Genomic DNA, 123,883 nt, shown 5'->3' on the forward strand with positions numbered 1-123,883 from the left:
CAAAATTTAATCATTTCTTCCTTATCTCATTTCCAACAAACCCTGAAAATTTCATCCAAATCTGTCCATAACTTTTTGAGTTATGTTGCACAGTAACGATCAGTGCCCCCCCCCCGTGGGCCCCCCCACCCCAATCACCACCAAAATTTAATCATTTCTTCCGTATCCCATTTCCAACAAACCCTGAAAATTTCATCCAAATCTGTCCATAACTTTTTGAGTTATGTTGCACACTAACAGACAAACAAACAGACAAACAAACAAACCCTGGCAAAAACATAACCTCCTTGGCGGAGGTAAATACTTACTTATGTAAACTATCCAAACAAAAAAGATATGAATAACCTGAAAAAAATTACATTTCTTAAGAAATATCAGTGCAATTTTGACAATATTCTGCCTCCACTTCTCATTTGTCCATGTGCATTCTGGCTCAGATCTACAAAGACACTAAACACTGAGGAACAGGCAGAAAAGAGTTCAAATTGTGATGGATTTTCTTTTGAAATTTCAGGTTGTTCATATTTGTTCAGGTTATTCACATTTTATTGTTACAGGATAGTTTGGAAATGTAAATATTTTCATAATTTAATGTTATTTTTTGTACTAAAACAAAGACAAAAATTTGAAGTAGTAATTATTTACAGACATAGTGGAATATTTTTTTCACATCAAAACTAAAAGAAAATATGGAGTCATTATTTTTTGTAGGTTATTTTACTTGAGATCATATTGGTCTGTATGTGGAACCTGAACTAAAATGCATCTGTGGAATTTTTGCACTTTGCCAATTCATCCCAAGGGCCAGACTGGACCCTTCAGTGGGCCGCATTTGGCCCCCGGGCCGCATGTTTGACTCCTGTGGCCTATATAAAGGCCCAAAAAAGGCCAGTATTGTTAGTTCAGTGAACGCATCATGCCACGTCTATCACCTGAACAACGTCTCCGGGTTGGCACTGGGTATGATGGAGGCTGCTTTGAGCTCCAGTCATATAGCCAGGCCTATGTATGGGCTGTTCCCAACACACAATCACAAACCTGGGTGAACGCCACAACACCACAGGCTCTGTTGACCAGAGACCTCATAGTCCAGGGAGAGAGAGAGTGACAACTGCAGACCAGGACCGCTACTGTTGGGACTTTGTTTGGCAGGTGACATTTTCTTTTGTTTTTTGTTTTGAAATTATTCTTGAAACTTTAGATTTTTGTTTCTGTATGCCAATATCCTAAACAAATGATTCATATGAAAAAATTCCAGTTTAGGGATTCAAAATAAAAATTATGTCGCAAAATATGATTTCAAAGTTTTCATTGACTGTGATTGTATTTTCATAATTAAATTGGGGTGTTTTTGCACTAAAACAAAGACAAAAATTTGGAGTTGACATTATTTATATATTATTATGTTATTATTTTACTGGTTCGGCCCACTGCAGATCAGAGTTAGCTGAATGTGGCCCTATAACTGAAATGAGTTTGACAGCCCTGTTTTAGACTGAAGGGGGACCAATGAGCAAAGCCTCAAAATGTCACAATGGATGTGACAGTTAAGAGTCTAGGACAGATAATATCTCCTTTGTCACATTCTGACTTTTCCACATCACCTGTTTTTTTACTTTTTAATGTGAAAACATAAGCCACTGAGGTCAAAGGTTAACTTAAGAGTTGGCGGTATCAGTATAAACACAACTACAGTCTACTCTCGTTAAACCGCCCGCCGTTATACCGCCATTTTCCCTCACCGCCGACCAAAACCTTTGCACAAAAATCCCCAATGCATTATTCCATTAGCTACCGCCATTTCCGCCTATCGCCATCCGCCAGCCCAGTTCCATGCACAAACAACACTTATACCATTGATTTCCCGACCATTATACCGCCAGCGTGATTGCCATCGAGTACACATAAATTTTAACAATGCACTGAAACAAACGCGCCAGACGCTGATCGCGACAAGCTACGAGTAGGTCTACGGAACAGCGACCGTTCATTTATCGCAGAACACTCAGTAGGTCAGGATGTCGGGAAGAGGACGTGGGATTAAGCCAAAGCCTCAAGATGATGGGGTGTCATTTCCCGACACGGTATAATAATGCTTAAAATGTTTCCCTACTTTAAATGATCCCTTACAACATAACAGAATCAAAATTTATTTAGAAACGCAATTAGAACGGGTTAACGGAGGCAGCATAGACATCATATAGTAAAGACATGCATATTATGGACGCAACCCATTGTAACGCCATTTTCGCTATACCGCCAATTTGGCTGTGAACGGAAGTTGGCGATATAACGAGAGTAGACTGTATCACCGTGCTTTTACAGATTCAATCAGCATCTTTGAGGGAACGTGATGCCTATAATGTTTCAAAGGCACGGGAAATAATATTACTTATGTCTGGAGCTGCATGTGAGCTATGAAAATTAATGGAAGGCTTGTGTGTGCAGCTCCAGGCTCAGTAATTGGGTTTGTTAGAAGGTCAGCTTTGTATGCGTCTGCTCAGACAAACACAGGCTTTGTGTGTTTATTGACCTAAGAAGAGCGACAAAAGATGTCATATCCATCTGCTCAGGCTCGGTGACATCAACACAACACCTGGTACCCATTCAACAACGCATCAGAATATGCAAAAGAAATTAAAGTGGTTTTAGCAAGTAGAGCAGGAGAAAAATGCACTTTTGAAGAGTTTTCTGGTGTCTGTACTTCACTTTTCTGTCAACTTTCATTTTTTACTCAACACATATATGTAGTTTCTACCAAGGTTATAATCGTTAACGAAAATGAATGAAATGATGAAAACTGAAATTGAAAAAACATTTTCGTTAACTGAAATAAATAAAAACTCTAATTAAAAGAAAAAAATGATAACTAACTGAAACTGCATTGTGAGCTTACAAAACTAACTAAAACGTGTAAAAATTATGGATAAAATTCCCTTCGTTTTCGTCTTTGTCAATGTCGGATTGATATGAAATTAAGCAGTTTGAGCTAGCAGCACCATACACACTTCACAGTCTGTCATGTCTGGTCACTGTGGTTTCCAGTCGTCTTCTGGTCCCCACTTTACCTGGAACATACAGACTAAAGCTGGGACAAAACAGCACAGTCCTGTCTGGGATTTACTTTAGTGATACATGGGGTGTTTTTTTTTTTTTTTTTTTTTTTTTTTTTTTTTTGCGCACCGTGTGTGCCTGAGTGACAGAGTGGAGCTAAATTACAGTCAGACAAGACTAGCATTCAGGTAAAAACTGGAGAGTGGAGAGTTTATCACCATGAAAAGGCCTTCCAAGGCCTTAACTGCACAGTTTAGAAGAGGAGAAAAGAGGAGGATGAAAACTAATCCAATTACAGAGGTATGAAACCTGTTAGAATGTTAAAAAACATTTGATGTTACTAGCTACAGCTAGCTGAACTGAACTGAAGCAAAGTTGGCTAATAATGGAACTGGAGATGATTAAGATATGAGATATATGCTAAGGTGTGGTTTACTGATGATGAACTGGGTTATATATGTTCATAAGTGGTTTATATATGTTACTATCTGGTTTAACTGCTGGTTAGCCTGTTTATATATGTTTCTATGTGGTGTAACTGCTGGTTAGCTGGTTTATATATGTTTCTATCTGCTTTAACTGCTGGTTAGCTGGTTTTTATATGTTCCTATCTGGTTACCTCCGCCAAGGAGGTTATGTTTTTGCCAGGGTTTGTTTGTTTGTTTGTTTGTTTGTTTGTCTGTTTGTCTGTCCGTTAGTGTGCAACATAACTCAAAAAGTTATGGACAGATTTTGATGAAATTTTCTGGTCTGTGCCCCCCCCCCGTGGGCCCCCCCACCCCCGATCACCACCAAAATTTAATCATTTCTTCCTTATCCCATTTCCAACAAACCCTGAAAATTTCATCAAAACCTGTCCATAACTTTTTGAGTTATGTTGCACACTAACGGACAGACAAACAAACAAACAGACAGACAGACAGACAAACAAACCCTGGCAAAAACATAACCTCCTTGGCGGAGGTAATTAGAGAAAAAAAAAGTCAAAACTAATTAAAACTAAACTATAATTAAAAATCCAAAACTATTATAACCTTGGTTTCTACTCCCCACGTGCACTTTCCAAATACTGAGACTGATTTTAATGTAACCCATAAAGACCCAAACATCCACCAGCAACCAAAACCATCAACATATGTAAAATGTTTAATACCTTGTAATCCATTAATTCATTTCATTTCATTCATTTATTTGTTTTGAGCAGAAGAAAAAATAAAAAAATATTTTGTGTACAAGGAACAAATATCCGAGTAAATACATTAATAAACAAAGATGATCAAGATAAAACAGCAATTGCCATGTACACCAGTAATAACAAAATTCAATATGTGCTGCTCAAAAAGGAGTGGGAAGAAGAACACTTATTAAATCCCACCCCCATCTCACATTTATACAACACCACACATTACTTTTGCGTTCTTAATGATACTGTAACATCTGTTAAGAGTTCTAATAATGTAAATAACTGATAGATTTGGAAAAAAACAAGATTTTGGTCCAACTATTTTTTTTGCTTATAAACACTTATAAATAATCCCAAAGGCATCAATTAGTCACATGTGAGGTATTTCACACTGTTTGAAACCATTTTTGAAGGGGGCCATTTTCGACCACCTCTACAGTAAAACATGGGGGGGGTGTATGTGGTTTGGGAAAAAAAAAAACAACTAGATTTTGGTCCAACTTTTTTTTTTCTTAAAAACACTTCTAAATAATCCCAAAGGCATCATTTGTTATTATTATTTATACATACTGTGTATGTTATATTTTCTGTGTAGAGATGGAAATATAAAAGACAATTAATGCAAACACACCCATTTGTACTCTTTTATTCCCTCACCCAATGAGAATCAATAAGGGAATCGATAAGGAATTGGATCGATAAGCAAAATCAATAATGGAATTGGAATCGTTAAATTCTTATTGATTCCCATCCCTACCAGTGACACTACAAGACTGTCATTAATGAGGAAGGAGGCAGAACTTTGCCAGTTTTGAAAAGGAATTACCAATTTGTTAGACATGTTTGTGTTATATTTATTATATTATTATTATTTATTTATTATATTTGTTTGTTTGTGATTTGAAACTCATACATGTAAATTGATATTTGAAAAATTCTTTTAGTTGTTCAGAAGGACCAAAAAAGAGCTGGAATTTTCTGTGAATGATTTAATGTTTCAGGCTTTACAGAGTTGATCATGCAATGGACAGTTTTAACCCAATTAAAGTAGTTTCATCATCCTCTTGACTCTTTTCTTTGCTTGATACAGGCCAATAACTTGACCCTGAATGGAGATATGTCTTTTCTATAACTGCAGCACATGTCTTCTGACATGGTTGTTAAATAAATGAGAAGCTGCTCTCTGTATCGGTTAGGGTTAAAGAATTTGTTGCGGCTGAAATCGTTAGCCAAAGACATGCACTGATAGGTTAATCGGTTAATCTAAATTGTGAATAGGTGTGAATGTGAGAGTGATTGTTTGTGTATACATGTCAGACCTGCGATGAACTGGTGACATGTGCAGGGTGAACCCCGCCTTCACCAGTAGAGGATAGGCTCCAGCGACCCCCATGACCCTAGTGAGGATAAAGCAGGTTCAGAAAATGAATGAAACTGTTATCCTCAAAGCCCTATTGCTTAAGGAATATTTTTGGCCAAATTGCAATATCTGCAAAACTTTATTTTCCTGACAGTGCTGATTTGTTTTTCGTCAGTGGCTATGACCTGAAAAAAATATGACTTAGGCAATTATGCTCTGAGACTAACAGTAAGAGTCACCGCAGTAATTATCCAATGGATCGATCTGAACTGTTTGCTTTGTTAAATCCAAGCAGGATTTTTCTTCTTCCTTTTTTTTTTTTTTTTTACCTGGGCAATGTGTCAACTTAACATAAGGCTCAGTACATTTTACACACAGAGTTGGTGGGTTGGTTTGAAGTGCCCTTCAAAAGCCTATTTTCTGTTTTCACTTTACTGCAGTAGAAAAGTTAATCAAATGCTTCTTCTTTCACAGAAGAATTGAGTAAAGACAGTGTGCACTTTTCACACCTCTGGATAAGATAACTTTATCGTCCATTAAATTTACATAAAATGCTAATGTGTTTTCAGCAATGCAGTAAAAACAAAAACATAAAATACATTAAAATGCAGTAAAATCCATTCTGAGCTGCAGCAGAAGCAGCAGTTCTTGTGGGTTATGGGGGATATTTTGTTACATTCCTGTTATAAACGATAGCAGTAGACGCTTCAAATTATTTTTTGTTTTTGTCTGAAGTAGAGCGAGACTTGGGGGTGGTGTCATTGCAGTCCTGGGTGGCTCTGGCCCTCTTCGTTCTGGACTCATTGTACAGGTCCTGGAGTTGCACTTGTTTTTCTCCAGTGATCTTGCTGGCCTGGTTGACTGGGTCAGCTTGTTTCTGTGCTTAACTGTGCAGTTCTCATACCACAATATGATGTTGAGGGTGAGGAGACTCTCAATGACCTGCAGACCAGGTCAGGTACATGACGAACACTGCTTTTACTTTTTCATAAATGTAGCCTGCATTGGCCTGAATGGTGAGTTTACTGATTGAGAAGTAGGCGGTATGAAACACACCCTGAATGCACTGACTTTCAGATTTTATATCTACACAGCTCTGTATTCACAAGCTACTGGAGCCTCATTTACATTCACACCAAAACACCCCGACTGATTTATTTAATGCTATAATGTGACAATGAGACTTCTGACGCACATTCAGCCCCCTATTCATCTGGAAATAAAACACAACATGAGAGCCGTGACCCTTGTCTTTATTGGTAGAGTGTCACTGATAAAAACCCATAAACTGTGGAAACGTGACAACTGTGTCACCAGTCGTGGTGCCAGCTTGAAAGGGTGTCACGTGACATAGAGTCATGCAGGCTACACGAACCAGATGCATGAACTGGGTTAAAACGAGTCCATCTACTTTTCTCACTGTGTCTTACAGTGTTTCTGTTCTGAAGTGTGACACATGTATCTGAAGGGGGGGGGGGGGGGGGGGGGGGGGGGGCATTGTAGGGGTCTCTCTGTGAACACTTTAGAGCAGTGGTGTCAAACTCATTTTAGTTCAGGGGCCACATACAGCCTAATATGATCTAAAGTGGGCCGGACCACTAAAATAAAATAAATAACAGGATAAAAACTTATAAATAATGTAAACTCCAAAGAATTCTCTGTTTTTGAGTAAAAAAAAAAAAAGTCAAATTCCGTAATGAAAATGTTTACATCTACGAACTATACTCGAACATAACATGAACAAGTATGAACAACCTGAAAATTGTCAAGAAAAATAAGTGCAATTTTAACAATATTCTGCCTCACTTTATCATTTCCACATGTACATTATAACTTACAGATCACAGTGGATCTACAAATGCACCAAACATTTAATAACAGGTAGAATATTATTAAAATTCCACATACTTCTCTTAAGACATTTCAGGTTGTTCATATTTGTTCTGGTTATTCACATTTTTTGTAAAAGGGGTAGTCTAAATGGAAACATTTGTGTGTATTTGACTTTTTTTTTTTTTTTTACACTAAAATAAAGAGGAAATTTTGTGTTTTTTCATTATTTATAGGTTATTATGATAGTATTTTACTGGTCTGACCCACTTTAGGTTGAATTGACCTAAAATGATTTTTACATCCTTGATTGTTAATATCTTCAGTATAATTTTTGCATTTCACACATTCATCCCACGGGCCAGATTGGACCCTTCAGCGGCCCAGTTTTGGCCCCCGGGCTGCATGTTTGACACCTGTGCTATAGTGTTCTGTTCCTTTGGACATTATGAGTCATATGCTTTTACAAAGGCAACTTTACACAGCTTTGTGGAAAACAAGCTACATGTTGAAAAAAGAAAAGGAAAAGAAGGACATGGAGAGGAAAAAGGAACTCTCACAATTTATAGTGGAAGGTCAATACTGTGTGCAGTCCACATACAACCAGTAAAATATAGAGTTCTGTTGCCATCTGCTGGAGAGACTGTATGAGTGAGGAAAACAGTAAAGCAGTAGTGGCCAACCCTGGTCCTGCATGTTTTAGATGTATCCCTCTTCCAACACATCTGACGGTCGTTATCAGTCTTCTGCAGGGCTTGATGATAGGCTTATCATTTGAATCAGGTGTGTTGGAAGAGGGATACACCTAAAACACGCAGGATAGCGGCTCTCCAGAACCAGGGTAGGTGACCCTTATGGTAAAGGGTCATTAGGTAAAATCATGGTAATCTGTAAACATGGTAAAACCTTTAACTCAGGGCTGTCAAACTCATTTTAGTTCAGTTCCATATTTAGCCCAATTTGATCTGCAGTGGGCCGGACCAGTAAAATAATGACTTAATAGCCTATAAATAATGACAAATCCAAGTTTTTCTTTTTGTTTCAGTACAAAAAACCCCCAATTAAATTATGAAAATATTTACATTTTACAAAAAAGATGTGAATAACCTGAAAAAACAGACATTTCATTTGAAAAATTAGTGGAATTTTAACAATATTATGCCTCGACTTATTGTTTATACATGTGCATTTACACACAGTGCTCCATAAACATTTGGTAACAGAGAGAATATTGTTAAAATTCTGGTGTTTGGAACTAAAATTTGAACAATTTCTCCAATATTCCATCTCTTATTATTATGAACACAACTCCAGATCACAGTGGATTCATAAATGCACTAAACATTTAGGAACAGGCAGAATATTGTTCAAATTGTACATTTCAGGCTGTTCGTCTTTGTTTTTATTTATGTATTTATTTGCATTTTATTGTGAAAGAATAGTTTTGTAAATGTTAATATTTTCACAGTGTAATGTTTTGGGTTTTTTTCACTTAAATTTTTTCCATATAATTTTTCACAAAGAAAATTTGTGGTTGTAATTATTTATGGGTTAATGTGTTGTTATTTTTTCTGTAGATCACATTGGTCTGTATGTGGAACCTGAACCAAAAGGATTTGGACAACCTGGACTGTTCAGGTTCATTTTTGCACTTTCATCATTCTTTTGGATTGTTCAGCGGGGGGGCCAGATTTGGCCCCCGGGCCGCATGTTTGACACCTGTGCTTGAACTCTTTAAAACCTAACTCACCCTGTGTACAGATATGTGCAGTTTGGACGGTTGTAACTCTTTCACTGTTTCTGTAATTGGAAAAATTCATTCAATTTATATTGTCTGTTAAAGGCAAAAATGTGCTGGAAGTTTTACCTGCAGTCTGTTCCAGTAGTTCTGGTAAATCCACACTGGGTTCAAAGCTTGTCTGTACTGCCCCCTAGAGGTTCAAACTGCATTATTGAATTCAAATCTGCAGGGCAAGCTTAAATTTTAATATCTGCTTCTGAAATATTAGTGAGCAGGTTAAAGTAAAGCATAGGCAGGGGTTAAAATTCACCTAATTCAGCAAGTTTTCATGAATTTCCAAAACAACCCCAGGCCTATTTTCATCTTTTTTCCCTCCCAGAATAATTGAATCCACTATTAGAATTATTATAATTCTTGATTATTACAATGAAGGCACAAGGAAGGTTCACAAAACTTAGGTTGAACTTACAGACTTCAGGTATGTTTATGTAAATGTATAAATCTGCTGCACAAAGCTGTTTAGTTCTTGGTTATCTTAAGAAGGACTCATTTACCTTGAATTATGAGTAAATTAAGCTTAAAAGATGTCTTCAAACCTCTGAGCTTCACTTTAGTAGAAAAATATACTTTCAGGAAGATGTTTGATATATGTTTTAATAAAATAAAATAAAATGAAATAAAATAAAATGAAATGAAATGAAATGAAATGACATGAAAAGAAAAGAAAAGAAAAGAAAAGAAAAGAAAAGAAAAGAAAAAAACAAAAGAAAACAAAAGAAACAGGAAAAATGCATATACAGAAATCAGAAGGACGTATCTACTATATGGTCAACAATGTAAAAATATTAAAATAATACACATTACTTTTCAGACAAAATGCTTTTTTTTCTTTCTTATTTTATTTTCTTTTTCTGTGTTCACGTGGTTCTGTAGCTTTTCTTGTGTTTTCTGTAAAGGTTTTCATTTGTAAGGTACCACATATTGGTGTATTTCTAGAACACTTTAATTTTTTTTGTTTTCTTTTTAAAGTGACGGGAGCCATTAAAATCAATTTCATGAAGTTTTAGAGACCTTTACCTTTGACTGAGAAAGTGACTTCATATCACTGCACTTTCTAAAACTGTTTTCTCATTTCTTATTCTTTCAAATTATTAAACCCCAGACTAATTGCAGATCATTAGCAGTATTTTCTTCCTTGTTGTCAGTTGGAGGTTAGTTTTTTCTTTGTACTTTAAATAACTAATTAGTCTGTGGCTCTCCAGTGATAAAGAAAGTGAAGAAAAACTTGCTTTATTTTTCCTTTCTAATAGATCTGCTCCATATTTGACTATGTGTTTTACAGTAAAAACAAACCAAACTTTATTTTTATGAAACATTAAAACTTGCATCAAACTAAGAGTGGAATGGTTTAACACTTTTAACCAGATTAAAATACCTTCATAAAACCAGACCCATACCTGTAACTAAAAAAGTGACGTTGCTTCATCACTTTTAATCTGTAGCAGGTTTAAACACATTCTGTTCTCATTTTTCACCCCATGATGTGATAAAACTGCAATCTAATCACAAACTATGACCTATTTTTCCTTCTTTTTGTCCATTAGTGCTGCTGGTTAGTTTAACTCTTATAGACCTACATGTACATCTAACCTTTTCAAAGTGAATAATCATTATTTATCATTTTAAATCAGGTATTTTTTCCTATATTTAATTTACTGATCAAGTAGATGTTCTTAAAAGCTCAGAGTAAATTCAAAGATTATCATATAAAAACAGAGGAAACTGACACAAAATGTATCATTAATTGAACATTAAACAAGAATCAACAACCACTGTCATTTATCAAACTACATGCGTTTTACTAGTGAATCAGTGTTCAATCACATTCACTACAGAGCCTCTGGATGTCCAAATGGGTCAAATCTGATGCACCTGAAAAGCAGAGAAACTGCATTTAACCCTTTCATGCATGACTTATGAGAACCTTAGGCAAGATTTTTTTCTAGAGTGTTTTTATTCCCCCTTAGGCATGAAAAAAAACAATGTGATTGATTTTTTTTTTAAGGAGTTACAAAAATGTCCATGCATTTAATTTCTGAAGTAAAGACACATATGTTTAAAACCCAATGTCAGAAAGTATGGAAGAGAATTAGGGCCACTGGAAAAAAATACAATAAACTAAGGTCCGATAGGTATTTCTTCTTCTTCTTCTTCTTCTTCTTCTTCTTCTTCTTCTTCTTCTTCTTCTTCTTCTTCTTCTTATCATTATTATGATTATTATTATTATTATGAGAAAAAAAAAGTCAGAATTCGGAGAAAAAAGTCAGAATTCGGAGAAAGAAGTTAGAATTATGAGATTAACATCAGAATTCTGAAAATAAAATAAAACAGAATTCTGAGTTTTAAGTCAGAATTCGGAGAAAAAAAAGTAAGAATTCTGAGATTAAAGTCAGAATTCTGAAAAAAAAACAAAAAACAAAACAGAATTCTGAGTTTTAAGTCAGAATTCTGGGGAAAAAAAAAAAAAAAGTCCGAATTTGGAGTTTAAACTCAGAATTCTGACTTTTTTTCTCAGAATAATAATATAAAAAATATATATTACACCTTTTTTATTTTCCAGTGGCCCTAATCCTCTTCCGTAAGAAAGTGATATGAAAGCAATGAAATAATTTCTAATGCTGCAAATCTGATGTTTTCTTGCATTTTAACATATTCTAATGCTAGTTATTACTCACTTCATGGAGATAACATACAAAAAAACCTTTGTGTCTAACAAATAACAGTTGGTTTATACTCAAACATGTTACTGCAGATCAAGTTTATCAAGAGCAGCAAAGTTACAGTAATTGTATGAATGTCAGTGTATTATGGGATGATGCATAAACGTCCACTGTGTTGGCTGATATGGAACTAAAACAACAAAATCCATGAATATACAGAGAACAGCTGGAGAAGAACTGTCCACTGGAGTGACCAGTATGCATGAAAGGGTTAAATAAATAATCGATTAGTGGAATCAAACATAGTATGCATATACACTGTTGCCCATGAACTTGGAATAATTTTTTTTATGTCTTCGCATTAAATGTTTGTGACAATGTGATTTATTCTTGACAGATAAAGTGTAACAGGGACTCAGTGTGTAATCATTGCACCAGGTCAAAGGTCATTACTGATGTGTAGAAATACTAATAAAAAAAGAGGAATGTGTCTGAAATCATAATTATTCCAACTTCATGGGCAACAGTGTATATTGGCCACCAATGCAATCATTCTTTCACACACACAGCAGGCAAATTAGACTGAAAATGTTATTTTTTATATATATATTTTAAAAGCCTCCTTTGGATAAATAAAGTTGATGAACCTGCTATGAGGCAAGTCAGTGCTTTCAATAGTTACTTTTCGTTTTCTAATAAGGTTCAGTGCTCTCGATAATTAATTAGAACTATTCTGTAAAGGTCTTATTCATTAAAAAGAAAGAAAAAAGTATGAACTCCAAACCCGGTCACCCTTGGAGCCCAGTGGTCTGTAACAGTAACTCAGAACAGATAATTTAGAGAGTTTTACAAAACTAAAGTCCATCTTAAGTCTAAAAGTTAGCTACGGCAGTCAACTGATTTATTTACATCTATAGATAGGATTAGTTGTTGAAAGGTTATGAAGTATTTAGATCAGTCGATGTTGAGGTCTTTGAGGGTTAACTGACTGCCATAGCTAACTTTTAGACTTAAGACGAACTTTAGTTTTGTAAAAGTCTCTAAATTATCTGTTCTGAATTACTGTTAGAGACCACAGGGCTCCAAGGGTGACCGGGTTTGGAGTTCATACTTTTTTCTTTCTTTTTAATGAATAAGACCTTTACAGAATAGTTCTAATTAATTATGGAAAGCACGGAACCTTATTAGAAAACGAAAAGTAACTATTGAAAGCATTGACCTGCCTCATAGCAGGTTCATCAACTTTATTTATCTGAAGGGGGCTTTAAAAAAAAAAAAAAGTGTATGTGTATGTATATATATATATATATATATATATATATATATATATATTTTTTTTTTTTTTTTTTTTTTTTTTTTTTTTTTCAGTCTAATTTGCCTGCTATGTGTGTGGAAAAAATGATTGCATTGGTGGCCAAAATACACTGTTGCCCATGAAGTTGGAATAATTGAGTTTTCAGACACATTCCTCTCTCTATTCCTATTTATACACATCAGTAATGACCTTTGACCTGGTGCAATGATTACACAGTGAGTCCCTGTTAGACTTTATCTGTCAAGAATGCTTTTCTTGGCCAGGTCACTCTTGAAAAAGAGATTTGCAATCTCAATGAGGCTTTTTTTTGCCTGGTTAAATAAAGGATATATATAACATTAATTTTGTGCAACCCCAACAAAGGAACTAACATCTGCCTCTCAGACAGTAAAAAGTACTTTTAGGATGATTCAAATAACCATTATTTAATGAAACAGTGTTAAATAATAATAAAGATGTAAACAATAAAGAAAACCAAAAAACAAAAATGAACCTCCACCTTATTTGAATTTGAATAAACACCTAAAAATATCGATACAGTACTTTTTAATATCGATACAGTATTGTGAAATTAAATATTGCGATATATTGCAGAACCGATATTTTCTAACACCCCTATATGTAACCAAACATAAAGGTTGAAACCCTCACTTTTTCAACAACACGACCTGTTTTAGAAAGCGCCTTTAGCTTTTATTTACTGGCCTTCATGAACTGACCATGGTGTTTTTGTTGGGTTTCTTCTTTCTATGACATTTTTTGGTATAAATTTGAGAAAACTGAAGAAAAACTGACTTTTTAAGCAAAATATGTGATTAACTGAACACAAAAACACATGTCTACAGCCATTACAAGGGTTTTACTAGTGAATCAGTGTTATAGTGTTCTCTGTGGAGCCTCTGAACGTCCAAATGGGTCAAGTCTGAGGATGATGAGAAGCTGAGCAGCTGCATTTAACCTGAATTATTTACATGTATCGATAGAATTAGTTGTATGACATCTGTGGTCTGACAGTCCAATTAGGTTCATACTGTCTACTAGAGCTTATACAGATTTCCTTTTCTTTTTTTGTCAGAGGGATGGAAGAAGACATTAATTAAACATCTATCTGACAAAAAAAAGAGGAAATCTGTATCTCTGGTCTGACTTTGTGAAATGCCTGGAGATCATCATGTACTGTGACTGACTCTATATCAGTAGTTTCCAACTTTTTTTGGCTCGTGACCCCATTTTAACATCACAAATTTCTGGCAACCGCAGACTTTTTTTTTTTTTTTTTTTTTTGCTAAAATTTATTTGTTTTTGATTATGTAATAGTTTGCTATACTATGTTGCAAATACATGTTAATTTTAGATGACATTTAGTTTATATAATGATTATTATTTTGGACAGAGGCAGTAAATCCAGGTGTAGATTACTGCACAAAGGGAGAATTTGATTTTCCTTGGTCAGGATATGTACAGTCAGTCCAGCTGTGATTTACAAGGAGGACAATTAATACTGAACAAACAAGAACTGAAACTATGAATAATGAAAGAACTGCAGCACCTGAAACTGACCACAATGAACATTTGACAGAAACAGAACCACAGTGCTGCAGTTTCACACTCACAGTTTATCATGTCTGTTATGGATTGGGATTGTCTCTGTCAACTCACCATATATTTTTTATTATTAAGTGTTTTGTTTTTTGTTTTTTTCATCAATTACTAGAAATTTCAGGCAAACCCATTTGAATTCCAGGCGACCTATCGTGGGGTCCCGACCCCAAAGTTGAAAAATACTGCTCTATCTCCCCCTAAGACCCAGAAAAGTACAAGTTTTGGCTTTTTTTTTTTACATTAAATAATTGCCTGTACTGGAAACAGCACGATGCAACAAACTTTTTCCAGATGCATTTATCATCATCATCATCATCATCATCATCATCATCATCATCATCATCATCATCATCATCATTATTATTATTATTATTATTATTATTATTATTATTATTATTATTAATAATAATAATAATAATAATAATAATAATAATAATAATAATAAATTAATTAACATTTTTAATGTTTTCATCTGGGTTTGTCGGTCTGTCTTTTAGCAAGATAACTCAAGAAGTTCTAGACGGATTTTGATGATATTTTCAGGAAATGTTGATACTGGCACAAGGACGAAATGATTACATTTTGGTGGTGACCGGGGGGGTGCTTGTCTGCCCTGGTGGAGGTCTGTGCTCTTCTAGTTATGGCACAGGTGTCAAACATGCGGCCCGGGGGCCAAAACCAGCCCACCAAAGGGTCCAGTCCAGCTCCTGGGATGAATTTGTGAAATATAAAAATGACACTGAAGATATTAACAATCAAGGATGTTCAATCTAAAGTGGGTCAGACCCGTAAAATACTAGCATAATAACCTATAAATAATGAAACAAGCTATTTTGTTTTCTTTTTGTTTTAGTGTCAAAAAAGTAAAATTACACAAAAATGTTCACATTTACAGACTGGCTTTTCACAAAAAATATTAACAACCTGAAATGTCTTAAGAGAAGTATATAGTATTTAACCCTTTCATGCATGAATTATGAGAACCTTAATCAAGATTTTTTTTTCCTGAGTGTTTTTATTTCTCTTTAGGCATTTTTTTATGAAGCTATTTTCCATAGAGTTGCAAAAACGTCCTCTAAACTGGACACCAAAGAAAGCAAAGAAAACAAGTATTTACTGATATACTGTGTGAAAACTATGAAATAAGAACATTTTATTGCTGTTAATCTGATGTTTTCTCACATTTTAACAAACTCTAATACAAGTCATTACTCACTTCATGGAGATACTATGCAAAAAAAAAAAAATCTTTCTGTTGGTAATTACAGTCTAATAACGGTAAAAAGCGATTGATTTACACTTAAACATGTTAGATCAAGTTTATCAAGAACAGCAGAGTTCCAGTAATGTTATCAGTTGTAGTGTATGGGATGATGCATGTGTTGGCAGATATGAAACTAAAACAAAATCCATGAATATACAAGAGATCAGCTGTAGAATAATTGTCCACTGTAGTGACCACTATGCATGAAAGGGTTAAACAATATTCTGCCTGTTATCAAATGTTTTGTGTATCTGTAGATCCACTGTGATCTGTAAGTTGTGATGCACATGCATAAATGATAAACTGAGCTGTAATATTGTTAAAACTGCACTTATTTTTCTTAAGAATTTTCAGGTTGTTCATATTTGTTCATGTTACATCGAAGTACGGTTCATAGATGTAAAGGTTTTTAGTGATGTGACGTTCACGAAGGAATCGAATCTTTTGAACGGCTCTTTGAAATGAACGATGGGAACGGAGTCTATGTAAAGAGCTGTTCCTTTTTTTTTTTTTTTTAGGAGGGAGTGTCTGATTGCCTGTCACTTTAGCATCACTGGGGAGGCACTGGCTTTATATACAGAGTAGAAGTGAGAGAACTCCTGTTGTGGTATCATTTTGATATTTACATTAGAGATATCAGGTATTTTGCAATGTTACTTGAAGTATTTTATTTGCACTACAGTTTTTTAGGTATTTAAGTACTGGAATTGCAGTGATTAATCACTGCTGTGTTTTGTTCAATTTTTTTTCCATTTGGTTACTCACATTTATTGTTCTTGTTCTGAGAATTGCACTACAGTTCAGGTATTTAAGTAACTGCAGGGATTAATCACTGTTGTGTTTTGTGCAATTTTTTCCATATGTTTACACACATTTATTGTTCTTGTTTTGAGAAGAATAAAATGTTATTTCATAGGAAAATGTTTTATTTTCTTCTTCATTTTTATTCTACAGACTAGTCCACATAATGTACCGTGATGTTTTTGGTCCAGTTCCATCATTTGTGTAATGTCACCTCTCATGTCATGGATTTAACCCACACATTTGAACTAACTATTCTTTTTGACGGTAAGATAATATTTACTGCCATGCCAATTAAACACCTTTAAAATGTAATGTCAATCATCACATGTAGCTTAATTAGTCATTAAAACATTGGTGTTTCAAAAGAATGCAAGAAACATGAAAGAGCCAGTCTGTTGAACGGCTCTTCTCAGTGAACGACTCCTGATTGAACGACTCCCTTCAAAGAGACAAAAGTCCCAGCACTAACCATTTTAATAACAGAATTTTACTTTTTTTCACTCAAAAACATAGAGATAACGTTGGAGGTGATATTATTTCTAAGTTTTTATCTTATTATTTATATTATTTGACTGGTCTGGCCCACTTTATTTCATATTACACTGTAAGCCCGGATAAGTAGAGTTTACTCAAAAAATTTGAGGCAAGTGATTGCACTTAAATGATTTGAGTAAGGATCGACTAATCAGTTGGTTTAAGTAGGTTCAACTTTAATGCTAAAAGTATTGAATTTAAACTATTAGGTAGAAAACACTAAAAGACAAGTTATTTGAACTTTAAATCTATTGTAAAATCAACCCCACTATCCAACCATTTCACTCAACATTTCAGGTTACACTGACTAATTTTCTCATTTACAGCCAGATAAATTTTTCGTTAATGAAGCAACTTTTTTTAAGTTAATCAAACTCAAAGTCCTATTCCTGATCAGTATAGTTATAAAGTTATTCAACTTATTATAATGCAGCATAAATGAAAGTTCGCTTGATGCCAATTGATTGCACAGGATGTACTGTTAACTTCACACAATATGGAAATGTCATTGCACTTCAACAGTTTTAGATGAAAAGGAAAGTCATTGTTCTTCCTCTGGCTCTGACTCATGGTGCAGCTCTGCAAAAATACAAAAACTAGAAGCACTCGGAGAGCGCAGACCTCCGCCAAGGCTGATCAGTGCCCCCCCCCATGGGCCCCCCCACCCCCGATCACCACCAAAATTTAATCATTTCTTCCTTATCCCATTTCCAACAAACCCTGAAAATTTAATCAAAATCTGTCCATAACTTTTTGAGTAATGTTGCACACTAACGGACAGACAAACAGACAAACAAACCATGGCAAAAACATAACCTCCTTGGCGGAGGTAACAAACACAAAAAGGCCAACAAACACTGACATACACACATTAAATCCAAATGAACACTAACACCACAACCCCGCTGAACCCCTGCACAGAAAAAGAACACATTTTCAACAACATGCCCAATACCCACAATGCAATGCGAAGATAAAAAGGTGTGGTCATGACTAAAACTTAGTGATTTAATTCCATTCAACTTTTTTGTACTTTCAGCTATGTCTATCTACAAATTAGTAGAATATACTGAACAATTTTATAGTAACATCATAAAACTTAAATCATTTAAGTGCATTGTAATTAAAGCATTTTAGTAAATACAAATTCTGGGCTTGTAGGCTGTATGTGACTCCTGAACTAAAATGAGTTTGACACCCCTGAGTTGTCCTTTGCAGTGGACAGCATTTTTTTTTTTTTTCTCAATAAAGCTGTGAACCCCCCCCCCCTGCAGAGGACAAAAATGCATTGCTGGGGTCTCAGGAGGATATAAATAAAAGTGAACTGAAAGCAGCCTCAGAGGATTCCCAGAGTCCCCTGGGGGTCCTGAAACCCACTGACAGACAGGGGTTTGGGGTTTTGTGTGTTCCTCCTGAGGCCACTAGATGTCCCACCAGCAGAAGTCCACCTGCGGCAGAGCGCGTCCTGTGTTCCAGCTCAGATCCACTCCTGGGTCTAAGCAGACGCCCACTGCTCCTCTGTATCGATCCTCTACAAACCTGCCTTCCTGCTGAAGCCACGGTACTTCGAAGAACAACCCGGTCATGCGTTGAGATCCGTGCGTCATCAGAGCGGCGGCGGCGGCGACGCGCGGCAGAGACGCGGCAGCTGCGGTTGTGTTTGTGTTTTCCGCCTCTCTATCGCGACTCAAACCGAAGTGAGGGGAGGGGTGTCAGAGGAAACACCGATCAGACATCAACTGAATCCATCAACCAATCAATCCGTCGCGACCAGACTCACCCGGATGACCTCCGGAGTGACGCGTCTGTGCGATGTGAGCGAAGCGGGAGCGGCGGCGGAGGAGATGCGCAAAGCTGCGGGTCTCTAGCGCTGTCGTAAAACAAGCGTCGGGAGCAAAGACAGCGATCATTTAAGAGATGCCAGGGGTAACCAAGTATAATTTAGTGGATGACGCGCACGATTTGAGGATCCCCATGCACAACGAGGAGGTGTTCAAGCATGGGGTCTGCTTCGAGGCAAAGGTAGGGACCCCCTGCAACAGATAGCGCACTTTAAGGCTGGGAGTGGGTTTAGACTTTTATACAAACACTCAAATCTAGGCTGTTTCATTCTCTGCATGCATTCTCATGGTGTTTCCTCTCCTAAAAGTCCACATTAATATACTTTAAATCACTTTGGCATTTTTCCTCATGTGTGCATCTCCTGTTTTCTTGGTTGTAGAAGTGATGCTTTCGTGGAAAACTGGTAAATACTAAATACTCCTGCTGTGTATTTTTGGAGAATACAGAAATGTTACAGCATCTGAGAGCAATGTCGGTGAAAGTTTTATTCTTTGCGGTTTGGCAGCTCATCAAAGTGCAGCCAGGGAGATTGGATTCACATGTATACGCACTATAAACTGAATTTACATTTATTAAACACAAAAGGCGCACATAGGAAATGAAAAAGAGGCATTCTAGAAGTCAAACTTGTTATATGTGCTTACATGCAGTAGGTTTTGTATGATGTCTGTGATTATTAACACATTTCATCATACATCCAGACTCTAGGTTTGTAATATTAATATATTCACCTTATGACACACATAACATAAGACTGTTTATAATGTAACATATTACAGCAAATAATATAGGATTAATAATAGGCTAGATTTCCTCAAAAACGATGCCATTTTAGAAATCAAACTTGTTATTTGTTGCTTAATCATAGTATATTTTGTATGTTGGCCACATTTCTTCATACATCCAGACTCTTTTTGTTTGCACTATTAATAATATATGTAATATGTTAGTAATATGTAATAGGTGAATGTAATATTAATGTATTCACCTTATGTTATATATATGTATATATGGTTTATAATATAGGATTAATAATAGGCTAGATTTCCTCAAAAACGATGCCATTTTAGAAATCAAACTTGTTATTTGTTGCTTAATCACAGTATATTTTGTATGTTGGCCACATTTCTTCATGCATCCACACTCGTTTGTAATATTAATGTATTCACCTCATAACACACAAAACATAAGACTGTATATAATATAGGATTAATAATAGGCTAGATTTCCTCAAAAACGAGCCATTTTACAAAATCAAACTTGTTATTTATTGCTTAATCACAGTATATTTTGTGTGATGTCCACATTTCTTCATGCACCCAGGCTCTTTTTGTTTGTAATATTAATATATTCACCTTATGACACACATATATATATATAAGGCTGTATATAATATAAGATTAATAATAGGCTAGATTTCCTCAAAAACGATGCCATTTTAGAAATCACACTTGTTATTTGTTGCTTAATCACAGTATATTTTGGATGTTGGCCACATTTCTTCATACATCCAGATTCTTCACGTTTGTAATGTTAATATATTCACCTTATGACACACAAAACATAAGACTGTATGTAATATAGGATTAATAATAGGCTAGATTTCCTCAAAAACGAGCCATTTTACAAAATCAAACTTGTTATTTATTGCTTAATCACAGTATAATTTGTGTGATGTCCACATTTCTTCATGCATCCAGACTCTTTCTGTTTGTAATATTAATATATTCACCTTATGACACACATATATATATATAAGGCTGTATATAATATAAGATTAATAATAGGCTAGATTTCCTCAAAAACGATGCCATTTTAGAAATCACACTTGTTATTTGTTGCTTAATCACAGTATATTTTGGATGTTGGCCACATTTCTTCATACATCCAGATTCTTCACGTTTGTAATGTTAATATATTCACCTTATGACACACAAAACATAAGACTGTATGTAATATAGGATTAATAATAGGCTAGATTTCCTCAAAAACGAGCCATTTTACAAAATCAAACTTGTTATTTATTGCTTAATCACAGTATAATTTGTGTGATGTCCACATTTCTTCATGCATCCAGGCTCTTTCTGTTTGTAATATTAATATATTCACCTTATGACACACATATATATATATAAGGCTGTATATAATATAAGATTAATAATAGGCTAGATTTCCTCAAAAACGATGCCATTTTAGAAATCACACTAGTTTTTTGTTGCTTAATCACAGTATATTATATATGATGTCCACTTTTCTTCATACATCCAGACTCTTTAGGTGTGTAATATTAATGTATTCACCTCATGACACACATAATATAATGCTGTATATAATATAGGATTAATAATAGGCTAGATTTCCTCAAAAAAAAACCCAAAAGAATAAAAAAGCAGAACTGGTGCAAAAACTCTGCTACACCCTGGTGTCATTATGTAATCAGGGACATTTATTGTAAAGCTGCAGTAATCGTTGCTTTCATCGGAGTTTTATCTTTCCATTAATGGATTAGTTCTAAAAAAAAAAATTTAAAAATGGTGTAACATGTCATTGTCAGATGTGTTTTTCAATACTCAGCTGTCATATTTTATTGCTATTAATTAATCAGCAATTACTTTGATAATCGCTAATCAGTTTTAGCCATTTTTAGGAGGAAAAAAAGGTGAAATTCAGGGTTATTTTCTTGTCTGTGTCAGAAAACTGAATATTTTTGCGTTGAGGACCAAACAAGATGTTTGTGGTTGTCATCTTGGGTTTTTTGGGGGGAAACACATTTTCAGGATTTATAGTTTATAGACCAAATAATCAATCAAGAAAACAATCAACCAAAAATAATTGTAAGTTGCAGACAATTTTTTTTTTTTTTTTTTAATTTCCAGCAATGACCTGGCCAAGAGGCAGCAGCATGAGGCAAATTATACATTAAAAAAAAGAATGATGGTCAGAACAAAACCACTCATAAAACAATAAAAACACAAACAATATATACATTATATACAAAGAACCCAGTACACTGATTAGAAACTGTAATTTTTAATGATTTATACTTTCAAGAACTGTTTGGCTCACAATGTTAAGTGATTGTTTTTAGGGATTTTTTGTCTTCTTTTCTTTTTGTTTGTTGGTTTTTTTGAGTTTTTTTAATATACTGTTGTATGATCCACTGAAACTGCTGGAGACTGTTAACAGAATTGCCCACTGTGGGATAAATCTATCTATCTATCTATCTATCTATCTATCTATCTATCTATCTATCTATCTATCTATCTATCTATCTATCTATCTATCTATCTATCTATCTATCTATCTATCTATCTATCTATCTATCTATCTAATCTGTTTGTCTTTGTTTTTTTCCATTTTCTTGCCTATTTTGTTCATTTTTTAATTAATTTGGTCTCATTTTGTTAATGTTTGTTCACTAATTTTGCTGCTTATTTATTGTCTTTACTCATTGTGATGGTTATTGTTTGTCAATTTTGGTCTTTTTTTCTTATTTTGTTAACTTTTATGAATTAATCTAGCATTTTTCCTCCCATTATCTAAATGTATAGCAACAAAATGTTAATATTATCAATTTGTTCATTTTGCTACTTACTTGTGTTCATTTTTCTCCATTTTCTTGCCTATTTTCTTCAGTTTTTGTCTTATTTTGTTCATTTTTCACTAACTTTGCTGCTTATTTTTTATCTTTACTCATTTTGATGCTTACGCTTGTCCATTTTTGGCAACTTTATTCTTTATTTTATTAAGTTTTTTTAATCAATCAGACATTTTTTTCCATCTATCTATCTATCTATCTATCTATCTATCTATCTATCTATCTATCTATCTATCTATCTGTTTCTTTGTTTTTTTCCATTTTCTTGCCTATTTTGTTCATTTTTTAATTAATTTGGTCCATTTTTGGCAACTTTATTCTTTATTTTATTAAGTTTTTTTAATCAGTCAGACATTTTTTTCCATCTATCTATCTATCTATCTATCTATCTATCTATCTATCTATCTATCTATCTATCTATCTATCTATCTATCTATCTATCTATCTATCTATCTATCTATCTATCTATCTATCTGTTTGTCTTTGTTTTTTTCCATTTTATTGCCTATTTTGTTCATTTTTTAATTAATTTGGTCCATTTTTGGCAACTTTATTCTTTATTTTATTAAGTCTTTTTAATCAGTCAGACATTTTTTTCTATCTATCTATCTATCTATCTATCTATCTATCTATCTATCTATCTATCTATCTATCTATCTATCTATCTATCTATCTATCTATCTATCTATCTATCTATCTATCTATCTATCATAATGAACCAAAAATGTAAGAAAATGCAGAGAATTTTGACTTTTTTTCACAGTGATTATTAAAACAGTTGGTGTTTGATTTGATAGTTGATCAGTTGCTCTAAGTCCTTCTGTTTTTAACATTTCTTCTTTCATTTTCCAGTACATTGGCAGTTTGGAGGTGGGGCGACCCGGCAGCCGAATGGAGATAGTGGCTGCAATGAGGAGAATCAGAGTAAGACCTTAACACATGTGACATCCCTGAACCTGCACCTGAACCTGAACCAGGCGACCCAGCTCGACCTCTGTGACAGTCGTAGTCCAGACACGTTAACGCCGACACAGCGGTGGCTGGCACTCATGCACCTTTAATCCCTTTTCTCCTTTGTTTTTACGCCTCACCTTGTGCACTGTGCTCAGAGGCTCCTCACTTCCAAATCACCGGTGTGTGTAAAACTACACACCGGGCAGATTCAGTGAGCTGTCAAGAGCGCTTTAAATCACAACGGGATTCATAAGACAGCTCTGATTTTATGGCTGAGCAGAGATGGCGCAGGTTTTATATTTGATACAATCAGAAAAACCAACATCTCTGGAGCCAAGGCCACTGAAAACACTGGCGTGCTGTTGTCGTAACATATCACTGCAGTGTCGCAGAAGCGTGGGGAGGAGAGGATTTAGCCGCATGGTCAGCTGTTAGATCTAATCTAACAACCAAGTTATTGTGTCACTAAGAGGTCAGCCACATCCCCAGTGACACCCAGGACGGGCTTAATCCTGATCTCTCCTCTGCCATGCCGTATAATGACCCTTTGCTTGTTGCCAAGATTTAGCGACAGTATTTGTTTGAATTTACTCATTTTTACAATCCATCTTTGCCTTTAGAAGTACCCGCCTGCAGGGCACAGATGAACATTTTTTCCTTCAGAGCACTTTGAAAAAACACACACTGCTTCTAATCCACAGAGAAAGTGCATTGTGAATTACTGTTTGTCCATCGACAAGGAAACCAATTAAATATCTTTGTTTTGCTTCTCTTATCTGAGAGCAGATTTTGCCAAATACTTCTTTTTGAGGCTTCAAAGTAAAAGTAATGAATTGGTAAGGAAACATAAGGGAAAGAAAAGCACTAAGAGGCCAGAGTGAATGAAAATCAGCAATGCGAACATGGCTGAGATTAAATTGATAACATAAAAGCACGTCTGTAAGAGTCGGGCTGTTAGCCAGCTCTGTAATGAACAGGCTCTGCTTAGTATTCGGGCGCAAATGTGGCCCTAAATAACCTGCAGTACTCAGAGAGGCTTAAAGCTAAGACTAAAGTTGAGTACCTGCACAGCTCTAGTTTACTCCAGGGTAGAGGTAGCATGTGATGTGCATGAGAAAGTGGCACAGAGTCTTCCTGTGATCCACTTTGTCGCCCTCTGACAGCAGCGTGTGCGGAGATGGATGGCCCTCTTGTCCCATTTTACGTGAAGCTGTATTTAGAGGAGACACAGTTTGTGGGAGTTCTGTCCTTCTCCAAAGCTTCAAAGGAGGACTGGGCGGTTTATCAGCTGTTGAAGGTACACAATAATATGAACACAATACAGAGCTGGCAGCTGCGTTTTGACAAATTGTGCCGTTACATTCGATTCTGCAAAGAAAGATCGCAACCCATATCAAGATAAAGTGAAACTTTATTAATCCCACAACAGAGAAATTCACTGGTTAACCCTTAAAGACCCAGTGCTACTTTTGTTGCAGTTGCCAAATGAGTTTTTCTCTATATTTAACCATTTTTAAGTGGTTTATCATCATTTATGGTAATATTATTCTCAGTATTTTGCATTTTTTCAATGTAAATCATGTATTTTCCTATATTTAATTCAAGGGGCACCACAACCAATTGTGGGCCCCATGAAAGGTAAACGTTGTGGACCCCTTCATAAAATTCAGTATCTTGTCAATCTGTTGGAGCACTAGCATGAAAACGAAACTGAAACTTATTTTACTTTCAACGTTCTGTGTCTCTTATACCGCGGATCTCATACCAAATTTTTACAACTTCTAGCCTGTATAGGGATGGGAATCAATAAGAATTTAACGATTCCGATTCCATTATCGATTTTGCTTATCGATCCGATTCCTTATCGATTCTCTTATTAATTCTCATTGGGTGAGACTAAAAAAGTACTAACAGGTGTGTTTGCATTAACGGTCTTTTATATTGTCCATCTCTGCACAGAAAATATAACATGTACAGTATGTACAAATAATAATAACAGATGACACCGGGCCAAGTTTGGGGGGGGGGGGGGGCGGGCAGAGTGAAACTAAAGACTCTTTACTAATTCCTCTATTGCCGCTTTTCCACTACGAGGAACCGGTTCGACTCGGCTCGTCTCCCGTTGTTGTGCACCTCATTTCCTTTCCCCTACCTTCGGAAACTTGTATTTGAGGGGATACGACGTTTGTTTCCCACACCAGAACCAGAATTGAGCCCGGATGACGGCCTGGTGTTCACTCAGCCGCTAGGTTCACAAGCACTGCTAAGTAGAGAATCAAATGAATCACATGTTGTGGACAACTGTTTGAGCAGATTGGAGGGATTCCACCCTTTTGAAGAAATGGAAGCTTTGACAGTGTTCCACTGGACCTGGTGAGGTCTGTTTGGACCGTTTCTGCCTCAACACCATGTTGGCTACGTTCTGACCAAAACAATGCAGCGTACACTCATGCACAACGAAGGCAGAATCGATAAGCAGAATCGTTAAGCAGGCAGGCAAACAATTCCAAGGAATCGAGGTACTGGGATCCGGTTCTCAAAAAGAACTGGTTCTCGATTCCCATCCCTAAGCCTGTATCCACTGGACCCCCTCCTCTGTTCTATGGGCCCCCCCACAAATGCTGGGCCCCATGAATTTATCATGTTTACCCCCCCTTATCAGCGCCCCAGTTTCATTCACTGATCATGTAGATGTTCATGAAAACTTAGAGTAAATTCAGGGGTTATTATATCAAAAACAGAGAAAACTGAAGAAAAAGTGAGTTTTTCAGCAAAAATTTCAGTAACTGAATTTAGAAACAAGCGTCTCCATTCACTGTCATTGATCCAACTCCATGGGTTTTACTGGTGAATCAATGTTGTAGAAGATGACAGTGTTTCCATGGTAACTACGGAGCCTCTGAACATCCTAATGGGTCATATCTGATGACCATGAAAAGATGACAAACTGTATTTTACACCAATTATTTACATGTATTGATAGGATTAGTGGATCAGCAGGTATTAAACAGTTTAGATCAGTAGATGGTTTGTGTTGCCGGTGACTGTTTGGGTTTTTATGGGCTAAAGCAGCAACAGGATAAATGTGCATGCATAAAGATAGTGAGGAAAACAAACAAGCAATTCAAGAAATAATAATAGTACAATACAACTCTATAGGCAATATACATATTTACATAAGAAGTAGAATTGCATCATGGATCAAGATTGTGATATGGGGTTTTTTTTGCAGGTTTTCTAGATGTAGTTTGATGTTGCATTAGATAAATGAGCGTCTCTGCTCATTGCTGTCGTCACATTTTCATGACGACTAAAAATATTTCTACACTTGTCATATGGTGAAGCATCTGTGTAAAACAGGGATTATCATCTGACATCTGCAGTCACCAGCAGCTCAGTTACTGTAGCGACGCATCTGAACTCCTTTAGCATCAAACTTCATTCACTTCATTTCATCTGATGCAGAAAAAAATCAACTCCAGCCGGTTAAATCTGACTAAAGCAACACTTTAACTGCTGACAGGGAAGAAAAATAACACTATAAATAGATGTTATTAATGTAAAAACACTAAAGTAGAACAAGTGTTGTGTAGCTCCCATGCAAAGATTTAGTCCAGCTGTAACATTCTGAGTAAACCTATACAGAGAAGTCATCTTAAATACCCAGAATTCCTTGGTGTTACTTCATGTGATCAATCATCTTATCAAAATAGACATAATATACAAAGAAAGTCGTTTTAGAAAAAAAAAAGATGTTTGGAGAAAACAATGTTCTTGTGTCCAGTCCACGCAGAAATAGATATAAACTAAGAAATAATATAAAAAATTAAGAATTTATGGATTTTAATGGAAAATCAGGTTGCATAGCTGTCGATAATACTGAAAACTTCCCATGATGCAATGCTCTTTTAAATACAGTGATTACACATGTTCTCATCCAGATGAAAATAAATATTACAGTAGTAGGAAACTTTTATATGAAGCAGTTTTTAATGATTCCTCTAAAGAGCAGATAATGTGGAAATTTAACACCATCCGCCACCAGTATGGGCTGATTTTTATTTTAGTATCAAAAGTTTCTTTTTTTTAATTTTTATTTTACATGTCTTACAGCTGTTTGTTCTGTAAAAGAGAAAGAAATACACTTTTGCATTTTTATTCATCACACTCACATAGATTTGACTTTCATCTGAGTATTTATCACATTTTGTAGAAAATACAAGCACATTACATTATTATTATCATATAAAAGAGGCAGATTTTTCCAGGATTGCTGTAAAATAAGACTCTATTTCACAATATATGACTGGGATGGGAGTGGAATGGAAAGGAGGACAAGTCATATTAACAACATATGTGTTTTTAATTACTTGAACTTACTTATTAGAAATTACTTCAACTACACTGTAAAAAATGACTGTAGAATTAACACCAAAAAGTTGTAAAATTGCAACATAAAAAACTGTAAGTGACAATACAATGCAAAGTTGTTTATTTGAAAAGATTTTTGTGTTAACGATTAAATCAAATATAGCTGTAGTTTTTACAGGAAGAGTATGTGAACAAAACCAGATTTGGATGTAGAAATGATGGATTTCTATTGTTTTTAGAAAATAAAACTGTAAATTGAAAAAGAATGTGGTGTTGTTTAAAATGCAAAGACCATAATGTTGAAATAACGGCCTATTTGCATAAAAAAGTAAACGTTTACAATGTAACTTTTTAAATTTGTAAATGAATGGGTTGGTAGAGTTGGTAGAGTGGCTCGTCCAATAACCAAAGGGTTGGTGGTTCCAATCCTGGCTCTGACTGTCCATATGTCCAAGTGTCCATGGAAGACACTGAACCCTAAACTGGTCCCAGTTGGACCTGGTGGATTTGGAAAGAGCTGTGGACACCATGAGGGTGGAGAAAATGAGCTAAAGAAGTGCAGAACATTTACCATTTAAATCCAATGTTAAATCTACATGTTTAAAATATTAAATCTACATGTTACTCTGTAAATATGTTTACAGTTGGATGTGTTTTTTTACAGTGTTGTTCTGGAAACCACAGCTGCCAGTTTTTTTCTGTTAAAACAACAGAATTTTTTTTACAGTGTATGAATGATATGAAATGCAGGCAGAAATCACCTGTTTTGTGAATGTGGAGTTGTCAGAGGTTCCAGAAAAACACTGTATTGTGTGAAAATACTCCCTGCTCTAAAAAAATATATAAGCACAAGACTGAAAATCCACTGGCATGTCGTTCCTGTCTCCCTAATCTACACTCCAAACTGCATGTGAAGGAAAAACTCTCTCTACAGTAAAAGGGATGAAGATTAAATGAGATTAAATTTGAAGTGGAGGGGCCATTAGTCAGACTAACTACCCTAGTTTCTGCTAAAATCATCACATATTTTCATATAACATGACTAAAAGAGTGAGCGGACATGTCCAATCCAGCTGGAAATCAAAAAGAAAAAACAGCTTGAGGTTGTTATTTTTATACAAATGAAAAGAAAGATGTTAGAGAATATGGAAGAGTATCATGGTGCATGGTTGAGGCTTTTTGGGTGTTGATTTCACAGAATTTCATCTGATCAATTAATCATCTGATGTTGGATTTTGTGTTTTCAAAGTAAAGCTTGTTATTTCACATAAGTCCTTGTTCTTAGATCTGGAGGCCCTGATATTGGGAGGCTGAGCCTGCAGTCGAGGCAGAGGGTCCAGGCTCTAGCATTAATCATGGAGAGGGATGAAAGTGTCCCACACAAGCCTGCCTCCCTCTGGGAAGTCTTCGCCTTTGAAAGCCTAAACAGCTCCCAGACACAGAAACTGACAATTTTTCCGTGTTTACTTTATCACAGATTTCCCTCATGAAGACAACAGTCAAACATATCTTCCCGTCTTTCTTTATTTTCCCTTACATCGTTTATCACATGTAAAGAACCTGGTCTCAGTGGAACCGTGTGGTGTTTAATGCTGGTTGGAATTAACGGTTTTATCTCTGTTTTGCACACCTTTGAATGTTAATTTCTTTCTCCGCAGTATGAATTCAAGTTGAAGAACATAAAGAAAAAGAAGGTCAACATTGTCGTATCCACCGATTGCGTCAAAGTGATTTTGCGCAAAAAGAAGAAGGTCAGTCGTGTAAAATGTCACTTATCTCATGATTCATGTCTTTGAAGATAATGTTGGTCTTTTCTGTCTGTTGTGGTGGAGTTACAATTCATGCTTCCATTATGTATTCATGTGGTAGGATTCACATAGATCAGGGGTGTCAAACTCATTTTAGTTCAGGTGCCACATTCAGACCAGTATAATCTGAAGTGGGCCGGACCAGTGAAATAATAACAGTGAAAAAAGTAAAATTACATTATGAAAATGTTTAAAGCTATAAGGTTTCTTTAAAAATGTGAATGGCATGAAGAACCTGAAATAATTAAAGAAAAATAAGAGCAAATTTAACAATATTATACCGCAATTTTTCATTTTTCACATGTACATTACAACTTACAGATCACAGTCGCTCTACAAAATACACAATATATCGACTTAATTCAATAAATTAAGGTTTTAGTCGCTCCATTTAACCTTTAAGTGATTTATCACCAATTATTGAAATCTTATTCTCTGTGAAAATCAAGTTTTTACTTATATTTAATTCACTGATCATGTAGATGTTCATAAAAGCTCAGGTTAAAGTGAATGGTTATTAATCAGAACCAAAGAAAACTGAACAAAAACTGACTTTTTCAGCAAATATATCATCAACTGAACAGAAACAAAGTGCGTCCATTCACTGTCATTGATCCAACTCCATGGGTTTTACTGGTGAATCATTGTTGTAGAACAGGGGTGCAGTCCAATTTGATCTCCAGCGGGCCAGACCAGTAAAATAATAGCAGAATAGCCTATAAATAATGACAACTCAAAATTTTTCAGTGCAAAAAATAACATTAGATGCTGAAACTATTTCTATCCAAAACAAAAAAGATGTGAATAACTGGAAAAAACTGAAATTTCTGAAGAAAATCAAGTACAGTTTTATCAATATTATGCCTCAGCTTATGATTTCTACATGTGTATTACAGATCAGAGCTACCAAGACACAAAACAAGCAGAATATTGTGAAATTGCACTTATTTTTCTTTAGACATTCCAGGTTGTTCATATTTGTTCAGGTTATTAACATTTTATTGTTAAAGGATATCCGAATTTAATGTTCTTTGGAATAAATCAAAGAGAAAAAATTGGTGTTGCCAGTATTTATAAGCATAATGTCATATTATTTTTTTCACATTAAACCAAGAAGAAAATTTGGACTCATTATTTCTAGGTTATTATGCTGTTTTTTAAGATGCTTATCTTGGAGTTTGATGCCCTTGACTGTTAATATCTTCAGGGTAATTTTTGCATTTTGTAAATTCATCCTGCGGGTCAGACTGGACCCTTTGGCGGGCCGGTTTTGGCCCCTGGGCCGCATGTTTGACACCTGCGTTGTAGAAGATGACGGTGTTTCCATGGTAACTACAGAGCCTCTGAACATCCAAATGGGTCATATCTGATGACCATGAAAAGATGACATACTGTATTTTGCACCAATTATTTACATGGATTGGCAGGATTAGTGGATCATCAGTTATTAAACAGTTTAGATCAGTAGATGCATTTGGGTCTTTATGGGTTAAATGTAAAGGTCAGTGTAATTTGCCCACCTGTTGATGCTGTTACATCACCTCAAACTGACATAAGCCTTTTCATTTAAAAGGAATGACATAACATGAATATACATCTCTAAACATAATGTGCATAAAGCTTCAAACTCAGTAAAATGCTCTGAATGACAAAGTTCATTCAGGGTAGATGTTTAGAGGTTTTGTTGTGAAAAATACTGACCAAAAAGATGGATATTCCATGTGGAGCAGCTGATAATGTCTACTTTTGTTGGGAAAAAGCCCTAGATATGAAAAGAGTGGTCTCTCAAAATCTAGTAATAAGTAAAATAGAAGAAATGTAAGAGGTTTTGTAGACTCCATATGTGTATTTTTGCATCAGTTTCTGTAAAAATTTGTCAGAACTATTGATAATGACATATATGCACATACATAATACACGTATACATTGTAGTTCTAAGTGTGTAGTTGTCTCCTACTAAGGTGGAAATGACTTTATATCAACTCTAACAATAGGAAATGTGTTTGTTTTGTTTTGATTTTTTTATCTGTGGGAAACACTGTAACATGTGCATGACTCACCTTAACTCAAAAAGAACCACTGGTACTTTTATGGCAGTTCCCAAGTGAATTTTTCTCTATATTTAATCTTTCTTAAGTGATTCATCACCATTTATTGTAATATTATCCTCTTTATTTTGACTTTTTTCAGTGTAAATCATGTATTTTCCTATATTTTTAATTCACTGTTCAGGTAGATTTTCCTAAAAGCTCAGAGTAAATTTAAAGGTCTTTATATCAAAATAAAGAAAAGTGAAGAAAAACTGACTTTTTTGGTAAAATATATCATTATGTGAACATAAACCAAGTGTCTCCATACACTGTCATTTATAAACCTTCATGGGTTTTACTGGTGAATCAATGTTGTAGAAGATGTTTCCACGTTCACTGTGGTTATATATGGGTCATATCTGATGGCCATGAAAAGATGACAAACTGCATTTTACACCAATTATTTACATGAATTGATAGGATTAATTTATCAACAGGTATTAGGTTGTTGTGGCTGAGTGGTTAAGGCGATGGACTTGAAATCCCTATGGAATGAATCAAGTGTCTATCTATCGAAATAGTTTAGATCACAGGTGTCAAACATGCGTCCCAAGGCCCAAATCCGGCCCACCAAAGGGTCCAGTCCGGCCCTTTGGATGAATTTGTGAGATGCAAAAATTACACTGAGATATGAACAGTCCTTTTAGTTCAGGTACCACATTCAGACCAATTCAATCTCAAGTGGGTCGGATCAGTAAAATACGATCATAATAACATAAAAATAATGACAACTCCAAATTTTCCTCTTTGTAAATGTAAATATTTTCATGTATTTATACTAAAACAAAGTATAATTTTGCAAAAAATCTGAATAACCTGAACAAATATGAACAACCTGAAATGTCTTAAGAGAAGTAAGTACAATTTTAACAATATTCTGTCTGTTATTAAATGTTTTGTGTGTTTGTAGATCCACTGTGATCTGTAAGTTATAATGTACATGTGTAAATGATAAACTGAGGCAGAATATTGTTAAATTACACTTATTTTTTCAGTTTGTTCATGTTATTCACATCTTTTGAAAGGATAGTTTGTAGATGTAAACCTGTTCATAATGTAAATGTACTTTTTTTTCACTCTAAAACAGAGAAAAGTTTGGAGTTGACATTAATTATATATTATTATGTTGTTATTTTACTGGTTCGGCCCATTTCAGATCAAATTTAGCTGAATTTGCAACTGAACTAAAATGAGTTTGACAGCCCTGGTGTAGATCAGTGGATGGTTTTAGTCACCAGTGGCTGTTTGGGTCTTTATGAGTTAAATAATCTAATGGAATATATTAGAAATTAGATTTAAGGGCATGAATTCTATATATTTTAGAAGTAACCCTTCTGATGTTCGCTCTGTGTTTTCATGGTGTGACAGAGAAAAGGGTGGTCATGGGACGAGAATACCATCGTGGTGACACAGGACCCCATTTACAGGTAGGACCTCCAGCTGAATCAACTTTAAAACTGTGATCAAAAACTAGTGCTGTCAAACGATTCAAATTTTTAATCGGATCAATCACAGGGTTGCTGTGGATTAATTTCGATTAATCATGATTAAATATCATTCATTTTTAATCTTTATTAATCGCGCTTCGTTTTGCATGAGCAAACAGACTCAAGAAAGAAGAGAATATATATGCACTTAACATGTTTGTAGCAAGCTGGGCGACATGTTAGCCGAAGTGCTAGCAGAATTCCCAACTAACGTATGCTTTGAGTTAATGTGGTATTGGAAACTGTAAGTGCTTTGGTGAAAAGAAAACTCCTTCCTGCAGAGTGTGTACACTGAACAAAAATATAAATGCAACACTTTTGTTTTTGATCTCCATTTTTCATGAGCTGAACTCAAAGATCTAAAACTTTTTCTGTGTACACACAAGGTTTATTTCTCTCAAATATTGTTCACAAATCTGTCTAAATCGGTGTTAGTGAAAACTTCTCCTTTGCAGAGATAATCCATCCACCTCACAGCTGTGGCAGATCCAGATGCTGATTAGACAGCATGATTGTTGCACAGGTGTGCCTTAGGCTGGACACAATAAAAGGAAGGCCACTCTAAAATGTGCACTTTTATCACACAGCACAATACCACAGATGTCACAAGTTTTGAGGGAATATGCACTGGTCATGTGACTTCAGGAATGTCCAGCAGAGCGTTTACCTGTGAATTGAATGTTCATTTCTCTACTATCAGCCATTTCCAAAGGTGTTTCAGAGAATTCATGAAGAAGACTGCGTGAGGAAAATGGTGGTCACACCAAATACTGACTGGTTTTCTGACCCCCCTGGACCAGCCACTACAGCAAAAGTGCACATTTTAGAGTGGCCTTCCTTTTATTGTGGCCAGCCTAAGGCACACCTGTGCAATAATCCTGCTGTCTAATCAGCATCTGGATCTGCCACAGCTGTGAGGTGGATGGATTATCTCAGCAAAGGAGAAGTGTTCACTAACACAGATTTAGACACATTTATGAACAATATTTGAGAGAAATAAACCTCGTGTGGACACAGAAAAAGTTTATGATTGTTGAGTTCAGCTCATAAAAAATGGGAGCAAAAACAAAAGTGTTGCATTTATATTTTTGTTCAGTGTATAATACTTTATGGTGGTCGACTGTTTTGTCTTGTTTTTTTTTTAACTCATATTTCCATCCAGAGGGCCAACATGCTGTTTATAATAATAATAATAATAATAATAATAATAGATTAGATTTCTGTAGCACTTTTCCATGCACCCAAAGCGCTTTACACTATTGACCCATTATTTATTCACTCACACATTCTCACTCTGGTGGTGGAGGTAAGGAGGGTGAAGTGTCTTGCCCAAGGACACAACGGACTGACTAGGACAGAGCGGGATTCGAACCTCACTCTACCTCCTGAGCCATGTCTTCCATCTTCATGTGTTGGTTCTGCTGCCTGTCTCTACCGGATCCACTGTTTGTTCATGCACAACACCAGCTCCACTTGGACAAACTGACCTGAATGTGTTGGTCCAGACGTTCAGAGTCGTTCTGAGCTGCAGATGGGTTCATTGCATTAAAATTTGAAATCAGATTAATCATGATGATAGATTAATCCGTGTTAATGTGTTAATTTTGACAGCCTTATTAAAAACCCGTCAGGTTAATTATGCAATGTTTTTTTTTTTTTCCTCACCAGGATTTTCTACGTGTCGCATGATGCCCAAGACTTAAAAATCTTCAGTTACATCGCCCGAGATGGACAGAGCAACATTTTCCGCTGCAACGTGTTCAAATCCAAGAGGAAGGTGAGGTTGAATTCTGCTTACCTGTCCATCAGTCTGTCCATCCATTGATCAATCTGTCCATCCATCATCCATCTGTCCATCTATCCATCCATCTGTCCATTTGTCCATCCATCCATCCATCCATCCATCCATCCATCCATCCATCTATCCATCTGTCCGTCCCTCTGTCCATCAGTCCATCCGTCCGTCCGTCCATCCATCCATCCATCTGTCCGTTCGTCCATCCATCCATCCGTCCGTTCGTCCATCCATCCATCCATCCATCCATTCATTCATTAATCCATCCATCCATCTGTCTGTCCATCCATCCGTCCATCCGTCCATCCATCCGTCCATCCGTCCATCCATCCATCAATCTGTTCATCTGTCCATCCATCCATCCGTCCGTCCCTCCGTCCGTCCCTCCGTCCATCCATCCATCCTTCCATCCATCCATCCATCCTTCCATCCATCCATCCATCCATCCATCATCTTAACCAGATCTAGGTCGCGGTGCCACAGCCTAAGCAGACACAATCACTCAAACACATGTTTTTTAATCAATATCGCAGCTTTAATACAGATTGGTGCGGTTTCAGTGATACACAGATGACTGATAGACCTGTCACAATTTTTACATTACCATTATTATTATTATTATTATTATTATTGTTACACTGGTTTATCATAAATATTTGAGATAAAGCATAATTCTTTTTCATAATCACAGTAAGCATCTATATTCTCCTGTATACAGCAGCTGGACAAACGTCTTTTTAACAGAGCCTGATAATAACTGTCTTTTTTTAGTTGCACAGTATGAGTTTAAATAAACTATTGCTAGCCTTATATTTGTGACATAAAAGAACATTTACATAAATCATCACTTAAGATTTCACTATTTAGCCAACCCTACTAATAAAATAAGAAAAAATGTAGAGTAGATAAAATAGACTTAAAAAGAATGAAATAGCATAGAAACAATTAGTTACCACACCTATGAAACATTTGGAAACACCTAGTTTCATCCTTTTTGACAGATACGAGCATTTTCCTTCGCAACAATCCAGGTAATTCCATGTTTTTTTTAACCAAACAAATGCACAGATATTTGCACAAAAGCTTCGTATTCATCAAACTGTCACCAGAGGCAAGGATAGTAGATTTTAGATCACATACATATAGCAATGTCATGTTCCACTTCACAAGGTCTGGAGAACCTACTACACACAATCTAGACCATGATGAGAGTGCACTGATGGATGAAAAATAGTGAAAAAACAGTTTGATGGTTCAGCACAGACACAGGTCACATCTTGTGTAGATGTAATAGTTCCAAAATGACTGATGGGTTCATATAAATTTGACCAAAACTGGATATGTTTCTAGATTTCAGCATCCGGGTACATGATTTTGCACGAGCATACAACCTAAAACCTCTTATATGGAGTCAAATATAATAAAAGTGCAAACATAAAATCAGTAAAATAGAAAAATAAATACATACAGTAACATAGAATAGAACATTTTAGATGCAATTAATGCATATCATACATTAAAAGATCATCTAAAACAGGGCTGTCAAACTCATTTTAGTTCAGTTCCACATTCAGCTAAATTAGATCTGCAGTGGGCCGAAACAGTAAAATAATAACATAATAATATATAAATAATGCCAACTCCGAACTTTTCTCTATGTTTAAGAGCGAGAAAAGTTAATTTACATTATGAAAAGGTTTACATCTACAAACTATCCTTTCAAAAGATGTGAGTAACATTAACAAACTGAAAAAAAATAAGTGTAATTTTAAAAATATTACACTTCACTTTATCATTTTACATATGTACATTATAACTTACAGATCACAGTGGATCTACAAACACACAAAACATTTAGTATCAGGCAGAATATTGCTACACTTGTACTTACTTCTCATAAGACATTTCAGGTTGTTCATATTTGTTCAGGTTATTCACATTTTTTGCGAAATTATACTTTGTTTTAGTGTAAATACATGAAAATATTTACATTTACAAAGAGAAAAATTTGGAGTTTTCTTTTTTTTTTTTTTTTAGATTATTATGATAGTATTTGACTGGCCCTGCCCACTGCAGATTGAATTGGTCTGAATGTGGAACCTGAACTAAAAGGATTGTTAATATCTTAGTGTAATTTTTGCTTTTCACAAATTCATCCCATGGGCTGGATTTGGCCCCCGGGACGCATGTTTGACACCTGTGATCTACAACATCACAGATTACATAAACATTTGCATTTCAATACTGTATACCAGAAAGAAAAACATTAAAAATAAATCAATAAATAGTAAGCAGGAATCTTTATGAAGCCCCAAGATCCAGAGATAAATTTTAAGTGTATATTTTAAGATTTTCAGCTGCCGTTTTCCCAAATTGATTTAATTCTGCTTTACCAGGAACCGATTCAGTTAAATTTCTGTTTAAACGTGATTTCAGTGTCAGTTTTTTTTGTGGGATATACTTATTTTGCTGGAAGATTCCTAGAGAAATAACCCTGTAGATAATAAATAATCCATGTACTTTATATTTAACATGAAAAAATCAAAGCAAGCTTTTTATTTATTGATATCAGATCTTCAACCAAGCCCTGGTGTGTGGTTTTCAGCCTAACAACACACTCCTCAGATGAAGATATTTATGGCTGTTGTCTCAGTGATGTATGGCGCCATTCGACCGCACATGCAGCCAATTTATCTCAGAGCCCGAGCGCCTCATATTTGTCCTGGTAAAAGGTTTGAGAATGAAAGGCATGTTCTCCTCCACATTTCTACACGTCAAAGCCGAACCAATTTTTTTTCCCTCCACGACAACGACAGAGCATCAGCGAGGTTGACTCCCATCCGTTCACCATGGATACCAGACACAGAGTGACTTGGTGAAGCTGAATACTAATCAGATACAGGCAGAGGGGCTTTTAACTCTGCACTTAACCCTTTATAGGACACTTTATAGAAATACTCTGAAATTCAAAACTTCAACCTAAGTGTGTTATTGGAGGATATAACAAGAATGTATTAGTTTTGAAAAAATTTCCAACTTTTTTTTATTCTTATGTAGAAAATCAAGGTCAGTGAAGTTACCATATTTGGTTCTTTACCCGCAAGTGGTTGGAAGCATTTTGAGTCTGTTTTAGAAATAAATATTTACTGAGATAAAAGAGAAACTATTTTTCTGATAAAACACATTTTTATATTTTTTTTAATATATTTTTTATAGGAAAATCTGCATGTAACAGTAAAAAAGACACAAAAGGTTCCATTCCAGCCTTGCGGGATGAAAGTGCAAAAATAAACTTGAACAGTCCAGGTTGTCCAAATCCTTTTGGTTCAGGTTCCATGTACAGACCAATGTGATTTACAGTAAAAATAACAAAACAATAACCCATACGTAATGACAACAAATTTTCTTTGTGAAAAATTATGTGGAAAAAATAACATTACACTGTGAAAATATTTACATTTACAAAACTATTCATTCACAATAAAATGCAAATAAATACATAAATAAAAGCAAAGATGAACAACCTGAAATGTGCAATTTGAACAATATTCTGCCTGTTCCTAAATGTTTGGTGCATTTATGGATCCACTGTGATCTGGAGTTGTGTTCATAATAACAGATGGAGTATTATAGAAATTGTTCAAATTTTAGTTCCAAACTCCTAAATTTTAACAATATTCTGCCTGTTACCAAATGTTTATGGAACACTGTGTGTAATGTACATGTAGAAATAATAAGTTGAGGCAGAATATTGTTAAAATTGCACTAATTTTTCTAATTAAATTTCTTTTTTTTCAGGTAATTCACATCTTTTTTGTAAAATGTAAATATTTTCATAATTTCATTGGGTTTTTTTTTTTGTACTAAAACAAAAAGAAAAACTTGGATTTGTTATTATTTATAGGTTATTAAGTCATTATTTTACTGGTCTGGCCCGCTGCAGATCAAATTGGGCTAAATATGGAACTGAACCAAAATGAGTTTGACAGCCCTGAGTTAGACCATATTTGACCTGATATTGTTGCTTCACTGTCCATACTGTAACTGTTGCTGCCACTGTATGTGGAAATGACCAAAAATAGTCACTTGCCCGATAAAGGGTTAAAGACATTTTCAGCAGTTCCGCCCATGAACACCCACCACCTCTCCGGGGACACGGTCAGCGGCGCCTCATTTGGTCCCCGGGGCTGCGGAGCATTTATCTGGGTTCTGCAGACCAAGCATGTGGCTGAGTAGGAGGAGATGGACCAGATGATAACAGGAGATTTGATTTATTTTCATCACCACATGCTGCAGCTCAGTAGGGCGTACATGTCAGATCAGAGCACCAACAGAGCATTGTGTGTGTTTGGCCTCACAAAGGGTCGGCTTTACAATTTATATCAACGGAGCAAAACAATCCATTTCATGACTCGCTTTAATCCTGTGTTATTTTTCTTGTTTTTCACGTTGAACTTGATTGAACTACTTTCCAGCTTGATTTACCTTGACATATTGGAATGATTACCTTGAAGCGGGATGATCCTCCAAAGCTGGCAACAAAATATTAATTTCCAGTTCTTCTTCTGCCAGCGATCGATATAGAAAACACAAAAACTCACCTTTAGTCATCTTTGCAAAGGACACGGTGGATGAAGTTTAATTCCACTGGATTTAAGACGCTGCTGTCAGACCGCATATAAAGGCTTTCAGCGAATAAGAAGCTGTGAAATCAATCAAGGAAGAGCTGGTGTCTAAACCCAAAAGTGTCTGGCAGATATTGTATTTAAATGTAAATGGAATAGAGACACAAGTGTTTCATTTGTTCATTGGGGTCTGCACTGCAAAAGCATAATGATAAATGTCTTAATTTAATTTTATGTGGCGGTAAATGTCGTGGGAAGAAACATTTTTATTTCATGTTTCATCAGTTTGTTCAGTTTAGTTTTGTTAGTTTGTATTTATGTCATTTTACTGAACATTGACATTTTCATCCTTTTCATTTTTATTATATAATTGTTTTAAATGTTCTACGTCTAGATTTCTGATAGTTGTCAAACTCCGACCATAAATAATCATTTTATTAAGGTCCTTTTTATTTTCAATTTTCAAATGCACAACAAGAAACATACAACTTGAACATGAAACACTTATATCCAGTTCCTATCCACCTGCCCTCCCACCCACCACAGGTACTGGACCTTTGTTAAGTTTATATACAGCCAGACATAATATACTTACATACAGAAATATATAAACCCCCTTCAAACACATACATACACATATATGTACACATATACACACATGCGTATTTGTAAGTTCATGTACACAATAAATAAGTAAGGGGAAGGAAGATTAAAAATAAATGAATTAAAAATAAAATAAAATAAAGCAAAAAGGTACTACATTAGTCTACATCTGGTTTTGAATTTTTAGCCCTCATGTTTTTAGGGACCAGTTTCATAGAAGCACCCATGGATTTTTTTTTTTTTTTTTTTTTTGCCACTTATGGGTAAGGAACCAAATATGGTAACTTCACTGAACTTGATTTTCTACATAACAATAAAAAATGTAGAAAAATTCCCCAAAAGTAATACATTCTTATTATGTCCTCCAATAACTTAATAAGTTAATTTTTGAATTTCAGAGTATTTCTAAGAGTTAAGTGCAGAGTTAAAAAAAAACAAAACAAAACCAAAAAAAAAACCTCTTCCTATATCTGGTAAGTATTTAGCTTTATTTTTAAAATAGACCCAAAGTGCTTCCAAACTTGCTTCATAACATTAGTCTACATCTGGTTTGAATTTTTAGCCCCATGTCCTGTTTTTAGGAGCAGTTACATAGAAGCACCTATGTACAAGTGTACATCAGGCAATGCTTTGTTGATACAATAAATACAGTATAAAAAGAAGAAGAAGAAGAACTATAGAGATGGAAATGAAATGGTGATCAGACAACACAAGTGTTCACAGGTTTGATTAGATTTTAACCATTTTTTTAGCTCTTTTTTTTAAATGTAAAGAACTGTTTTTTACAACCTCCAGAGGAAACCACACACTGACTCCAACAAAATCCAAGAAGGACGTGGCAAAAAACACATTTGAACACTTACTAAAAACTAAAATGAGATCAAAAACAACATCATATTATGCAGCAAGGTTCACACACTGAGAAAATGCAAAAAAAACAAAAAAAACATGAACAGTAAAACAGAACCAGTGCAGGAAATGGAAATTCAAGCACAAATAGACCAAAGACAAATCTGTCCAGAGGCTAAAGCCATTAAACCAGAGTCCCTGCAGATTCTTCAAATGTCTCAAATATAGTTTGGGATTTCCGAGACCTTAAGATGTCTTAAAACGGCAGCGATCAGCCGACTGGGGCTGTAACTGCATGGTGTCTGTAAATAAAACATTTCCTTTTCCATTCATCAGACTACATGTAGCACTTTCCCCCCAAGAGCCATGTTGAAGGCAGGAGATGTGAGGGTTGTGCAGAAGTTGACACCACATCTCACACTTCGTATGATGACATCCATAGAGCCTTCATTAAACATGTCCTGTAGTATAATAAGGGGAATTCTTTTCCCTTGGTAAAGCTATTAGATCTTCCTTCTAGAGCAGAGGTGTCAAAGTCATTTTAGTTCAGGGGCCATATACAGACCAGTGGGATCTCAAATGGGCCGGACCAGTAAAATAATAGAATAATTACCTACAAATAATGACAACTCCAAATTTTTCTCTTTGTTTTAGTTTGAAAATTAGTAAAATTACACAAGCATGCTTCTATGAACTGGGTTCATTTTGGTACCTGGCACTTTTCCAGCTTTTTAGACCCAATAATAAAAGAGAAATGTAGACATATTGCCCCCCAGGATGTACCTAATGATGACCTCAGATAAATGCAAAAAAAATTATACTCTTGCTCTGAGCCATCCCAAAATTAATGAATTTTTAATTAAATATTGGGGCCAAAAATAGGAGCAAAATTGGGACATTAAAGCTACCTAGGTGTCAGTACATTTGATCTGGAAAACATGGCTGTAAATGGACTTATATACGGCTATAAATAAAGATACTGTGTTAAATTTGATGATCCTAGTGGTTTTTCTAATCCAGACATGTTGGTTTTTCATGAATCTCAGTCTCATTCCAGGTTTTGTATGTAACCCATCGTGTCCACTGGCGTTACATGCAGAACCTTCCCTGTTAAACGCATATAAATTGTGAATGATTTTGCAACAGCTGTCATTTTTGTGGAACACTCTGCCTTACATAATTAGTTCAATTCCCAAAATGTACCTGTGAGAGAATAAAGAGATATTTTTTAAAAAATACTAGCGCGTAATTTTCATGTCATTTTGACCGTGTTACATGCAGATTTTTGTATTAAATATAATGTAAAATAGTATAAAAATGTGTTTTATCTGAAAATAGTTAGTCCTTTATCTCAGTAAATATTTATTTTTTTAAATAGACCCAAAGTGTTTCCAAACTTGCTTCATAACATTAGTCTACATCTGGTTTGAATATTTAGCTCTCATGCCCTGTTTTTAGGACCAGTTTCATAGAAGCACCCGTAATGAGAATGAATGAATATGAACAACCTGAGATTATCAAGAAAAATAAGCCCAATTTTAACAATGTTATTTCTCGGCTTTATATGCATTTATATGCCTTTGGTGGCCCGGTTTTGGCACATGGTCCAAATGTTTGACACCTCTGTTCTAGAGATCTTAAAAGTCATTAGATTTGTGCATCAAATTTGTGTAGATTCCCCTTTTAAACATATCAATCACACTTTAATGAGATATGAAGTCTTTTATTCCTCCCTACAGGTGACCTTTACAGAGCGTCATTGAGTCAGTTTCTCTCATTAACTTGACGTATATACTCTAAATGCATGAGAAATCCGCCAACAAAATCTTGACTTTGGCATCTAATTTGTGGTGTTATTGCAAATTAAACGTCTCCTGATGAATGGTTTGATGGAGCGGACACACCTACCGATTCTCCTGCAATGACAACAAACTTTATCTGCTCTCCCTGGGCCATCAAAGACAGTTTCCTCTGAAACAGAGCCATCCATCACACTGACAGTGGAACGCATGCAGAGCAGATAGACAAGGACAAGCAGCCCAAGCTCTGCGCTCATAATATCTCCTGACTCTAATTCCATCTTTATCTCCCTCTGCCTTTGTTTTTCATCTCCCTCTCTGCCTCGACATCCTCTATTTTCATCCTGAAAGTCTATAACTAAAAGACTCATTTTTATGCGCATCAGCTTCATATCATATGTTACTGCAAAGGAATTTATAACACATGTGAGAGGAGAGAATCCTGAAATGGAGGGATATTTTGGATTTTCTTGAGGAAAAGGACAATAAAAGAAGGTTCAAGGTTACTTTATTTGTACCCGTATGTAGATTTGTTTTGCAGTAGAGGTGACTGCTTTGGCATTACAACAAGACATACATTGAACATGTTAGACAGGTACTTGATCGAACTTACGGACAGGACAAAAAGTGCTCAGTGTTCCCACCATTCATAAGTAAAAGAATAAAATAAATAAATAAGATCAAATAAATAAAAACAAGATGCAACTAGAAGCACTCGGAGAGCGCAGACCTCCGCCAAGGCTGATCAGTGCCCCCCCCCCGTGGGCCCCCCCACCCCCGATCACCACCAAAATTTAATCATTTCTTCCTTATCCCATTTCCAACAAACCCTGAAAATTTCATCCAAATCTGTCCATAACTTTTTGAGTTATGTTGCACACTAATGGACAGACAAACAAACAAACAAACAAACAAACAAACCCTGGCAAAAACATAACCTCCTTGGCGGAGGTAATAACACAAAATAAAAACCAGAAAAGATGAAAACAGTCTGGGATAAAAACCAGGAAGCAGGAGGCATAAAATTTTAAAAATTTGAAGTCACAATAATAACTAGAAGCACTCGGAGAGCGCAGACCTCCGCCAAGGCTGATCAGTGGCCCCCCCCCGTGGGCCCCCCCCCGTGGGGCCCCCCCACCCCCGATCACCACCAAAATTTAATCATTTCTTCCTCATCCCATTTCCAACAAACCCTGAAAATTTCATCCAAATCTGTCCGTAACTTTTTGAGCTATGTTGCACACTAACGGACAGACAAACAAACAAACAAACAAACAGACAAACAAACAAACAAACAGACAAACAAACAAACAAACTCTGGCAAAAACATAACCTCCTTGGCGGAGGTAATCAGCACAACTTTATTTATTTATTTATTTATCGATTTGTTTATTTGATAAGGACTATTTGTATTAATGAACACTCCGTACAAAAAACATTACTTTGTGTAAATTTGCCGAATTTAGCTCGAAGTGTTTTTTTCCCTCTGTAGTTCTCAACATTTAAAAACAGACTAAACAAACAAACAAGACAATACAGTAAATACAGCACATTACTATACGGGTGCTTCTTTGAAACTGGGTTTATTTTGGTATCTGGCACTTTTCCAGCATTTTAGACCCAATAATAAAAGAGAAATTTAGACATATTTCCCCCCAGGATGTACCTAATGATGACCTCAGATAAATGCAAAAAAATTATACTCTTACTCTGAGCCATCCTAAAATTAATGAATTTTTAATAAAATATCGGGGCCAAAAATAGGACAAAAATTGGGTGTCAGTGCATTTGATCTGGAAAACATGGCTTGAAATGGTGTTCTATCCCACTATAAATAAAGGCACTGTGTTAAATGTGATGATCCTTGTGGTTTTTCTAAACCAGACGTGAGTTTTTCATGCATCTCAGTCTCATTCCAGGTTTTATATGTAACCCATCGTGTCCACTGGTGTTACATGCAGAACCTGCCTATTTAAATATATATAAATCGTGAGTGATTTTGCAACGTCGATGAGTTTTGTGAAACACTCTGCCTTACATAATTAGTTTGATTCCCAAAATGTACCTGTGAGAGAATATAAAGATATCCGACAAAATCGTGGCATGTAATTTTCGTGTCCTTTTCACCGTGTTCCATGTGGATTTTCTATTTAAAAAATAATCTAAAAAAAATTTTTTAAATGTGTTTTATCTGAAAAATAGTTTCTCTTTTATCTCAGTAAGTATTTATTTTTAAAATAGACCCAAAGTGCTTCCAAACTTGCTTTATAACATTAGTCTACATCTGCCTTTGTTTTTCATCTCCCTCTCATCCTCGACATCCTCTATTTTCATCCTGCTTCTATTGTGTCCATTTTTCACCTCCTTCTTTCTCGTTACCTGTGCACAAATTGCGCACACACTCCATTATATTGATGCTTTTCTTCCCGCTCAACTCCTCTGGCGCCTCGTTTTCTCTCCTGCTGAATCTCCTCATTTTTGCATCCTCCATTATTGTGCTCCTGCTGCTGATTTCCCTCCTCGAACCCCGACACATCACACTAACACACACTGTTTTTTTTTTGTTTGTTTCCACAGTCTCAGGCCATGAGGATTGTTCGGACGGTGGGTCAGGCATTCGATGTGTGTCACCAGCTGACCATGCAGCAGAAGGCCGACGAGGAGGATGAGGAGGGGAAGGTGGAGGAGACTGAGGCGGCGACGAGCAGAGGTGGGAAGTAAAGGAAGTAAAAATATGTGTGTGAGGGACTGAGCTGGAGGGTACAAGGACAAAGAGGCCTGTTTTAGAAATAAAGGCTTTTTTTAACCTCAAAAAAGGAGAAGAAATCAGTTCACACAGGTCAAAATCAGGTTCTCATGGAAGAGGACTAGGGCCACTGGGAAAAAAGTAAAAATTAAGGTCCAATATTTTTTTTTAAAATTATTATCCTGAGAAAAAAGTCAGAATTCTGAGAAAAAAGTTTGAATTCTGACTTTTTTCTCAGAATTCTGACTTTAATCTCAGAATTCTGACTTTTCTTATCATAATTTTGAGAAAAAAGTCAGAATGAGACATACTTTTTTCTCAGAATTCTGACTTTAATATCCGAATTCTAACTTTAATCTCAGAATTCTGACTTTTTTATCATAATTTTTAAGAAAAAAGTCAGAATGCGTCTGACTTTTTTCTCAGAATTCTGACCTTTTTTTGCAGAATTCTGACTTTAAACTCAGAATTCTGACTTTTTTATCATAATTTTGAGAAAAAAGTCAGAATGAGTCTGACTTTTTTCGCAGAATTCTGACTTTTTTCGCAGAATTCTGACTTTAAACTCAGAATTCTGACTTTTTTTTCACAGAATTCTGTCTTTAAACTCAGAATTCTGACTTTATTCTCAGAATTCTGACTTTTTTAAAGTCAGAATTCTGAATTTTTTTCTCAGAGAAATAATAAAAAAATATATTGGAGCTTATTATTATTAATCTTTTTTACCAGTGGCCCTAATCCTCCTCCATAGGTTCTAGGCCAATAAACAGTGTCAAATAAACAGAAGTGAACTCAGGTCAGTTAGTTTCTTATGATCGTATAAGAGTGATCAGTGGAGTCTAACACAGAAGGGAAAAACACAAACACTTAATACTGAATAACTACCAAGTAAATAACAGGAGTTAGCCTCCTCTCAGATCACTTGAATTATAATAAGCTGAAAGGGAATTACTTCCAAGAACAAATAATACTTAAGCCAATCTTAAGTATTACAAACAACAAAAGTTAATTTAAACTAAATAATACAAATCTATGGGAACATAGAGGGCACAGGGGGGTATTTTAGACATTTTTAGAAATCAGGGTGTTTATTGAACCCCCAAAAAAGAGGAAAAGAGGACCCAGGTTGGTTAGTTCCTTAAGTTTCTTTGTATTAAACCAAAACAAAGACACATAACAGGACTCAACTGATTTAATAAAGAACAATGAGGTGTATATAAGTGATCAGTCGAGTCAGACACAAACAAAAAGGGGACAACAGAAACACTTAATATTGAATAACTAGCAAGTAAATAACAGGAGTTAGCCTCCTATCAGATCACTTCAATTATAATAAGCCGAAAGGGAATTACCTCCGAGAACAAACAATAATTAGGACAATCTTAAGCATTACAGAACCACAAAAGTTAAATTAACCCAATCCTGCATACTGGTCACTACAGTAGACAGTTATTCTACAACTGTTCTCTTATATATTCGTGGAGTTTAGTGTTTCAGTTCCAAATCAGTCAACACAGTGGACACCTATGCATCATCCCATACATTGTAATTATTACCATTACTATAACTTTGCTGTTAAATCTGATCTGCAGTAACATGTTAGAGTGTAAATCATTTGCTTGTTATTATTAATAGACTGTAATTAACCATTTTTCTTAAACAAGAAGGTTGTTTTTTTTGCATATTATCTCCATAAAGTGAGTAATAACTAATATTAGAGTATGTTAAAATGTGAGAAAACATCAGATTAGCAGCATTAAAAAAATGTATTTCATAGTTTTCACACAGTGTATCAGTAAATACATGTTTCTTTGCTTCAAAAATTAAATGCATGATGTCCAGCTGAATGGATATTTTTGCAACTCTATGAAAAATAGGTTCATAAAAATTTTTTCAATCGCAGTGGTTTTTTTCAGGACTAAAGAGGAATAAAAACACTCAGGAAACATAACTTGATTAGGGTCAAAAAACGGTATTCAAAATCTCTCTGATGGGACATTTTAGAGACAATTTGACCCACATTTTTACTTTTAAATTCATTTTTGCTTTAGTTGGACCATAAGGGATCATCCAAAACAAGGGGCTACTTTAATATTGAAATAAATGTTGGAATGGTAATCAATTAAAATTCGCTCTCTGATGGGACATTACTGTGTTTTGACCCATTAAGGTTCTCATAATTCATGCATGAAAGAGTTAAACTTTGCCTAATTACTATAAAAACAAACACTGCAACTTTTAAGTAAAACAGCAAAACACTGAGACATTTGGAAGTTTTTAGCTGACAATGTAAAGAAACCCTAAACAAATGTTTGCGATGGTAAATATATTACTTATATTTATCACTATATTAATCACCCACCCTTAGTTGTTTCTGTGCTTCAGTGAGTTTGTAGGTATCTGTATTTATTTTTCTGACCACTTCACCTTTACTCTGTACCAACAATTATTACATAACTGACTTATCCCAATTATTTCAGCTGCAATTATTTGGCATAATCATCTCATTTCACCTCAGTAAAAACAGCAGAATGGAACTAACAGAAAGGTCATAATTGAATCACTTTTTCCACTGTTTAAATCTGACTCATCCTCTATTAACAGCTCATTTCGTTGCCCTTTACTTCCTCTGGTTCCTCCCATTATTCGTCATTTCTTTGTACATTTCAGTAACAGGCTGTGTGTATTCACATTCACATTAGTAAGTCTATAATGCCTAAAAGATGAACGGAAATGTGATTTTATTTATGTCTACCATTGTTCAGTGCCAGTAAATGTCCTTTCTTCTTCTTCTTCTTCTTCTTCTTCTTCTTCTTCTTCTTCTTCTTCTTCTTCTTCTTCTTCTTCTTCTTCTCTTCTTCTTCTTCTTCTTCTTCTTCTTCTTCTTCTTCTTCTTCTTCTTCTTCTTCTTCTTCAGGCATACTATGTGTATAAACTATACACTTCTAATATACTTGAACAGAAACAACTAAAGCTTCATCATCATGACAGCTTTGCTCTTCTCATTTTAACACAAAATCTGTATTTTTTGCATCTTACATGTTGAAAACAGGCTCTTTAGAGGCTCTTTTTAATTTTAAAGCATATGAAGGGAATTATGGATATTTTTTGTTTTATTTTATCAATATTAGGATTTCAGCCAAAATTAATGAAACATATAATCACATTACAAAGTCATAAAATGAGACTTCCCTTGGTGCATCCATTAGTGTTCGTCATATCTATATTATATTGTGCAAAGGAGTCAATTAGTAGCAATCAGGTAGCTTGTACCATAGGAAAAAAAAAATATTTATATGTATTTTTTTTTCCAGTGGCCCTAATCCTCTTCCATAAAATACCATATATATTACTTTAATATTAATATTTTACATGTAACATTACTTTACTTGTCACCAATAAATGCATCTGAGAACATTTTAATGTTGTTTCATCAATGTAGAGTTCATGTTAGAGTAAACTACTAAATTAGTACCATATCATACTGTAGATCACATAAGCATGAGCATTTAAGCATATAACTTTACTAAACATTAAAAAACATTTACAGTAAAAAAAAAAAAAAAGGAAGCTTGTACCATTTCCATATTCGAAATAAATCAATAATCATAAAAAAATACAAATACAACAATTGAAAAAAGAAACAAAACAGAACAAAAACTGAAAAAAACTGAAACTGATTCCAGGGGTGGTTTGCAGGTGTTGTCCCCTCATGTTGTGGAAGGCACGAAGCGATATTCTCCGTAGAAACACTGTCAAAATGCCTCTGGTTTGAGTCATTTAGCATCGCTCTAGTCAGTCAGTTTAAGAAACAACAGGGAGCTTTGAACAAGCAACAACAGATGCTGTTAATGAAGAAAAAATACAAATAACAGAGCACAAAAACTGGTCACGAGCCTTTGTTTCAACTGGATTTTGTGCATTTTACTGTGAGCGTACAATAGTATATTTAAAAGAACAACTAAAAACAATGTCATTAACAATTAAATCATGTTTACAGATACAAAACAGATATAAGTACAGTGGAAAGTGCTTTTACTTATGTCTGTTTTGTGACCAAACCTTTATTTTGTTATCGGCCTCTAAGTCTGATACTCAGATTTACTAGTGATAATTAGGTCCATTTATTTTAACTGCTCCACTGGTGTTTTTTAGATATTTCAGTAGGTTGTTATGATGCTTCAGTCGTGGCCAGTGTTGAGAATTACCCAAGTTATGTTTGCTGCCTATGTTTTTTATGCGGCCCCCCCGAAGTGGAGGCAAGGGGTACTGTTTTTGGGTCAGTTTGTTCATTTTTTAACACACTAGCAGCAAAACTATTGGATGAATTCATACCAAATTGGGTTTGCAGATTGCCAGTGACCCAGAATATATCCCATTACATTTTGGGAACAGTACGTCGAAGTTCACATTTTTAATGAATTTTTTTTTTTTTAAATTTCCCCATTCACTTATAATGGGCAAAATTTCAAATGTCTGTAGCAGCAAAACTATTGGTTGAATTCATACCAAATTGGGTTTATAGATTGACAGTGACCCAGAATAGATGTGATTACATTTTGGGAAAAGTAGGTCAAAGTTCAAATTTTTAATGAATTTTTGACATCTTTTTACATCTTCCCATTTACTCATAATGGGCGAAATTTCACATGTCTATAAAAACATCAATTTTGTTTCAATTTGCTTCAGACTTGGCACATATATAGAGGCGGACATCAGCACATGCACAGACATGATAACATCAGCTGGATTGATGCCAAAATAAGCTACAATGCATGCAAGGGGCGGGGTCTGTTGTGCCTGGCACCACTCGTTTCGACCTGTTTCTGAGGTATAATTACAAACATTATACAGGTGTCAAAGACTGTTATTGAGAAATAAATCACACTTAAGCAAAGAATCAATTTGTGTCATTACCAGAATTTTTGCCAACACTACATATACGATGTTATAAGAAGAAATTCACAATATCTGTGACATGGTTTTAAAAGTGGGACAGTCTTTGTCGTTATTTGAATTTGCGTCCTGATTACAGTGATACACAATGTTTTTTGTTTTTAAGTCACTGAAAAGAAGCCTGTGATGATAAAACTGTTATTTCTCCTCTGACTTTCACCCTGTGGAGATATTACATAACGGTAAATCGATTTGCTTTATGAGAGGAGCTTAATAATATTTAATATGCCGTAGATTTTCATTAACAGAGCATGACTTCAAAGTGCAGCATCTCTAGCCTCAGGTATGAAAAGATGTAAAATATATAGAAGTTCAGTTCATTTTACACAGAAACAGACGGTGACTTTTTGCATTTCAGACCCTTTACTTTTCCACTTTTACCTCAGCAAAGAATCAATACCTCTACTTTTACCAGAGTAATACATTTATGCAAGTATCTGTGTTTGTACTTGTGTGTACTTTTGCAAATCACTCGAAGCTGCATCCATAAATTTAGACCCATCCTCTTCTTTCTCTTCTCCGCTCTCCTTCTGTCACAGACTTTATACTCGAACCTCTTTTTCTTCTCCCCGAGCCCCGTCTCCCCCTCTCCTTCTTGTTTTCTGTCTCATACAAACAATCACCCAGAGCGCCTGCAGAAACAAGCAGTAGCGGTTGAGCACACCTGTCTGAGAACAGATATCATTATCCAGCCGCTGATGGTGTTTTTTAGCAGTTTACCATGTTGCAGCTGCAGGCTTTAGTGACTCGTACAAGCCACTGATCAAAGCCAGAGCCTCTGTGGTCGTGTGCCAGAGCTTAAGCCACTGCTGCTGGCTCTGCTTCTGGATTAGTTTCCCATGAAACTCTAAGTAAAAACAGAATGAAGACCCCTCTCCACACTCAGTAGAATATACTGTATGTAAGAGCATTATGTACTCAGAATACAAAACACAAGAACTGTATTTAGTTATGACTCTTGCAGTTGCTTTAGTTTACCCTCTTAAACCTGTAGATTTCTAATGCCCTGTACGTGCTAATGTGAATATCTTGCAAAAAGGTTATTACCTCCGCCAAAGAATGGAGGAGGTTGTGTTTTCATCGGGGTTTATCTGTTTGTCTGTTAGCAAGATGAGTCAAAAAGTTATGGACAGATTTTGATGAAATTTTCAGGAAATGTTGATACTGGCACAAGGAACAAATGATTAAATTTTGGTGGTGATTGGGGGGGGGGGGGGGTTGTTTGTCTGTCTGTTAGCAAGCTAAATCAAAAAGTTATGGAAGGACTTTGGTCTGTGGTCTCTGAGTGCTTTTCTAGTTTTTCTCTAAATTTATGCTACTTGCGCAAATGTAAACAGTGCTTTAGGTCTATTTGACATTAGATTCCATTCCATTATATTAGTTTAGATTGAATGTTGTTGATCAGTGATATTTGGTCAGAGCCCTCAGGAAATTGAGGTTCCAGTAGCAGCACAACACCGAATATACACACAGAAATACTACAAGAAAACAGCAAAGCAATAACTATATAAAGAAAACTGTACTGAAATAAGAAAAGCACTGGGAGAGTGCAGACCTTCGCCAAGACAGACCCCCCCCCCCCCAATCACCACCAAAATGTAATCATTTCTTCCTTGTGCCAGTATTAACATTTCTTGAAATTTTCATAAAAATCAGTCCATAATTTTTTGAGTTATCTTGCTAACAAACAAACAAACAAACACGCAAACACACAAAACAAATTGATCACAATACCTCCTGGTGGAGGTAAAAACAGACAACTACACTTTGTAAAGTACTAGTACAAACAACAAGTGCCAAAGTGGTCATAATAAAGTAATGATAATATAAATAGCTAATTATGATGTATTTATGTATATTTCATATATACGTGTGTGTATGTATATATATATATATATATATATATATATATATATATAACTGATTAGCACATATATAGAGGACATCAGCACACACATAGACATGATGACATCAGCTTGATCGATGCTAAAATAAGCTACAATATGTGCGAGGGGCGGGGTTTGTTGTGCCTGCCACCACTTGTTTCGACATGTTTTTGAGGTATAATTACAAACATTATACAGGTGTCACAGAATATTATTGGGAAATAAATCACATTTAATCAAAGAATCAATTTGTGTCATTACCAAAATTTTGGCCAAGACTACATATACGTTGTTACAAGAAATACACAATATTTGTGACATAAACATTAGGGATGCACGATACCGATACGAGTATCGGCATCGGCTCCAATACTCAGTGTGTGTACTCATACTCGTACTTGTAAAAGTAATCCGATACAAATGCACTGGCACCACTTACGGCCGTGTGACATTCCCAGTTCAGTGCAGCAGGTACGAGGAGGAGGAATAATGTGTGAAGAGTGTGGAGATTTTTCAAAATAAATGACGGTGATAAAAGTAACACTGACTGACAGTAACGTTAAAGACACAGACAGATACAGACGCAACATTCTGTCCGTCCTCTGCGTACATTCCATCCGTTTACCATGTGCTGGTGGATGCATACCCAGAATGAGAATACCAGCGGGAGTATGGAGCAGTGCGGACCTCCGCCAGCGGAAGTGAAAACCAAACTTCTCACTCATTTCTCTTTTCTCTTCCTGCTGAAGCTAAACTTTTAAACCTTACCAGTGAAAATGCTGCAACATTAGTATCACATTAGTGTTGCCTCTGTCGTCTCCATGTTTGTTATTACTGACTTTCTTCTTCTTCTTCTTCTCAGAAACTTTCCTCTTCTTCGTGGTATTTGTCCAGTATGGTTAATTCAGAGTGGCGCCCCCTGGTGGATTAATTGACAAACGCTCATTCCAACACATTAAATGTCAGTAGCAGCACTTTGTTCCAGTTAGACTAATGACAACGACAATAAAGCACATTTACAAAAGGAACTAACAACTGGAATGGGATTATTAAGTACTTGTATTGGTACTCGGTATCGGCAAGTACTCAAATGTAAGTACTCGTACTTGTACTCGGTCTGGAAAAAAGTGGTATCGGTGCATCCCTTATATACGTGTGGATGTATAGTTAAAATCACAGGATGAAAGTTATAATAAAGTGTAATAGTTGGGTGAGATTCCTGTTTTTGTGTGTCCGTGTGGACAGGGAAAACAAAGACATTGGAAGACATTGGAAACACACCTCCACCACCATTTCTCTCTGTTATTGCTTTGTGTAATGAAGCTGCACCTGAAACATCCAACCCAGGTGTATAAATCAGTGTATGACCTGCAGTAGATGAAGGTCAGCACCGATACCTTTGGGAAATGGACCAGAGCGGCATTATGGACAAATCCACATCATGTAAAGAATCCATTTCAATAACCTGAACTAAAATTGATTATGTTGTTGCTTCACTTTCATGACAGATTAAAGCCTCTGTTTCTGCTACATCTAGTATTATTAACAGTTTTCAGTCCAACAGAAACAATGGTTTTTCTGAGTGGTTGTATCAGTCAAGTAGACAGAGACTTTTTTTTTTTTTTTAACAAAGGTTGTCTGGACAGAATTTTATTAAAAATAAATAAATACATAAAATGGTGGTAATATCGATTTAGAAATATATCTGTGTCAGTGTGGACAGAGCGTGAAAATGAAATGAAACTAAACACTACTTCCCATTTTAAAATTATCCTGTTTCTTTCCACCTTCCTAATGATGTAGAATCAACCATTTGGGATTAATCTACTAGATGCAATTTGTATTTTTAAAAAAAATCAATGTTAATGCCCTCCAATGAGAGGTATTCAGCCCACTTGCCTTTCAGCGGGAACCTTGTTTATTTTCCAGCAGGGAACTGAAGATACAATGGAGTTCTCCTCATCTTTGACAGCCTCCTCAATTAATTAGTTTCTCAGTTTGGATCAAAACAAACGAGTTAAAACGCTACAGTTATACAGTCACACAAATGGGCTGAATGATGGAGGTAGAAGCTTTTGTCAGGTAACGCTGGTTGGTTTGAAGAGCACAACAGGGTTTCAGTTTAAAGATGAGGGAAAGATATTCTATACTGTTTATAAAGGTTTAAACATTATAACAATACACAAACAAAACTAACGCTTTCAGAGCCTCATGTTGTTCTTGTGACTGTAACATTGATGTCCCTGAACTGCTCACAATGGAGACTAAAGTTACACTTTAAAGCAGTGGTTTCCAACCTTTTTTGGCTTGTGACCCCATTTTAACATCACAAATTTCTGGTGACCCCAGACATTCAAAACGGAGACATTTTTGCTAAAATAAATTTGTTTTTGATCATATAATAGTTTGCTAAACTATGTTACAAATAAATGTTAATTTTAGCCAACATTTAGTCTATATAATGTATATTATTATGGACAGAGGCAGTAAATCCAGGTGTAGATTACTGCACAAAAGGAGAATTTTATTTTCCTTGGTCAGGATATGTACAGTCAGTCCAGCTGTGATTTACAAGGAGGACAATTAATACTGAACAAACAAGAACTCAAACTATGAATTATGAAAGAGCTGCAGCATCTGAAACTGACCACAATGAACATTTGACAGATAAACAGAACCACAGTGCTGCAGTTTCAGCTTCAAAGTTTGTCATGTCTTTTATGGATTGGGATTGTTTCTCTCAACTCATCATGTATTTTTTAGCTTACCAGCCGACAGGCTGTAAGCTATTGTCGTCATGCAGCATCCGTCGCTGTCGTCTGTTGTTGTCTGTCATCGTCTGTCGTCGTCTGTCGTCGTCTGTCGTCGTCTGTCGTCTGTTACAAAAATTTCAATCATCTTCTTCTCTGAAACTACATTTCCGATTGACTTCAAACTTGGATTACAGCTTCTTTATGATGACGTCAACAAAAGTTAGTGAAATTATTTGGATCCGGATCTGATTCTGGATTTGGTGCGACTTTGAAAAATGTCCCCATTATAAGAGATAGGAAGTGGATCGCTGCAATAACTCAGTAAATATAAATGATATCCAGTGTAAATTTCTCCAGTCCAGCCCTGATGGGAAGATGACCAAAACATAATGTCCACATGCTGATCAGGATCTTCTTCTGGATCTGGAACTGACCGAAAATTTAACATGGGCTCTTATGGGGAAAAAATTCAATCGTCTTCTTCTTCTCCCAAACTCCAGTTCTGATTGACTTCAAACTTGGTATACAGCTTCTGTATGATGATGTCAGCACAAGGGATTGCAATTATTTCAATCCAGATCTGATTCTGAATTTGGTGCAACTTTGAAAATTTCCCCATTATAACAGATAGGAAGTGGATTGATCCAACAAATCAGTATCAATGATATATAGTTGGAATTTGAATTTTTTACAGATCTGATTGGAATATGACCAAAGCATGGGCTATTTCTGTAATAGAATAAATACACAGAACTGGGTGAGAATAAATGGCATCTGGATACATTTCCCAAAGCTTTGAATTTGGCCGGTAAGATACAGGGCCATTGGTCCTATTTTTATTTGTAAGTTTTTATTTTTATCACTTCCTAGAAATTTCAGGCGACCCCATTTGAATTCCAGACAACCCCACGTGGGGTCCCGACCCCAAGATTGAAAAACACTGCTTTAAAGGTTCCAGGTTGCACTGCTCGGTCCTCACATCTGTGGTGGTCCCTCATTACAAAACCAGTGTTTGTTTTGTCTATTTTGAGCTTTTTAGTTGAGTAGGGCTGCACAATATTGGAAAAAACTGACAGCGATTTTTTTTTAACCCTGCGACATATATATTGCAGTCTGAACAAATACTCAGGAGGATGTAATAGCTGTGTGGTGCCGACGTAAATGGTCAAACAAATTAGTTGCGTTACTTCCCATTGTGGCAACAGGTGCAAGGCACTATTGACACAGAACACATGTTTTGGTATCATCCTTCGTGTAGCCAAAATAATTCCAGATAACTGATATTCCTTTTCTTTTTGGCACCAAGTCTTTGTTTTCAGTGATTTTCTCTTGTTCATTGCTCATTACCTTCACTAAGGAGGTTATATTGTCATCAGAGTTTGTCCGTTTGTCTGTCTGTTTGTTTGTTAGCAAGATAACTCAAAAAGTTACGAAAGGATTTTGATGAAATTTTCAGGAAATGTGGATACTGGCACAAGGAACAAATGATTAAATTTTGGTGGTGATCGGGGGGGAGCGATCTGCCGTGTACATGTTCATAAAAGCTCAGATTAACATTAATTGTCATAATATCGGAAACAGAGAAAAATGAAGAAAATGTGACTTTTTCAACACAATTTATCATTAACTGAACATAAACCCAATGTCTCCATTCACTGTCATTGATCCAACTCCATGGGTTTTACTGGTGAATCAATGTTGTAGAAGATGACGGTGTTTCCACGGTAACTACAAAGCTTCTGAACGTCCAAATGGGTCATATCTGATGACCATGAAAAGATGAAAAACTGTATTTTACACCAATTATTTACATGGATTGATAGGTTTAACTGATCAGAAGTTATTAAACATCTTATATTGGCAGATGATTTTGGTTGCCTGTGGTTGTTTGGGTCTTTATGGGTTAATTAGAAACAATTAGAATTAGAAAAAAAAAGTTCTTCGATAGTCGTGTAAATTCACATAATCTTATTTTAATCTGTGTTTATTGACCTTGTCTTTAACTAAATGCTGAGGAAATCAACATGTTTGCTACAGAAAACAACGTGTTGCTTTAGTCTCTATATAATGATTTTTTTTTTTTTTTGTGTGTGTGTGTGTATGAATGATGCATTCATTCGCAGTAATAATGTAACACAATGTTGAAATAATCCAAAGTGTTTAGAATGTTTGACACTCTTTATGTAATCTAACATAATGTGTTTACAAATGACACTTAAGTATGTATATTCCTATTCTGTGGTGAAATGTGTTTTCTCTGAACACATGCTGTATTTGTCCACTTCTGTGCAGCCAAGAAGAGGTTGGCGTTGTCAGAAGAGACTGACCTTGAAGCCACTACAGAGGAGAGCATTGAGTGCGTCTCTTCATCAGACCTGGAGAAGAGCAAAAAGGACGAGGCCCATGGTAACGGAGGGAAGGTAGAGTACACGAGCTGTCCTTGATCATTTCATTGTGAGTTTTTCAAAGCCCTGCTCAGTGGGAGGTTGTAGACTCCCAGCAGAAATGAAACTGGCTGCGCAAAATGTAATTAACAGACTTTTGTGACACTGTTGTTACTACAGTTATGTAGAAGTTTCACAAGTTTTTATTTTTACTTTTTCTTTCAGTTTTTGTTTTTCAATTTGAGCTTCGTTTTATGAGAGCATTTCATTTTGACTTTGAAATATTTAGGATTTTCTCTATTTGGCATTTTTCAAGTAATATGTTAAAGCAGGGGTCACCAATCCTGGTCCTTGAGGGCCGGTATCCTGCATGTTTTAGATGTTTCCCTCTTCCAGCACAGGTGACGGTCATTATTAGGCTTCTGCAGAGCTTGATGATAGGCTTAGCATTTGAATCAGGTGTGTTGGAAGAGGGATACATCTAAAACATGCAGGATTCCGGCCCTCGAGGACTACGATTGGTGACCCCTGTGTGAAAGGAGTGATATTTTGCTTTTTAAAATGGAATTATGTATTTTAAAACATTTCCCTGTGGTCTACATAAACTGTAAATGCAGTGTTTTTCAACCTTGGGGTCGGGACCCCATGTGGGGTCACCTGGAATTCAAATAGGGTTGCCTGAAATTTCTAGTAATTGATAAAAAAAAAAAGACAAAAAAAGCTTACTAATAAAAAAATATATGGTGAGTTGAGAGAGACATAAAAGACATGACAAACTCTGAGGCTGAATCTGAAACACTGAATTGATAAAAAATTTTAAAAATTACAACTTACTAATAAAAATTTACATTATATAGCTTAAATGTCATCTAAAATTAATGTTTATTTGCAACATATTATAGCAGACTATTACATGATCAAAAACAAATTGATTTTAGCAAATCAAAAAAAAAGTCTCAGTTTTGAATGTCTAGGGTCCCCAGAAATGTGTGATGTTAAAATGGGGTCACAAACCAAAAAAGGTTGGGAACCACTGTGTAAATGCTCTGCTTGGGTCTGAATTCTTCATTCATTCAAGTCCACAGGTCCATCTTCAACCCTATTTCTGAGTAATGACACCAGAAAGGTCATTTTGAGCACTGGCCCTATAAATGCAAATGAGCCACTTCACACCCCGCCCCCTCCAGGTTGTTGACCATGTTTTCTGTCCCGTTCAACCACTTGTGTTCGTTAATACAACCAACAACTGAACATTTTAGGTAATCGGCTCGATACGCCAATGTCTCTCCAAGTGTTTAACTAATACTTAAAGGTTAACTGTGTATACTATGTATGTGAACTAATGCTATGGAATGTGTGGGTGGAGCCTTAATTACCTCCACCAAGGAGGTTATGTTTTTGCCAGGGTTGGTTGGTTGGTTGGTTGGTTGGTTGGTTGGTTAGCAAGATAACTCAAAAAGTTATGGACGGATTTTCATGAAATTTTCAGGAAATGTTGATACTGGCACAAGAAACAAATGATTAAATTTTGGTGGTGATCTGGAGGGGGGGACACACAGATCTGCCTTGGGGGAGGTCTGTGCTCTCCGAGTGCTTTTCTAGTTTTTAGAATATTTCTAATTTTATGAATGCCGGTATTTTACATCTTACCCAGGGACAACAGTTGAAAAATAGCTTTTTGCTAATACTGGCACATGTACAGAAATGTTCATTAATGTGTACTGTCCCTTCTAAAAATAAACCAAATAAAATAAATAAAATAAAGTTGGGACATATTTTCAGTTTTTACTACAACCGCTGCTGCTGACAAACAATTATGGCTTACCCGGAGAAATGTTTGTTGGAAGTCTTGACCTTATATGTGCAAGTGTCGTGATGTAACCAGTTATAAAACATAACAAATTAAGCAGGAATTAGAACAGGTTGTAGAAATCCACTCGATTTTTGCCAAAATGAATATAAAGATAGCTTTGCAGCAGCTGGAGGGTTCAAATTCAAACTTTTGGAACTATTAGGGTCCAAATACACAAATAAATGAACCAAAGACTAATAAAGGTGGGGTTAGCAAAAAATGACCCCTTGAAACAATTTATTTTTTTCCAAAGTAAACAGATAGAACAACATATTGTATAAAGCACCAAGAAATATTAAAAAAAAAATGGCCTCAAGCAAACAGTAAAAAAGATGAGTATTATATAGGAATCAGTCTGTAGGATGAAACAGCCGCTTGTGTCTCACAAAAGCACAAAATAAGACCATTGTATGATACTGTCTTTTTTTTCTCTTTCTTTTTTCTCTATAAATATGTCTATATCACACATAAAACACTTGACATTTTTGGGACAATGAAGACAAATAAATAAAACAAGAAAAGATGGAACACACAGCACGCAAACCAAACAGTCAAGACAGAATAACTCAGCTCACAGATGTAGAAATCTGTACACTCAAAGTCCACACTAGTCAGAAATAGTCCAGAATATGACCAGTTAAAGACGAAAAAGCTTCTCCTGTTCTGTGAAATCAACATGGACTGGATGTATTGAACTGTGACAGAACACCTCCTAAAGCAGAGGTGGCAAACTCATTTGAGTTCAGGGGCCACATTCAGCCTAATATGAAATAAAGTGGGCCGGACCAGTAAAATAATATAGTAATAGGTTAAGAACTTATAAATAATGTCAACACCAAAGTTTTCTCTATGTTTTTGGGTGAAAAAAGTAAAATTCCATAAAGAAAATGTTTACATCTACGAACTGTACTTGAACATAACATGAACAAATATGAACAACCTGAAAATTCTTAAGAAAAATAAGTGTAATTTTAACAACATTATGCCTTAGTTTATCATTTTTACACGTGCATCACAACTTACAGATCACAGTGGATCTACAAATACACAAAACATTTAGGAACAGGCAGAATATTGGTTCAATTCCACATACACGTCTTAAGAAATTTCATATCGTTCATATTTGTTCAGGTTATTCACATTTTTTGTAAAAGGATAGTCTGTAAATATAAAGATTTTTGTGTAATTTCACTTTGTTTACACTAAAACAAAGACAAAAATTTGTATTTTTCATTATTCACAGGTTGTTATGATTGTATTTTACTGGTCTGACCCACTTTAGATTGAACTGACCTAAAATGATTTTCACATCCTTTATTGTTAATATCGTCATAATATTTGCATTTCACAATTTCATCCCAGGGGCCAGATTGGACCCTTTGGCGGGCCAGTTTTGGCCCCCGGGCCACATGTTTGACACCTGTGTCCTAAAAGCTAACATGCTTTATTATACCAATAGGGAATTTTATTTAATATTTTTCCCTATATCAACATTTAAAACCAAAAACAACAATGAAAAAAAAAATTAAACACAATAGGAAATTTTATAATATTTTAACATCCTGTACCTGAAAGAATATACGACTACACTGGACTTCTAATAAACCTCCTACTATTTCTGGATGGATGAAGCTAATACTGGAGCACATTCTGCTTGACTTTTTGACAAGTTTGGCACATTCTAAGATCGACATATTCAACCGCATTTGGAAACCCTTCTTGGACTATATACTGAAGGAAATGTGTCCTCAATTCTGTCTCGAGCTTTCATCTGCTCTCAAATAGACTTTTATTATATTATATAGATATGAATCTGATGGGAATCTGTCTGTTTGCTGACTGTAAATCTCTATTTTTGTTTTGACTGTGGTGCTGAGCTGTTTTGTTTTGTGTTGTTTTGAAAAATGAAAATTTAATAGATATATTCTTTAAAAAAAAAAAAAAAAAAAAAAAAAAAAGAAAAAACATTAAAAAAAAAAAAAAAAAAAACAACCCACAAAACATTCGAAAAGGAGCAGGATGACATTCAACTTACCCCATCTTTTTCTACTTTGGTGCTAACCACTGCTACGCCACCTATAATAATACAGTCTACTCTCGTTATACCGCCAACTTCCGTTCACGGCCAAATTGGCGGTATAGCGAAAATGGCGTTACAACGGGTTGCGTCCATAATGTGCATGTCTTTACTATATGATGTCTATGCTGCCTCCGTTAACCCGTTCTAATTGCGTTTCTAAATAAATCTTGATTCTGTTATGTTGTAAGGCAGGGATCGGCAACCTTTAACACTCAAAGAGCCATTTCGACCCGGTTTCCACGGAAAAGACAACACTGGGAGCCGCACCTCAGAGGTGCCACGGCGGCGCACCTCGGAGGTGCCGCGTCGCGACGCTGGCGGTATAACAGTCGGGAAATCAATGGTATAAGTGTTGTTTGTGCATGGAACTGGGCTGGCGGATGGCGATAAGCGGAAATGGCGGTATAACGGCGGGCGGTTTAACGAGAGTAGACTGTAGTATCATTATAGTGTGATTGTAGTGTATACAATTACTTGCATTTTGTAAAGATTACTTTTTTACAATACCTGTCAGTAAGCATTGCAGTCAAGACTAGGACCAGAGTGTGTCGAGACCAAGACTTTATTTATTTATGTATCTACTCCTCTATTTATGACCACAGTAACACCTATTCTTCACGCAAGGCATTCTAACATTAACAATAAATGAAAAACACAAGTGAAATATATAGTTCATACAGTCAAGCATTTCATCATTGATAATAACCTTTGTAACGTATAACATAAGCGTGGTCTATTCAGTATCAAAAAAAGCCTAACAACAGCTTCAGCATTATTTCTGAATAATAGGAGTTTTTAGACCAAGACCAAAGGACTGAGACCAGACTAGATTCACTGTAAAGTCATCGTGTCTGCAGATTTTTCAGATATTATAGATTGGTTTGGTTTTAAGGGTGAGTAGATTCACACAGCAGAGTGAGATGACAGAAACAAGCAAAAATCTAAAAGTTTTTCAGATTTTTTTCCCAAGCAAAGTAAGGATGTTAACAAATTAAAAAAAAAAAAAAAACGCCATAAATGTATATGGTCTTAGCTGAAATAAAACCCTGCGTTTACTTTGAGACGAGGCCAACAGAACCCACAATATTAACATTAAATATAATAGTTCTATCAGAAGCATATATTTTTAATGTCTTGTCCTTCACTTTTTCAAAACCTCAGTATTTTTCAGCATCTGTTTTAGTTTTATGCTGAGAGGTGAAAGCTGACATTAAACCTGTGTTAGTGGGGCCTTAAAATGTAAAAACTGAATAATATATTCAGTTGAATCCTATTTATTCTATAACAGACACTATCTCATCTGTCATATCTGCATTAAGTTTTTTTAGTCCGTGTTTGATCAGTATTTATACCCATAGTGTCTCACTCATAGTTGTATTTTTCTTGTCTGAGTTTTAAAGAATTATGGTGAAAATCTTGATTTACAGAAACAGGATGACAACAAATAGGATTTATAAAGCCAATTTTTTATTAATGTACCCCATTGTTTAAACCCTTTTTTTTTTGTACAGTATGAATTAGGGATGTAAACAATTAATCGACTATCAATTAATTGTCGATAACAATTTGTTCGATTAAATTATTAATAGTTTGTTAAAAAAGATGGGGGGTGGAGGGCATCTCCACTGAAATCTCGCTCCATCATGTCTCCATCATGTCAGAGATGAAAAGTCAGAAATGCCCATTTCTTCTAAACTGACCCTTTTCAGATCCATTTATTTATTTGCCTGTACTGTGTCCAATGGTACAATAAATCAATAATTAAGGAATATGACATGTTTTTTTCTTGAGGTATATAAACAATATTTAGCTTTTATTGTTATAGACCCTATCAAAAGAGAAATTCAGGTTCTCATCAATTAATCGTTAATCAATCGATAAGGTTAACCAACAAATCATTAATGGATTAATCAATAATTTGCATCCCTAGTATGAATGATTATCATTGCAGGAAACTGAATTTAAAGATGAAATTACCTGTAATTCTATTTAGTTTTAGATGGTGCTGCATTGTTTATTGAAGTGATTATTTCATTGTTTTTTAAAATTGTCATTTTTATTAATGAATTTGTGTTTTCATGGCTAGTTTTAGGTTTAACCCTAATTTTTACAGGACTAGTATAGTTTGTGAATATCTGGTAAATAGTTATAAAAGTGGAGGTTGTCTGGGATCTTAATGCTGTGTGAATAAGACATGTCTATAATTTGTAAAGTCAAACTAAACTACAAATTACTGACATAACTGCGAGCGTAGAAGTCCTATGAAGATATTAATCAAGTTTAAATCAATAATTCTATGATTTGGTGGGATTTGCAAAGTTTTTTGTTTCCTCCGTGTATTTATGTCATCTATTAACTGGGTGAGGATTATGCAGGCTGCGCTGGTGACGATAAAGGAAGGTTTTAAGTTTCTGGGGGGAAACTCAGGAGGCTCATGTCATGATGCAATATGGATATTCACTGATAAAAGTCAACTTTAATCCTCCACAGATGATGGTATGCATGACAGCCACAGTAAACAACATTTTTCTACTTTTTAACAGTTATCCGTAAGTGGTGAACCTGCCCTTGACATCAGGACTGAGGAGAAATGTCAGGAAATCCACATTAAAAAAAAAACAGATTTTGTTTATACACTGCAAATGTGAAATGCAGACATGGGGGGTTAATCTCCAAATTAGAGATTATGTGATTCAGTCTGTTCTTTATGTTAAAACACTAACGTTGAAACTGCCTCACATCTGTCATCTATATCTGGGATCAACAGAACATATTTAACCCTTTATAAGGCACTCACAGAAATCCTCTGAAATTCAGAATTTCAACTAGTGTGTTATTGGAGGACATAACAAGACTTTATTACTTTTGTGAAATTTTTTTATTGTCATGTAGAAAATCAAGGTCAGTGAAGTTACCATATTTGGTTCCTTGCCCGTAAGTGGCAAAAAAAAAATCCAAGAAGTATGTAGAAAAAATCCAAGAAAAAACGCAAGTAATGTGAAAGGAACATCACTTTTAGAACATTACAACAACATAAGTGCTTGTCCAGACACCTGTCAACATACGCATTATCCCAGCGAACCCAAAACATTGGGTTCACCTGGAATTCTAGCCTGAAATTTCTAGTAACTGATTAAAAAAAAGAAATGACTAATAAAAAATATTTTTTAATGATTCAGTATATATTCTTCTAGCATTAATTTAGTAGCACATGTGTATTAATGTTTTATTCTGAAGCCCTTGGACAGTCCACTTTTTCTTAACACTGTAATACTTGTATTTTATTTTATTTTTCTTATACAGTCCCATTCTTATACAGTGTTTTGCAGCTACATTGAGCTGAGCTGCTAAACTGATTTTCATTGTTCCTGTGACAGTGACAATAAACATCTATTCTATTCTATTCTATTCTATTCTATTCTATTCTATTCTATTCTATTCTTTTCTATTCTATTCTATTCTATATATTACAATGTAATTAAAACACCACACACTTTTCCTAATAAAAGACAAGTTCAGATAAAATGCAGGAAATAATATCTGAGAGGGCATATATTGATTGACCCGATCATGTGATCACATGCGTTACTGCGCTTCAACCTGCCCGGACACAGTCACAGTCAGAAAACCAAACCAAACAGAGAATGGAAAGATTTCTTCGCACGCCTGGCCCCGCTAAGACAACTCCAAGACAAACTGAGAAGCAGACACCAAAAAGGTGCATTATACACAGTATATAGCCTAAATGTCCTCTAAAATTAACATTTATTTGTAACATCCTATAGCAAACTATTACATGATTAAAACAAATTAATTTTAGCAAAAAAATGTCTCAGTTTTGAATGTCTGGGGTCACCAGAAATTTGTGATGTCAAAATGGGGTCACGAACCAAAAAAGGTTGGAAACCACTGCATTATCCTTTTGAACATCATTCCTTACATTAGTACTATTACTTCATGGTACCTAACAAAGCAGTTATATTGCGCTCTTCGCCCGGATGTTCGAGGGAGATGGCTACATTGTGTGAGTTTTTGAAAAGACCACGAACTAGCTATGTGTCATCACTCATCCGTAGCTTATTCAACGACAGCCATTACAATAATGACCTCAACGATGCACATGTGTACAACGACTTCCTCTAAGACAGTATCAATCGATCAGACATGAGACATCGAACAAAGCAGTGGATCGCTTGTTTTAAATAAAACCTTTGTAAATGCATTAGCTTTTTAAAGAAAATATGTAATGATTTTAATAACAACCTTTTTAAATTTAATATTAAATTTGTATAAACTTGTATTTTCCCTCGTTAACCCTCCGGTATCTGGGTGTACCTTTTAGGCACACTTTGCACTTCATTTTAAAAAACTTCATATTATTTTTCACAATTTAAATAAGGTTAGAATTCAAAAGTTGTTCATTTTTGCATGATCTTTAAAATTCTGTCCACCAACTAAAATGTGCACATTGTAAACAAAAGAAAATGACCAGACTAGCATCTGTCTGCCAAGTGTGCCTAAAACGCACTATTCCCTCCATTTGATATGTTGATTAGGGCTGACCTTGATTTACAAAAATAAAATCAAATTAGAGCAGAAAAATAAATCAATATATAATATTTAATAGTTTGATTCATAGGTGTGCATTTTACGCACACTTGTTGACGGATGCTACTATTTTTGACCATTTGACCTAGCGCCAAAAATAATAATGCAAATAACCGATGTTGGAGTTAATCATTGACATATGCTAGGATGAAAAAATCAAATAATATGTGATCCACTTTTTATGTAGTATACTGAAAAAAATTAAAATTTTTTGTGTTTTTTTTTCATCCAAAGAAAATGGTTTGTTTACATTACAAACACGGCATTTAAAGGGTTAAAAAATGTGATAATTATTGAGTATTTGGTATTTTTATTTACGGCTCAAGTTGATGAAATAGAAAAAAGTGTAAAAGAATTAAAAACAAACTGCATGAAAAAAAATTTTTTGACATTATTCCACAAGTGTGCCAAAAAGGCACACTTGGCGCTCAGTAAGGGCCTTGCTGGACAGGATACCGGAGGGTTAATTAATATAAATGTAATTATACTGTACCTGTGTACTTCAGTACCAGTAAATATAAAGCTATAATAATACCTGAGAACAAATAGACTTCTTAATGACCCATGGAGACCATTTCACAAAAATGTTGTGCTTTTTAACCTACAAAAAAATAAGGTATTTTCACCTGTCACAGGTACACTCACTGTTCACATAAAGAGGTGGACCTTACAGACCCTGTAGACCACATTGGACCTGAGACTGTTGACTCACTGGAACTGTGGCTGTCACTGTCTTGTAGTGTATGTGGAAATTACCAAAAACAGTCATTTGCCCGATAAAGGATTAACTGTATATATGCCATTCTCTGCAGAGCTGTTTTTAGGTACCGAGCAGCTTTTAAAGAAATGAACCTCAAACAGACCTTGATTCCTCTCAGATTTTAAAGCTTTGTCATAACTCTTGCAGTTTTTTTTTTTAATTCCTTCGTGCAATTTGCTCATGCCAGCTGTTCTTGTGAGCGTTTCTTGTTTTCAGGTCTCGCTTGTGAAAGAGATCTTAAATCTCACCGAGACGGTCTGATTAAATAAAGATTAAACAAAATAAAAAAATAATAAACTCAGCCGCTACGAACTTCAAATATCCACCAGGCGAGGAGACAGCGGCCGCCTACATTAGCGTACAACCCTCCGAGAATTACAGGGTCTGGCGTTTGAGTGACAGCAGAGGAAGCACTAATCTCAGGCATTTTTCACATCATTCAGAAACAAAAGCTGGCCCTACATGGGGGCTGGTTATTCTGTTCTGTGGATTTTATTCTCTTTCATCTTGGTGTAGAACTTGCCAAAGTAAATGATGCCATGTCAAACTGAAGTGTTTTCAAAGGCAGCAGCAACAAAAAAACAAAAAAAAAGATTTTCAGCTGCAACACTTGTATAAATGTCATGTTTTGGATCAGGATCAAAAAGCAACGTTCGTCTTTGCCTTCACCTCAGATTCAGGTACAAATCCATCATAAAAACCCAAATCCTCCCTTTATCTTGTGTATTGATCTTATGTGACAGTTTTTTGAGGCAGAATGACAATCATTGTTTTTTTTTTACCTCATAAAATGCAGGTGAGTCAAATTATAATGCATCCCTCTAGTGCAGGAGTGTCAAACTCATTTTAGTTCAGGGGCCACATCCTCCCAATACACTGGAAAAAATCTGAATCTTACCAAGTGTATTTTTCTCATTTCTAGTCAAAATATCACACTTAAAATAAGACATAATCACCTAAAGCACAGGTGTCAAACATGCGGCCCGGGGGCCAAATCCAACCCACCGAAGGGTTCAGTCTGGCCCTTGGGATGAATTTGTGAAATGCAAAAATTACACTAAGATATTAACAATCCTTTTAGTTCAGGTTCTACATTCAGAACAATTCAATCTCAAGTAGACAGGACCAGTAAAATACTATCATAATAACATATAGATAATATAAAACTTCAATTTTTTCTGTTTGTAAATGTAAATATTTTCATGTATTTACACTAAAACAAAAAATAATTTCGCAAAAAATGTAATAACCTGAAGAAATATGAACAACCTGAAATGTCTTAAGAGAAGTAAGTACAATTCTAACCAGATTCCACCTGTCACTAAATGTTTTGTGTTTGTAGATCGACTGTGATATGTAAGTTATAATGTACATATATAAATGATAAACTGAGGCAGAATATTGTTAAAATTACACTTATTTTTTCAGTTTGTTCATGTATTATTCACATTGTTTGAAAGGATACTTTGTAGATGTAAACCTTTTCATAATGTAAATGTACTTTTTTTTGCTCTAAAACATAGAGAAAAGTTTGGAGTTGGCATTATTTATATATTATTATGTTATATTGTTATATATGTTATATTATTTTACTGATCCGGCCCACTTCAGATCAAATTTAGCTGAATGTGGCCCCTGAACTATCATGAGTTTGACACCCTGACCTAAGAGCAACTTTTCAGTGAGATATAAGAACTTATTTTTAGACAATAGATCTTGAAATTCTTATTTCAAGAAATCTTATCAAGATAATTTTTACTTGTTCCACTGGCAGATATTTTTTTGCTTAATTCAAGATTTTTTTGCTTAATTGAGGCAAAAAATCTGCCAATGGAACAAGTGAATATTATCTTGGTAAGATCTCTTGCACCTGGAGGGTTCAAATTCAAACTTTATGAACTATTAGGGTCCAAATACACAAATAAATGAACCAAAGACTAATAAAAGTGGGTTTAGCAAAATGTGAGCCCTTTAAGGAAATTATTACAGAAATGAATGGATTATTGTAATACAGACAACAGATGAAGTAAACACAAGCCCACATTTCCCCGTACATACAGCTACAGTGTTCCCATCTATGACCAAGGTTGTGTCAGTGTAATTTTGTCCTGGCTGAGTTTTATAATGAATCAAAAACCTTCTAAATCAGCCGTGTGGATCCGCAGCTCATGCACGGACTTATGGTAATTTTTTATCATTATTTGTTCTACAGCAGCAAAACAACACATTATACAAAGTCTTCAAATTAATGCAGACTAAACTTGAACACTTTAGTGCAGACAGATGCAAATGAATCACAGTGAAAACAAAATACTGTAATTACACTGATAGGTGGGCCTTTTTAACCCTTTCATGCACGAATTATGAGAACCTTTATCAAGATTTTGTTTTTTCCCGAGTGATTTTTATTCCTCTTAGGGCATGACCCCCCCCACCCCCCCCCCAAAAAAAGAAAAACAACGAAACAAACAAACAAACAAAAAAACAAACAATGAGATTGAATTTTTTTTTTTATTAACCTATTTTTCATGGAGTTGCAAAAAATGTCCACTCACCTGGACACCATGAATTTAATTTTAGAAGCAAAAAAACAGTATTTACTGATATACTGTGCTAAAACTATGAAATAAAAACATGTTTAATGCTGCTAATCTGACGTTCTCTCACAGTTTTAATACACTCTAATACTAGTTATTACTCACTTCATGGAGATAATATGCAAAAAAAACAAAAACTTTTTGTTTAAAAAGCAACAAAAAATAACCCCTGTTTATTACAGTCTAATAACAATTATCAGGGATTTTTTTTTAACACTCAAACATGTTAGCTCAGATCAGGTTTATCAAGAACAGAAAAGTTACAGTAGTGGTATGAATTGCAGTGTACAGGATGATGGATAAGTGTCCACTGTGCTGGCTGATATGGAACTAAAATAACAAAATCCATGAATATACAAGAGAACACCTTTGAACTGCTGTCCACTGTAGTGACCACTATGCATGAAAGGGTTAAAATAATATATGATCTGGCTGGCACATGCTCTACAATCCATCTGAAAAGTAGATCATCTGAGAAATTAAGATCAGTCACAATTAGGGCTGCAAGATATTGGAAAAAACTGGCATTGCGATTTTTTTAACCCTATGATATATATTGCAATATGAACAAATACTCAGGAGGATATAACAGCTGTGTGGTGCCGACGTAAATGGTCAAACAAATTAGTTGTGTTTCCTCTCATTGTGGCTAAACAATTGCAAGGGACTATCAACACTGAAGACGTGTTTCAATATCATCCTTCTTGTTGCTGAAATAATTCCAAATAACTGACGTTGCTTTTCTTTTTGGCATCAAGTTTTCATTTACGTTGCTCATTTTTCAATGTTGTTACCAGTGACTCACTCCGTGTGTAGGGGCGTGGTCCAAGGTTATTATCTTTAATGAAAATTAACGAAATGACGAAAAGTACAATTGAAAAAACATTTTCATTAAGTGAAATAAATAAAAACTATAATTAAAAGAAAAAAAAAATGATAAGAAACTGAAACTGTATTGTGTGTTTACAAAACTAACTAAAACGTATAAAAGTTATGGATAAAATTCTCTTCATTTTCGTCTTTGTCAGTGTTGGATTGATATGAAATCGATTTATTTTGCTTGAGCAATTTTAGCTAGCAGCACCATATGACACTTCATGGTCCGTCACTTCTTGCCACTTGTGGTTTCCAGTCGTCTTCTGGTCCCCACTCTACCTGGAAACATGGAGACTAAAGCTGGGAGAAAGCAGCAGAGTCCTGTCTGGGATTTATTTGAATAGAGAAGAAGAGAAAAGAGACGACAAAACTACAATTAATACTAAAACTAAGCATTTGGAAAAAACGAAAACAACTAAAAACTAGCAAACCTGCTCAAAAAACTAATTAAAACTAACTGAATTACAAAAAAAAAAAAAGTCAAAACTAAATTAAACTAAACTATAATGAAAAATCCAAAACTATTATAACCTTGGCGTGGTCTGCTTCGGCAAACTGATTAAGAACGATCGTGATTGATGGATCGCTGCAAAAAAAGGACTGGACTGATTAATTTGTTGGTGAAATATTCTCAGTACCTTTACCTTTTGCAATGGCAAAAAAGTGAAATTCAGGCTCTGGAAACAAATAAACCACCAGTTTTTTAAGATTTGACAAGTGTTCTAATATTTTTACACACCACTGTATATCATTTGAGCATTGTCATCGCAGTGTAAGTGTACGCAATAGTCACATTGCAGGTTCTGCACTGTAGGAGGCTAATGAACTCAATGTGTTCTCATCTAATTTTATCCAGGGTACCTGACACACACTGTGCACTGTCATCCACCAATCAAAATTGTTCTTAATCAGTTTGCCGAAGCAGACCACGCCAAGGTTATAATAGTTTTGGATTTTTCATGATAGTTTAGTTTTATTTAGTTTTGCCTTCTTAGTTTGTTTTAATTAATTTTTAAAGCAGGTTTGCTAGTTTTTAGTAGTTTTTGGTTTTTTTCCTAAATGCTTAGTTTTAGTTTAGTTTTAGCTCTTACATATCTTTGATCTTTTAATATTAGAGTAAAATGTAAAAAAAAAAAAAAAAAAGGACTGGACTGATAAATTTGTAGGTGAAATATTCTCAGTACTTTTGCCTTTACCTTTTGCAATGGCAAAAAAGTGAAATTCAGGCTCTGGGAAAAAAAAATAAACCACCAGTTTCTTAAGATTTGACAAGTGTTCTAATATTTTTGCACACCACTGTATTGTGCAGCTCTAATCATAATCATGTAACACAGAAAGAGTGATAAGCAATATTTATGGTTACTAAGATAAGATAAGATACTTTATTGTCATTTTAAAGAATGTACAATGAAATTCAGGTGTACTATCACACTCATAAAATAGCTATAGTAATAAATAGTAATAATAACTATAAAATATATAATAAAAACAAAATATAAAAACAAAATAAGCATCAGTCACATATCAACATCCATACATTCATTCCCTCACACATCCACCTCCTTCTTTATCACACAGCAATATGTCACACACACACACACACACATGCCGTCAGTGCCAGTGTATACGTGCTCTGTATAAAATAGTGCAATTAAGAAATGTCTGTGCTTTAGTGGTTGAGTTCATTGTTCAGTGTAGTTATGGCTGTAGGGAAAAAACTGCTCTGGAATCATGTGGAACTGTACTGCAAACCCTGCAGATTCAGATTCTGGTCATTCTAATAAAATAATTAATTCACTACTCGTTTTAGTGCCATAAAAACCCTGCTCTGTACTGTAAAACGGCAGCTAAAAGCTTCAAACGTCCTCTTAATAAACATCCCCACTGCCTTTTCCACTCACACATGATCTAAACAAATTACTAGATCACTCACTTTGGTTCTGTTTACATAAGATCGTTCACCAGCTGATAAACAGGCTGAATACTGGCAACGCGAATCTCTAATATCTTAAAAGAATTGTGATCTAAGAGGTCCAAAACATCCTAATAAACGCTGAGATGGAATCAAAGTTTCATACGGTGGCGGCTGAAGATCAGACATTTTTAAAGCTTGTTTGTGATGAAATATTCCACAGGGCTCTTCAGTGTTGATGTGATGGTATGTGTTTTTTTTTGTTGGTTTTTTTTGTAAAAACAGACTGTGATGTGCCTGTTTCTGCTGCTCAATTTGTCTCATTTTCCACCCGTGTCCCAGCAGCCCCTGTCAGCTTTATTACCCGATAGAGTCAACTAATGCCGTACCGGGTAGGAGTTAATTAGTTTGGAATGAATGGATATTACATCCAGTTCCACGGCCACCTGAGAACAGGGAAACAGCAGTGAAGCGGCACCTCATTTGGTCAGATTTCACATTTCCTCCCTCTTGTGTGGATTTCAAGTGTCCTTCAGTCGAGTACTAATATCAACATATTGATCCGCCTTCACAGATACAACACGTAAGCAGAGACTTTGTTCCACACAGCGGAGCACTCCAACGCCACATTACTCTAAATTCCCGTACGATCAATCTATGGAACAGGAGCTCATTTCTTCATCTTTTTATAGATTGACTGATTAAAACAACGTCTGTTCAGTTACACTAAATTATGCTCTGCGTCTTGTAATACATCTGCGATTTCTTGGCGTAATTGTTTACAGCCATGCTTGAGAGGATACGTCTGGCACCTTGTGCTGTCATTCTGAAATAACTAGGGCTGTGTATCGGCAAGAATCTGGCGATACGATACAAATCACAATACTAGGATCACCCTACAATATATCATGATATGTCATGACACTGTTAAAAAGGCATTTTTTTGTTAGTTTCTTTTTTTTAAATGATTATTTCCTAAGAAGAATTTCCTAAGAAGAATTAAGAATTGAATTACAGCAGAAATCTGCACAATATTAAACACATTTTTATTTGATCAGAACAGGATCTAATGTTATGTCACAAAATGTTCCTGTGTTCAAACTGGAATACACATTCATGCACCAGTGTGAGTAGCAGCACTGGAGGCAAGGAGGGTGAAGTGTCTTGCCCAAGGACACAACAGCACATGGACAGAGCAGGATTTGAACCGCCAACCCTTTGGTTATACCCACTCTACCATCTGAGCCATGGCTGCCCCATTAACAGCAGAATTCCGTGAAATATGCATTTTTGACCATTTGAGTGACCTTTGACCTATAATTTGACCTTGACACTACTCCTTCTGTAGTGCAAAGCACTCTGAAGACATGACATGTCTCACAAAAAACATGTAAGGGCCCAGCATGAGCAGATTACTACATTGTACTTTATCCAAAGTGAAGAAGGTTTGAAAGTTGACAAAAAACCCATGTTTTCAGGGTTGATAAAGTAGTTTTCAGGGTGGGGGGTGGGGGGTTTGGGCTTGATTTGAAATTTTTTCACGTTTTTGTATTCCCAAGACATGGGAGCATTAGAAAATCTGGGCTAAAGTTGAATGTGAAAATTTTCCTGAAATAACCCCCCCCCCTTGTAGACTTTTTGTTATAGATATGAAAACTCTTTCACTGATTCTTGCATTTCTTGATAGAAAATGTCTTTCACAGTTGACACATGTGGATTTCACAGATTTGAGCTCCCCTCCCTTTGAAGAAGCTGTCTCATCATAAATCTGTGAAATCTCTGGAAGCTTCTACACTGTTTTCAACATTGTTTTTGATGGGATAGTAGTGGCTGTTCTTACACTACAGTGCCTGTTGTTAGCTGTTACTTTGGCATTGGCTTGTGTTTGTTGGTGTTGTTTGTATGTTTTGTTATATTGAAAAGGGCAGTAAAAGTTTAATGAGAAATTACCAAAGCTCTGTGATGTACAGAGGAGAAGCCTTGAGGAAAAATGACATAGAAGGCCTAACAAGATGAAAATGATGTTTAGTTTGTTTATTAGTTTTGATCCTCATTAGCTGCTGCACACCACAGCAGCTACTATGTGAATGGTGACAGGGTTTTTGGGGGTCATTAAAAAGCTTTAAAAGTCATTAAATAGATTTTGTGAAAATTAAGGCCTTCAATGGCATTAAACAGCATTAAATTTGATGTCTAGAGGTATTAAAAAATTGTATACACTTGATGGGAAAAAAAAAAAAACCCATTGTTATTCACAATTTATTTTGATAATATAAATATTTAATGATCTGGATCAGAAGTATAGTGTGATGACTGACAGGTGGAACCCTTTAATTAGCTATTGCTTACAGCCAGTGCATGAAGTCACAACACCGGATGCTTGGAGTGTAATGTGCTGTGAGCATGCTCATGCTGTGGTGAAATTATTAGAAAATGTCCAAAAAATGGGAAAATGCAAGTTTCAGCAGAACCTGGTTAAAGCCTGTTGACGGTAAACCATCGTGTGTAAATAACTGTATCTGCAGTTGGACATGGGCATTAAAGTTGTTTAAAGTGGCATTAAAAAAGGCATTAAAAAGCATTAAATTAGATTTGCTGATACCTGCAGAAACCCTGCTTGAAGACGAAGGTGACCGAACAAAACAAAAAGGCATAAAAGACGAAAATACCACAGAAGACATCAAGTCAGTGTAAAGAACAGAACATCACAGACAGTGTTTTAACACAAGTCAGTGTCTTCATGAGCTGTTTACTCTGGTCCTGTTTAGATGCAAAATAAAATGAAATAATGTTTTGTTTCTTTCCATTGACTTCTACATATTAACCCTTTCATGCATAGTGGTCACTACAGTGGACAGTTATTCTACAGCTGTTCTCTTGTATATTCATGGGTTTTGTTGTTTTAGTTCCATATCAGCCAACACAGTGGACCCTTATGCATCATCCCATACACTGACATTCAGACCATTACTGTAACTTTGCTGTTCTTGATAAACCCTGATCTGCAGTAACATGTTTTAGTGTAAATCAATTGTTATTTGTTAGACAAAAAGGTTTATTTTTGCATATTATCTCCATGAAGTGAGTAATAACTAGCATTAGAATATGTTAAAATGTGAGAAAACATCAGATTAGCAGCATTAAAATGTTTTTATTTCATTGTTTTCATCTCACTTTCTGATATTGGGTTTTAAACAATTGTTTCTTTACTTCAAAAATTAAATGCATGGACGTTATGTAACTCCATGAAAAGAAAAAAAACTCGATCACATTGTTTTTTTCATGCCTAAGGAGGAATAAACACATTCAGGAAAAAAATCTTGACTAAGGTTGTCATAATTCATGCATGAAAGGGTTAAATTATTATGCTATAATATAGTCTCTATATACCACTCAGCCCTATGTGGAGGTGTTTGCATTTCAATAAATGATGCCACATCAAATTGAGTTATTTTCAAAGGTAAAAAATAAATAAATAAATAAATAAATAAATAAATTACTTGTCTCTTCAACATGTGAACTATTGTCATGTTTGGATGAGAATCAAAGGGTGAGTAGACTTTGATATCAGTCTTCACCTGAAGTCTAAGTAGACATCCATCATAGAAGCAGGGAACGGCTCAAAATCCCCCATCAACAGCAACCTTATCCTTTTTATTGATCTTCTAACACTTTGCTATGTCCTGTTTTCCAGAAAAAATTAAGGAATGAGGAATAGCTGCAGTCTGAAGACCATTATGAAGTAAACAAAAGACAAAGAACCCCTAATTAATGTTTCCTTTTACTGTTTTTAGAAAAATGTCCTGTATTTGTGCTCATTTCTTTTGGGTTACATATTTTATTTGCTAAACCTGGGGAAGAAGACAGTTTGAGAACTTGACAGAGAACATAAATAACGGATCTCTTCTGTCAGCTTTCTCTTCACATCTAAAATGTAACTGCCTGTTTGAAGGCACCAAATATGAACTACAGATGCTCTACAAAAAAAAAAAAAACGCATTGCAAGCAGCAAAAAATACTGTGAATGTAGACAGAAAAGTCCTGATCCCTTCATCTTATTCAGTGAAACTTCAACAAAAAGCTCAAAGTACACATCTAACATATGTTTTGATACTTTTAGGTATATTTCATGAGGCTGATTTCTGTTTAACTCTTTAAAACACAGGTGTTAAACATGCAGCCCGGGGGCCAAAACCGGCCCGCCAAAGGGTCCAGTTTGGCCGCTGGGATGAATTTGTGAAATGCAAAAATGACACTGAAGATATTATCAATCAAGGATGTTCAATCTAAAGTGGGTCAGACCAGTAAAATACTAGCATAATAACCTATAAATAATGAAAAAAAGCAATTTTTTTTCTTTTTGTTTTAGTGTCAAAAAAGTAAAATTACACAAAAATGTTTACATTTACAGACTGGCTTTTCACAAAAAATATGAACAACCTGAAATGTCTTAATAGAAGTATGTAGTATTTTAACAATATTCTGCCTGTTATCAAATGTTTTGTGTATTTGTAGATCCACTGTGATCTGTAAGTTGTGATGCACATGTATAAATGATAAACTGAGCTGTAATATTGTTAAAATTATACTTATTTTTCTTAAGAATTTTCTGGTTCATATTTGTTCATATTACGTTCAAGTACAGTTTGTAGATGTAAACATTTTAATTACGGAATTTTACTTTTTTCACTCAAAAACATAGAGATAACTTCGGAGTTGGTATTATTTCTAAGTTCGTATCCTATTATTTACATTATTTTACTGGTGCAGCCCACTTAATTTCGTATTAGGCTGAATGTGGCCCCTGAACTAAAATGAGTTTGACACCCCTGCTTTAAAACCTGACGTGTCATTGCTGACACACCCTGCACATGTGCAGTTTGGATGGTTGTAATTCTTTCACTGTTTGTGCAATTGGAAATATTCCAATGGCTTCTGAAAGGCAAGATGTTGCACTTCATAGGCTTTACTGGTTTACTACACTGTAAGCCCAGAATTTGTATTTACTAAAATGCTTTAATTACAATGCACTTAAATGATTTAAGTTTTATGATGTTACTATAAAATGTTCAGTATATTCTACTAATTTGTAGACATAGTTGAAAGTACGAAAAAATTTAAGTTGAATGGAATTAAATCACTAAGTTTTAGTCCTGACCACACCTTTTTATCTTCGCATTGCATTGTGGGTATCGGGCATGTTGTTGAAAATGTGTTATTTGTATGTGCAGGGGTTCAGCGGGGTTGTGGTGTTAGTGTTAATTTGGATTTAATGTGTGTATGGCAGTATTTATTGGCCTTTTTGTGTTTGTTTTTGTATTTTTGTAGAGCTGCACCATGAGTCAGAGCCAGAGGAAGAACAATGGCTTTTCTGTTCATCCAAGACTGTTACTGTGCAATGGAAATGTTGATGTGTTGTTACATTAAAAGCACTTCCTGTGCTGGCAAATGACATTAAGTTAACTTTCATGTATGTTACAATACATTAAGTTGAATAATTTCATAACTATTGTGATCAGGAATAGGATTTTGAGTTTGATTAACTTAAAAAAAGTTGTTTGATCAATGATAAATTAATTTGGCTGTAATTGAGAAAATTAGTCTATGTAACCTAAAATGCTGAGTTGAATGGTTGGATAGTGGGGTTGATTTTACAACAGATTTAAAGTACAAATAACTTGTCTTTTAGTGTTTTCTAGTTAATAGTTTGAGTTCAATACTTTTAGCATTAAAGTTGAAGCTACTTAAACCAGTTATTTAGTCGATCATTACTCAAATCATTTAAGTGCAATCACTTGCCTCAAATTTTTTAAGTAAACTCTACTTATCCGGGCTTACAGTGTACGGTTATTTCATTTACGCCTGTAGTAGAAGCTGAAGAAGAAGCCATTTTTGCAGTACTGTAACGTGCAATAAATTGTAAATAACTGCTAGATTGTGAAAGTTGGAAGTGCTCTGGAAAAATGGACAAAATGACTCACACAGCATATTTTCTAACCTTTTTATAGTCAAAATAAGACAAAAAAAAAAGTCCAGACAGACCATTTTAGGCCTAGGGTTTAAAGGGTTAAATAGTCATGTCACTCAGCATTTTTTTTTTTTTTTCAATTCAATTATTGGACGTTATGAAAATGGGAAATGGATAGCGGTAATGACTAACTACTGTCAAGAATCCGCCAGAGGCAGACAGATGTGCTGGGCTGGGCTGATTCTGGCTTCATCCTTGGTCTGATTGTTTGGAGGTTCTCTGTCAGAATAAGGGTGAATGTGTCCATCATGAAGTGACAGGATTGTCATTCTGAGTTTCCTCTTCTATCTGTTCTGTCGCTTTGACATTCCCAAGAGAACAGAAGCAGCTATAGCCTTAAAATGCCAAGTTTTGACGAAGATGTATGTCTCTCTGTGTGATGAGATTTATTCATGTTAATGCCACAACGTCCTTCCTCGTGTACATGTTCCACCAAAGCAACACTATCTTGCAAATGCACCGTAACAACATCCTGCACCCAGTAGAAGTACCCAAACCGCCCAGATAACATTCTGCCCTGTTCCAGAATGATAGTGGATGATGCCAGGTTTATCTACAACACAAGTGGTGTCAGGCACAACAGACCCCGCCCCTCACACGTATTGTAGCATATTTTGGCATCGATGCAGCTGATGTCATCATGTCTATGCATGTGCTGAAGTGAGCATATCAATTGCCTCTATATATGGGCCAAGTCTGAAGTAAATTGAAACAAAATGTTTTATAGACATTTGAAATTTCACCCATTATAAGTAAATGGAACTTTTTTTTTTAATTCATAAAAATTTTTAACTTTGACCTACTTTTCCCAAAATGTAACCACATCTATTCTGGGTCATTGGCAATCTATAAACCCAGTTTGGTATGAATTCAACCAATAGTTTTGCTGCTACAGACATATGAAATTTTACCCATTATAAGTAAATGGGGAGAAAAAAATATTTTAAAAATTCATAAAAAATGTGAACTTTGACATGCTGTTCCCAAAATGTAATGACATCTATTCTGTGTCACTGGCAATCTATAAACTTAATTTGGTATGAATTCAACCAATAGTTTTGCTATTAGAGCGTTAACAAACTAACAGAACATAAAACAATACCCCTTGCCAAACATTTGGGAGGTGGAGTAAAAATGCAAGATAGATCTAACCCACAGGTGTCAAACATACGGCCCGCAAGCCAAAACAGGCCCACCAGACGGTCCATGGGATGAATTTGTGAAATGCAACAATTACACTGAAGATATTAACAAAATCATTTTAGTTCAGGTTCCACATATAGACCAATATGACCTCAGACCAGGAAAATAATAACAAAATAATCTATAAACAATGATAACTGCCATTTTTTCTGTTTGTTGCAGAGTAAAAAAAAGAGTAAAATAACTTTGTGTGGTTGTGAAATAGGCTGTGAAATGGACATTAAATTCTATTCTACATAGTCTCAAAAAGTTCTTAAAAAGTCTTAAATTTAACTTGTAGAAACCTGTAGGAGCCCTGATATAAAATCACTTATAAATGTGAATGTGAAATTAAATGATAGTTTGTCTGGATTAGGGATGTAACAATATGAAAATTTCATATCACGGTCATTGTGACCAAAATTATCACGGTTATCATTATTATCGTGGTATTATTGAAATTGTGCTCAAAATGTTCAAAAAGTACTAATACACACACTGAAATAATTTAACCAAGTTGTATTTTGAAAAATAAATAAAAATAAAATAAAATAATTGGCATAATGTCCCTTCTGTTGCAGAAACTTTCAAATATTAACCCTTAGTGGTCTGAGCCTATTTTGCCCCATTTTTCAGTCCTTTTGATTTTGCCTTTATATAATATATAAACAAATGTTTATTATACCCATGTTTGGGATCTGTTTTTTCACAACTTCATCTGTCTCATCTGACTATTATTCTTTTCACTTTAATCTACTATAAAAACATAAAAGGACAAAACACGCAAAAAATATATTTGAAAATTATTATACAAAATTATTATATAAAATCCGAGTTGAAAAATGTATGTAATTTATTGCATAAATAACACACAGATGCTTAACGAACCTTTTCAAAGACTTTAAAAGTGAATATTGGTTCCAAATATTAGGTATATAAAATTAAAATTGCAATAAATTAAAACTATATTCAAATATTTGACATAAAAGCAGATCTTTACATAGGTGTTTTCTCCAGAAAAGTGCGGTAATCAAACACAGTTATCATGATAATTAGAATTTAAACGGTAATACTAACCGTCTGCGATTTTACCACGGCTTATCGTTATACCGGTAATCGTTACATCCCTAGTCTGGATTTGTCAGCTCTTTGATAAACTGGCCTTCACCCAAATGGTAGCTGGGATATGTTCCAACGATTAAGCGATTCAGAGAACGAACCAAGGAACGAACTAACTAACTAATGAAATTATTACAGCTTATTTTCGTAAATATCAGTGCTTGTCCATATCAACACTTAATACAGATCTAAATGAACTAACTAATTAACTCTTACCACTTATTTGCATAAATATCAGTACTTGTTCATGTCAACCCTCCATACAGATTTTTAGATTTTTTTTTGCCACTTGTTTGTATCTTCTTTTTGAGAGATAAGTCTATTACCAGACCCATTTCAGAGGAAGAGACAGCTTCCAAACAACCTTAATTTTCTCCTGACATATTTGTCTGAAAAATGCCATGTTTGTGTCAGAATGTGGCCTTTGAAAAATGGGTTTAATATTTACTCCAGCCATCGATCCGTGAGTAGCGAGTAGACTCCTGACCTGCTCGTCTCCTAAAGAAGCGGGTGCAGCGGTGATGGATACACATGGCACCGATACAGGCGATGAGTCTTAAGTAGGTGTCTCGTTTCTGAATCGTCTCTGCTGCTGCTGCTGCATCCTAAGATTCAATTCCCAGTCCGGCTGACTTTGGTTGCACATCATTCTCCTCTATCTCTGCTTTTTTTCTTATCTGTCTTCTGCCGCCAGCTGTCAAAACCTCCAAAGTCAAATCGAAACTTAAACTTTACTGTTCATCCTGCTCATACCTACAGCATAAAAAACACATCTTTAGCTCACCAGCTAGTAGGCCATGAGCTATTGTGAAGGCACTGTGTCCGCCATCGTCTTCGTTGCCATCATCATTGTTGTCATCATCTTCATTAGCAATTTTTTCCAACATCTTCTCTGATGAAAGTAATGGTCAGATACATTTCACATTTCATTTCTAGCTTCCTTGGGACAATGTCTACAAAGATTAAATTAACCCTTTCATGCATGAATAATGAGAACATTAATGAAGATTTTTTTTTTTCCTGAGTGTTTTTATTCCCCTTTAGGCATGATAAAAAAAGAAACATTTTTATGAACCTATTTTTCATGGAGTTACAAAAATATCCACTCAGTTTGACACAATGCGTTTAATTTTAGAAGCAAAGAAACATGTATTTACTAAAATACTGTGTGAAAACTATGAAATAAAATCATGTTTAATGCTGCTAATCTGATGTTTTCACACATTTTAACATACCTGCATGGAGACAGTATGCAAAAAAAACCCTTTTTGTTTAAAAAAACAAAACAAAACAGTAATTACAGTCTAATAACAGTTAGACATTTTTTAAACTTAAACATGTTACTGCAGATCAGGTTTATCTAGAACGGCAAATTTACAGTAATGGTCTGAGTTACAGTGTATGGGATGATGCATATGTGCCCACTGTGTTGGCCGATATGGAAATAAAACAACAAAAAACAAAAATATGCAAGAGACCAGCTTTGAACAGCTGTCCACTGTAGGGATCATTATGCATGAAAGGGTTAAATATGTATTCTATTCTGTTGTATATTTAGCCATGATTACATTGAACATTCTATTATTTGTTTGTTTTTATGTGGAAACATTGTGTTAATTGTAAATAGGGTTAGGCAAAATAAGTCTTTACTTCAGCCTAACCCTTTTCGGTCGCATTGTATATGGAACAATGGATATGTTGTTTTGTGGTTGTTGTTTAACCCTTTCATGCATACTGGTCAGTACAGTGGACGCTTATTCTACAGCTGTTCTCTTGTATATTCATGGGTTTTGTCATTTTAGTTGCATATCAGCCAATACCGTGGACAATTATGCATCATCACAAATACCATTAGTGTAACTTTGCTGTTCTTGACAAACCTGATCTGCAGTAACAAGCTTTAGTGTTAATCAATTGCTAATTGTTATAAGACTGTAATTAACAGTTTTCTGAAACAAAAAAAAACTATACAAATTATCTCCATGAAGTGAGTAATAACTAGTATTAGAGTATGTTAAAATGTGAGAAAACATCGGATTAGTGGCATTAAAAATGTTTTTATTTCATAGTTTTCACACAGTATATCCCTTTCTGATGATGGGTTTTAAATACATGTTTCTTTGCTTCAAAAATTGCATGAAACGCATGGTGTCCATCTAAGTGGACATTTTTGTAATGCCATGAAAAATAGGTTCATAAAAAAATGTCAATTGCAGTGTTTTTTTCATGCCTAAAGAAGGAATAAAATCACTCAAGAAAATAATATTGACTAAGGTTCTCATAATTCATGCATGAAAGGGTTAAAGTAATTAACGACCAAATAAACTACTACTACTAGTACTACTACTACAGTTTTGAGAAATTTAGATTTTTTAAATGTTAAAAATTTTCCTTTACATATAATGGGCCATATTTTGATGGCTTATAACATGAAAATGGATAGAGATATCAATATAGTTACTACTGAGCACTGATAGGATGTTGTAACAGGTAGTGTAGAGGGAGGACCCAAATGTACACAGACAAGTGGGTGAAAGTCAGAAGAGTTTTTAATGGATCTTGGCCGATAGCACTTAGAACAGAAAGGCAGCACTTCAACTACAATAACCATAATAATCACAGGTCTGTCTCTGATAGTTAATGGATGAGGGGAGTCACAGTGAGTGGATACATAACCTGGTTTTGATCCCTGGGTTCCCACGTGGCAGATGCAAATGTTGCCGCTTGGCCAGATGGGCAGACTGGATTGCCGACTTGGTTGATTATCGTTTAGCTCCTGCAGGCGTGTAGCAACGCAGAGGACCCCAGTGGGGAACAGGTAGAAGTGGCATTCAGGATCAGCGGGGGTTTGAAGAACCGCAGAGAGAGCAGATGGATCCCTTACTGGGGCGATGCAGAAGACACAGATGTTTATAGAAGAAACAGCGCTCAGGGAAGTCGGAACCAGCAAACGCCGAGAAACAGGATAAACAAAGGCAGATCTCGTAGTCAAAGATGGAAGGCTGGTCGGTTTACTGGGGCAGAGATGAAGAAACGTAAACAGAATCAGGCGGGGTCGGAACCGGGGAGTCAGGCTGGAGAGTCTGGCCTGCTACTAGAACAATCTGGCACTGGTTGAGCTTATGTTGTGTACAGCTGATTAGGCAGTGGTGGCTCATCAATAGAGGGCGCAAGAGTGCCGCCACACCTGTCTCTCATGAAGAAGAAGACGATAGGAATTACTTAAAATAATTTTACAAAAACATTAATATTTCAATAAATGAGCTATACATGAGACAGCCCATTTTGTTTTGTTTTCAGTCGTTTAGTGAACGGTCAAGTCAAGTGTTTCCTGTTTGGGGGGCAAAAATCTGTGCCCAAGGCTCTCCGTTTACCATAATAGACTCTCGTCGTTTTAAATGGCATGTACACGGTAGAACCCCTCCAGTACAAAAGGTAGGGGAGCCTCTGACCCAAGCACCACCCACAGGAGTAAACGGCACATCCCGAAAAGAATCAAGACCTTCCTCAGAAATAGAATCAGCTAATCTGTCGCTAAGTAATAGTACAAACTTTTGATAAAGTGGTTGGATAGCTAAGTGATTAACACAACTGAATTCAATGCAGGAGGCAGGGGTTTAATTCCCAGCACGAGTAGTATCGTTTATTTCTTTCAACCCTTACATTGATTTTACATCTATTTTTTTAATTAGCCATGTGATCTACCTGCACTACCTTCACTGCTGGTCTAAATGCATTGTCCATATTATCAGACATGACAGGAGAAATTTACATATAAAAAATACACGACTGAAAACACATACTGTGTATTTTTATTTTTATTTAAATTAGTATTTTAAAATAGTGGTGCGTGTACTTTGGTGTATCCTAGAGGGGATATGTGGTTTTATGCTGCATTCCAGAGTTCTGGGAGGTAGAATATGTCTCACTCAGAGTTAACTACATCCCACCTCAAAGCACTCCAGTTGATCCATGTTGAAGATAAACAACAAATATGGAGATCACAAATTTAAGCTCCTGTTTGCTTTGATACTGAAGAGGCATTTTGACAGTACAGTCTTCTCATATACACAAACAAGATGGAAGAGGTGAAATGATGGATGAACTAATTACCTCCACCAGGAGGGATTGTGATCACTTTGCTTTGTGTGCGTGCATGCGTGTTTGTTTGTTTGCTTGTTTGTTTATTTGTTTGTTTGCAAGATAACTCAAAAAGTTATGGACGGATTTTCATGAAATTTTCAGGAAATGTTGATAATGGTGCAAGGAAGAAATTATTAAATTTTGGAGGTGATCGGGGGGGCAGATCAGTCTTGGCAGAGGTCTGCACTCTCCAAATGCTTTTCTTGTTATACATTGTGAAGTTTCTTTTCATTGCGAACTTGCACACTGCGCGCCACCATTGTTGTGTTGACGTCACAGGTGAAAACTGACCTGGATACTGTGCCCCACCCAAAAAGGATTTCACCAGCCTCCACTGGGAGTAGGTGCAGCTGGGAGCAACAGGTGCAACTGATTACTAGCTGATGAGGTGTGCCAAGGTGATGGAGGAGACAGCAGTGGAGTAAACTGTGACAGGAAGTCATACCATATATGGACTTTCATTTCAATGGACTCTATGCCTGGGAGTCGTTATAGACTCAGACTTAAACTTTAAGTCCCACATAAAGAAAGTCACTAAAACGTCATTCTTCCACCTCAGAAACATAGCCAAAGTAATGCCAGTTATAAATCGAAAGGATGCTGAAAAATTGGTCCATGCTTTTATCTCCAGCAGACTGGACTACTGTAATGCACTCCTTACAGGTCTCCCAAAAAGCAGCACAGACAGACTTCAGCTGATTCAGAACTCTGCAGCTACGTTATTAACCAAAACCAAGAAGAGAGAGCACATTACTCCAGTGTTGGTTTCCCTGCACTGGCTACCGGTAACCTACAGAATTGATTTTAAGATACTACTCCTCACGTATAAAGCTCTAAATGGAACCGGACCAAGTTACATTGCAAACTCACTGATCAATTATGTACAAACTAGAACACTGAGGTCATCAAACGCAGGTTTACTAGCGACTCCCAGAAATATTACAAAGAAAATGGGGGACGCAGCCTTTACTAACTATGCACCAAAGTTATGGAATACAATTCCAAAAGACATTAGAGAAGCCAGTTCACTGAATATATTTAAAACCAAATTAAAAACATTTTTATTCTCATTAGCCTTTGAAAGGAGATAAAAACGGGGTCACAATTCAGGAACCAGGAATGTGCGGTTTTTCATTTTTATTTTATTTTATTGTATTTCTGTTTTTATTTTTTATTTTACTGTATTTCAAATTTCATCTTATTTCTTGCACTTCAAAAATTCTATGTATAATCAAATATTTTAATGTGCGCTGCTTTTATTTTTATTTTATTGTATTTCTCTCACATTTCATCTTATTTCTTGCACTTCAAAAATTCTATGCATAATCAAATATTTTAATGTGCGCTGTTTTTATATTTATTTTTATTTTATTGTATTTCTAATCAAATCTAAATGTATTTTAATATTGTATTTTTTTCAATCAATGTGAAGCACTTTGGGCTACAGTTTCTGTATGAAAGGTGCTATACAAATAAAGTTTATTATTATCATTATTATTATTATTATGCACAGCCCCACTACTCCCTGAACTTAAAGCAGCTCCTTTTGGACACACTGATTAATCCAGGTGTGTCTGCTACTTGTTGTCGTGACTACTGTGGTCGGACACACCTGGATTAATCAGTGTGTCCAATAATGAAAGACAGGAAATAAAGGAGCTGCTTTCTGTTCAGGAAGTTGTACATAAAGCCCATTGGGAGAGTGATCCACTGCATCAAAACCACAGGACTCTAACATAGTAGCAGACCCTGACAACCTGGCAAATTCAACTGAGGACGTGTTGGTGAGTTAAAAGGCCATTGGTCCTATTTTTTTTATTACCATACCAACTTTATTTATAATGCACTTTAAGAACTTTACAACTGGCCAAAGTGCTGTAACCAAACATAAAACAAGGGATTAAATAAGTAAATAAGTAAGTAAAGCTAGTGATAACACAGGGTGTAAAACGGGCTAAGGACAACAAAATACAACGATCATAAAAACAAAGACAAATTAAAATCTGATAAAAACAGCATGAAAAATCAGACATGTCACTCATTGCTTAAAAGCCAATGAGAAAAAGTGTGTTTTAGACGTGATTTAACCCTTTCATGCACGAATTATGAGAACCTTAATCAAAATTTTTTCCTGAGTGTTTTTATTCCTCTTTAGGCATGAAAACAACAATGTGATTGAAAATTTTCTTCTGAAAAATTAATTTAAAAAATAAATAAATAAATAAAATTATAATTTAAAAAAATTTAAAATACATTTTTTAAAAAAAAAAATGAAAAAAAATTCTTATGAACCTATTTTTCATGAAGTTGCAAAAATATCCATTCAGCTGGACACCACACATTTAATTTTTGACGCACAGAAACATGTATTTACTGATAAATTGTGTGAAAACTATGGGGAGGGCTTGTGATTCTGGGGGTTTATGCTCAGGAGAGATCTACATAATGTTACCAATTCATGTCAGAAAAGATATGTAGTGCCTTAAAACTTTAATAAAGATATGTGTTTAAAAAAAAAAAAAAAATCCATGAAAATACAAGAGAACAGCTGTAGAGTAGCTGTCCACTGTAGTGACCACTATGCATGAAAGGGTTAAAGACAGGCAGAGACTGAGCCTGTCGAACATCTAAGGGCAACTGTTTCCACAACTTTGGGGCAACAACAGAAAAAAGCAATGATCCCTGCGAAGCTTCTTTTTAGTTTTTGGAACCACAAGCTGCAGCTGATCTGACCTGAGAGCACGAGGGGGGCATAGGGGTGGATCAGGTCAGACAGGTAGGAGGGGCCAAGGCCATTCAAGCATTTAAAAGCAAATAGAAGAATTTTAAAATCAACTCTAAAACGCACTGGCAACCAATGGAGTGAAGCTCAAACTGGTGAAATAGGTTCATGTTTCCGTGTCCCTGTTCGAAACCGAGCTGCAGCATTTTGGACCAGCTGCAGTCGGGAAAGTGCATTTTCACTCAACCCAGCATAAAGTGCATTACAGTAGTCAAGTTCAAGGTTACTTTATTTATACCCGTAGGTAGATTTGTTTTGCAGTCTAGGTGATTGCCTTGGCATTACAACACATACATTAAACATGCAAGACAGGCACTTGATCACGCTTACAGACAGGACAAAAAGTGCTCAGTGTTCCACCATTCATCGGTATAGCAGCATGAATAAGTAAATAAAACAGGTAAGATCAAATAAATAAAAACAAGATGCAATAAAACACAATAAAAACCAGAAAAGATTAAAAAAAAAAAAAAAATCCGGGATAAAAAACAGAATAAGAACATACAATTAAAAAAATTTTAAGTCAAGATTCTTTAAGTTAAGAATACACATCACTCAGGGGAAAATGTTTAAAATGGGGCTGATTAGCACAGATATCTGCTCACAGTGCACCCTGGGTCACACAGATGATTATCTTCACGCCACCTGGTCTTGCCAGCCAGTTCTTTCATTTTGGATAACAGTCACAGAAACACTCTCGTGTATCTTGGGCTGCAGAATCCCAGCATCCCCAACGCTCTGTTTGCTGGGGGACTTGACACACATTACAATTCCAACTAAACACAATAACCCATTACTAATTTCTCTGACCATCGCCAAGAAAATCATTTTTCAAAACTGGAAATCAAAACACTCCTGCCATATCACCCACTGGACAAATTTACTCTCAGAACACATATCAATAGAAAAAATAACAGCCTACAAAACAAACAGTATATCAGCCTTTGAGGAAACATGGAACCCCTTCACAAATTATCTAAAGTCCACCCAGAACTCGTACCAAAGCAGTAACCAAAACCACAGCCATGTACAGGACCACATATCAGACCACATCCAACCCATAACAAACATTTTTTAATTGACATCATCCACATTAACTTCATTCTCTCTCTCTACCTCCATATACAGACAAACCAGGATCCCTGTTCCCCTTCATTCCCACCTACTCTTCTTTCTCCCCCTTTCTCTCCCCTCCCCTCTTTCTCTCTTCAACCAAGCCCCACCCCCCCTTGCCTTTTTCCTTTTTTTGGATTAGAAAGTAATATTTTTATTGTTATCATTATCATCATGTTAACATTATTATTATCATATTGCTATTTACATTTCTGATCTTTTTCATTGTAATATGACGTTGTTTGTCAATACTCTGTCATTGTTGTTGTTTTTTGTTTGTTTATTTGTTTGAGTTTCCTTTTGTTTATGTGTTGTTGTTTTTCTGTCCACATTGTCTTGTTAACTATCACCAATAAAAAAAAAAAAAAAAAAAAAAAAAAATTTAAGTCACAATGATAATAAATAGAACGAAGAAATGGAATCAATAACTAAATAAGTTAGTAAAGTGCAATGTCACTATTTCTTATTGAGCTCAGTGACGGCAACAGGAACAAAGCTGTTTTTATAATGCTGTGTCCTGCACCTTGGGACTAAGAACCTCCGTCCAGAGGAAAGGAGTTATAATCATGACAGTCAGTTGTAGAAGCAGAAAAGCAGTATACTAAATGCACATTCAGCCGACGTGTGTACAGCAGACACAGTTTAAAGTTTCACGTCAACATTCCCAGAGATGATTTCTAGTGTTTGGAATCCATGTGTGGATTTTTCCGACATGATGAAAGCAGACAGACTCGCTGCACATGTCTCTGAGGAGCTCACACTTTCAGGGAGGCTGTCTGTTTTAAAACCGCTTTAGACGTTTTTCTACACATCAGCGTTTGGTCTGTGTTTTTCTTTCCGCAGTTACTCCATTATTTAGGTCGTTTTTGTGTACTTTTGATGAACATTAAATGCCTGTGGCTTGTGTTGATACTGGATATGATCGCACCGGCAGAAACCCGAGTATTTAAGCAGTTTAGTGGTGTTTGTTGACCATGTACAGCGTTAATTATTAATGTTGCGGTGTGATGCATTGTACCAGAGTTGCCCAAAGGCTGTTTTTCATCCGCAGCCTGGCAGGTGAAAATTGAAATTTCTTCACAGTGACAGAAAAACACTAAGCAAACTTGACAAAAAAAGACAAACTATATCATTTAAACTACACGTAGTAGGATGTCCCACACCCAAACCTTGTCAAGAACAAGAAAATGAATGATGAGCAATAACAACATAACACAGAGATAAATTTAAAAAAATAAATAAATAAGGTGAAATATGGATTCTGGTTTCAAACATGAGTGGTTTCCAACAGATTTTTCAGTTTAACTTTGAAGTTACTGATAAAACTCATCATCTTTTCCTGCTGAGTTGTGACTTTATCAGAGAGATGAAAAAGTGCAGTTCAGTCTAAAGCTCAGAAGATGATGATTATCCAGTGTCCTGCAGTGCTGACATTTCATGAGCTTTTTATCCAGACTTTTTAAGATTTGTACATCAGTAGAGAGTAATAAAACAGATATTTAAAGGAATGAAAGAAACTCAAACTAGACTGAGAGGACTGTGCATTGTATGAGAATAGGGTGGAAGAAGAAAACAGTAAAAATATACACAGTATCAATGAAAGTTAAATGATTACTGTTGTTGTTGTTGTTGTTGTTGTTATTATTATTATTATTATTATTATTATTATTATTATTATTATTATTATTATTATTATTATTATTATTATTACTACAACTTTTATTTAATCAGGGAAAAAAGCTCATTGAGATTTATCCCTATTTCAACAGTGTCCTGGCCAAAACAGCAACACTTACTACTAGTTGTAGTAGTAGTAGTAGTAGTAGTAGTAGTAGTAGTAGTAGTAGTAGTAGTAGTACAAAGTCAGGGGAAGGTTAACATCTGGTCAAAAAAATTAAATTACAATAATCTACACCAAACTTATATTTTTTGGGTTAGTAATTTCTTATATTTTCAGGAAAATGTAATTTTAAATGAGAAAAAAAAAAATTGAGGAGTTTTATGAGTGTGAATGTTTGAAAGGTTTTCTGCTGTCATTCTGGGTTCCTTTTCTAAACTTTCATAAATAAACTAAATTTATTCCAAATACATTGATATTTGACTTATATAATTTGTGTCATATTCTAAACACACTGTTTAAAATTAATAAATGTATATATCTATGAAAAAAAACATTTAAATATAATATTAATACTATTTGTATGTTGTAAATAAATAAATAAAAATAAAAACCTGTATATGATATTGATAAGTGAAATAAAAAATGTTTAATTTGATATTTACTTTTGTTGTCCATCCATGATGCTCCCATTTTTCAAAACTCTTGTTATTTAGGTATGATCAAATATTTTTTTCCCCTAATCAATTATTAGGTTATAAAATAGAGGGTTTACAGTATACACTGAATACATTTTAGGATGAAAATGTCAGAGGAACTTCACTTTTGAGAACTTTTTAATTCTTGCAAAAAATAGACATAAATTTTTCGTCCATCTGTGATGCAGTAGTTTTTGATATTTTTCATTTAAAAATATTTGAAACCACATTTTTCTATTTGAGTATGTTTAAGATGGCATTTAGACCTTTTACAATTATGTGTAATATTTGTCTGAAACTTGTCTGGTTCAAAAGTTATGGATCAAAAAGTAATGGGCTGTCCATCTGTGATGCCTTTGACCTCGACCAGTAGTAGTATTAACCTTTATTTAACCAGGAAAAATAGCTTGTTGATATTAAAATTATAAAGAAGAGTAAAAATTGTACGAGTATCGGCATTGGCTCCGATACTCAGTGTGTGTACTCGTACTCATAAAAGTAATCCTATACAAATGCACCGATACCACTTACGGCTGTGTGACATTCCCAGTTCAGTGCAGCAGGTACGAGGAGGAGGAATAATGTGTGTGGAGTGTGAAGAGTGTGGAGATTGAACCAAATAAATGACAGTGATAAAAGTAACGCTGACTGACAGTAACGTTCCAGACACAGACAGATACGGATGCAGCGTTCTGTCCGTTCTCTGCGTACATTCCATCCGTGCTGGCGGATGCGTACCCAGACAGAGAATACCAGCGGGAGTATGGAGTGGTGCGGACCACCGCCAGCGGAAATGAAAACCAAACTTTTCACTCATTTCTCTTTTCTCTTCCTGCTGAAGCTAAACTTTTAAACCTTACCAGTGAAAACGCTGCAACATTAGTATCACATTAGTGTTGCCTCTGTCATCTCCATGTTTGTTATTACTGACTTTCTTCTTCTTCCTCTCATAAAACTTGACTCTTCTTCATGGTATTTGTCCAGTGTGGTTAATTCAGAGCGGCGCCCCCTGGTGGATTAATTGACAAACGCTCATTCCAATACATTAAATGTCAGTAGCAGCACTTTGTTCCAGTCAGACTAATGACAACGACAATAAAGCACATTTACAAAAGGAACTAAGAACTAGAATGGGATTATTAAGTACTCGTATCGGTACTCGGTATCGGCAAGTACTCAAATGTAAGTACTCGTACTCGGTCTGGAAAAAAGTGGTATCGGTGCATCCCTAGTCCTGGCCAAGACAGAAGCAGCAGAAGTCACAGAAAATACAAATTTCAGCCATACATCCACTGTAAAACCATACATAAAACACCATATTAAAAACAGACAAACAACGTATGTTCTTCCTTAAAAGTATTTCAAATTATTGTTTCATTCAAGGTTAAGAGCAAGTAAAAACCGGTAAAAATCAGTTTTGGTCATAAGTTAGAGGAAGCTGAAGGAACTCTGGTCTGAACATGACAGTCACTTTAGAAATCTAGACAAAAAACATCCACAGTAATTATAATATTTTTTTCCTGTTGTCTGAATATCCTTAAGTAAAATATACAACAAAACATGGAAACATTTTGTGCTTTATTTGATTGTATAAACAAAATAAACCCTAAGACCAGAAAAATTACATCAGGATAATGATATTTCCTGCTGTTATGTCATGCTGGTGTCTTTCTCAATAACATGTATGCTATGTAACAAATATGGCAAACCACTGCTCCCTATGTTTGTACTTGGTGGTGTGGGGGTGGGGGGTACAGAGGTTGAATTTACATACAGCGAAAATAAAAATGAACTTTATTTTATAGAATTTCATCACTATTATGATAATTTTTGTGATAACATTGTTGATTTCGTCATATTCACAAAATTCAATGAGTAAAATGCAGGTTATCTTTATCTTTGTTGTTGTTGTTGTTGTTGTTGTTTCTAACTTGTCTTGTCCAGCATCATAACAGAATGGTAGTCTGGCTGCCTTTTTGTGCTGAACAAATTTGCTTTGCCAAAGGGAAACGTCATAAAGTATAAGAGGCTCCCCTTGATATTCTACTGTCTTTATTTTGAATTTTGTTGAACCATATTTTGATGCCGAACCTGACATGAAGGAACAGGGGGAAGGAGAAGAAACAGGGGAGAAAAAGAAAGAAGAAGATGGCGAAGACCCTCACAAGAACAAATCAACAATACTAACAATAACAACCATGGTGATATTATAATAGTAGCAATGACTAGAACCAGAACTGAGTAAACTGGGCAGAAAAAAAAAAAACATTTACAGTTTTTTGATGCTACTGTAAAGTTTAGTGTGTGCTTTTTCCGTCCTCTCTGTCCTAGACGTCCAGTGACCCGTCTCTCTTGCTGAACTCTCCTCTGCTCGGAGCCTCGGGTCCGTTGGCAGCCGAGGCGTCCTGCTCTGCGGAACATCAGGTCCAGCTCCTCCAGAAACAACTGCAGCAGCAGGAACAGCAGGCGTTGGCAGCTTCAGCTCAGGTACACGTCACTCTGGGTCACAAACACACAGCTACACTCATACGAGACCGAGCTGAAAATGAGCAGAATTTAAGAACATATTTTTGCTTCTCTAATAACTATAGGTTCCATCATAATGTGGTGTTACTAAATTATCAACTTATTGACTTTTGATTTGTTTTTTATATTAATCACTTTTGTTTTTATGTACAAAATCACAACAACAAGAAACTACAAGTCACCAGAAATAAAATAAAAACAAAAGGCAAAAACAAAAAAAATAATAGCCACGAAGGAAAAACAGAGAAAACAAAAAACTGATAGATGGCAATAGACAAGAACCAAGACAATAGACAAAACTCACAAGGAAAAAAAAAAAAGACAATGGATAAATACACACACACGTACGTATATATGTATGTATTTATTCAAACACAATAGACAGAAAACAAAGAAAAATAAAGGGACAATAAACAAATAGAAGACCGGGTTGAAAATGAACAGAATTTAAGAACATATTTTTGCTTCTCTAATAACTATAAGTTCCATCATAATGTGGTGTTACTAAATTATCAACTTGCTGACTTTTGATTTGTTTTTTATATTAATCACTTTTGTTTTTTATATTAATCACTTTTGTTTTTACGGACAAAATCACAACAAGAAGAAACTACAAGTCACCAGAAATAAAATAAAAAAAAAAGGCAAAAACAAAAAAAATAATAGCCACGAAGGAAAAACAGAGAAAACAAAAAACTGATAGATGGCAATAGACAAGAACCAAGACAATAGACAAAACTCACAAGGAAAAAAAAAAAAAGACAATGGATAAATACACACACACACACGTACGTATGTATGTATTCAAACACAATAGACAGAAAACAAAGAAAAATAAAGGGACAATAAACAAATAGAAGACCGGGTTGAAAATGAACAGAATTTAAGAACATATTTTTGCTTCTCTAATAACTATAAGTTCCATCATAATGTGGTGTTACTAAATTATCAACTTGCTGACTTTTGATTTGTTTTTTTATATTAATCACTTTTGTTTTTACGGACAAAATCACAACAAGAAGAAACTACAAGTCACCAGAAATAAAATAAAAACAAAAGGCAAAAACAAAAAAAATAATAGCCACGAAGGAAAAACAGAGAAAACAAAAAACTGATAGATGGCAATAGACAAGAACCAAGACAATAGACAAAACTCACAAGGAAAAAAAAAAAAAGACAATGGATAAATACACACACACACGTACGTATGTATGTATTCAAACACAATAGACAGAAAACAAAGAAAAATAAAGGGACAATAAACAAATAGAAGACCGGGTTGAAAATGAACAGAATTTAAGAACATATTTTTACTTCTCTAATAACTATAGGTTCTATCATAATGTGGTGTTACTAAATTATCCACTTATAGACTATTGTTGTGAATTCGCCTCAGTATTGCTCCGGTTTTGTATGAGTTGCTGCTTGACATTCTTTGTGAATGTACATACAGTCACGTAAAAAATTATTTGCCCATCAAAAGTCATTAAAAACAATGGTTATACAATCCAGTCCTAACTCATGTGTGTATTATGTGACTAAAACAGACAGAAAAGAAAACATGGAATGCCTAAAAGCACTGTTTTTGTCAGTACAATGCCATAGATATTGATGTATGAACTGAAGTGATTTTGGTTTTTATCAAGAAAACATGGAAAATGACTAGATATCAGCTCTGAAATTAAACTATAATGAGCTATTTTTGTTATCATTATATTTGTCCAAACAAATGTACCTTTAGTTTTACCAGGCATTAAAATGAACAAGAAATTGAAGAAAACAAGGATGGTCTAATAATTTTTTCTGCAAATGTGTGTCACCTGGTTATAGTTCATGGATCAATATCTTTAATGATGTTATTAATTTCCTGGCATTCTGCTGATTTTTTTTTTTTTTTTTTGGAATCATTTTTGTTTTGTTTAGATTGTTGACTAGAATAACTGATCAATAGCAACATCACTAAAATAACCTGAGATTGGAAAATTTGTTTAACTCATAAAGACTGGGAGCAACTTCTGTGGCAGTTCCCAAATGATTTTTTTTTTTGTCTATTTAACCTTTCTTAAGTCATTTATCACCATTTGTTACAAAATTATCCTCTGTATTTTGCATTTCTCAGTGTAAATGAGGTAGTTTTTCCCTATATTTAATTTACTCATCATGTTTATGTTCATGAAAACTCAAAGGTTATTATTTTACAACAGAAAAAAATGAAGTGAAACTGACTTTTTCAGCAAGGATATCAATGACTGAACATAAAAACACTTATCTACATCTTCTGTCATTGATTCAACTCCATGGGTTTTACTGGTGAATCAATGTTGTAGAAGATGACGGTGTTTCCTTGGTAACTATGGAGCCTCATATCTGATGACCACGAAAAGATGACAAACTGCATTTTACCACAATTTACATGTATTGATAGGATTAGTGGATCGACAGGTATTAAACATTTTAGATCAGATAGTTTTGGTCACTAGTGGCTGTTTGGGTCTTTATGGGTTAATTACTATTTTGACAATTATGCCTAATGTTCAAACATAAGACAATTCAAAAACACTTATAAGAAAATGTTTTTCACAAGATATAGGGAAGAGGGTTATTAATTGTCACCATATGTTCACTGTTGTTTGTTTATTTATATATATATATATATATATATATATATATATATATATATATATATATATATATATATATATATATATATATATATATATATATATATATATTTCCTTCCTTGAGTTAGTTATTTGTTTATTAGCTAGCACAACAAAGAAAGGAATTAGTAAAAGATTTTATGTGTATTTGTATGTGTGTATATGTGTAAACTTATATATGTGTATATGGATGAATGAGTGTGTGTGTGTTTGCAAGTGTGTGAATAGATATATAAATATAGAAGAGTAATGTAAAAGGAAGAGGGACATATATTATCAATAATATTGTGGGGAGAGGGGGTGGGATTAAATAAGTTATACTTCTTCCCACCCCCTTTCGGGCATGTAAATGGAATTATTGTGCTTTTCTTCCAACTAAGATCATTATGATTCTTGATATTTGTATTATTATGTATGTTTTGCAAGTGCATATATGTTAAATTTCATTGCATGTTCGGAATAAATCATTAAATCAAATGTCACTAATTTGCATCATAGTTATAATTGTATGTGCTTATTCAAATTAACCACTTAATTTTAGGATATGTGTCACAGCAACAACACAAAATCTTCTGTAATTGTAAATATATTTTAAGCAGTAAGGGGTTAATGGAAAAAATAATGTTGTTTTACACAAACCTCTAAAAAGCCATTTGAAGCTCCCCGTTTCCCATCTACCTTCTAAGTATGTCACATGTACTTAAAAATCTCCTGTCGTACTTTCCATCTGTTTATTGCCACATTAATGGTAATGGGACCCGCATTTCTATTGCGCTTTTCCGCTTTGATGGTGCTCTAATGTGTCACGTTCACCCTTTTTCACACACATTCACCCGCCGCTGACTGTTTTACTGCTGTGAACAAAGTCCAAACTCTGCGAGGGCCATTAGGCGGCTCTTTTTCCTGAACTTTCATCAAACTGAAAACCAAAATGTGTCCTGAAGCAAAATGAGGAGTGTAATGTCCAAGAAATGCGGGTCTGCTTTCTTGTTCAAACACCTTAGTGAAGTAAAACTTAAAATTAAACCTTTAGAGGGAGACGGAAAAAAGTCAACTGAAGAAAATGTCAGGAGATGATGTTTGACTTTCAATCTGCAAAACGCTGAATAAATCAACTCACTAGTTCCATTTTCAACCAGTGGTGTGTTAAATAGAATATTAAGGTATTTTTGCTCATTACATCTGCCTCTTTTTATCATTCTTCTAAACTTTTACTTGAAGTTTTACAGAGTTTCACAGCAAATTAAAGTAATCATGCCTGGGCTGTAGTTCAAGGCCTTTGAAGGCTTGTTTGATTATAGAGTTTTTGGCCTTGGCTTTGACAGAGGCTGTTTCATAATGCTGATGTGCTGGTTTAAGCCTGTCTCTTCTAATGTGGCTTCTAGAGAAACCAAAGTCTTTCAACAAATTCATTAACAGCTAAAGAGCGAATCTGTGGGCCTAGCGAACTCCACATTTAACAACCACTGAGGAGCTTAAGTAGCAGGTTGCCAGCCCAGTGGGTTTTAATAAATGACTTCATCCAGCTGCTCTGGGTCTTACTTTGCAGACTGTGTCGCCTTGTGTGTTTTTAACAATGTGTGTGATGCGATGTGCAGGTGCATGTTCTCCAGGATCAGCTCTCGGTGGAGGTCTGTGCGAGGACCGAGGCTCAGTCCAGAGTTCAGAGGCTGTTGCAGCAGAACACTGACCTGCTGCAGCACATTTCCCTGCTGGTCAAACAGATTCAAGAACTGGAGCTCAAAGCGGCCGGCCACTTAACGTCAAGTGAGTGGAAGTCTGATTTTATGTTGATTTAAACTCATTGTGTGTAGCATTTTCCCCAAAAAAACTAAACTGTCTATAGGCCTGTACAGTTATAATTAGGGATGCACCGATATCAGTATCAGGTCCGATACTCAGCGTGTGTACTTGTACTCGTAAAAGCACTCCGATACAACCGCACCGATACCACTTACAGGACTGGGACATTTGCAGTTAAGTGCAGCAGGTAAGCGGCGGTGTGGAGTGTGAAGAGTTTAAATTTTCTAAATAAATGACGGTGATAAAAGTAACGCTGACTGCAAGTAACTTTAACCCTTTCATGCACAGTGGTCACTCCAGTGGACAGTTATTCTCCAGCTGTTCTCTTGTACATTCATGTATTTTATTGCTTTAGTTCCATATCAGCCAACACAGTGGACACTTAAATGCATCATCCCATGCACCGACATTCAGACCATTACTGTAACTTTACTGTTCTAAATAAACTTGATCTGCAGTAACATGTTTGCGAGTAAATCAATTCCTTGTTATCATTATGAGACTGTGATTAACAGGGTTTTTTTTTTTTAAACAAAAAGTTTGTTTTTGTGCATATTATCTCCATAAAGTGAGTAATAACTTATATTAGAGTATGTTAAAACGTGACAAAACATCAAATTGGCAGCATTTTAAAATATTTTATTCATACACTGTGTATCAGTAAATAAATGTTTCTTTGCTTCAAAAATTAAACACATGAAGTCCAGCTGAGTGGATATTTTTGCAATTCCATGAAAAATAGGTTCATAAAAAAAATTCAATCGCGGTGTTTTTTTCATGCCTTAAGAGGAATTAAAACACTCTCAAAAAAAAAAAAAAAAAAATCTTGATTTATGCATGAAAGGGTTAAAGACCCAGACGGATACAGACGCAGTGTTCTGTCCGTCCTCTACGTACATTCCATCCATTTTCCAAGTGCTGGCGGATCCGTAGCCAGACAGAGAATACCACCGGGAACCGTGGAGGTAGAGGATCTGTTCAGAGTTAGTGAAAAACTAGATATATTTATGAGAACTCCCCTCATCAGTATCAACATTAGCATTAGTATCACATTAGTGTTACCTCCTCTGTCGTCTCCATGTTTATTATTACTGACTTTCTTCTTCAGAAACTTTACTTTTCTTCGTAGTATTCATCCAGTATGTTTAAGAGCAGCGCCCCCTGGTGGATTAATTAACACTCATTCCAACACAACCTCTTTAGCCCTATCAGCCCGCCCGTGGGCCGAAAAAATTATATTAATATTCATCTTCTATAAAAATATAATAAATCAGGACAATGGATGTTTTTTTTTTCAACTTTTGCTCAAAGTTTAGACCCTAATGTTAATAAAAGTACATCAAAAGTGTATTTTAGTGCAAACTTTAATGTTCAAACATGATTTTTAATCTTTGTGGGGTGAAATATACGCTATTAAGAATCTCAAACACAAACATTTAATTTATGCATATCATCGTCAATCCAGCCGAAAAAAAAGACGAGGATAAAAAAATTCTAATTTCTCTTTTAGTTTGCTACAGTTTACTCAGGCATAGTAATAAGACACAATATTTTAGACAATGGGAATAGATTCTGTGAGGTCTCTAAATGTTCATAGACACCAAGAATATCCATATGAACCTTATTATTATAAGTATTATAAGTAATTCTTCATTTACTTTGGGTATGTCTTTTTAGGCGTTTTCCCCTGAAAATATGGTCAGGGTTTAACAGGTTAAATGTCAGTAGCAGCACCTTGTTCCAGTCAGACTAATGACAACGACAATAAAGCACATTTACAAAAGGAACTAAGAACTGGAATTGGATTATTAAGCACTCATATCAGTACTCTGTATCGGCAAGTACTCAAATGTAAGTACTTGTACTCGGTCTGGAAAAAAGTGGTATCGGTGCATCCCTAATTATAATCATCACCTCTGACCTTCTTTCATTGTGTGGAGGTGTGTTTACCTGCAGACATCTGTCCAGCCTCTGTACTTTCCATCTTATTCTTGTTTTTGCTGTGTTGTGCTATTCATTTCTCGAGGGCATTGACCTTCAAGCAATGTATTTGAATGTCCAGCCAATATTAACAATGCAGAACAACAGAAAAACAAAACCACTCTTCTCCTTTCACTACTCTTATGCCAGGTATATACTGGGTGATTTTGGGCTGTCACGAAAACATAACAATGTCTTCGATCAGCTTCATCACACAGTAAGAGGTTCACAGGTGATTGTTGTCCCAATGTTTCGGCCAAAAAACAGCCTAGATCTCTGGTGTCAAACATGTGGCCCGGGGGCCAAATCCAGCCTGGCCCTTAGGATGAATTTGTGAAAAGCAAAAATTACACTAAGATATTAACAGTCCTTTTAGTTCAGGTTCCACATCAGAACAATTCAATCTCAAGTGGGCAGGATTCAGCAAAATGCTATCATAATAACATAGAAAAAATGACAACTCCAAATTTTTCTCTTTGTAAATGTAAATATTTTCATGTATTTACACTAAAACGTATAATTTGGGGGAAAAAAAAAAAAGTGAATAACCTGAACAAGTATGAACAACCTGAAATGTTTTAAGAGAAGTACAATTTTAACAATATTCTGTCTGTTACTAAATGTTTTGTGTATTTGTAGATCCACTATGATCTGTAAGTTATAATGTATACTACAAATAAAAAGTTAAGGATATTTTTAATTTTTGGGGTATTTTTTCAGTTGGGATTCTTGCACAGCACTTTTTACTTTTTTGTGTGTGAATTGAATTGAAACACATTTTTCTAATGACCAGACATAGTTTTATTTACAACTGGCAAAAATGACCCAAAAAAATGACCCAAAAAAATTAAATATCTTCAAGTTTTTGTTTGTAGTGTATATGTATAAATGATAAACTGAGGTATAATATTGTTAAAATTACACTTATTTTTTCAGTTTGTTCATGTTATTCACATCTTTTGAAAGGATCGTTTATAGATGTAAACCTTTTCATAATGCAAAGTTACTTTTTCGCTCCAAAACATAGAGAAACATTTAGAGTTAACCTTATTTATATATTATTATGTTATTATTTTACTGGTTCAGCCCACTTCAGATCAAATTTAGCTGAATGTGGAACTGAACTAAAATGAGTTTGACAGCCCTGGCCTAGATCAAATTGACAATGTGAAGTTGCTGTAACGTTCACCTACTTAACCAAATGGAACATATCATAAAATACTACCTACCTACCTACTGCCAAAAACTACTAACCTCAAACTTTCTTTGCAAAGTTGTCATCCCATGTTGTCTTCGTCTCCCAAGTCAGTTGTCTCCTCCTTCCCTTTGACTTAAGGTTTTTTTTTTGTTCACATAAATACCACTATTGTAACGATATTAGGCTAAATCAGGCTCGTATTATTTCCACCCTTTATAGTTAACCAGCGTATAACCTAGTGTTGCATTTGACAAGAAAATATGCCCTGAACTTGCTTAGGTGTCTGTATCTACTGAAGGTACGTTAACTCACCATCAGCCATCACTCGGTACATTTACATGCACAGATCAGTCAAGCTACAACTGCAACTCAACCAAGCTGTTTAACTGGACTGTTGTCTTTGTCCCAGTCTACATGCATCAGAAATGTAATTAATTATTGTCGAAATCATGTTGTCTCCGCTGTGATAGGTGTCAATATGCACTCTTAAGTTGTTAAACCACAACACTTGTCAATAATGAGCGAACAAGTTAGCAACCTAGAGGTAAACTGGCACAACAATGAACGACATTGCAAATATGTGCATATTTTACTTTCTGTCCGCTCTACTTTTCATGCAGATGAGAAGCATGATGTTCAATGTTTGTGCAGAACACCTCACCCTGTTCTAGTCCGACTGGTCTGTTTACACGCAGGCATAGATGGACTTTCAGCTGCATTATCTAGGTGTGTTAGTCCGACGATTTAAACTTCAATTCCAGTCAAGCTGAGGTGTTTACATATACTTTTAAAGCCCACTTATAGTCAAACTAATGCAATAATTAATGTTTTAGTGTCTTGTAAACCCACTTAGTGTTATTACTCCCCACAACCACCTCAGTTGTACTAGATGAACCTTCCCAGCTTGTCCATGTTGTTCACACTGTTCAGTTTACGGATGAATATTTACAGTGTTTGGTGAAAAGTGAATCAGATTCTATTATCACTGATTCATTCATAACCTTTATTTAAACTCGGAGATATATTGAGGACGCAACCTCATTTACAATATAGCTGAGACTAAACAAAACATTTGAAACATACAGTGGACATATCAGAAATACCAAAAAGTAACAAAGACAGATTAAAAACAGAGAAGTCTACTTAAAAACAGGAGTGGCTGGAGGTAAAATAAGATGGAATTATAGATTTAAAACACAAAATATTTGAAACATACGATGCACATGTCAGAAATACCAAAAAGTAAATCAAAAACGGAGAAGTCTACATAAAAACAGGAGCGGCTGGAGGTAAAATAAGATGGAATTATAGATTTAAAACACAATATATTTGAAACGTACAATGCACATACGTATCAGAAGTACCAAAAAGTAAAAGTGACAAAGATGAACTAAAAACAAGGAAATCTACTTAAAAACAGGAGCAACCGGAGGTAAAATCAGGCAAGGCAGGTTTATTTATATAGCACATTTCATGTACAAGACAATTCAAAGTGCTTTACATAAAACATAAAAGCATTATAACGGGGGATAGGGGAAGCAATAAAACGTATAGATATTTAAAAACAAACCAGAATACCGATAAAACAGATAAAAAAAAAAGTGAAGGATTTAAATTGTCCTAATGATAATAGTGTGGTCAGTTTATCAGTCTTTATTTTGTCTCAGAGTTTCTTCCACATTGGTGTTTGCATCCTGTTTAGTACCAAGCTAGAACCTGGGAAAATGTAACACCCCCCCCCCCCCCCCCCCCCCCCAAAAAAAAAAAAAAAAGAATCCTGGTGGCCTCTTAATGCAGACCTATCACCCCTCTAATGAGACATCAGTATGACCCTACATCCTGTTTCTGAACCAAGCCACGCCTCATTATATAAGCGTCAACCTAATGGAACATAACAGCGACCATTAGCTTAGCTTCACCGTTTACAACTATTACAGGACAGGTAGAAGACGTGTGCTGATGACGACTAATTCTTGCATCTTCACTTATGTGTGAGATTCAGCAGTTTTTGTCATTGCATAGTCTGCAAATGCGTCATACCTAAGTTTATTGCATCCCTGTCGCACACTGTGACTGCCAAGAAACTTCTGCTGAAATCACATAGTCTGTAGGAGCCTTAAGAGGGATCGCAGTTCTATCTGAGAGATAAAACTCTGGGCAAAGCACACATGTAGACACCTCTTTCCCTGTTTCCTGTCACACTGAAAACATGAAGGAGGAAGAAGAAGAAAGTGTGTGCTTCAGCTGTATTCCCCTCAAGAGCATTCACATTTGCAATAGTGTGGGGGAGTTTTTCAGCTTTGTTCTTGCTATCGGCATTCACTCTCTCCACAGCGCGTTTTGCAATTTGTGGAGTGGAGGGGTTGAAAACTTTTAAAGCTTCACTGTGTGATATTTAGTGACATCTAGTGGTGAAGTTGTAAATTGCAACCAACTTAAAGACACTGAATTTAACAAAGCAGATGATGGAAATACACTTTAACACTGAACTCCACCTGACATAAAACAAAAAATTAAAAGAGCACTTCTGTTTTATTTTGTGTTTATTACCTCCGCCGTTATGTTTTCATCCGTTTGTCTGTTTGTTTGTTTGTTTGTTAGCAAGATATTCTCAAAAAGTTACAGACGGATTTGGATGAAATTTTCAGGAAATGTTGATACTGGCACAAGGAAGAAATGATTAAATGTTGGTGATGATCTGCCTTGGCAGAGGTCTGCGCTCTCCAAGTGCTTTTCTAGTTTTTATTATTCCTTTATTTATCCAGGAAAGTCCCATTGAGATAAAACATCTCTTCTTCCGTCAAAATGGCACCAACTAATACTTTCATAAAAATTCAGAAAAGATAGTAAAAGAAGAGTAAATGAGAGGTAGCAATGATCGTAAGATAAGATGTGACTTTATTTATCACACAATGGGGAAATTTCACAGTTAACAGCAGTAATACACAACAAGCAAGTGCAGAGAAACAACGCGTAAAAAAAAAAAATAAGGCCGTCTCAAAAAGTCCACAAAACAGTAGTAAAAGTAGCGCAAAAGTTACAAAATGTGTACCCCTCGTTGCGCAACTCCTAGCGGATGTAGTGATGATAAAGAAAGGACTAGATTAATATTGAAAAGTATTGTAAGGACATACCAGAAAAGGAGCTACAGTAGAAACACTCACTGTGGAGGTTTCTAAAGAGCTCATTGGAGTTATTGAACATATAAATCTAACTAGAAAAGCACTCAGAGTACAGACCTCCGCCCCCACTCCAATCACCACCAAAATTTAATCATTTGTTCCTTGTGCCAGTATCAACATTTCCTGAAAATTTCATCCAAATCCATCCATAACTTTTTGAGTTATCTTGCTAACAAACAAACAAACCCTTGCAAAAACATAACAACAAGATATTGTTCTAAGCTACGGGTGGATCAAATAGGAGGCTAATCAGAGTTGTTTTGAGTTTTTTATGAATTTTCAAAAATTGCTCAATGATGAGAAATAGGAAAATTGTAGATTTTGTGACCTTGCTGTGACCTTGAACTTTGGCCTACTTGGCCCAAAATTTAATGGGTTGGTCCCAGGGCCTAGGCCTATCTGTGGGGAAGATTTGGGAAAGATGGGTGGAAGAGTTTTCCCATAAAGTTGCTAACAAACAAACAAACACACAAAGCAAAGTGATCACAATACCTCCTGGTGAAGGTAAATATTATCTTCTACTTCTACATTCAGATCCATGTAAATATTACACATTGTACCTTTAATGCACCATCCAACCTATTATAGGGGTTGGGCCAAACACAAAACCAGTATTCACAAAGGCATTGACTGAAGAAACAACATGTAGAATAGAAGTGTTCTTTGGAAGTGTGCACTGCAGTGGGTATTCGTTCCCTGCCTTCTTGCAACAACAGAAGAGAGAATTCAGACCGAAAAGGATTAGCATAGCCTGATTAAAATATTGGCCACTGTGTTCTTTTGATTCGGTTTTTTTTTTTCCTTATCTTAATTGGTTTGCTGAGGTGGTTTAGTATAATATTACCTGTGTTTTATTTCCCTGTTGGACCTGAAATAGATTAGCTTCCATTAGCTCTGGCAGTGGTTTTACTATCTGCACACAAGGGCTGCACAGTATATTGTCTCAGCATTGTCCTCACAGTTGACTCATTGTAGGACACGTCAAGACAGACAAAGGAACTCAAACAAAGAGATGACTCAGATGATTCTCATTTACCAAATAATCCACATGAGAAATCTATTCTATTTGATTGAACATAATTTATTCCTATTTAAAGGTTCTTGAAAAAATACCAGAATATTAGGAACAAACACCTTTTTTTTTTTAATCTTTTTTTTTTTAGCAATGTAACAGTACATACAAAGAATTGGAATTGCAGTGCATACTTTATACATTGACTTTTATATAATTTTCCTCCCATGCCCAAACCAACCTCAAGGCCCTCCGAGATGGAAAAAGAAAATTATAACAAAGTCTCTGTGCAGTAGAAAATCAATGAAGTACAAGTAGTAACCAATCTGTGATGTACAAAAATAATATCTGAGCCAACAGAAAATAGAAAAGGGAGAAGAGAGTTAAAAAAATTAATAAATGAATAAATAAATAAATGTATAAATAAATAAATACCAAAAAACAGACATAGCTTGTAGATACATGTGCCTACTATAAAATATTAGGCATTATATGGATGTATCAAACGTGAAAATAATTGGTAGACAAAATGAATTAAGACAAAAACAACACCTAAACAAACACAAAATGGAGAGTACAGTAGAACAAACACCCTTAATGCAGGACTGGATGATCTCATCACCTTAAATTGTGTGAATGATAATGAATGTTAATTTCTCTTACTGTGTACTTTTCAGAGGCCTCACACACATCACACATCATACTGTGTCATAAAAAATAATAGTGTCACTAATTTTCTACTCAGCTCAAATTTGTTTTAGAATGGCACATTTTCCAGTGTAATTACAGTATTTGACAGAGGTCGCTGCACTAACCTATGGGTTTGTAGCATTAATATTACACATACAGGCTGCTAGGCTAATCGGTTTATTTCTATTTAGTGATAATTTAGCATCTTTCTGCACTAAAGTGTTTGGATTTAGTGTGCTGTAACCTGCAGACTTTGTGTAATGTGATGTTTTACTGCTACTGAAGAAATAATTACAAATTCCCACCAGTCCATCCGCTGCAGGTCCGGCTTTATTACGTTTGTGTGGAAACGTTTTGGATCCATTATAAAAGTGTGACAGAACAAATTAGGCCCACACAGTCGAAGTAATTAACGGAAACACTGCAGCTGTATGTATATGAAAACATGACCAGTGTTTACTTCATGTAGCTATTGTTAATATTGTAATAACATCAGTCCAAGATGATGGAAAAAGGAATTTCAGGTCAGATACAACAAAAGAATTTGCACAATCTAAGCCTCCAGAAACAACAGAGAACTAGAGGAAAACTTAAATTGGTTGTAACTCACCAAGATTTTGTAAGTGACTGTACCACAAAATATCATCATATGATCTTTTAGCCAAGTTGTCCAGCTCTAGATGAATGGGTTCATTTACAAAGAATTTATCCTAAACTGATCAAGAATAACTTTGACTCTTTGCTGCAGATTCTTAATATCACTTAAAAGCATCAAACTATATGTTATATGGGTGCTTCTATGAAACTGGGTTCATTTTGGTACCTGGCACTGTGCATGCTTTTTAGACCCAATAATAAAATAGAAATTTAGACATATTTCCCCTCAGGATGTACCTAATAATGACTTCAGATAAATGCAAAAAAAAAATTACACTCTTGCTCAGAGCCATCCCAAAATTAATGAATTTTTAATAAAATGTTGGGGCCAAAAATAGGACCAAAATTGGGACATGAAAATCTACCTAGGTGACAGTGCATTTGATCTGGAAAACATCACTTGAAATGGTCTTATATACCACTATAAATAAAGACTGTGTGTTAAATTTGATGATCTTAGTGGTTTTTCTCATCCAGACATGTGGGTTTTTCATGAATCTCATTCCAGGTTTTGTATGTAACCCATCGTGTCCACTGGCGTTACGTGCAGAACCTGCACATTTAAACACATATAAATTGCAAGTGATTTTGCAACAGTGGTCAATTTTGTGAAACACTCTGCCTTGTATATTTACTTCAATTCCCAAAATGTTCCTGTGAGAGAATAAAAAGATTTGAAAAAATAGTAGCGCGTCATTTTCATGTCCTTTGTACCATGTTACATACGGATTTTGTATAAGAATAATATAAAAATGTGTTTTATCTGAAAAAATAGTTTCTCTTTTATCTCAGTAAATATTTATTTTTAAAACAGACCCAAAGGGCTTCCAAACTTGCTTCATAACATTAGTCTACATCTGGTTTGAATTTTTACCCCCATGTCCTGTTTTTAGGACCAGTTTCATAGAAGCACCCATGTTGCGGAAGAAAAAATATTGCAGTGCCATTTTTTTTTTTTTTTTTTTTCCAAAATTGTAAGGAAAGGTTTGAACTAGGAGTGCACTCATATATTGGCCTGACATTGGTATGTTTACTTGTGGTTTTATTAGTTATATAGTTATTATTTATTAGTTATTTGTTACATAAGACTGTTTTTCATTTTAACAAATCATATGATGAAGGGCTGAAATTCTCAAACTATGTAGTAATTATTTTTGCATTCATCAAGGTGTTATCATCAGGGTAGGTAACAAAACAGAAACGGGAAATAATATCGGTATTAGCCGAGAATTTCAGAACTGGTGCATCCCTGGTTTTATAATAATTTTTTTTTCAGTGACACTTTATTGAAGATTGCTTGTAACCTTTTAAGATGTTAAAATTAAAAGCATAATAACAAGAAAGACAATTACAGTTGCATCTCTACTGTTGTTTCTGTTAAATCAACATATACAGATAAATAATAGGCGACTGTGTTCACATCCATCATATTATAAACTTAACTTTGTTGGTGTGCTTGGAAACTTTCCTCTAATCTCCGCTAGTTTCTGTCATATTTTCCTCCCATAATTCCTAAAGTCATCCATTCTTCCTGCCTAACCCTTTCTTGTCATTGTGCCTCCTTTTCTCATCCATTTCTGGCCCATAATTAATTATGCCGTGGCAGCCCACTCAGAGGATTCAGCTCTGCTCTTCTTCCCTGTAGCCACGGGCAAAACACTGCTAGAGCGACCGACTCAGCGCAGTCGTCATCCACCTCCATATCATATTATCAGCTTTGCTCAAACCTCTCTTGGTGCTCTGTTTACATGTGATATTTTGGGTCATTTTTGTTTAATCCAATCACTGCCTGGTTTTTCCTCTGCTCCATCTCTGACGTCTGCTAAAAGCTAAACGAAGTCCAGATTCTGTATGGTTCCTGAATGCAGCTTTAAATGCATCTTTTTCCTCAGTTATCAGAAATCTGCAAACCAAGAAATGTCCTGTCCATACATGGTATTTGTGCAGAAACAAAGCAAAGCATGTGATGAAGTATACCCATTGGTGTCAAACATGCGGCCCGGGGGCCAAAACTGGCCCACCAAAAGGTCCAATCTGGCCCGCTGGATGAATTTGGGAAGTGCAAAAATTACACTGAAGATATTAACAATCAGTGGTGTCAAACACATTTTACACATACAGACCAATTTGATCTAAAGTAAAATAATAGCATTGTGAATGCACAGCAAGCAGTAAATCTCAAAAACCACAATTAATTTCGGTTAATGAATTACTGCCCCAGTTTCGTTATCTTTAAACCACCTTGGCACTCTAAATCTCCAGTTATCTGGACAAAAAGCTGTGTGTTCTGGAGATTTTTTGACCACCGGTGGCTCTGGACTGCTCCATTTAGGCTGCTTACCAGAGGGGGGGGTCACATAATATAAATTAACTCACCAGTTATGTTTCGGATGGACGGACCAAACCAGGAGACATGCAGAATTCGCCGAAAAGAAGGGGTGAGGTTTTAAAAAGTTAAAAGAAAGCTTGATTTTTTTTTTTTTTTTTTTTTTTTTTTGCTTCAGGCAAAAATAGAAAAAGTTACAAAAAGAAAGAAGTCAGTTATTGATTAGTCTAGCATCAAACACACATTTCATCACAGAGAGAGAAAAAGAGTTTCCACTATTACTTTTTATACTCTTTAGTGACTTTGGAGACTCCCATTATTCAATGACATCATTCGTCGTGCACTTATTGTTGGTTAATGATGGTTACTGGACAGAACATGTCAGACGTACGTCAGTTACTCCACACTAATTCTAAGAAAACACATGTTTGAAAGTTCACTTGAGTTTAACAAGCGCCCTGGACACCTGTCAATCAAACCAACTACATAGCTTAACCACAAAGAGTTTCAGAAAGCGCATCTTGCTTAATACCTGCACAATTAGGCTAGCATTTCTTAACCACAAAAAATCCCTTGGTTCATAATCTGGTTTTTCTGCTCGACTCTGTTTACCATAATTACTTTCCAAAGATGTTAAATTAGATCTTTTACGTAGAATCTGACCTTTTCTTCAAGTTCAGCACAGGCAGGTGTGAGTTAATCAAAACCACACTTACTATTCAGTACACATAAAGTAAAAACAAATCAAAATATAACAACTTAGGTTCACACATTTTCTCTTTTGTTTTTTATATTGATATTAATTTAAAACAGCCTTATGATGGGCATCTGACATTTTAGAGCAAGACTTAAAGCCACACATTCAACTTCCATTTAACGTAAGATACGTCTTACAGCATAATAACCTATAAACAGTGACAACATTTTTCTAGGTTCAACTGGACTAGTTTGTCTCTTTAGAGGCAAAACTAGTCCAGTTGAACTTCAAAGAACTACCGTAATTTCCTAACCACTGAGCGCACCTGAATATAAGCCGCACGCTGCCGTCTCCAACGTCTCACCATCGGTTCACTGATGCTAAGCTTACGTGCAGCAGCTCTATTTCCTTCTTCAACAGCTGGCTCAATCACCTTTAACTTGAAAGCTGCCTCATACGCATTTCTTTGCGTGTTTTCCATGATGAGAGTGTGTGCATGACGCCCAAAATCACTGATCTGAAGAATTTAGTGTGAGTGTGTTTGATTTACGGTGACTCGATCAGTTTCTTTGGTGCACTGTGACCTGTTCGGTAATTTCGTTGGTCTGGTGTGATGAGCCTAAATGTATTGGCGGCATGTAGCTCGTTAGCCCGAAAAACATGAATTAGCCGCATCATTGTTTAAGCCGCAGGGTTCAAAGCCTGTCAAAAAAGTAGCGGCTTATAGTCCAGAAATTACGATATTAAGAACAATGACCAGGGCAAATGAGAAATTAAATGAGAAATTGTCCTTACTTTAGTTACAAACTCCAAATTTTTAACCATATTATGCTTGTTACAAATGTTTGGGTAACACTGTGCTTAATACACATGTATAAATGATAAGTTGAGGCATAATATTGTTAAAACTGCACTTATTTTTCTTACAAATTTCAATTTTTCAGGTTATTCACATGTTTTTTGTTTTTTGTTTTTTTATGTTAAAGGATAGTTTGTAAAGGTAAATATTTTCATAATTTAATGTTTTTTATTGCACTAAAACAAAGAGAAAAGGTTGTCATTATTTATAGGTTATGATACTATTACTTTACTGGTCCAGCCCACTTGAGATCCAACTGGGCTGAATGCAAACCTTGGAAGAAATGAGTTCGACACCCCTGAAGTAAACACTTCAAATGTAACTTTTAAAAGGAAGAAAACCCCATGTTCTAATATAATGCAACATTTCTCATATATAAACAGATCCTTCAAGCTTCAACCTTCATCTTATCTCAGTGAACAAGGGTGAGAGAGTGGCGGTCAAATGAGCATGCACTGTTAACACTGAAATAGAAAACGCTCCAAAATAGAAAAACTAATGTTCCTTCCTGACTGTAGTTACAGGAAGCAGTTATGTTCAACTGCAATGGGAGTTCCTAAATGGATGCCACTGAAGCAGAAGGTCTGTGTGTTAGACAGGAGCGAAATATTCAGTATTTGTGTGTTTAACCCTCAGTTTTGGCTCATAGGCATAAACACAGCCAAAACAAAACAAAAAGATTGGTTTTCAGTCTGTTGATTTAACTCAAACTCTCCAATGCATTTAGATTTCAGATTTGTTCATGACATAGGTCTCTACTCTAACTTGGTCCTCCTTGAAAATTCTCTAGATTCAGAAGACAGTTAATAAGACAGTAATTGGCATTTTTGTAATTTTATTAGACATGAAGGCTGCTTTCTCTGATACAAATTACACAAATGCAGAATGACTATCTATGAACAAGATCAATGTCTTGCAGATTTTAAAGGCATTTTCATTATTAAATCCACCATGCCACTCAGACTCTGATAATAGTGCTGATAGTATTGATGCTGAAATCATGTCCTTTCCACTCCAAGTAACTTAGACACAACTACAGACAGGAACATCGTGGGAGTACAGAAGTGGAAAAGTTTTCAGACGCCTTTTAAAATATTACACAATCTCAAATACTATCATGAAATATTTGTGGAAAAATCTTTATTTGCATTATAAAAGGTGTGGCTGCATCAGACAAACAAACAAATTATAATTTTTGTTTATTGTTAACAAGAAAAAAATAACTGGATGTGTTTCATTATCTGCTGAATCATCCAGTTTTGACCTCGATGGAACAGAGCATGTGCAGAAGGGAACATATGGGTTTGGAGAATGGAACAGTACTGACTTAAGAGTGATTCTTAATGCAACATATGATAAATGCATGGGGTGTCTAAAACCTTTTTACACCACTGTATGTTCCAAATATATTTGCATATGTTTCTTTTACTTTTGTAAACACGCATCAAACAGTAAATCTTAAAAACCACAATTAATTTCAGTTAATGAACTACTGCCCCAGTTTCGTTATCGTTAAACCACTGCGTACTATAAATTTCCAGTTATCTGGACAAAAAGCTGCGTGTTCTGGAGATTTTTTGACCAACGGTGGCTCTGGACTACTCCGTTTAGGCTGCCTCCAGAGGGGGGTTGCATAATTTAAATTAACTCACCAGTTATGTTTTAGATGGAAGGACCAAACCAGGAGAAATGCAGAATTCAACAAAAACAAGGGTTGAGGTTTTAAAAAGTTAAAACAGAGCTTGACTTATTGCTTCAGACAAAAATAGAAAAAGTTACAAAAAAGAAAGAAGTTTTTTATCAACTAGTATTTCATCAAACACACTATTCGTCTAACCCCACTGTCTCAGGAAAAAAAGAAAAAGCAAAAAAGAGTTTCCTTTATTACCCTTTTATAGTCTTTAGTGACTCTTGGAGACTCCCATTTTTCAGTGACATTATTCATCATACACATTATTATTGGTTAATAATAGTTACTAGGCAAAACATGTCAGACCACTTGAGCTAATCCTAAGAAAAACACATTTGAAAGTTCACCTGAGTTTAACACTTTGGACGCCTGTCAATCAAACCTTGGTTTGACATTTGCTCCAACAATCTAGCTTACACTGCATAGTTTAACCACAAAGAGTTTCAGAAAGCATACTCTTGCGCAATTAGGCTAGCATCTCTTGACCACAAAAAAATCCCTAAATTCATAATATGGTTTTTCTGCTCGACTCGCTTTACCACAATTACTTTCCAAAACTGTAAAATAAAATCTTTTATGTAGAATCTGACCTTTTCTCTTAGTTCAGCACAGACAGGTGTGAGTTCACCAAAACCACACACACAAACCTGACGAACCTTTCACTGTTCAGTACACATAAAATAAAGATGCAAAATAAAAAATCAGAATAAAACAACTTAGGCTTGCAAAACAATAATATTTCATTTCTTCTTTCCCTTTTTGGTTCATACATTTTCTCTTTTGTTTTTTATATTGATATTAGTCTAAATGTATTAAAATAATGAAGATAAGCTTTATGATGGTCATCTGACATTTTAGAGCAAGACTTAAAGTCACACGTTCATCCTCCATTTAACACTATCTGTACTACACTTTATTCACAACACAGTGGAGTCTTTTAATGTGGTGGGTGGGATCTAAGGGTCTGTTTTGCCTTTAGTTCTCTTATGTTTAATATCTTTTCTTAACTCAGTGGGATCCCAGGACAGCCTTCTTGAGATCACATTCCGTGCCAAGCCCCCCACAGCGTCTCGTGACACCCTCACTCCTTCTTCATCCATGGGGCCCCTGGCGTCTCAGTCCCAGCACCAGATCAGTGACAGTCCCTGGGTGTCCACCTTACCTGGGCCGTGCTCTCCGGGCACCGTGGGCGCCGACGCCAGCCCCCTGGGGCTCAGCGGCAGCGCGGTCCGGCTGGAGTGTTTCCGCTTCTCCTCCCGGGGGCCGGACAGTCAGGAGCAGGGCCAGGACACGGGGGAGACTCCCAGCGACGGAGCCCCGGACGAGAGCTCTCTGCTGGGGGAGCAGGTGCTGGGAGCCCTGGAGCTGCTCCGTTTCAGGGAGTCGGGAATCGGATCGGAATACGAATCGAACACAGATGAGAGCGACGACCGGGACAGTTGGGGTCAAGGGGAGGGGGCGGGGCCTGACGGTGCAGCTCGTCTGCTCAACGTTCTGAATGCAGAGATCCTACCAGACTCCTTAGGGGACGAGATGGCGGTGTAGAGGTGCTCTTAATGCTGCATGAGTATCCTAAGGGGGATCTGAAGGACCTAATTAAACATAAATAATGTATTACAAAATTATACAGAGAGCTCTACAGATATAAATTATATACAGTACACAGTGGTCACTCACTATACTCAGAAAAAAAGTGTTGAATTTTACTGTTCTGGTTTGTTATTTGCTGTTTATGTGAGTTGTTTCACTTCTGTAAGTGGTTAAAATGGACTAAATTAAATAATAAAAAAAAACAGATGCAGACTTCACAATTAGATAACAACTTTGGTCTTAATTATAACTTGAATTCGATTGCAATAACAATGCTCTGATGAGCTTGATTTTATTTGATTTGCATGCTTAATGACAAAATCTAACAGAATAATAATGTAATCACAAGTTATAATAATGATAATCATAGTCTACAGAGTCCTGATTAACAATAAACATGTTTAACAAATCAAACAACTCGGAATTTTATCAAAAAAAAAAAAAAATCACACATTAAACAGATGCTGTTATTTTGAAAACTAAAATATACTTTACATTTCTTCATTTCTCAGCTCCAGTGTCTGATGTAAGCTGAAAATATTCATCTTTCTTCTTGCTACTGGCTGTCAGATGATGTAAACGCTGTGATGTTTCAGGCTCTGTCTTTCTGAAAATCTCTGCCGTCTGTCAAACGCAGCGTGTTTTTTGTCATTTACCTTGTCTGTGTTTGTTAATGATTGGTGTTCCGTGCATACGTTCGGTTCTCTGATTCGGTGACATCGCTGCTCGCTGGACTTCTTACACTGTGGTTGTTTCTGTGTTTATAGATTTGTGAGACATCCAGCATGGATTTGGTTATTCTTGCTGTTTTTTTTGTTACGTTTTTGTTTTTTTCTAATGAAGGTCTAAACTTGTTTGTTAAATCTGTCTGGATATGCTAACAAATAGTTTGGAGTGACCCTCGCAGTGCTTGCTTTGACACCTATAATTGTGGGTTCATGTTTCAGCATGTATTCTATCTCAGACTGTTTTTCTGCTCAGTACTTTGTATATAGTTTAATCAGCTTTGATGCAATGCGTAAAATATTTGGCAAGACTTTTTATTCACTCTATTCTTATTCCTGTTTTATATCATAAAGCAGATGAGTTGGTGCTGAGTCTCAGAGGGAAACATCACACTGTGTGCAGGTGCTGCTACAAGCTTATCTCAGCTGCTTAAGCGCAGCCACCGTGTGTAAATATTATTTATTAATGCCGTACTGCAGCAGTGATAAGTGCTGCGTCACTGTCGATTCACCGGGAAGAGGAATTGTTTGGAAAGTCAATGGAAAGATGGAGGCGGCGTGAGAGACTTTCATTTTTCGTCTGGCCAGCTGTCGCACAAGCTCCAGTGAGCCAACTCTGTGAATCACTGAGACGGGCGACGTGTCTTGGAGCTCACTCCAAAATCGATTAATCTCCTCATAGCTCCGCCTCTCTCCCCTCACCTTCTTCGCCTTTTTTTTCCCCCTGGAAGCTCATCACCTCTTTCCTGCTCTCTTGCACTCACAATCTGTCTGCTCTATCCATCTATCCATATCAAGCAATTGCTTTCCAAGGTTATGTCTGTTAACACTGAAGTGTACAAAAAAATGAAAGTGCACTTACATGGATGTTTCTCCTTGTGGAATTAAATGCCCTTTCTCAAATACCACGTGTGCCACCGGTGTCATGATCAATTATGTGCATTTGCTTGCATGCATGGATGATTTAACCCAGTGGTTCCCAACCTTTTTTGGCTCGTAACCCCATTTTAACATCACAAATTTATTGCAACCCCAGACATTCAAAACAAAGATTTTTTTTTTTTTTTTTTTTCCCCTAAAATTAATTTATTTTTGATCATGTAATAGTTTGCTATACTGTGTTGCAAATAAACGTTAATTTTAGATGACATTTTAGGCTATATTATGTATATTATTATTGACGGAGGCAGTAAATTCAGGTGTAGATTACTGCACAAAGTGAGAATTTCATTTTCCTTGGTCAGGATATGTACAGTCAGTCCAGCTTGGATTTACAAGGCTGACAATTAATACTGAACAAACAAGAACTGAAACTATGAATTATGAAAGAGCTGCAGCATCTGAAACTGACCACAGTGAACATTTGACAGATAAACAGGACCACAGTGCTGCAGTTTCAGTTTCAGCTTCAGTTTGTCATGTCTTTTATGAATCGGGATTGTCTCTCTCAACTCGCTATATCTTTTTATCTGTAAGTTTTTTTTATTTTTATCAATTTCTAGAAATTTCAGGCGACCCCCATTTGAATTCCAGGCGACCCCACATGGGGTCCCGACCCCAAGGTTGAAAACACTGATTTAACTCTTTCATGCATGAATTATGAGAACCTTAATGGGTCAAAACACAGTAATGTCCCATCAGAGAGTGAAATTTAATTGAATGCCATTCCAACATTTATTTCAATTTAAAGTAGCTCCTTGTTTTGGATAATCCCTTATTGTCCAACTAAAGCAAAAATGAATTTAAAACTAAAAATGTGGGTCAAATTGTCTCTAAAATGTCCCGTCAGAGATTTTAAATACCGTGTTTTGACCCTAATCAAGATTTTTTTTCCTGGGTGTTTTAATTCCTCTTTAAGCATGAAAACAACAATGCGACTGAAATTTTTTTATGAACCTATTTTCATGGAGTTGCAAAAATATCCACTCAGCTGGATGCTATGCATTTAACTTTTGAAGCAAAGAAACATGTATTTACTGATACACTGTGTGAAAACTATGAAATACATTTTTTAATGCTGCTAATCTGATGTTTTGTCACATTTTAATATGCTCTAAAATTAGTTATTACTCACTTTATGGAGATAATATGCAAAAAAAAACATTTTTGTTTAGGAAAAATGGTTAATTACAGTCTATTAGGGGGAGCCATGGCTTAGGTGGTAGAGCTGGTCGTCCAATAACCGAAGGGTTGGTGGTTCAAATCCCGCTCTATCCTAGTCAGTCCGTTGTGTCCTTGGGCAAGACACTTCACCCTCCTTGCCTCCAGTGCCACTCACACTGGTGTATGAATGCGTATGAATGTTTGGTGGTGGTGGGAGGGGCTGTAGGCACGAATAGGCAGCCACGCTGCTGTCAGTCTGCCCCAGGACAACTGTGGATACATACGTAGTTTATCACCACCAGAGGGAGAATGTGAGAGCGAATGAATAATGGATCAATATTGTAAAGCGCTTTGGGTGTCTAGAAAAGCGCTATATAAAATCCAATCCATTATTATTATTGTTATTATTATTATTATTATTATTATTATTATTATTATTATTATTATTATTAATAATAGCAAGCAATTGATTTACACTCAAACATGTTACTGCAGATCAGATTTATCCAGAACAGCAAAGTTACAGTAATGGTATGAATGTCAGTGTATGGGATGATGCATAAGCGTCCACTGTGTTGGCTGATATGGAACTAAAACAATAAAATCCATGACTATACAAGAGAACAGCAGGAGAATAACTGTCTACTGTAGTGACCACTACGCATGGATGATTTAAAGTACGTCTGTGCTAATTATAAGCGGCAGTAGTTCCTGAGCTGACCTTTTCCAAATGTTTTCCTCGTTAGTATTTATAACTGCTTTATAAAAGCCGACGTGAGCTCGGGGAAGGTGTTCTGTGAAGGTGATGGCTCTCTCTTATTGTTAGAGATTCACCAGCTGTGTCATTAAACAGGGTCGCCTCCCATTAAGCTCCCTGTGTGTGCAGACAGCAGCGGCTTGATGTAACGCTGCAGATAAGGCAGGAAATATGAAGAATGGCAGCTATTACCCGCCCACCTTCAGCCACAACACCCTGCAGCTTCACTGTGGGGCAGCAGACACTGATAGTGGGAGCTCCCCAGGAAACTGACTGTCATTAGAGTGATGAGAATAAAAAAAAATGATGTGTGGTGTCACTCAGATTGCACCATCTCATAAAAAGGGTTTTCTTTGCACTCAGAAAGTCAAATTAAAGTATATTGCTTCACTGTACATGCAGTTTTACATTTATACCTTAGAGCCCTCATACCTAAGGAATCTACACTGTGAAAAAGAAACTGCTTTTTCTTTTCAAAGAAATTTGATTCTGTTTTAATATTTCAGCTGGTATTGAGCTACAAGGCACAAAGCTAAAACAATAGTATTTATAATATCTCTATAATTTTGTATGTAGTACTGATATTCCAAACTCCCAACAGCAGGGGGAAGTTATATCCAAGAACACATTTAGGACAACCAAAACCATCAATTAATCAGTAATCTAAATAAAGTATAAAGCTCATTGTTTACACACATCTATATCATAGTATCATCCAGTTTTCTTCTTCAGACTAAAACTTAGACAATCAGTCAAAACAACACTGTATTATAATTTTCACGTGCTGCATCAGCTGATAGTTTAGGTTATAGCTCTGTTTTTAGACTGAAAACAGCCACAGTAAAACAAATCATCTCTGTATGGTTTGTGTTGTCGATAGTTGCACTTAAGATCTGTTTGGAATCATCCAAACAAGGTCAGAACTGTCACAGTTTAATCTGAACCATGGATCATGTTTTCATTAGTCAGAGAGGATATTTACATTATGGGTGTATAAAAAAAAAACTATATATTTTGAAAAATTACCCCCCAGTTCTGCATTTGATAATTTTTGGAATTTTCTTTTCTGGGCGTCTGTAGGTAGGGGATTGGCGGATATTTGTCCAAATTTACAGACCCAGGTTTTCATGCATGAGGTAACCCTAACCCTAACTTGGCCTGTCCTCAGTGATATTTTCAGGTCTAAGCAAGTTGAATTAACATTGAAAGTAAAGGGGGGGGGGGGGGGGGAATCAAATGCCACATTAGCCCTGATTTTCTGATGCAATAAGATGTTCTAAGCACTCCTGTGTAATTTCTTTAAAATTTTCATCCAAACCCCACCCCCCACGCCGAAAGTTACTTTTTTAACTCTGAAAATCCATGTTTTTCGCAACTTTCCCAGCTTCTCCACTCTTTTGTCAGTGCAGTGTATAAATATGTTCATGATGGGCCATTTAATGATCTTGTCAGTGCCATATTGTATCGTAAGAGTACTTTGTACTATGAAAGTGTCATGTAATGTTAAGGTCATGTTGTAGGTTTAAAGTCACCAAAATCCCTAGTTTTTTTCAAAAATTCATACATTCCAACATTTTATCAAATATGTCCTCAGTTCCCTTCCCTCTGGTTTCCTGGTGGGATCCCCCAAGGCCTTTGGCCCTTTAAAGACACATTACAGACTAAATATTGCAACATGTACATTCCATTTGAATTTGCCGCCATTAGTGTGGAGGAAACACTAGCACACATTTAGGTGGGAATCACCAATACTTCATTCATTTTCTGAACCTGCTTTATCCTCACTAGGGTCATGGGGGTCGCTTGGAGCCTATCCCAGCTACTTATGGGTGACGACAGGGTTCACCCTGGACATGTGACCAGTTCATCACAGGGCTGAACATATAGAGACAAACAACCACTGTCACATTCACACCTATGGGTAATTTAGATGAACCAATTAACCTATCAGTGCATGTGTGAGAAAATTTGGGCTAAAGTTGAATCTGAAAATTTTCCTGAAATAACAACCCCCCCCCCCCCCCCATTGAAAGGCAGGAACAGCTGCCATGGGTAAAGAAATGAAATTGACATGGTGTCCAAAGTGTTAATGCTGTAACCTGGCAATTTTGTGGAAAACAAGATGGATGCCCGTTGTCCCCTCCCATGACCTTTGATTGGATTTTAATCCCACCGCTACTTCGCACAAACCAGTTTGAACTTGAATTGCACAATTTGCCCCTGCTCACTCATGCATGAAAACATGGGTCTGTAAATTTGGACAAATATCCACCAATTCCCTACCTACCAATGTTCATAAAAGAAATTCCAAAAATTATCAAATGCGAAACTGGGGGTAATTTTTCAAAAAAAAAATTTTTTTTTTTTTTCTTTTTTTATACACCCAGTATATAGATCTGTTCAGGTTTTGGCTGTAGAAAATGTACTGGTAACATTTTATAATAAGTACACACTATGAAGCATTAGTTAAGCATTAATAAATACTGAATTCATCATTTATAAAGCATATTTCTGACATGAATACTCATTAGTATATGGTTTATCAGCATAGTTATAAATGTTTTACTCATCATTAATAAGCTCATCTACAATGTGCTTAACGATTGTATTTTCATACTTTATAAATTATGGATTCAGCATTTAAACATTTTTTATTGCATCACTTACAAACCAGTTGTGATGTGCATTTATGCTTGAAAATACACTTTTCAGACATGTACTAATGGTTAGTGAATATGTTAGTGTGTATTTTATACTAACTCACACATTTATTTTCCAATAGATGTCCTATAAACAGTTATTAATACAGGAATTCATTATTTCAGGTAGTTCTAAAGCACTTCCTACTCATTAATTAAGTATATGGTGTGAGCTCATCTAAACTGTGGACTATCTATGTTATTTAAAGCATTTACAAATGAGATTTAAAGGTTGGAAATGCCTAAAGACTCACAAAAGTCTGAGTTATTCTAACAAAGGACAGACACAGTACATGGGGTTATTAAAACAAACTGCATGATTGAATGATGAATGATTATGAATGATGAGTAAAACATTTATAACTGTGCTGATAAACCATATGCTAATGAGTATTCATGTCAGAAATATGCTTTATAAATGATGAATTCAGTATTTATTAATGCTTAACTAATGCTTCATAGTGTGTACTTATTATAAAGTGTTACCAATGTACTCAATGTAAAGGTTAAATAACTGTTGTTCATTGCTTGTATCAATTTGTTCACACCACAGGCAGATTTTTTTTATTATGATGAGATAATTGGCATTTAGTCGTCTGCCAAAATTCATTCACCTTTTTCCCGTCATGCCGTGACACATCAGTCATTTTCCCAATTAAGCTCACCTCTCGTGTATTTTTATTTTATTCATGTGCTCCTACAGATGTGTAGGCCTGTGAGTCTCTCTCTGTGCGTCACGTATCCATGAGAACCAGAGACAAGCAGCAGCGTTTATGATGACTCATGAATGTTTTAATCTCACTCCCATTCTTCATGAAAAATACCACGCTAGCCCATCGTGGTCAGCTTTAATAGAAAGAGTCTGACACGTCATGACAGCAAAATATTTTATTACTAACCACCCACGTAGTGATCTCCAGGTATTTTATGAGATGTAGCAGTGAGCGAAGTCATGAATACAGGTTTGAAAAGCATTTCAAATAAACTGAATAGTAAGAAAAGAACTGTGGCTCTGAAAGTCACTAAATCCTTCTGTTATGACTTAGAACCCTCACATTTGTTCATCCTTCACCAGGATTGCACAAAAACCACTGCCCTAATTTTCATGAAACCCAGTGAATGGAAAGGGCGTGGGCCGAGGACGGACCCCTTATATGATGGAGTGGATCCATAAAAGGCTGGAGGCGGAGGCAAAGAATACAGAAGCAAAGAGGCGAGACTCTGGTGCTTTTTTTTTTCTTGGCATCTGCTTTCAGTCCAGAATGGTGGAGGTGTAGTGCTGCTGATACACTCTGGTATGACCACTGAGCAAAATCCAGTTTCACTTCTTATCAGTAGTTGTTTGGCAATAGTGAAGAGCGAAAAAGATGAAACTGCGGGGCTGTTTTGACAGTCATTTCTGGTCCATAATGGCGATAAAATTGCTTTGTTGCTGAGCAATTTTGTTGCAATGGAACCATATATTTTCAGGTCTTGTCAGTCTAAGTTCTTTGGTGGAGACTGGTATTGTATTACAATTCCCAAGCCCATGCCAACATAGACCACCATCTGACAAAAACTGACTATTTAGAACTGAACCTTTGTTAGCGCCAGTGGTGCCACCAGAGGGGAAGGACCACCAGAGTGAACCCATTGCAGAAGAATCTATCTAAAGTTGACAGCCATTGGGGTTGGATCCATAAAGTCTCATAGACATACAATAAACCAATGTTTTTCCACCTTGGGGTTGGGACTTCGCATGGGGTCGCTTGGAATTCAAATGAGGTTGCCTGAAATTTCTAGTAATTGATAAAAAAAAAAAACTTAATAATAAAAAATACAGTATGTGGTGATTTGAGAAGGACAATCCCAATCCATAAAAGATATGACAAACTGTGAAGCTGAAACGGAACACTGTGGTTCTGTTTATCTGTTAAATGTTCATTGTGGTCAGGTTCAGATGCTGCAGCTCTTTCATAATTCATAGTTTGAGTTCTTGTTTGTACAGTATTAATTGTCAGCCTTGTAAATTACAGCTGGACTGACTGTACATATCCTGACCAAGGAAAATCAAATTCTCTCTTTGTGCAGTAATCTACACCTGGATTTACTGCTTCTGTCCAGAATAATATACATTATATAGACTAAATGTCATCTAAAATAAACGTTTATTTGCAACATAGTATAGCAAACTATTACATGATCCAAAAAACTGTAATTTTAGCAAAAAAAAGTCTCTTTTTTTTTTAAATGTCTGGGGTCGTCAGAAATTTGTGATGTTAAAATGGGGTCACGAGCCTGAAAAGGTTGGACACCACTGCAATAAACGTTTCCCTAAAAATACTAAGTCTTCTTCTCCAGGTGTCGGTCTGATCTCATTTGTTTTATTTGAATGCTCTAATATGTAATCTTTAAATATTTCCTCCATTTAATTGTATCCCAGGTCAAATGGATGGTGATGCATTGTCTGCCATGTTGGACTTTGATTGACGGCTCAGGTGGACTTTCAGGGTTTCTGTTTAGTTAATTAAACTCTACAAACATCTGCATTTAATAGAGTCCACAAACAAGACTATACAGTTGACTTTGTTATGCAATTGTTGATAAAGTTTACCACTCTGCTGAGTCGTTAAGCCAGTGTTTAGTATTTGCTCAGCCAGGATGCAGCAGCTTTGTCCAAATATGGTCACTTTCTGAACTACAAACTGCTGGCTTCAAAACAGCAACTCAGATTCAGTCTTTTACAGTCTATGGATACTACTGCAGACACCAAAAAGAGGAAAACATCAGTCATAATTTGGATTTTGTTTGTTTGTTGCTGGGCCCTGTGCTCTCCCTCTATCTCAGTGGTTCCCAACCTTTTTAGGTTCGTGACCCCATTTTAACAACACAAATTACTGTTGACACTCGACATTCAAAACAAATGGATTTTTTTTTTGCTAAAATTAATTTGTTTTTGATCATGTAATAGTTTGCTGTACTGTGTTGCAAATAAACATTAATTTTAGATGACATTTAGTTTATATAATATATATTATTATAGACAGAGGCAGTAAATCCAGGTGTAGATTACTGCACAAAGGGAGAATTTTATTTTCCTTGGTCAGGATATGTACAGTCAGTCCAGCTTGGATTTACAAAGCTGACAATCAATACTGAACAAACAAGAACTGAAACTATGAATTATGAAAGAGCTGCAGCATCTGAAACCGACCACAATGAACATTTGACAGATAAACAGAACCACAGTGCTGCAGTTTTAGTTTCACAGTTTGTCATGTCTTTTATGGATTGGGATTGTCTCTCTCAACTCACAATATATTATTAATTAGTAAGTTGTTGTTTTTTGTTGGTTTTTTTTTTTTTTTGGTTTTTTTTTTACATTTTTATCAATTACTAGAAATTTCAGGCGACCCCAAGGTTGAAAAA

General features: G+C 35.6%; 1 protein-coding gene across 1 annotated transcript; it reads left to right on the forward strand.

Moving 5' to 3' along the window:
* The first annotated feature begins 18,815 nt into the window (after positions 1 to 18,815).
* LOC115437883 (carboxyl-terminal PDZ ligand of neuronal nitric oxide synthase protein-like) lies at positions 18,816 to 115,828 on the forward strand. Its single transcript, XM_030161264.1, has 10 exons — positions 18,816 to 19,429; positions 23,700 to 23,771; positions 29,831 to 29,923; positions 33,439 to 33,497; positions 35,226 to 35,334; positions 45,806 to 45,938; positions 57,862 to 57,989; positions 93,653 to 93,808; positions 98,106 to 98,274; positions 113,614 to 115,828. Exons 1-10 carry the CDS (start codon positions 19,325 to 19,327, stop codon positions 114,144 to 114,146), a joined length of 1,557 nt encoding a protein of 518 aa, XP_030017124.1. The 5' UTR covers positions 18,816 to 19,324; the 3' UTR covers positions 114,147 to 115,828.
* The last annotated feature ends 8,055 nt before the right edge of the window (positions 115,829 to 123,883 follow it).

This window comes from Sphaeramia orbicularis, chromosome 17, assembly GCF_902148855.1.
Source record: "Sphaeramia orbicularis chromosome 17, fSphaOr1.1, whole genome shotgun sequence".
Taxonomy (NCBI): domain Eukaryota; kingdom Metazoa; phylum Chordata; class Actinopteri; order Kurtiformes; family Apogonidae; genus Sphaeramia; species Sphaeramia orbicularis.

Bases quoted from the DNA above. Each gene is read 5' to 3' on its own strand.
- LOC115437883 (XM_030161264.1), top strand. From the start codon at position 19,325: ATGCCAGGGGTAACCAAGTATAATTTAGTGGATGACGCGCACGATTTG. The intron at 23,772-29,830 runs GTAAGACCTTAA...CTTTCTCCGCAG, and splicing joins CTGCAATGAGGAGAATCAGA to TATGAATTCAAGTTGAAGAA. The intron at 93,809-98,105 runs GTACACGTCACT...TGCGATGTGCAG, and splicing joins CGTTGGCAGCTTCAGCTCAG to GTGCATGTTCTCCAGGATCA.